The following is a 144179-nucleotide window of genomic DNA, read 5'->3' on the forward strand; positions in this document are numbered from 1 at the left end:
GGGACAATCAACATGCCCCACCATCATGTACATCTAATGAAGACCCCTCTGCCGCTGCTGCTGCTGCTCCGAGTCCCTGTCATCTAAGTAATAGCCAGGCCTTATCCACCATGTCGTTGTCATCATCATCACTGTCATCTAGTGCTCCTCCTACGTCCCGTCAGTTATCCATTATGGAATCGTTGTCCAATAAGCAACAATATATACCCAGTCATCCACTTGTCGTGCGGCTTAATTCACACCTGGCTAAGTTGTTGGCGGTTCAGTCGCTGCAGTACCACCTGGTCGACTCCGCCGGCTTCAATCAATTGATGGCGTGTGCTTAGCCAAGGTGGCGAATACCTGGCTGCCATTACTTTCTCCAAAACAGCTGTCCCTGCCTTGCACAAGCATGGGGAGGAAAAGGTGGGTCAGTCCTTGCAATTATCCGTGTGCAGCAGGGTACATGCCACCGTCGACACGTGGAGCAGCAACTATGGGCAGGGACAGTACATGTCTTTCACGGCCCACTGGGTCAATATTTTGCAGTCTGATGCACCCCCGCAGCAATGCCAGGCATTACCACCTCCACGCTTGTATCTTTCTGGTTCAACTCCGGACACCAGGCGCCTACCATCCTCCTCCTCCTACTCCTCTTCCTCCTCCTTGCCCTCCTCAATGGAGGTCTTCCCGTCCCCGACAGGACACAGCTTATCTTCCACTCCTCCTCCCTCCTCTTTTCATAGGTGCAAGGTGAAGCGCCACAACGCTGTCTTACACCTGCTGAGCCTGGGCGAGAAAAGCCATACAGCGCAGGAGCTGCTGCTGTGCATCAGGGAGGAAATCGCACGCTGGCTGTCTCCTCTGAAACTCACACTGGGCAATGTTGTCTCAGATAACGGGAAGAACGTTGTGGCTGCACTGCGTCTAGGTCACCTGACACATGCTCCTTGCATGGCACATGTGATCAATCTGGTCATAACACGCTTCTTAAAGTCATATGTTGGTTTGAAGGGTGTGCTTGCCATGTCCAGGAGGGTTTGCGTTCGCTTTAGACATTCGTATGCATTTAAGCACGCCCTCCTGGACTTGCAGTGTCAAAACAATCTCCCAGAACACAGCCTGATTTGTGACGTTCCAACACGCTGGAATTCCACCCTGCACATGTTGGACCGTCTGTACGAACAGCGGAAAGCTGTGAATGATTTCCTGATGCAGCAGACGGGCAGCGTTTGGAGCCAGTGTAATTTCGAGCTCAGGCACTGGCAGCTGGTTAGAGACGCATGTCGCGCTTTGAGGCCCTTTGAAGAGGCCACACGATTTGTGAGCCGTGACGCTAGCGGAATGAACGATGTTATGCCGCTGATATTCATTATGGCGCAAACGCTCACAGCGATGATTCAGCAAAGGATGGAGGAAGGATCACATCTGGCTATGGATGTTGAGGAGGAGGAGGAGGAGGATGAGGAAACAGGACCTGAAGAGGAGCTGGATTTGGAGATGGAATCACAGGAAGGGATAGGGGACGAGGCAGCCGCACAACATGACAGTGATGTTGATGACGAGTCTGATGACGACCTTGATGATGGACAACCATGGCAGTATGGGGCGGAGATGGAACCAACCGGGCCCTCTGAAACGCTGGCCAGGATGGCGAGCTGTATGCTTCATTACTTGTGCGCTGACTGTCGTATTGTTAGCATGAAGCAAAGAGATGAGTACTGGATAGTCACACTTTTAGACCCTCGGTATAAAGCCAGAATGGGCGAGTTTTTTGCGCCTTCCAAGAGGGAGGCAAAATTGGCTTATTATCAAGAGAAGCTATGCAGCCAGCTTGTCACGGCTTTCAAACGGCAAACACCTGCTGCAAGCATGTCTGACCGGGGGGCCACTCTCCGCTCCCCACTGTCTCATCGTTCCACTGCCTCTTGCAGAGCTACCTCTGCAATAGGCGGCAGCAGCGGCAGCAGCAGCAGCCAATTCAGTTTGGAAAATATGATGACAACATTGTTACATCCAATACCCCGACCTGACACACATCGTAGTCACCAAAGGGATGTTCACCATCACCAGCACCTAACCAACCAGGTTCACTCGTACCTGGACTGTGCCCTTTCTCCGTCAGAAATCCTGATCCCAGAACCCATGGACTTCTGGGTCAGCAGATTGGATCATTGGCAAGAACTGGCCCAGTTTGCCATGGGTGTACTGTCTTGTCCACCCTCCAGTGTAGCGTCAGAGAGGGTATTCAGCGCGGCAGGGGGCTTTGTCACCCCTAAGCGAACAAGATTGTCCACCAACAGTTTGGAAAATCTCACGTTTCTGAAAATGAATCAAGCGTGGATCAGTGAGGATTTTAAAACCCCTGTGCCTGATGCCACTGATTAGATCTGACATTGCTGCTGCTGCTGCTGCCGCTGCCGCCTGCTACTGCCGCCTGCTACTACGGGATTCGGTCCTGTATACTCTTTTTTTAATGTGCCGCTGTTGTTGCTGCTACTACTTCTACCACCAATCCACCCCTAGTGCCGTCTGCTACAAGCAGGCCTGCCCCACCACAGGGCTTTGTCCTGTGACTGTCCAGTCTGTTAATGTGCTGCTACTACTACCACCACCACCACCCTTGCTGTCCGTTGGCTACCTCTACTACCACCAATACACCTCCAGTGCCGTCTGCTACAAGCAGGCCTGCCCCACCACAGGGCTTTGTCCTGTGACTGTCCAGTCTGTTAATGTGCTGCTACTACTACCACCACCACCCTTGCTGTCCGTTGGCTACCTCTACTACCACCAATACACCTCCAGTGCCGTCTGCTACAAGCAGGCCTGCCCCACCACAGGACTTTGTCTGTGACTGTCCAGTCTGTTAATGTGCTGCTGCTACTACTACCACCACCACCCTTGCTGTCCGTTGGCTACCTCTACTACCACCAATACACCTCCAGTGCCGTCTGCTACAAGTAGGCCTGCCCCACCACAGGGCTTTGTCTGTGACTGTCCAGTCTGTTAATGTGCTGCTACTACTACTACTACTACCACCACCCGTGCTGTCCGTTGGCTACCTCTACTACCACAAATACACCTCCAGTGCCGTCTGCTACAAGCAGGCCTGCCCCACCACAGGGCTTTCTCCTGTGACTGTCCAGTCTGTTAATGTGCTGCTACTACTACCACCACCACCCTTGCTGTCCGTTGGCTACCTCTACTACCACCAATACACCTCCACTGCCGTCTGCTACAAGCAGGCCTGAGGCCAGCCCCACCACAGGGCTTTGTCTGTGACTGTCCAGTCTGTTAATGTGCTGCTACTACTGCCACCACCACCACCCTTGCTGTCCGTTGGCTACCTCTACTACCACCAATACACCTCCAGTGCCGTTTGCTACAAGCAGGCCTGCCCCACCACAGGGCTTTGTCTGTGACTGACCAGTCTGTTAATGTGCTGCTACTACTACTACTACTACTACTACCACCACCCGTGCTGTCCGTTGGCTACCTCTACTACCACCAATACATCTCCAGTGCCGTCTGCTACAAGCAGGCCTGCCCCACTACAGGGCTTTGTCTGTGACTGTCCAGTCTGTTAATGTGCTGCTACTACTACTACTACCACCACCCGTGCTGTCCCTTGGCTACCTCTACTACCACCAATACACCTCCAGTGCCGTCTGCTACAGGCAGGCCTGCCCCACCACAGGGCTTTGTCCTGTGACTGTCCAGTCTGTTAATGTGCTGCTACTACTACCACCACCACCCTTGCTGTCCGTTGGCTACCTCTACTACCACCAATACACCTCCACTGCTGTCTGCTACAAGCAGGCCTGGAGGGCTTGTGAAAAGCCATTGCTTGTTGCTTTTACATCCATGTATGGATGAACCCCGGCAGGCATCTGCCTATAAAAAGGGTAAATTTTTTGGAGGGGCTTGTGAAAAGCCATTGCTTGTTGCTTTTACATCCATGTATGGATGAACCCCGGCAGGCATCTGCCACCATAAAGGGTAACTTTTTGGAGGGCTTGTCAAAAGCCATTGCTTCTTCTTTTACCACCTTATATGTATGAACCCTGGCAGGCATCTGCCGCCAAAAATGGTTAATTTTTGTACCTTTTTTTAACAATGCATTAAGCATACAACATGCACAAGTGCAGTGGTTTCTGTTAGTTATCAACGTGTCCCATCCGTTTTCCTATAGCCATACATGTTGGCGTAATTTTGACACTAACTTTGCCTTAAAGACAGCTCAAAAGTACTTGGATACACTCATGGGTGACCTAAGAGTGTTATACAGGGCTTTTAGGGCTTTTAAACAGTGTTATACACGATTTTTAGGGGCTTTCTTGAATTACAGGCTCGGTCAGAACTAGTTCGGTCCGAATCGAACTTTTCAGTGAAATTCGGCGAACCAGCCGAACCAAACTTTTCATAAGTTCGCTCATCTCTACTGAAAAACCGCCCTGAAAAACTGAATTTGCAAATGATCTCTGTACTGAGCTGTATTCGTGATAGTGCTGTATATATGTATGAGCGTTGTTCTGATGCTGTATGTATGTACTGAGCTTTGTTTTGGTTCTGTATATACTAGTATGTACTGAGCTTCGTTCCGGTGATGTATATTCGTATGAGCTTTGTTCTGGTGCTGTATATATTGTAACAGTGCAGCTACTGGACAGTGCAGAAACTGTCAGGTTTTAAGCAACCAGGGAGCATATTCAACAGAGAGGGTTTTCTCTGCTGTTGCTTGGGTGTAAAACCCGGAATAGGGCTTGGCTTGCTGGAGTGTGAAGGAGAATGGTGGGCTTCCACTCCATTCAGACTGTCCATGTCTTGGGCTGTCTGATGAGCCTAGTTAGGCTTCACCTGAGACGGCTCTGTAAAGGAGGTGTGTGCTGTTCACACAGGGCTCTCAGTCTGGGGAAGACAGGCATGCTAGCCTGTGAGAGTCACCACTGTGTAAGGTAAAACTGTGTGGCTTTGAGGTACTGGGCACAAGGCTCAGGGTCTATTAGTGAGGGACACTTAATGTTTAGTTAGAGGCTGGATAGCCTAGGGTTTACTTTGTAAAGGTTTTGTTGTAACACTGCTTGCTGTGTTGAAGACAATAAAGTTAGCTGCGGCTGGTTTAAACCCTTATTCAATGAGTTGGAGTGAGCTTTCTATGTATGCCAACTATCCTACCCTGGAGATGGCGTTCCTGTGAGCTAAGTTGTCCCCAACTTGTCACATATGGTGGAGAATTGCTGCAGGCAATAAAATGGCACAAGAAGTGTGCAGTGAAATTTAAAGGGCCAGAAGCCCAATTAAAGAGACTTATCTCTGAGGTTTGAAAGAGACTGTTTGAACTGGAGGAGTTAATCCAGCAGCTGGTACAGGCCAAATGTGCAGGCCCAACATCAAACCAACAATCTGCTCATGTAGCAACAAGCAGCATTACAACTAACTGGGACTGTCCAACAGGCCTCCTCCCAGACTGTTGCCCAGAGCAACCCCAAGAAAGTGGTGCAGAGGGCAATGCAACGGATGGTGGAAGGAGAGGATGTCGAGGCCTACCTTTCCCTGTTTGAACGTACTGCAGAAAGGGTACATTTGCCGGAGTCTCAGTGGGCTGAATTCCTGGCTCCGTTACTAGTAGGTGAGCCGCTAAAAGCTTATTGGGACTTGTCTGCAGAAAATGCAAAGGACTATGTGTTACTTAAAGCCGAGATACTCGCACGGCTGAGTGTTTCTTTGATGGTTCGTGCCTAAAGGGTACACCAGTGGCAATATGATGCCAATAAGCCTTCCAGGCCAAATGGATGCTTTTCAACGCCAGCTGCATTGATGCCGGGTACTCCAGAGATGTCACAAACAGTTTGCAGAGAAGAGCACAGAGCATGCATACCTGTGATACAAACTGTGAGTACCGTTGCTAAGGGCAACCACCCGGACACATGGTGGGAATGTTTGCGAGCAGACTATTGTGTGAATGGAAAAGGTGTTCCCAAGCAATGTTGGGCAGCTGTTAAAAACCAAGTGTGCTGAATCGCACAGATGTGGTTGCTAGGAGCAACCAACCTCGACAGCATGTGGCGGCTTTTGTTCAGCAAGAGGAGCGCTGTTGGAGATACCATCAAGCAGATGGATGTGCACCTGATTGTTCTTTGGTCAGGAGGCCAGAGAAAGCGCAAGAGAAAACACGTGAAGTGTTGGTTGGTGGGATTCCACTACTAGTCAGTCTGGTTCTTCGCAAAGAGGTCTCGAGGGTGCATCCGGACATTTTGCTGTTCGGGAAGAAGGATCCTGATTTGGGTGAGACCATTCTGATTGACTTTGAAACTGAGCTTGGAACTGTGCAGCACAGTCTTCTAAAAAGTGAGTAACTTTGTGAGGAGTTTGTGCTGGGAAGGGACTTCCCTCATTTTTGGCAGTTGTGGGAGAAAGGCAATATCTCCGATAAGCATTGGAGCTATTACGGGGAAAAGTCCTCTGCAGGGTGTGCTGCTCCACTGCCAAAAAGGGAAATGCACCATTAATAATGTCAAATGATAAAAATGTGATTCATGAAATGCCTGCTAAAAATGACGCACATAATGTATTTGATGCACAGAAAACATGTATTTAACCCATGAGTATGTCACACAGCCTGAGCAGGGGAATGCAGTGAGTGAACGGGCAGGTGAAGAAACCGCAGCCAAAGCAGAATAGAAGATTAGCTCAAGTGTGCCCCTAGAGGTCATGCATGGTTCACAATGACAAGACTGTTGCATGTGATGTGTGCACTGTTCCTAATGGCAACCAGCTGTATGCTGCTGCTATGGATGACAATGTGCTTACTGCTGCTATGTGTGAGTGGAGTGGTGATAAATTCTACCGGTCTGAGAATGTGGTTGGGGTCACATCAGTCAGCTGAATCTAGCAGCAGTGATCTACCTTTTTATTTGAGCGACCATACCAGTGTGAATGTAGCCCTAAGTGACACACATGAGTTCCTGGACAGTGGAGTCAGTGAGGTGTGTGCGCTGGTGGCTGTGGCCTCGTTCACTAATGAACCGCCCAGTAGTGAACCAGATGTACATGAAAACATTTCCCTGGAGGTTGGCGCTGTCAATGGTACCAATGAGGATACTACTGCCACGTATAGTGTGAGAAGGATTACTGCTTCACCCGTAGAATTTCTGCCCCCTGCAGGTCTTTCTCATGTAGACGTTGGGAAACATGTAGCGCCCACACTTTTCCAGGGGGAGAGGGGAGCCATAGAGGTGGTCTTCCAGGCTTGTTCAATGGATACTGATACAGAGTGTGCTTTAGCCGTTGAAGTTGCATGTGATACAAGACAGGTTGCTAAGGGCAACAAGCGGTGCTATACCACTAAGCAGGATGAGGGCCCTAACACTTCTGCAGAGACTACCACTAACGGGTCTGATAGAAGTAACCCAGAGACGTCTGGTCAGTGCGGTGAAAAAGTGTGTCTGGGCGGACAGTCTGAGCATTTAAATTCTGAGACCCAAAACTCCAAGATGGAGGGGAGTATAGCGTCTGAAAGTGGTTTGGTAGATGGTACGGTGTATACCACAACTCATGAAATGAGTGTTGCTGAACACTGAGCCAGTGTCTGAACCAAGGGGTGAATATCAAATGTCTGTTACTGTAGGGGTGACCCTAAGTGTAATTATGTCCCAACGAAGGATCTTTGATCCTGGAGGGAGGTTGTAAAGTGATAAGTCCTACGGCCTTTATCAAAGGGGGGGGGGGGATATGTAACAGTGCAGAAACTATCAGGTTTTAAGCAACCACGGAGCATATACAGCAGAGAGGGTTTTCTCTGCTGTTGCTTGGGTGTAAAACCTGGAATAGGGCCTGGTTTGCTGGAGTGTGAAGGAGAAGGGCGCTCCATACAGACAGTCCGTGACTTGAGCTGTCTGATGAGCCTAGTTAGGCTTCACCTGAGATGGCTCTGTAAAGGAGGTGTGTGCTGTTCACACAGGGCTCTCAGCCTGTGAGAGTTACCACTGTGTACGGTAAAGCTGTGAAGGTTTTGAGGCACTGGGCACAATGCTCAGGGTCTCTTAGAGAGGGACACTTAATGTTTAGTTAGAGGCTGGGCGGCTGGTTTAAACCCTTATTCAATGACTTGGGTTGCACTTTCTATGCGTGCCAACCATCTCACCCTGGAGATAGCGATCCTGTGAGCTAAGTTGTCCCCAACTTGTTACAATATGTACCTCTTAAACGGCTAGCGCTCACCACTATATTCTTCGCTAGCCTTTCCCTGTTCTCCCTGTCATACTTAAGTCCATCCTGTCCTCCTTCCTGTGCCTGTTGTGTTTACCCATGTTCATTTAGCAAATGGTCCCTTAGCTGTATCCTGTTCCCAGTGTTCCCAGTCCTGTATCCAATAATTGTTTGTTCCTGAGCAAAGTCTAGTGTTGGAGTCAAGTTCATTCTCTGCCGCGCCAAGTGTCACCTACCACGCCAAGTATCACCTTCCACGCCAATGGTGATCGGTGCCAAGTGTCTGCTGTGCCACATGTCTGTTGTGCCAAAATGTCTGCTAAGCCAAAGTGTTTGTTATGCCACGTGTCTGTCAGAACTTCTATGCAGGTACACTATTCCTAAAGACTTTAATTGACTGTAATTTGGGCAGCTGCTACTCCACTACGGCAGAGCGGCCTAGTGGGTCCACATACCCCCCAGAGCCGTGATATAGTATTTATGTACTGAGCTTCGTTCTAATACTGTATTCATGTTATGAGCTTGCTATTGGTGTTATATTTATGTACCGGGCTTGGTTCTGGCACTATATTGTACTTGGTGTAGCGGGATTACTCACATCTCGACGGCCGCAGCCATGGACCTGTGAGCGTTGGCCCTCATTTCCTCCCCATGCAGGCAGACCTGCGAGACCTTCAGACTTTTCGCATGGTATTTGAGGAACCTGGACGAGTCTTGTCAACAGTTGCATCTTTGCTGATACTTTGCCAGGTAGACCGCTCCATGGGCAAGTATGCCATTCAGTTTCGCACCCTGGCAGCAGAGCTGTCCTGGAACAATGAGGCCTTGGTGGCTACATTCTGGCAGGGACGGTCTTCCGAGATTAAAGTCGTGATCTTTCACCTACTCAGGATGACCTCATTCTTCTTGCCACCCGGATTGAAATGAAGATCCGGGAGCGATCCCAAGAGGTTCGTCTGGAGAGAAGATTCCCCAGGCTGGCTCCTACTTTCCAGCAATCCCTGTTGCTCTCACCAGTTGTTCCACCAGAGGAGCCTATGCAGGTGGACCAACTCAAATTGTCAGACCAGGAGAAACAACGCAGACGCACTTCGGGACTTTGTCTGTATTGTGGCCTCGGAGGCCATGTTGTGCGTTTGTGTCCTCAGAAGCCAGAAAGATTCCAATGCCTAGGATTGATTGGAGAGACAACCCTAGGTGGTACGGCGCTGAATAAAAAGTTCTCCAAGCCTAGCCATCTCCATGACCACAGTGTCCGGTGAGAAAACCAGGTCTCTGCCTATCTGGACTCTGGGTCCGCAGCAAACTTCATCCAGAAAGACCAAGTGGATCGTCTCCAGTTACCCACAGTCCCTCTGGAGACATCTTTGGCTGTTGCTTCGTGAATTGACTGCCTCTGCTCTACCCCCATTGTATCTGAAACCAAGCCGCTGAAGCTCCAAGTTGGAGCCCTTCATACTGAACTTATTTTGTTTCTTGTTTTGCCTAAAGCCGTCAATCCTGTCCTACTGGGCCTGCCTTGGTTCCAGTTGCATGCCCCAGTCCTGGACTGGAATTCCGGAGAGGTTCTCCAATGGGGCACCAAATGTCGCAGCAGCTGTCTGTTGCAGATCTATCCTGTCCAGCCTCCTCTGCCTCAGTCATTGGCAGGATTGCCACCTAAGTTTGCTGATGTCTTCAGCAAGAAGGAAGCTGAGACTCTTCCTCCACACCGGGCTTATGACTGTCCCATTGAACTGGTTCCAAATGCGTCCCCTCCCTGTGGTTGGGTATACCCTCTCTCCTTGCCAGAGACTCCGTCTATGTCGGCCTATATCAAGGAGAATCTGAACAGGGGGTTTCATACAAAAATCCCCTGCCAGGGCCGGGTTCTTCTTTGTCAAGAAAAAAAGACGGATCTCTTCAGCCTTGCATTGACTACCGTGGTCTCAAAGTCACGGTCAAGAATAAATATCCTTTGCCACTAATTTCTGAACTATTTGACTGCATATGAGGAGTCAAGGTCTTCTCTAAACTAGACTTGCGCGGGGCTTACAATTTGATCCGAATCCGTCAAGGTGATGAATGTAACACATCGTTTAACACTCAAGACAGGCACTACGAATACCTGGTGATGCCCTTCGGTCTGTCTAACACTCCAGGGGTCTTCCAGGAATTCGTCAATATCATCTTCTGAAATTTTCTCAGACTGTGTTGTGGACTATCTCGATGATATTCAGATTTTCTCTCCATATCCGACGACTCATCAAAGGCATGACCGTCAAGTTCTACTGCGAGAATTGTCTGTATGCCAAGCTGGAGAAGTGCGTCTTTGAAAAGAACTCTCCACCCTTCGTGGGATACATTATCTCGGATCAAGGTCTCAAGATGGATCCTGAGAAAGTAAAGTCCGTCCTAGAATGGCCACGTTCTCAGGGCCTTCGGTCCATACAGCATTTTTTGGGATTCGCCAACTTCTACCAGCAGTTTATCCCAATCTTTTCATCATTGACGGCTCCCATCTCTACCCTTACCAAGAAGGGTGTGAACGACAAGGTGTGGACTCCAGAGGCAGAATCTGCATTTAATAGTCTCAAGAATGCCTTTACCTCAGCCTCAATCCTCCAGCATCCTGACATCTCTCCACAGTTGGAGGTGGACACTTCCTCTGTTGGTTCAGGTGCACTTCTATTCCAGAGAGGCCTCAAAGGAAAGCCAGTGATATGTGGCTATTACTGAAGACTTTTTTCCTCCGCAGAGTGCAATTACTCTATTGGGGATCGGGAGTTACTGGCCATTAAATTGGCTCTGGATGAGTGGAGACAGCTGCTAGAGGGCGCAGCCCACCCCATCCTGATATACACTGACCACAAGAACCTTACATATCTCCAGTCGGTTCAACGGCTGAACCCCAGTCAAGCCAGGTGATTACTGTTCTTCGCCCGTTTCCAGTTTGTGCTCCACTACCGGCCCGCGGACAAAAATGTCCTGTCCAGGTCATTTGAAACACAGGACACCGTGGAGCCTCCGCAAACTATCATTGACCCATCCTGTATTATTTCTGCTAATCCCCTGCAAATTAGAGACATCCCTCCAGGGAGGACTTTTGTGCAGTTGGCAGACAGAATCCTTCGAAGGGGGCACAGCTCCAAACTCGCTGGGTACACGGATGCTCATAAGACCTGAGATCTGACTGCCCATCATTTCTAGTGGCCCACGCTGCCCAAAGATATTGTGAACTTTGTCTTGTTCTGTACTGTGTGTGCTTCCAACAAAGTTGCTCACTCCAAGCCTGCCAGTCTACTTCAACCTCTGCACAAATGCTCCCTGGCAGCATATAGCAATGGACTTTGTCACTGACCTTCCTTCCTCTGCAGGATGCAATACTGTCTGGGTGGTAGTGGACAGGTTCTCAAAGATGGCTCATTTTAGCCCGCTGACCGGTCTACCTTCTGCTCCTCGGCTTGCGAATCTCTTCATCCAGCACATCTGCCGTTTGCATAGTTTGCCTCTTCATATCATGTCTGATCGGGGGGGTTCAGTTCACCTCGAAATTCTGGAGAGCCCTCTGTAAGTTCCTAGACATGAAGTTGGACTTTTCTTCAGCCTATCCTCCCCAGTCTAATGGCCAAGTCGAGAGGATAAACCAAATCATGGAGAATTATCTTCGCCACTTAATTACCATGCAGCCTGATGATTCGGTACAGCTTTTTCCATGGGATGAGTTCCTGTACAACAACCACACAAGTGAGTCCACCACCTCTGTATCTTCCAGGTACCAAAGTCTGGCTATCCTCGAGGAATATCTGGCTGAGGGTGCCGTCATACAAGTTTGCTCCCAGGTACCTCGGGCCCTATGAGATCCTACAGCAAATCAACCCTGTCTCTTACAAACTTTGGCTGCCTCCTACCCTCTGGATCCCCAACTCCTTTCATGTATCCCTCCTGAAGCCTGTGGTCCTGAACCGCTACACTAAAATGCCTAGCCCTGCAGTTGCTCCCAGCGATTCTTCCGATGTATTCGAGGTTAAGGAGATCCTGGACTTCAAAAAAGTAGGAGGAAGAACGTTTTACTTGGTGGATTGGAAGGGGATTGTTCCAGAGGAGAGGTCCTGGGAGCCAGAAGTAAAGCTCAATACTCCTGCGCGCATTAAAAAGTTCCTCTTTCAATCTGTTCCCAAGAAGCGGGGGCGAAAGAGGGGGGGGATACTGTAGCGTCCGGACTGTTTGGATTACTCACCCCCAACTGCCGCAGCCATGGATCTGTAATCGCTGGCCCGCATCTCCTCCCCAGGAGACGCCAGTGCTCACTTCCACTCCGTTCTGCTGTGTCCCGTAGGGTGCGCGGGCATGCTCGACAATAATCATCAATTTACCCATGGATCGTGACACTTGGCTTGGTTCTGGTACTGTATTTATGCACTGAGCTTGGTTTTGGCTCTGTATATATGTACTGAGCTAGGTTCTGGCACAGAGATTTGTCGCGGCTTACTCTGCATGCCGCACTGTCCTCCACCCTTCTCAAAGTGGACACTTTAACTAAATAGACTGACCATGCTTAGGATATTAAACGTTCACAATAATATTGTAATTGCTTTGTTTGATTATTAAAATAGTTTTCCATGGTGCGATACACCACAAAACAGTGCAACCCCCCCATGTGTATGTCTTTGTCGGCAAAACCGAAAACATGTTGTTAAAAATTTTAACCCCACCCCTGATTATATCGCTTTGTGGAGTTCCCTAGTGGGACTAAAATATATAGTAAAATAAAGTTGTTGGGTTTTTTCGTTTTTTTTTTTTTTTTAAAGTGCTAACGGTAGCTAGCTCCACAGCTCGGCCTTCCCTTTGGGTTCAGATTGAATGATCTATTATTATTTAACTCCCATGCAGCTCTTATGTGGAATACCTTACCCCTCCCACCAAATTTAAAAAAGCTCTCCCCTATTAGCCACTACTTGCTCATACTTTGAAGTGTTCGCTTTTATATTTAAATTACAGGGTTACCCCCTTCCCCATTCCCCCAATCTTTAACCCTACTCTCCAGCCTGGTATGTCCTTTGGCCCTTTTCAATGGTGGATTAGACAGAACTTGACTGTCCTTGGTAAATTCGCTTCTTTTTCTAAATTGATGAACAGCGAGTAGTTCCAGGACAAGTTGGATCCACCCCCTATGGAGAGTTTCCGTAAGGCTCAAATTTTCCCCTTTTTCACTTATCTGCTCCCTCATGAGATAGAGATAACAAATTGTACTTCAAACGTCTATGCCGCAACTATCCATTCCAACCTGGGACTAGTTTGTGTTTTATTATATTCTATGTTTTTTGCTCCTCCCTATAATAGTAAACTACAGTTAATGCTTCCTTGGGAGCAAGATTTAGGGGTGACCCTATCCCTCCCTCGGTGGCATCATTGCTGCACAACCTTATCCAAAGTCAGCTATCAAATTGACTTGGTTGAGACTTGTATGAAAATTCTTTACCGTACATACTTAGTTCCCTCCCGAATTCACCAGATATACCCATCTTCTTCCTCGCTCTCTGTTTCCGGGTTGCCAAGAGATGGGTTAAAACCTACATGTTTAGTTATTGTGCCAGAATATCTCTACTTTGTGATCAAAACTTTGTGACCTTATTAGTACTACAATGGAGATGCTTTTCCCTAAATCCCTGTCTGCTTTGATCCTAGGAGATAGACACACAGGTTAGAAAAAAACAGCAACACAAGCTCTGCCAGTTCATATGCATAGCAGTTAGGATTTAGATTGCTGCAAGCTGGAAATCCCACTGTTTGTCTTTTAATTTAATTAAAGGGGTTATCCGACGGCAGCCAAAAAAACCCACACACACCTATAACCGTGATCTACACTGTAATTTTTATTCTTTTTATAAAAAAAATGTTCCTACCATTAGCTCCATATTGCTGCTCATACTCTAAGTCTTTCTGATTCTGATGGGACTGCAAGTTGTTTTTCTGGTCTATTCCTACATGTACCATGATGCTTTGCTGTCCTCTCTGCACAGTTATCTCCTCCCACCAAATCTCTCTGACCACATCCCATTGGTAGCAGTATGGAGCATGCGCATCTTGGATAGGGGAGTCACTCAGTCAATTAGATGCTGCGCAGGCTATATTGATGCAGGGGCTGGGTTAGTAAAGGACTGTCATCAGCGCCAGCCCTTTGCAGTCAGATGTTGAATGATGCGCTGACACCAAGTGAAGTAGGAAGAATTTCAAGGTCACGTATAGCGGTGTCAGCGCGTCATCAAGAATAAGAAAACTACAGAGTATATGGAACACGTGACCGCTGTTGCGACCGGCGTTATCGTGAAAATATGCAAAAACAAATATATTGAGAAGAGTATTTATATGTAGTACAAAACTGTTTCAGAGTATGTTTATGGTGTCTGGATAACCCCTTTAAGAAGAGAATTAATAAAATTATGATTTGTAAAAAATGTCTGCTCTTTGAACTAATAGTATGGAACAATTCCTGATCACTTGCCAGCCCTGGATAAATCATAGCAACTTCCCTGTCTTGCAACATTTTTCCCTTTGTGTTTATGTATTCTATTACTCTTTGCTTTTCACATAATCTAGGTGTGGATGTTTCTGATTGTTCACCCATCAGACTGTATGTATTTTATATTCTACTAGTCCTTTCCTTTTGAGAACATTTTGTTTGACTATTGGTTTTTTTCTGTAGCAAATTATGCTTCTATTTTGACAAAAATCCAACATTTAATTTTAACCTAAAAAAAAGAAAAATTGCAACATAAAAAAACACAGTTATGTTTTGTTTTTACAAAGAAAAATAATTTTATTATTTAAAAGTGTAAAAAAATAGTATATATTGTAACGACCCAAACAATAAACACGTTAGTTATAGAGGCTCTGTCACCAGATTATAAATTATACTATCTCCTACATAATCTGATTGGTGCTGTAATGTAGATAACAGTGGTTTTTATTTTGAAAAACGATCATTTTTGAGCAATTTTAGATTTATGCTAATTAGTTTCTTAATAGACAACTGGGCGTGTTTTTACTTTTTACCAACTGGGCGTTGTACAGAGGAGTGCATGACGCTGACCAACCAGTGTCCTACACTTCTCATCTTTCCAGCCCAGCTTCTTTCACTGAACAATCACACTGTAACAATGGGCTGGAACAATGAGAAGTGTATGATACTGATTGCTCACTGATTGGTCAGGGTCATACACTCCTCTGTACAACGCCCAGTTGGTAAAAAGTAAAAACACGCCCAGTTGTCTATTAAGAAACTAATTGGCATAAATCTAAAATTGCTCAAAAATGATCGTTTTTCAAAATAAAAAAAACAGTTTTTACCTACATTACAGCGCCGATCAGATTATGTAGGAGATAGGGCACTTATAATCTTGTGACAGAGTCTCTTTAAACAGCATAGTGAAGGGCATACAAAGTTAATTAAAAGGATAGATGTCTCGCAAAATTATGCCCTTTAAAAAACACCTAACCCTGCAAAAAAAAATAAAATAGACGCCAAAGGCTCGATATTTAAATAACCCCCTGAAATGTCAATGGGGCGTGTAATTGGCAAGTGTTAGTATCGCTGTAACACTGTCCAATCAGCTAAGGATAGCATCACAGCAAGAGCTGGAGAGAGGAGAACGTGTGTGCACACATGCGCAGCTCCGCCGCCACCACGACTGAACAGAAGAGGAGAATAAGGTGAATTATTCTTCTCTTCTGTGGCGGTGGGAGTATCGTCAGCAGCGGCATCGGAGCTGCGCGCCTGCTCTCACTCTTCAGCTCTCGGCAGACAAGAATGACAAGACTGATCTCTCGCGAGAGATCACACAGTCTTGTCGTCTGCCGAGGAGTGAGAGCGTGCGCATGCGTGCACAGCTCCGACGCCGCTGCTGACGATACTCCTGCCGCCATGGAATTCACCTTCTTCTCTTCTCCTCTTCTGTTCAGTTGTGGTGGCAGAGGTGCGCGTGCACACGCTCTCCAGCGCTTGTTGTGACACTGTCCAGACAGTGACACAGCGATAATAACACACCCCCTTGCCAATTGCATGCCCCATTGACAGTTCAGGGGGTTATTTTAAATATTGGGTGCCAAATATAACGGCACCGATATCTAAATAACGGAAGAGAATAGGAAAAAAAATTAAAGCGCCCCAGGATTTGTGCAGCCCTGCCTATTAAATGGTGAACTCAGCTGCACGTGTATGGGCAGGTGAAAGGTTCTCTTTAAGATGAAAAGTGAGAGTACCCTCAAACCCTATATTTCCTCAAAGCAGTCAATCTGAGGGATGTAAAAATCCTACCTAGTAGTTTACAGACTTTAGTAAAAATTGCATGAATTTTTAAGTGCTGGAAGGCAGGAAAGCCTGAATTTACTATGTTTAAGCTATTTTAAGTTGTAGGATTTACTTTACTACCATTCAATGCTGGCAATGCAAATGCCAACATTGGGGCCATAGGTGGGGTGGGTGTCTTAGCAATTTCCATCTCCCGAATTTTCCTAAAGCCCCATGCACACGACCGTATTTTGATCTATTTAGAAAAACTGTCCATTTTAGTACGGATCCGTAGGCATTCGTATTTCATCCAGATATACAGATCCGTAAAAAAAAGAGGGAGGATGCAAATGTCATCAGCATGTTGCATAGCAACGCTTCCGTAAATATGGACGGTATACAGATGCACACCTGTAGCCGTCCATATTTATGGAAGCTCCCATAGGCTTCTATGGGAGAGTCCTTGCCGTAATTACGGACAAGAATAGGACAGGTTCTATCATTTTTTTCACCACGGACACCCATCGGTAAAAATACTGTAAGGTGTCTGTGGCCAATAAAAATGAATGGGTCCGTAATTACTGATGAAAAATACGCTCGTGTGCAGGCTCCCCACTGCAATGGAAAGGTTGCTGCGCTATGGGAGTTACAAAAAGAGTGATTGGACACACATCAGGCATTTATATACTCTAAAGATATGCCATAAATGCTATAGATGGGAATACCCCTTTCCAGAATAGATGTATTTATTCTGTTATTTACTGGTATACAATACATTCGGAAAGTTTTCAGACCATTTACATTTTTCACATTTTGTTATGTTGAGGCCTTGTGCTAAAGTAAAAATATTCACATTTTTTTTCCATATAATTCTGCACTCCATAACCCATAATGACAAAGTGAAAACAGAATGTTAGTAATCTTTGCTAATTTATTGAAAAGGAAAAAAACTAAAATATTGCATTGACATAAGTATTCAGTCCCTTTGCTCAGTACATAGTTGAACCACCTTTGGCAGCGATAATGGCCTCCAGTCTTCTTGGGTACGATGCCACAAGGTTTGCAAACCTAGATTTGGGTATTTTCTGCCATTCGTCTCTGCAGAGCCTCTCAAGCTCTGATATAGTATGAAAAAGGGAGGAAACCTCCAGCTCACCGGTCTGTTGCGTCTCCGGACACCTCGCTCGGATCCCCACTACGGCTGGCGGTGCATAATGGAGGAAAAGAGAAAATGATCCAGAAGTTAAAAATTGAAAGGAGACGCAGTCCCAAGACGTATGATGATTGTGGGCCGTTGCCCTAGCCTACGCGTTTCAAGCACGTACCGTGCTCTTACTCATGGCAGAGAAATGTGACATTTCTTTGCCATGAGTAAGAGCACGGTACGTGCTTGAAACGCGTAGGCTAGGGCAACGGCCCACAATCATCATACGTCTTGGGACTGCGTCTCCTTTCAATTTTTAACTTCATCTCTCCAATAAAAGTGGGAATATTGCTTCCTTTTTAAACAAGAGCACGACTCAGCGCTGGATCATTTTCTCTTTTCCTCCTCTCAAGCTCTGTCAGGTTCGATGTCCCTCAACCCTGACCAGTCTCCCTGCCCCTACCGCTGAAAAATACCTCCACAGCATGATGCTGCCACCACCATGCTTCACTGTAGGCATGGTATTGGGTAGATGTTGAGCAGGGCCTGGTTTCCTCCAGACATGATGCTTAGAATTGAGGCCAAAAAGTTCAATCCTGGTTTCATCAGACCACAGCATCTTGTTTCTCACAATCTGAGAGTACTTTAGGTGATTTTTTGCAAACTCCAGGCGGACTTTCATGTGTCTTTTAATGAGCAGAGGCTTCTTCTTGGCCACTCTGACATAAAGCCCAGATTGGTGGAGTGCTGCAGTCTTGTTTGACCTTCTGGAAGTTTCTCCAATCTGCACACATGATCTTTGGAGCCATTGTGACCATTGGGTTCTTGGTCACCTCTCTTACAAAGCGCCTTCTTCCCCAATTACTTAGTTTGGTGGGGCGGCTAGCTAGGTGCCAAACCTTTTCCATTTAAAAATTACAGAGGCAACTGTGCTCCTGGTGTCACGACCAGCAGGTTTGTGGACCCACTAGGCTACTCCACCGGATTGACGGAGGGCCACCTCCAATGGCGTTGTCTAAGCAGCCGCCCTGGTCTTCACACCTTAACCCCTCTACAGAGATCTGGTCTTTGCTGCGGGATAACTGCCAGGTCGCTACCTCTTGAGGTGGTCCCGCGTAGTAGCTGCTGGCCAAACAGAAGCTAGTCAGAAGCAGACAGATGGTACCTTGGTGGTAGTAGACAGGAACTGGATTACTGGAAGCAGGGTGGTGCCGCATTGCTGGAAGCACCCTGGTGCTGGATTAACGGAAGCACGCTGGAGCCAGATTGTGGTAAGCACCCAGAGGGAATGGGGTACTGACAGGTAACAGACTCTGGATAAAGAATGCCAATAGATAACAGACTCAGAATACAGGATACGGAACCTTCACAGGATAACCCTAGGTTTGTCCAACTTTGCTCAGGCACTGGGGAAAGGGGCAGGGTCCCTTATAAGGGCCAATGTGAGCAAGGATAGGTTGGGGACATTTTTATTGGTGCGCGTGCTGGCCCTTTAAGAACTAGCACTAGCATGCAAGGGCACCCTACGGGTACAGTCTGGGGGAGAAGAAGGTAGATAGCAGAGCAAGCTGGCGACCCTGGGAAAGGAGACGCTGGCGGGGATGAACAGTTCTGTGGTCGCGGCTGCCAGTAAGTGAGGGATGCCCTTGGTCAGCGGCCGCGGGCATCATAGTACCCCCTTACGCCCCTCCTCTTAGGTCCAGAGCGTAGGAGGAACCTCTTGAGAACTGGGGTGACAATATTCTATTCAGGTTCCCAAGACTTCTCCTTGGGACCAAAACCCTTCCAAACCACAAGGTTTTGTGTCTTGTAGTCCAGAATTTCCTTGACTTTAAAGACATCTGAAGAACCGCTGAGAGCAGTTGCAGAGTTAGAGGACTTGCTGTACCGGTTGAGAACTACTGGTTTCAGCAGAGATACATGGAAGGAGTTGGGAATGAGGGTAGGAGGCAGACATAGTTTGAAGGACACAGGATTGATCTGTCGTAAGACTTCAAAGGGACCGAGAAATCTAGGAGAAAATTTGTAGGAAGGAACCTTTAAGCGAATATTCTTAGAGGACAAACCTACTTTAGCTCCGGGGAGAATTGAGGAGGTGGCCTTTTCTTCCTATCAGCGTATTTCTTCATCCGCGCCACCGCCTACAAGATCGCTGACTTGGTTTGTTGACAGATATGGAGAAAGCTTCTGTAGGAAACATGGGCTGCAGGAACTTCGAAGGTAGCAGGCACCGGGAGAGGCACACGAGGATGATGGCTGTAAACTATGAAAAACTGAGAAGTAGCAGTTGATTCACTGGTATGATTATTATATGAGCATTCTGCCCATGGAAGGAGCTGTACCCAATTGTCCTGTTAAGCTAATAGGAAATGGCGGAGATAGTTTTGAGCACTTAATTAATTAGTTCAACTTGGCCGTTGGATTGAGGATGATACGCAGAAGAGAAGTCCAGTTTTACGTCCAGAAGTTTACACGGAGCTCTCCAGATTTTGGATGTGAACTGGATGCCACAATCAGAGACAATGTGGAGAGGCAATCCATGCAGAGTAAAGACATGCTGAATGAAAAGACTTGCCAGGCTAGGAGCTGAGGGAAGACCATATAGAGGAATGAAATGTGCCATCTTGGGGAAACGATCTACAATGACCCAGACAGTGGTGCAGCCAGCAGAGGGCGAGAGATCTGTAAAACATCCATAGCAATATGCTGCCAGGGACTATCAGGAACTAGCAGAGGTTGGAGTAGGCCCGCAAGCTTGGAACAAATTTTGTTTTCGGCACACATGGTACAGGTGGAGACAAAGTCTTGGACGTCCTTGGGTAGCGTGGGCCACCAGTAGTGGTGATGAATTCCTGGGTTTTTTGAAAGCTAGAATGACCTGCCACCTTGGAGCTGTGACCCCAGGAGAGATTCTTCTTCCTGTCTGCAGGAGGAACAAAGGTTTTCCCTGGAGGAATGTCTTTGATCTGCAGAGGAGTAACATCTATTATGCGTAAGGGATCAGTAATGTGCTGTAGATCCTCTTCATGGTCGGTTGTCTCAAAAGAACGTGATAGAGCATCTGCTTTGAAGTTTTTGTCCACTGGATGAAAACGAACTTAAAAATTAAACCTGGCAAAGAAAATCAATCACCTGGCTTGACGTGAATTTAAACATTGTGCTGACTGTAAGTAGGTGAGATTCTTGTGGTCTGTGTAAATGACAACTGGATGTGCAGAAGCATCCAATACTCTACTAGGGCCAACTTGATGGCTAGAAGCTCACGATCGCCAGTAGAATAGTTCCTCTCCGCTGCGAAGAGTTTAGTGAAAAAGCCACAGAAGACCGCTTTTCCCTTATTCACACAAACGTATTTTACGTCCGTGATACGCGCGTAAAAATCACGTCGCGTCACATGGACCTATGTTAGGCAATGGGGACGTTCAGACTGTCCGTGATTTTCACGCAGCGTGAGTCCGCTGCGTAAAACTCACAACATAACCTATACTTGGCCGTTTTTCGCGCAGCACGCACCCATTGAAGTCAATGGGTGCGTGAAAATCGTACACGGCACACGGAAGCACTTCCCTGTGCCGCGCGTGATTCACGCTACACTTGTAAAATAAATGAATGAAAAAATAAAAGCACCTCCTGCTTTTATGTTTGTAAACATAAAATCAGTGTCATAATGATGCCATATGCGCGAAAATCACGCAGGCATCTCGCGTAATACGCACACGCTCGTGTGAATAAGGCCTGGGAGTTTTTTTGGAAGAGGAGTGCTCCAGCACCAATAGAGGAGGCGTCAACCTCCAACGAAAACTGACTGGAGACATCTGAATGATGTAGAGCAGAGGCAGAAGTGAAAGACCTTTTTAAACTCTAAAAATGCAGATTCAACTTCAGGGGGACAATCCTATGCATTTGCTCCTTTTTTGATGAGGGCAGAGATGGGAGTGATAAGAGAAGAAAAATTCAGGATATATTGTCTGTAGAAGTTCGCAAAACCAAGACCTTGGCCAATCTACACCGTGTTCCAAATTATTATGCACATTGGATTTAAGTGTCATAAACATTTAAATCAATTAAACTCATGGATGGTATTGTGTCTTAGGGCTCTTTGGATCATTGTAATCAATCTCAGACACCTGTGATAATTAGTTTGCCAGGGGTGCCCAATCAAAGGAAAACTACTTAAGAAGGACGTTCCACATTATTAAGCAGGCCACAGGTTTCAAGCAATATGGGAAAGAAAAAGGATCTCTCTGCTGCCGAAAAGCGTGAAATAGTGCAATACCTTGGACAAGGTATGAAAACATTGGATATTTCAAGAAAACTTAGGCGTGATCATCGTACTGTGAAAAGATTTGTGGCTGATTCAGAGCACAGACGGATTCGTTCAGATAAAGGCATAATGACCAAGGTTTCTGCCAGACAAATTAATAGGATTAGGAGAGCAGCTGCTAAAATGCCATTGCAAAGCAGCAAACAGGTATTTGAAGCCTCTGGAGTCCCGCGAACCTCAAGGTGTAGGATCCTCCAGAGGTTTGCAAGTGTGCATAAAGCTAATATTCGGCCACCCCTAAACAATGCTCACAAGCAGAAACGGTTGCAGTGGGCTCAGAAATACATGAGGACTAATTTTTAGGAGGTGGCGGAGTCATGTTTTGGGCTGGAATCATGGGGAGAGAGCTGGTAGGCCCCTTTAGGGTCCCTGACGGTGTGAAATGACTTCTACAAAGTACGTAGAGTTTATGACTGACCGCTTTCTTCCATGGTACAAAAAGAAGAACCGTGCCTTCCATAGCAAAATTATCTTCATGCATGACAATGCACCATCTCATGCTGCAAAGAATACCTCTGTGTCATTGGCTGCTATGGGCATTAAAGGAGAGAAACTCATGGTGTTGCCCCCATGTTCCCCTGACCTCAACCCTATTGAGAACCTTTGGAGCATCCTCAAGCAAAATATCTATGAGGGTGGGAGGCAGTTCACATCAAAACAGAAGCTCTGTGAGGCTATTCTGACATCCTGCAAAGATATTCCAGCAGAAACTGTCCAAATACTCACAAATTCAATGTATGCAAGAATTGTGAAGGTGATATCAAAGAAGGGCTCCTATGTTAACATGTAACTTGGCCTGTTACGTTTTTTTTTTTTGATTGAAAGAGCTTTGGATTTCCGTAAATATGACCTCCTGATGCTGCAAATTCAACAAATTACCATTTTAGTTCTCTTTACAACCTTTAAAATGCTTTGATCTCTGTTGTGCATAATAATTTGAAACAGTGCATTTTGAGTTTTTTACTTCTAAAAAAAAAACAGTTTTGTTCAATAAAATTTGCATTATACTCCAACGGTTGATGGCTTGAAGATTATACTGACTGTCATTTGCATCGACTATTTAGGAAAATCAGCGAAAAATAACATTTGCATAATAATTTGGAACGCGGTGTAGAACAGACTTTCTTTTTTTTCTTGAATTTTTTTTTTATTCAAGACAATGTGACATTTTAACGAAAATGCAATCACTTATAAAAGAAAGTATTAGGGTATGTTCACACGGCTTATTTTCGGACGTTTTTCAGACCATAAACGGCTGAAAAATCGGAAAGCAGAACGCCTCCAAACATCTGCCCATTGATTGCAATGGGAAAACGACGTTCTGTTTCCAACGGGTCGTTTTTTTATGCGCCCGTTTTGAAAAACCGGCCGCGTAAAAAAATAGCCGCGAAAAAGAAGTGCATGTGACTTCTTGGGACGTTTTTGAAATTTTTCATTGACTCTATTGAAAACCACTCTAAAAACAGCCTTAAAAAAGGCTGCAAAATACACAGCGAAAATCGCTTAAAAAGCTTTTGAAAATCAGGAGCGGTTTTCCCTTGTAAACAGCTCCTTTTTTGGCTCAGCGTGTGAACATGCCCTTAGGCATATTTAAGGGAAAACCGCTCCTGATTTTCAGACGTTTTTTAAGCCACTCGCGATTTTCGCTGTGTTTTTTTACGGCCATTTGTGGAGCTGTTTTTCTATAGAGTCAATGAAAAACGGTTCCAAAAACATCTCAAGAAGTGACATGCACTTCTTTTTCAGGGGGCATCTTTTTACATGACTTTTTTGGAAAACGTGGCGTAAAAAAACGCCCCGTCAGAACAGAACGCCGTATTTCCCATTGAAATCAGTAGGCAGTTGTTTGTAGGCATTCTGCTTCTGTTTTTTACTTTCAGGGATATTTCAAGGCGTAAACGCCCCGAAATACGCCTGAAAACACTGTGTGAATATACCCTTAGGGTGTGTTCACACGGCTTATTTGCAGCCATTTTTTGGGCCGTAAACGCCCAGAAAAATGGCTAAAAATACGGAAGATGAATGCCTCCAAACATCTGTTCATTTCAATGGGAAAAACTGTGTTTTGTTCCCACGGGGCGTTTTTTTATGCAGCATTTTATAAAAACGTTGCGTAAAAAAACACCCCGTAAAAAAAGTGCATGTCACTTCTTGAGCCGGTTTTGGAACCGTTTTTTATTGTCTCATTAGAAAAAACGCTCCAAAAACGGCCATAAAAAACACATTGCATTGAAAACAGCTCCGTATTTTACAGCTGTTTGTTTTGTTTACCGTGTGAACATACCCTCACAGTGCACACCATAGATTACAATATGGCTTTTAAAGCATTTTACCTCTACCCTTAAAACCCATCCCGTCCCACCCCAAGATAGGTATGGAATCAAGCTACACAAGATTACCGACAGATTCTCAGGAATAGACTCAGTTCCAATGACCCCAGAAGCCATTTTTTTAACACTACTCCAGGTGGAACTGTTATTTAATTTTTCACATCGTATAACTGTTTTCACATTATGAATCCATGTTTCTACAACCAGAGTGTTAGGGTATGTGCACACGATGAGTGGCTTTTACGTCTGAAAAGACAGACTGTTTTCAGGAGAAAACAGCTGCCTCGTTTCAGATGTAAAAGCTCCTCCTCGTATTATGCGAGGCGTCTGTGACGCTCGTAAATCTCGAGCTGCTCTTCATTGACTTCAATGAAGAGCGGCTCAAATTACGTTGCAAAGAAGTGCCCTGCACTTCTTTGCCGAGGCAGTCAATTTACGCGTCGTCGTTTGACAGCTGTCAAACGACGACACGCAAATTACAGGTCGTCTGCACAGTACGTCGGCAAACCCATTCAAATGAATGGGCAGATGTCTGCCTACGTATTGTAGCCCTATTTTCAGGCGTAAATCGAGGCATAATACGCCTCGTTTATGCCTGAAAATAGGTCGTGTGAACCCAGCCTTAGAGATCCATTTTTTGACAATCTGGACTTTAGAGATACACAATATTAAACCATTTTTCCTATCCCTAGATAAGTTTAAATAAGATTAATCTCCTAATAAAACTATTTGGGGATAGAAAAAGATATCCTCTTCCAGACGGTCCGAGATTTCTTTAAAAATGGGCTCCCAAAATTTGTCAACTTCCGAACAGTTCCAGAGGATATGCATATAATCCGCCTCCACATCTGGGACAGTTAGATGACTTATTTTTATAAATTCTATTCAGAAACACCGGAGCATAATAAAGTCTATGAACTATATTTAATCGTATCAATTGGTGATTCCTGTTTAATGAGGCTCTGTTGATATTTTTATATATAATATCCCATTTTAACCCCTTAACGACATGTCATGTACTAGTACGTGACAGCCGTTAAGGGAAAGTATGGAGCGGGCTTACGGGCTGAGCTCGCTCCATACTGAGCCGGTGACAGCTGTGTTATACAGCTAACACCTCACTGCAAGAGGCGGAATCAAAGATCACTTTGATTCCGTCCGTTTAATACTTTAAATGCCGCGGTCAATCGCGAACGCGGCATTTAAATTGTTAGAATCAGTGGGGCGTCGCCTCAAACACGCGCTGCACCCTCCCCCCACGTGATCGGCCGGTGAAAATGGTTGTCATGGCAGCCTGGAGGCCTAATGAAAGGCACCCAGGTCTGCCATCTTTGGGCTTGAAATGAGACTGTCAGAATCACGATAAACTGCAATACATTAGTATTGCAGTAGATCATACAAGCGTTCCAACAACCGCTGGTTCAAGTCCCCTAGGGGGACTAAAAAAAAAAGTAAAAAACAGTTAAAGGTTTTTTTTATGTTCCAAACAAAAGTATTAAGTATTAAAAAAAAACCTTTTCCCATTTTTCAACTAAAGCAATGCTAAATAAAAATAAAAGTTAAATAACTGGTATCACCGCATCCATAAAAGTCCAAACTATCACAGCATTGTTTAACCCGCTCTATGAATATAAAACATGCAAATTGCTGTTTTTTGGTCACCTTAGTGCTCCAAAAAAATGGAATAAAGAGTGATCAAAAAGTCACATGTACCCCCAAAATGGTATTGGTGAAATCTACAGCTTGCCCCACAAAATGTAAGCCTTCTCACCACTAAACTGATGAAAAAATAAAAAAGTTATGGCTCTCAGAATATGGCGACCCAAAACAATTTTTTTCTTAGCAAATCGTTTTATTTTTTTTAAAAGTGGTAAAACATAACAAAACATATAAATTTGGCATTGCCGTAATCATATCAACCTGCAGAATAAGGTAAATATGTAGTTTTTACGGCCTAATGGACACTTTAAAAACAAACCCCCCCCCCCCTCAAATATTGAGTGATCGCTGTTTTTTGGCCATTTCATCCGACAATTTTTATTTCAGTTCCCCAGTATATTATGCAGAACAACAAATGATGCCATAAAAAACGACAGCTTGTCCCGCAAAAAACAAGCCCTCATATGGCTATGTTGACGAAGAAATAAAAAAGTTATGGCTTTTGGAAGGTGGGGAGGAAAAAAAACTCAAAACTACACACTTTAGGTCATTTCCCCATTTTGAAATGCTCCTAAATTAAATTTTTGCTGAATTAACCTCTAGCAATGTTTTATAAATAATAGATCGGGCCTTAACCCCTACTTCTTGGTCAAATAATCTCGACTAGAAGCCATTCGTAATATCCATACAAAGGAGCAATTTATTATCCAGATGATCAAGGGCATGTTTTAATTGAACATAGGAGAATTTTTCCTTTAACCCCTTAATGACCAGGCCATTTTGCGCTTTAATGACCAAGGATTATTTTTTGTTTTTTCACGGTCGCATTCTATGAGTCGTAACTTGTTTTTTATCCCATCGACATAGCTGTATAAGGGTCTGTTTTTTGTGGCACGAGTTGTATTTTGTTAATGCACCATTTTTAGATGTTTATAATATATGGATTAACTTTTATTAACTTTATTTTAGGAGAGAATTCAAAATAAGCAGCTTGTAAAGGATTTGTCTGACACAGCTTCTGTGTCGACGCCCGTGGTTAATCAGCCTGCATCTGTTCCTAGGTCTGCTAGAGTGACTCAATCTGCTACCACTCAGGCTGGTAGGCTAAGGAGTGGGAGAGCCTTTCGCAGCCTGGCCAGACGGTTCTAGCTCCCGCCCTTGGTCAACTTATACCTTCATTTGCTGCTTGTCCATTGCCTGTGATTCTCCTGTTTCCTGGCTCTGCTGTTTCTGCTACCATTGACCTCTGCTATATATTGACCCTGGCTTGACTGACTATTCTCCTGCTCTGCATTTGTTACCACGTACACTCCAGGTTTGACTCGGCTCGTCCACTACTCTGTTGCTCGCGGTGCTGCCGTGGGCAACTGCCCTACTTCCCTTGTTTCTGTGTACCCTGTCTTGTTTTGTCTGTTGTGCACATATTGAGCGTGGGAACCGTCGCCCAGTTGTACGCCGTCGCCTAGGACGGGCTGTGCAAGTAGGCAGGGACTGAGTGGCGGGTAGATAACTTTTCTACCCTGGTTCCTAAACAACAATGGACCCACTTGAGACCCTGGCTCAGCAAATGCAGGGTCTCTCCCTACAGGTCCAAGCCCTGGCTCAGAGGTGCAACCAGCGTGATGCTAACCAGGTAGTGCCCTCCACCTCACCTCCTGAACCCCACCTCAAGTTGCCTGACCGGTTCGCAGGGGACCGGAAGACTTTTTTTCTCCTTTCGGGAGAGTTGTAGGCTCTATTTCCGATTAAGACCCCACTCCTCAGGTTCTAAGAGCCAGCGAGTGGGTATAATTATGTCCCGACTCCTGACGCCCCTGAACTTTCCTCTGTTGACCTTTTTTTTTCTGCTCTCGGGCTCATATATGACGAGACTGACAAGACTCCCTTTGCCGAGAGCCAGCTGGTGCCCTTACGTCAGGGTAAGAGACCCGTTAGCTACCTTGTTTGTCAAACACATCCTGCGTCTCCATGGGGTCCCTGTCAATATTGTTTCTGACAGAGGGGTACAATTTGTTTCATTGTTTTGGAGAGCTTTCTGTAAAAAGTTGGAGATTGATCTGTCCTTCTCCTCGGCCTTCCATCCTACTAATGGCCAAATTGAGAGGACTAATCAGTCTCTAGAACAATATTTAAGGTGTTTTATCTCCGACTGTCAATATGATTGGGTCTCCTTCATTCCCCTCGCCAAATTTTCCCTTAATAACTGGGTCAGTAACTCGTCAGGGGTCTCCCCCTTTTTCTGTAATTTTGGGTTTAATCCACGGTTCTCCTCCGTTTCACCTGGTGGTTCCAACAATCCCGAGGTAGATGTCGTTCATCGGGAACTGTGCACAGTCTGGGCCCAGGTTCAGAAGAACCTAGAGGCGTCCCACAGCATACAAAAGACTTAGGCAGATAAAAGACGTTCTGCTAACCCCTTGTTTGTAGTCGGGGATCTGGTGTGGCTATCTTAAAAAAATTTGCGTCTTAAAGTCCCGTCCAAAAAATTTGCTCCCCGGTATATAGGGCCGTACAAGGTCATTGAGGTCCTTAACCCTGTCTCCTTCCGGCTGGAGTTACACCTGTCTTTTCAAATACGCGACATGTTTCATGCCTCCCTCCTGAAACGCTGCTCCCCGTCCTTGGCTACCTCGAGGAAACCTCCGGCCCCTGTTCTCACCCCTGAAGGGGTAGAATTCGAGGTGGCCAAGATTGTGGATAGCAGGATGGTCCAAGGCTCCCTCCAGTACCTGGTCCATTGGAAAGGATACGGGCCTGAGGAGAGGACTTGGGTACCCGCCCAGGATATTCACGCTGGGGTATTGCTCAGGAGGTTCCTGCTTCGGTTCCCCAATAAGCCGGGTCCACCTAGGAAGGGTCCAGTGGCCCCTCATAAAAGGGGGGTACTGTTTCTGTGTCGACGCCCGTGGTTAATCAGTCTGCATCTGCTCCTAGGTCTGATAGAGTGACTCGATCTGCTACCTCTCAGGCTGGTAGGCTGAGGAGTGGGAGAACCTATCACAGCCTGGCCAGATGGAGCTAGCTACCGCCCTCGGTCTATTTATACCTTCATTTCCTGCTCTTCCTTTGTCTGTGATTCTGTCTGGTTTCCTGGCTCTGCTGTTCCTGCTAGTACTATTGACCTCTGCTTCAAATTGACCCGGACTACTCTCCTGCTCTGCATTTGGTACCTCGTACACTCCTGGTTTGACTCGGCAACTGCCCCATTTCCCTTAGCTTCTGTGTACTCTTTTCTGCTTGTCTGTCGTGCACTTATTGAGCGTAGTCAATAGAAAGAATGCCTGCAGGCAAACAAACCCTTTTTCCCAACTACCCCAATATGCGATAAAAGATATATTTTATTGTGCTACGTATAGCAAAACAAGACAGACCATATATATGTTATTAAAATTGTCACTGCCAGAAGCTGGACATGAAAGTGAACTGCTGATACATCTACAGCGCTGTGTCAACAACCATGAGGCCGTAATGAATAGCGTTAGAAAGTTAAATTGACTAAGTGAAAAGGCAGTAGGTACAGCTTAGGCAGGAATTAAAACAGACAGAGCCCCCCCCCCCCCCCCCGACATGTTTCGCTAACTAGTAGCGTCCTCAGGGGTACACGGGGCTAATGTCGGCGCAGCAAAAAAACTACTCCTCTTAAGGGAGTGTATGATGACGTAAGTGTCGGGGGGTGTGTCGGAACAACCAGCCACTCGGGTGGAACAAAAGAGCACAGCCGTCGGAAGGGACGGATTGTCCTATAAGTGGTGGCGTAGCAAAAGCCAATGGATTACGGAAATAGTCCAGAAAGTGCGCGCATGCGCAGTAAGGGAAAAGAAGGACTTAGAACAATCTGCTGTATAGCAGAGACACAGCGACTCGGCGCAGTCAGCGTCATTGGGGACTTAGTGCAAAACCGAACCACCGCTATGGTTAAAAGTTAAGTATATGTGATTGTAGACAGGACTGACACAACAACCCCCATATTAGGAATAAAAAGCCGCCATGCTAGAAATATGGTCAAATCAGGAACTAGTAAATATATATACGTTATATTTAATGTAACGAAATATAGCCCCTCCACTATAAGAGGCATTGGTAGATAGGTATAAAGGCAGATCAATTGATAAGACATTGAAACAAAGGAGATCAACATACTCCAAGATAAATTAATAGAAATCCATATAAAACGCGAGAAGGGAATGAACAATGAAATTATAGAAAAGCACTGTAGGTGAATCCTTCATTAAGCCCCAGGGGGGTCATGGTATTCAGACAGTGAATCCACCGTGCCTCCTCCTGTAGGAGCTTACGATCTAAATTCCCAGCCCTAGGGCCTAGTTTTATCTGTACGATACCCCAAAATTGGAGCGACGTAGAATTACCAGCATGGAACCTGAGCATATGTCTTGAGAGAGTAGTATCTTCCTTATGATTGATGGTACTAAGGTGTTTGGACACCCTCCTCCTCAGTTCCTGCAAAGTCTTACCGACATATAATTTAGGGCAAGGACATCTGGCCAGATATATAACCCCACTACTTTGACAATTGAGAAATTGTTTGATGTCATATGCCTTTCCATCAAAAGGATTGGTAAACCTCTTGACCGTGGGCATCAAGGGGCAAAAGGAGCATCTGCCACACGGATGAAACCCTGTAACAGGTGATTTCAGCCAAGTAGGTGGGGTATTAGAAGATATTGGCCAGTAGTGGCTGTGTACTAGAAGATCACGCAAATTCCTACCCCTACGGTAGGTGATGGTTATTATTATTTTTTTTTCACAAACTTTATTTAACTGCTTTACATTTTTTGCTTTGGTATACTTAGTATATCAAAGTTTTATTGACTGTCAGTGTAAAACTGACAGGCAATATATTAGGCCCCTGGCTGCCATGGAAACCCGACGGCAACCCGCAATTTGTTTGCGGGGGCGCCGACGGGGTGACTGAGGGAGCTCCCTCCCTCTGTCAAACACATTAGATGTTGCTGTCGCTATTGACAGCGGCATTTAATGGGTTAAACTGCCGGAATGGGAGCGCACTTCGATTACGGCATTTGCGTCAGGAGCCAGGCTGTGTATAACAGCCGTGCTCCTGCCGCTAATCGAGTGGGTACACTGTCAGTACCAGCGCGATCAGAGGACGGATATATCCGTCCTCCTGTGCGAACTAGCAGCTGCAGAGGACGGATATATCCGTCCTTCGGCGTTAAGAGGTTAAATGGAATGTGTCACTACAAATTATTTTTTTTAGTTAAACAATTATTATTTAAGTGATTACCCATTGTTTTCATTTTTTCCACAAGTCAGAAAATATTATAAATTAGATTCTAATTTATAACATTTCCATGTGCTGGCCACTAGAGGGAGCAGTTCCCAAAATTGTAGCATGGTCAATGTGGTAAAGCAACCTCATTGATTTATGTTGCAAATTTAGGGTGGACACACTCTGTCTAGTGTCCTCACACAATCCCCCCTCCCTTCTACTGGCAAGTGCCAGGAGAAGGAGGGGTTTGAATCTTCAAACATCCTACACTGTGTGCCGCCATTTTCTGAGCGACTGCACAGTGTAGGAGGATTAGATACAGTGCTCAGCAGACAGCATAACACGAACATACACAAACATAATACACACATCACATACACTAACATAAATTACCTTCTCCTGCCGCCTCCGCTCCTATTTCTTGTGCCTTCGCTTCCTTGAACATATGGCCGGAAGCCGCGGCTGGAAGTCGTCATCTTACTGTTCGGCAGCGGCTTCCCGTCCACATGAAAAGGGCGCCGGATTTCGCTCTGCGAACGAGCTTCATTTTGGTCTGTGTGGGAGCGGCGCATTTTGGTCTGTGTAGAAGGCTATTTTTCTGAGTGTAGAACACCATTCATAGAAGCCACCGCTAGAGCTTTCTTTAGGGAGTCGGTCTACTAAGGCCTGGTGTATGACGTTCCCGGCTGCTTCAGAGTCCAGTTAGGCCGAGACAGAAAGTGTGGCTTCACCAATGAGGATAGAGATAGTAATTGAGAGTTTAGGACAGAATTTTACAGAAGGCATTGGATCACCTAGGGTAGTCTCTCCTATCAACTCTTGGTGTTGGAGTTTCCAGGCTTATAAAGAACACTGTCAAACAAAATGACCCTTTCTTTCACAGTACGTGCATAGGTTAGTGGCACGTCTATGCTGCCTCTCTAGGTTCGATAGTCTGACCCGGTCAACCTACATTGGTTCTTCAACGGTATTAGCGGAAGAAATGAACAGGGAGGGGGTCTCTGAAAATTAGTCGCCAGTCTAGAGAACTTTCTCTCTTGGAGGGGTTTGTGAGAGTGTTCTCGGAACCTCAGGTCTATAAGGGTAGCCAAGAGACTCGGGGCATCTAGAGTGGAAGTAGCTTGTATTTAATCCAATCTGGCTAATCCTTGCCAGAAGGTTGCTACTAGGGCCTTGTTGTTCCAAGCATGTTCCGCTGCAAGAGTACGAAATTGTATGGCCTATTCTCCTACCGTCGAACCTCCTTGATGAAGGGACATAGGGGAACCGGCAGAAGATGAATGGCCTGGTACCTCGAGGACTATGCGCAAGGTGTCTAAGAAGAGCTGTAAGTTCGAAGACTCCGGTCCCTCATGTTCCCAGAGAAGATTTGCCCATATCAAGGCCTTGCCAGACAACAGGGAGACGATGAAGGCTATTTTCATCTGGTCAGACGAAAACAGATGAGAATACAATTTAAAGTGAATCTTACACTGATTGAGGAATAAGGTTTTGGGATCCCCATCATCTTGTGGTCTGTGTAAATGACAACTGGATGAGCAGAAGCTTCCAACACTCTTCTAAGGCCAACTTGAGGGCTAGAAGCTTACGATCGCCAATAGAATATTTCCTCTCCGCTGCGGAGAAGAGTTTAGTGAAAAAGCCACAGGAGACCGCTTTTCCCTTATTCACATGAACGTATTTTACATCCGTGATATGTGCATCGCACGGACCTATGTTAGGCATTGGGGACGTTCAGACTGTCCATGATATTCACGCAGCGTGTGTCTGCTGCGTAAAACTCACGACATGTCCTATACTTGGCCGTTTTTCGCGCAGCACGCACCCATTGAAGTCAATGGGTGCGTGAAAATCGCGCACGGCACACGGAAGCACTTCCGTGTGCCGCGCGTGATTCGCGCTACAGTGGTAAAATAAATGAATGAAAAAATAAAAGCACCACCTGCTTTTATGTTTGTAAACATAAAAACAGTGTCATAACGATGCCATATGCACGAAAATCACGCAGGCATCTCGCGCAATACGCACACGCTCGTGTGAATAAGGCGTGAGAGTTTTTTTGGAAGAGGAGTGCTCCAGCACCAATAGAGGAGGTGTCAACCTCCAACGAAAACTGACTGGAGACATCTGAATGGTGTAGAGCAGAGGCAGAAGTGAAAGACCTTTTAAACTCTAAAAATGCAGATTCAGCTTCAGAGGGACAATCCTATGCATTTGCTCCTTTTTTGGTGAGGGCAAAGCTGGGAGTGATAAGCGAAGAAAAATTCGGGATAAATTGTCTGTAGAAGCTTGCAAAATCAAGACCTTGGCCAATCTAGAACGGACTTTTTTTTTTTTTTTTCCTTGTGACATTTTAACAAAAATGCAATCACTTATAAAAGTAAGTATTAGGGTATGTTCACACGGCTTATTTTCTGAAGTTTTTCGGACCATAAACGGCTGAAAAATCGGAAAGCAGAACGCCTCCAAACATCTGCCCATTGATTGCAATGGGAAAACGATGTTCTGTATCCAACTAGTCGTTTTTTTACACGCCCGTTTTGAAAAAAACGGCCGCGTTAAAAAACAGCCACGAAAAAGAAGTGCATGTCACTTCTTGGGACGTTTTTGGAGCTGTTTTTCATTGACTCTATTGAAAACAGCTGCAAAAACGGCCGTAAAAAACGCCGCAAAAACACAGCGAAAATCGTGTGTGGCTTAAAAAACGTCTGAAAATAAGGAGTGGTTTTCCCTTGTAAACAGCTCCGTATTTTCAGACTTTTTTGGCTCAGCGTGTGAACATACCCTTAGGCATTTTAAAGGGAAAACCGCTCCTGATTTTCAGACGTTTTTTAAGCAACTCGCGATTTTCGCTGTGTTTTTTTACGGCCATTTATGGAGCTGATTTTCTATAGAGTCAATGAAAAAAGGTTCCAAAAACATCTCAAGAAGTGACATGCACTTCTTTTTCGCGGGCATCTTTTTACGTGCCGTTTTTGGAAAACGAAGTGTAAAAAAACGCCCCGTCAGAACAGAACACTGTATTTCCCATTGAAATCAGTAGGCAGTTGTTTGTGCTTCTGTTTTTTATTTTCAGGCATATTTATTTTCAGGCATATTTCGAGGCGTAAACGCCCCGAAATCCACCTGAAAACACTCAGGGTATGTTCACACGGCAGCCTCCGTTACGGCTGAAATTATGGAGCTGTTTTCAGGAGAAAACATCTCCGGCATTTCAGACGTAATGGCAAGTGCAGGCACTTTTCGCAGCGTCCATTACAGACGTAATTAGAGCTGTTTTCCATGGTGTCAATGGAAAACGGCTCCAATTACGTCTCAAGAAGTGACAGGCACTTCTTTGACGCGGGCGTCTTTTTTACGCGCCGTCTTTTGACAGCGGCGCGTAAAAAAAATGACCGTCGGCACAGTACATCGTAAAGCCCATTCAAATGAATGGGCAGATGTGTGCCGACGCTTTGGAGCCGTATTTTCGGAAGTAATTCGGGGCTAAAACGCCCGAATTACGTCTGTAAATAGTGTGTGTGAACCCAGCCTCAGTGTGAATATACCCTTAGGGTGTGTTCATACGGCTTATTTTCAGCCGTTTTTTGGGCCGTAAACGCCCAGAAAATGGCTAAAAATACGGAGGCTGAATGCCTCCAAACATCTGCCCATTTCAATAGGAAAAACTGTGTTTTGTTCCCACGGGGCGTTTTTTTTTTATGCGGCTTTTTGTAAAAACGTTGCGTAAAAAAAGAAAATAGTCTCAATAGCAAAACCGCTCCAAAAACGGCCATAAAAAACACATCGCATTGAAAACAGCTCCTTGAGGCCCATATCACTACTAAATACAGACTTAAATCTATACACAAAAGTGCTAGTCACGAGACTTACGCCTATGCTACCCACGTTAGTAAATACGGACCAAGTCGGCTTCATTAAAAGACGTCAGGCTTCATACAACACAATAAGAATTTTAAATTTAGAAATAACAATGGGATACGGGGCATACCATCGACAGCAGATCACAAACTATCTCCTTATATGCGGATGACATCCTTTCTTTATCAGACCCAGAGCCTTCACTCGCCTCTGGCATTGACACTACATGTACGGCGCTGTCGGGAGGTGCTTCCCGCAAAGCGCCGTACATGTACGGCGCAGTGATTGTGCGGGCTCAGAAGCAGAGCCGGCACCATCACCGCGGGGTGACAACTGTATATTATACAGCTGGCACCCTCCTGTAACTGCCAGGACCGGAGCTATTCTCCGATCCGGCAGATTAACCCCTCAGATGCTGCGCTCAATAGAGCGCAGCATCTGATAGGTTTTCACCCGATCGGCAACCCAGTGATGCAATCGCTGGGTTGCTGTGGCAATCGGACGCCAGAAAATGGCGTCCGAGTCTGCCTTGTACGGGAGCCGATGAGGACCCGCCTTCGGCGTGTCCTCATAGGCTTGCTGTCAGTGAATAACTGACAGCGCTAATACACTGCACTTCGTATGTAGTGCAGTGTATTAGAGTAGCGATCGGGGCATCAGGCCCTCATGTCCCCTAGTGGGACAAGTCAGAAAAGTAAAAAAAAGTTAATAAAAATGTGGTAAAACAATAAAAACACACACATTTCAAATAAAAATAAAGCTAAACTGACTTTTTTCCCATAGTAAGTCTTTTATTATGGGAAAAACCGTAAAAATTAAAAAAACTATACATAATTGGTATCGCTGCGTCCGTAACGACCCAAACTACAAAACTATTATGTCATTTATCCCGCACGGTGAACGCCGTAAAAAAAAAACATGAAAAACAACGCCAGAATCTTTGTTTTTAGGTCACATCTCCTTCCAAAAAATGCTATAAAAAGTGATCAAAAAGTCACATTTACTCCAAAATAGTACCAATAAAAACGGCAATCCGTCCCGCAAAACATAAGCCCTGACACCGCTTTGTGCACGCAAAAATAATAACGTTATGTGTCTTAGAATATGGCGACACAGAAAACAAATGATTTTATAAAAAAAGTGATTTTGTTGTGCAAAAGCCGCAATACATAAAAAAAACTATATAAATTTGGTATCGCCGTAATCGTATCGACCCGCAGAATAAAGCTAACATGTAATTTAGGGCGCAATGTGGATGCCGATAAAAAAAACAATAAAAAACGATTCCAGAATTGCTTGTTTTTGGTAATTTCCTTTACCAAAAAATGAAATAAAAAGTGATCAAAAAGTCGTATGTGTTCCAAAATGGTACCAATAAAATCTACAGCCCGTCTCGCAAAAAACAAGCCTGCACACCGCTCAATCAACTGAAAAATAAAAAAGTTACGGCACTAGTAATGCGGTGATAAAATAACATCTCAATGCGCAGGCCGGAGGGGAACATTCCTGCAGTTTCAGGACCCTAGTATTTAGGAACTAGGAAAGGGAAGGGACATAGCACATCCGCTGTAAGCGAGGGTGCCCGTATTATACCAGCGCAAAACTTTCCAAGCAATATTTCCCAAACTACGAAGGAGAAAAAGTCCCCAAAAGGTGCAGAGCGTTACAGAAGGGGGATAAGAAAGAAAACAGTTTATCAGTGTGACACCGGCCTGCGCATAACGGATCGCTTCACAGCGTAACACACATCTATGGAGAATTGTATTATTTACCCCATTATTATACCCTCTTATTATGCCCTGATGTACCCGCACAGATTACATATACCCTGATGTTCTCCGCACAGATTACATATACCCTGATGTACTCTGCACAGATTACATATGCCACCACATTATAAACTGAATACCAGCAAAACTCAAACAAAACTACCAAGCAAAATCCATGCTCAAAATGGCGGTCTTTCCCTTCTTAGCCCTACAGTGTGCCCAAACAGCAATTTATGGCCACAAGTAAGGCATTACCATACCCGGGAGAACCCGCTTAACAATTTATGGGGTAACATTCTCCAGGGGCACAACATCTTGTGTGGTGAATGGGCAGATCCGTGGAAAAATTGCAATTTTCACTTTGCACCATCCACTGCGTATTCATTTCTGAAAAACACCTGTGGAGTCTAAATTCTCACTACATCCCTTGATAAATGCCTTTAGGGGTGTAGTTTCTAAAACGGGGTCACTTTTGTTTGGTACATCAGGGGTTTTGCAAATGCAACATGGCGTCCGCAAACCATTCCAGCAAAATCTACGCTCCAAATGATAAATACCGCTCCTTTTCTTCTGAATGCTCCCATATATGTCAACAGCTGATTATAGCCACATATGGGGTGTTACTGTACTCGGGAGAAATTACTTTACAAATGTTGGGGTGCTTTTTCTTCTCTATTCCTTGTAAAAATGAAAAATGTGTATCTAAAACTACATCTTGTTGGAAAAAAAAATATTTTTCATTTTCATGGCTTAATTCTAATTAATTCAGCAAAAAACCTTTGGGATCAAAATTTTCACTATACCCCTAGATGATTCCTCAGGGGGTGCAGTTTCCCAAATGGAGTCACTTTTGGGGTGTTTCCACTGTACTAGTACTACAGGGGCTCAGCAAATGTGACATGGCGCCCAGACACTATCCAAAATCCAAATGGTGCTAGTTCCATTCTGAGCCCTACCGTGTGTCCAAACAGCCGTTTATGACCACATGTGGGGTATTGTTTTACTCGGGAGAAGTTGCTTTACTAATTTTATGGTGCTTTTTCTCCTTTAGTCCTTGTGGAAATGAAAAAAAAAAACTAAACCTACATTTTATTTCAAAAAATGTAGATTTTCATTTTTACGGCCTACTTCCAATAAGTTCTGTAAAACACCTGTGGGGTCAAACTGCTCACTGTACTCCTAGATAATTTCCTCATGGGGTGTAGTTTCCAAAATGGGGTCACTTGTTGGGGGTTTCCACTGTTTTGTCACCTTAGGGGCTTTGCAAATGTGACATGGCCTCCGCAAACCATTCCTGCTAAATTTGAGCTCCAAGAGCCAAATGGCGCTCTTTCCCTTCTAAGCCCTGCCGTGTGTCCAAACAACCGTTTATTACCACATGTGGGGTATTGTTTTACTCGGGAGAAATTTCTTTACAAATTTTATGGTGCTTTTTCTCCTTTAGTCCTTGTGGAAATGAAAAAAAATTAGCTAAACCTACATTTTATTTGAAAAAATGTAGATTTTCATTTTCACAGCCTACTTCCAAAAATTTCTGCAAAAAACCTGTGGGGTCAAAATGCTCACTATACCCCTAGATAATTTCCTCAAGGGGTATAGTTTCCAAAATGGGGTCACTTGTTGGGGGTTTCCACTGTTTTGTCACCTTAGGGGCTTTGCAAATGTGACATGGCCTCCGCAAACCATTCCTGCTAAATTTGAGCTCCAAGAGCCAAATGGCGCTCTTTCCCTTCTAAGCCCTGCCGTGTGTCCAAACAACCGTTTATTACCACATGTGGGGTATTGTTTTACTCGGGAGAAATTTCTTTACAAATTTTATGGTGCTTTTTCTCCTTTAGTCCTTGTGGAAATTAAAAAAAATTAGCTAAACCTACATTTTATTTGAAAAAATGTAGATTTTCATTTTCACAGCCTACTTCCAAAAATTTCTGCAAAAAACCTGTGGGGTCAAAATGCTCACTATACCCCTAGATAATTTCCTCAAGGGGTATAGTTTCCAAAATGGGGTCACTTGTTGGGGGTTTCCACTGTTTTGTCACCTTAGGGGCTTTGCAAATGTGACATGGCCTCCGCAAACCATTCCTGCTAAATTTGAGCTCCAAGAGCCAAATGGCGCTCTTTCCCTTCTAAGCCCTGCCGTGTGTCCAAACAACCGTTTATTACCACATGTGGGGTATTGTTTTACTCGGGAGAAATTTCTTTACAAATTTTATGGTGCTTTTTCTCCTTTAGTCCTTGTGGAAATGAAAAAAAATTAGCTAAACCTACATTTTATTTGAAAAAATGTAGATTTTCATTTTCATGGCCTAGTTCCAAAAATTTTTGCAAAAAAACTGGCCGGTCAAAATGCTTGCTACACCCCTATATAAATTCCTCGAGGGGTGTAGTTTCCCAAATGGGGTCACTTTTGGGGGGTTTCCACTGTTTTAGTTCCACAAGACCTGTTCAAAGCTGACATGGTGCCTAAAATATATTCTAATAAAAAGGAGACCCAAAATCCACCAGGTGCTCCTTTGCTTCTGAGGCCGGTGCTTCAGTCCAGTAGCACACTAGAGCCACATGTGGGATATTTTCTAAAACTGCAGAACCTGGGCAATAAATATTGAGTTGCATTTCTCTGGTAAAACCTTTTGTGGTACAAAAAAAATGGATTCAAAATGAATTTCTGGAAAAAAATAATGAACTTTGTAAATTTCACCTCTACTTTGCCTTAATTCCTGCGCAATGTCTAAAGGGTTAAGAAACTTTCTAAATGCTGTTTTGAATACTTTGAGGGGTGCATTTTTTAAAATGGGGTGACTTATTGGGGGTTTCTAATATCTAAGGACCTCAAACCCACTTCACAACTGAACTGGCCCCTGTAAAAATAGCATTTTGAAATTTTCTTGAAAATGTGAGAAATTGCTGCTAAAGTTCTAAGCCTTGTAACGTCCTAGAAAAATAAAATGATGTTCAAAAAACGATGCCAATCTAAAGTAGACATATGGGGGATGTTAGTTAGCAACATTTTTGTGTGGTATAACTGCCTGTCTTACAAGCAGATACATTTAAATTGAGAAAAATGCAAATTTTTGCAATTTTTCGCTAAATTTTGGTGTTTTTCACAATTAAATACTGAATGTATCGGGCAAATTTTGCCAGTAACATAAAGTCCAATGTGTCACGAGAAAACAGTCTCAGAATCACTTGGATAGGTAAAAGCATTCCGGAGTTATTACCATATAAAGTGAAACATGTCAGATTTGAAAAATGAGGCTCTGTCAGGAAGGTCAAAAGCGGCCAAAGAGGGAAGGGGTTAAGGGCATCCAATATTTGGGTATCACTTTAACTCCTTCCTTTGGCGACCGATATAAAACTAACTATGAACCACTTTTGCAGTCCATCCAATCTGAATCGGACAGGATTCTTAAATATGAATTCTCTTGGTTGGGCAGAATAGCTGCCTACAAAATGCTATTATTGACAAAATTATTATCTTTTTAGAGCCCTTCCAGTTAGCCTCCCAAAGAGATTTTGTTGCTTGGCTCAAACCTCTCTCTCTCTCGGTTTAAATGGACTGGCTACAAACCCAGAATTGCATTACGACTGTTGACATGAGATAAACGGATGGGTGGGTTGGGCGTTCCCGATATTCACAATTATTATATAGCCATAATACGTCACCCATAAAAATCTATGGGGCAATACAGTACCTCAGTAAATCTTCCAGTTTGCAGAAAGTCATGCAGATAGTTTTTATTTATTTCTTGTTGATTAGATTTTCCCAGCTATCGGCAGCAATGTACAGATATTATCATCACTCACATAAGACTCTGTCCCTGATTGCTAAACCAATATGAAATAATCATGCAGGACAATCACAAAAGATCCAATAAAACCATCAATGTTTTATTAAATTAATTATAAAAAAACATATATCAAAGAACAAGACCCACAGGACACACACAAGCTGGTGGATCACCCTAATATAATGTAGTAAATGCATAAATGCAAACGAGATGTGCTTAAGTAATATAAAAAAATCAAATCAAAAAGTCATGCATATACCATATATAAGATGAAATATCAAAACCCCAAAATAAACACATCAATAGGAATAACATCCAAGGTATAAGTCATACCAAGGGAGAAGGACAAATTCCCAGGCACGCGTTTCGCACAAAAGTGATTCATCAGGGGGTGAGGTAGCTTAGATATCCACTGCTATGTAAATAGGTCTGGGCCAATCATCAAATAGAGGATGTAAAAACTAGAGCTGTGGCTAATTGCTTATGAAAAAACACACCACCTACTCCTGGCATGATGGAGGCAGACATTACTGTAGCAATAGGACCTACTATGCCTGCGCCAACTGTGGGGAGGGGTGACGCAGAGGCCAGACGCAGGAGCAGTGCGGGCTGCCAGGGAAGTAATAGTAATAACCCACACTGGGCATGCATATGACGTCCACGACGTCTCGACTAATAATGGCTAGGCGGCGGCACAGAGGCCAGGCGCGCGCACAGCACAGATCACAAAATGACTAATATAAAAATTAACATACAAAGCTATAGAGAACATATATACTGTGTGTGTGTGTGTGTGTGTGTGTGTGTGTGTGTGTGTGTGTGTATATATATATATATATATATATATATATATATACACACTAGTCCTTCTCAATGAATTAGAATATCATCAAAAAGTTAATTTATTTCAGTAATTCAATTAAAAAAGTGAAACTCATATATTATATATATTCATCATACACAGAGTGATCTATTTCCAGCACTTTTTTCTTTTAATGTTGATGATTATGGCTAACAGTTAATGAAAACCCAAAATTTAGTGTCTAAGAAAATTAGAATATTATATAAGCCCAATTTCAAAAATGATTTTTAGTACCGAAATGTTGGCCTACTGAAAAGTATGTACAGTATATGCTCTCAATACTTAATCGGGGCTGCTTTTGCATGAATTAATGCATCAATGCGGCGTGGCATGGAGGCGTTCAGCCTGTGGCACTGCTGAGGTGTTCTGGAAGCCCAGGTTGCCTTGATAGCAAACAGCCGAAAATAAGCCGTGTGCACATACCCTGATACAGCAAGTAAATAAAAAATGCAAATAATAACTGCAAAAAAAAGTGCTGTGCAAAAAGAAAAATCTGCCGAGTGCGCAAATCCATGAAAAAATAGGACATGCAAGTGTTATAAAGTGACGAAAATTATATCGCCTAGAATAAAAAATATGTATATGTATATATATCCCTTCAAACCGAGGAAGTAAATCACACAATATAGAAAATATAAGGGATAAGTAGTAAAAATGTATAATATAAAGAATATTGAGGAAAAGTCTGAATAATCCCAAGGTACATAGCAGAAGCAATCAGTCTCCTTAATCATTCATACAGCTGATCACAGAGGATAGGAATATTACTGATGAAGACCCTAAAGAAATATAAGTAAATAAATTACCTATCCCTGATTGAACTCACAATCTAAGGCCTAATTCACACGAGCGTATTTCACGTCCATCTTACGCGCTTGAAAATAACGCACATCACACGGACCTATGCAAGTCAGTGGGGCCATTCAGATATTCAGTGTTTTTCACGCAGCGTGTGTCCGCTGTGTGAAACTCACTGCAAGACGAGGCTGGACGCAGCCTGCAGGGCTTAGGAGGGAAGCCTCCATGACAGCCCTAGGAGGGAAAGGGTTAACTTCGTAGGGAAAGTTAGAGGTGGAGGAGGGACAGGGAGGAGTTAGGGGGCCGTTACGGAGCTTCCCGCTGTTTTTCGGCAGTGAGCCGGAAGCAGCGGGAGAAGTAACACTCACACAAGTAAGCTCCCGTTGCCCCGCTCTGTACTGCATGTCTGAGGCTGAGATTCTTGCGCGGCTGCGTGCCGCTGCTGTGCACCACGGTCCCGGTTGGTTGGAGGAGACCGTGGCTGCACTTACAATGATCCCCGACGCCGATTCGCCACGTCAGGCACGGCATATGAGGTCTGTTGCAGTGGGGGACAGGCTCCCCTCCCCCGGCCCCCTTCCTGGCAGTAATATGGCGGCGGGGGGGGAGTCTACAACACCCGCTCCTGCTCAGAGGAGGCAGAGAGCGTCGCCGGGGGTGACGGCGACTCAGGCCGGGTCTGCCCGTCGCTCCCGGCGGTCCCGACCTCCAGAACGCCTCAGCCCTGAGGTGGTCCCGCGGACACGGCGTCGCAGGGGGAGCCCTAATATGGACGCTGCAGGCCAGGCAGCTGGGAGGACCGTCCCTTCCCAGGCCCTGCGTCCTGGCAGGAATCCCAGGCCGCGACGGGGTCCGGCGGTTCTCAGGGAGTCGCAGGCCGGGCTCCCTGTCACCCCCCCCCCATCAGATGCAAGATCGGGAAGACTGGTTACGGCCGCCCCGCCTGGTGATGCTCCGGCCAGGGGGCAGGCTTCATCAGGATCGTCGAGACGGACGCCTAGACCTGCAGCGACGTCGAGGCAACAGGTCCGGTCGGAAGTTTGGATCCCAGCGGTCGGGCGGCAGGTTGCCGGCCCATCTGCCAGCGCGTCATCATCCCCGGTTCGGAGATGTCGGTGGGATGGCCAGTCGTCGGCGAGAGAGGAGCTGGAAGACGGTGAAATAGACGTGTATCGGCGAGGGCAGGATGGTCCGGCTGACGGGAACACAGCGCCTGTGCAGCCCGGTGAGTGCATAACTCCATCTTTGTCGTATCCAGCGATTTTTATGTCGGGTGTCGGCAGGGGGGCTGCTAGCGTCGCATCGGTGGCCGGTAGTGGCGCGGGCGGGCGCGACGGCGCGGGTCTAGCGGACTTGGTGGGTTGCTTGCGGGAGCTGGTCGGGCGTCTAGATAGGGCGGCGGCGCCAGTAGTTACGGAGGTGTCCCCGGCGGTAGTTTGGGAAGGCCCCAGGGAAGTGGGACTGTTACAGGCGCGTCCCGTAATGGCGGCTACGGAGGCGGTCGCGGTGTCGGTACAGACCGAGGCCCAAAAAGACGGCGATCGGGTGCGTATTGATGATCGTGCTCGCGGGGAGGTGTATGTTTGCTTTGAAGGTCCGTTGGGGGCGCACTTAAAGCAGGAGGTGCGTGAGCGTATTTGGAAGGACGAATACGTTGAGATTTTTTCTCTTCTGCCGCTTGCTAAATTCAATTTGGATAGGAGCAAGCGGGATGAGAGCAAGAAGGACGAGGAGGAGCGTCGGCGGTATAGGCTTATCCCGCAGACGTTCGTTAATTGGTCGCAGGCGTTCGCCATCTTAGCCAGTGTAATAGGAGAAAAGGCGCCGGAAAATTGTTCGGCGTTGTTTTGTTATTTTGACGCCATTGGGGAGGCTCATCGGGTGTACGGGGGGCAGGCTTGGCTCAGATACGATGAGCAATTCCGTCAGCGAAAAGCGGTTCGGCCGGCGATTCAGTGGGACCAGAAGGATATTGCTCTCTGGTTAAGGGTCACGGCTCCGGTTAGGCAGCCCTTTCCCGGGAGCGTTGGCCAAGGGGGCCAGTCCAGTCAGGTCGGACAGGGCGGTGGGGCAAAGTTGGGATTCTGCTGGCAATTCAACGATGGCCAGTGTAAGTTTGGGGCCACGTGCAAGTTCAAGCACGTGTGTTCGGAGTGTAATGGTGCATCCCATGGGGCGGCAAAATGTATGCGAAAAAAGAGGTCAGGGAACCAGTCCTCCTCGGCTGGTCAAGGGGTTGTCACCGGTGAGGGTGGAAAGGATGGCCCCCTATCTAAATGAGTATCCGGATAGGGCTGCGGCGAAGTTGCTTTACGAAGGGTTTAGTGTTGGTTTTATTATTCCTCCGCCTCCTTATGAGGTCCCGGTTACGCGGAGGAACCTTAAATCGGCCTACTTGCATGCTGAGGTCGTGTCAAAAAAGTTGTTTAAAGAAGTTTCGTTAGGCCGCATGGCGGGGCCTTTTATTGATCCGCCAATAAAGGATTTAGTCGTGTCCCCATTGGGTATTGTTCCAAAGCGCGAGCCCCAAAAATTCCGGTTGATTCAGCACTTATCGTTTCCCAAGGGTTTGTCGGTAAATGACGGGATTGATCATGAGTTGTGCTCCGTAGTGTATACCTCATTCGATAAAGCGGTGGGGTTAGTTCGTGCTGCGGGTCCAGGCGCGCTGCTCGCAAAAACCGACATCGAGGCGGCGTTCAGGTTGTTGCCAGTTCATCCAGAAAGCCAACGGCTGTTGGGTTGTTTTTGGAATGGGGCTTTTTACGTGGATCGGTGCCTTCCGATGGGGTGTTCCCTTTCTTGCGCGTACTTCGAGGCTTTTAGTAGCTTCGTGGAGTGGGTGACGAAGGGTGTAGCCGGGGTCGATTCGTTGATACATTACTTAGACGATTTCTTGTGCGTCGGCCCGGGGGGTTTGCCCGTTTGCGGTAATCTGCTTCACGCACTGCAGAAGGTTGCGAGGGATTTTGGGATCCCTTTGGCGCCAGAAAAGACTGAGGGCCCGGTAACGACGATTTGTTTTTTGGGAATTGAGATAGATTCGGTGGCTATGGAGTGTCGTCTTCCGATGGATAAGTTGGGGGCTTTGAGTCAGGAGGTACGTCGGGCTTGCAAGTTAAAGAAAATTACGCTGCGGGAGATTCAGTCGTTGCTGGGGAAGTTGAATTTCGCCTGCCGGATTATGCCAATGGGGAGGGTGTTCGGTAGACGGTTGGCGGCGGCTACGGCGGGAGTGCGTGCGGCACATCACTTCGTACGGCTCAAGGAGGAGCATCGGGCTGATTTGCAGGTATGGGATGACTTCTTGGGCCAGTATAACGGTCGGTCGCTATGGATGGCTCCAGCGCAGGATACGAGTGATTTGAATATTTTTACGGATGCAGCTGGAGCGGGCGGTTTTGGAGCTTATGGGGGGGGTCCGTGGTGCGCGGGTCAATGGCCGGCTAGCTGGGTGTCCAGTGGACTCACGCGGAATCTGGCCCTGCTCGAGCTGTTCCCCATCGTGGTTGCGGCGACCATCTGGGGGGACAGGCTCAGGGATAAGAAGGTTCGTTTTTACTGCGACAACATGGGGGTGGTGCTGGCCATTAACAACATCACGGCGTCCTCTCCTCCGGTAATTCAGTTGTTGCGACATTTAGTGTTGGTGTGCTTGTCATTGAACGCGTGGGTGGTGGCGGTGCACGTGCCGGGGGTACGGAATTGTATCGCTGATGCTCTTTCTCGCTCGCAGTGGGACCGGTTTCGGCAATTGGCACCGGGAGCGGAACGTCTCGGTTTGGTCTGCCCGGAACATCTTTGGGATCTGGTCTCGGTCCCGTAGAACGATTGGTGAAAAGGTCTTTGGCGCGCTCAACGTGGAGTGCTTATTCTGCTTGCTGGAGGCAGTGGGAGGAGTGGGTAAGAGAGTTGGGTGATGTCAACACGGATAGAGACAGGTTGGTGGCACTTTTGTACTGGTTAGGGGACGCCTGGGAGGCGGGGTTTTCATTGGCAAAGGTTAACCGTTTCATGTCGGCGGTGGCGTTTGGTTTCAAGTTACGGGGCTTTAGGGATGTGTCTAAGGAATTCTTAGTGGGGCAGGCTTTGAAGGGTTTGCGCCGAGGTAGGGTCGAGGCGGATCGTAGAAGGCCTGTGTCGTTTTCTCTGCTGAGCTCTTTGGGCGGATCATTAGCATCGGTCTGTCGTTCTTCGGCCGAGATGAGGTTGTTTCGGTTAGCTTTTTCTTTGGGGCATTTAGAATCGGCGAGTTGGTTTCGCCGAGTACCAAGCAAGCTGGGGGGTTGAGACTGAGAGACGTGAGCCTATATACAGATCGGTTGGAGGTATGGTTGCGTCGGTCAAAGACTGACCAATTAGGAAAGGGGAAGCTGATAGTGTTGTTCGCTCTCCCGGGTTCGGCTATGTGCCCGGTGGCGTGCAGGCAGGGTTTTAAGCCACAAGTGGGGTCTCCGGAGTTGCCATTGCTATGTCACGAGGACGGGTTATTTTTGTCTAGATTTCAATTTAGAGCTGTATTCAAAAAATGCTTGGCGGCGGTCGGTGTTGCGGCGGACGCGTACTCATCTCATTCCTTCAGGATTGGCGCAGCAACGGAAGCAGGGCGCTGGGGGTTGGATGATGAGGGGGTGCGGCGCATCGGTCGTTGGGAGTCCAACAGATTTAGGTCTTATGTCCGCCCCCATCTGTTATGAGTTTTGCCGTTTGCACTTATAAGAATGTTTTGTGTGGTGGTATTTAACTTGCTTTTCCGTTTCAGATCCGCCTCCGTGTTTGGTGTGGTTGCTGGGCCACTCTTACGTGCATTGGGGGGCTTTGAGGGCGGACGTCCGCCCGGACGGTCGCCAGTTGCGCATTCCGCGACAGGATGCGGTTTTGCATTGGCTGGGATTTAGAGGTATGTCGTGGAGTAGGGTGTTAGCGGAATTCCAGACATATGCCCGGCTTGATAGGGTCCCGGAGATCTTGGTCTTGCACGTGGGTGGGAACGATTTGGGTGTCCGCCCTTTTCGTGAGTTGGTGCGGGATATTAAACACGATATGTTGTGTTTGTGGGTTTCTTATCCCAGGTTGGTAATTGTGTGGTCGGACATTGTCCCAAGAAAACATTGGCGGCTGGCTAGGTCAGTGGAAAGAGTCAATAAGGCTCGCATTAAGGTTAATCGCGCGGTGTCCCGATTTGTAGCCAAAAACGGGGGCATTTGTGTTCGGCACAGGGACTTGGAGTCAGGAGTGGGGAACTACTGGAGGAGCGATGGGGTTCATTTGACCGAGGTTGGGATTGATCTGTGGAGCTTGGCAATAGCAGAAGGAATTGAAAGGGCGGTGGTGGTGTGGCGGAACTCACAGGCTTAAGGTGGTCAAGGCCTGTTTCGCTGTGGCGGGGGGAGTCCTTGAGGCCAGTCAGTACAAAATTGGTGGGGGGGTCGCATCGGGGGTATGCGTCCCCCAAAAAAGGTACATGGTTGAAGACTTCATCGGGTGTTATCCCTTTGAAGTGGTCTTCTGGTGGAAGGTATATCACTCGAAGGCTTCATCGGGTGTTATCCCTTTGAAGTGGACTTCTAGTGGTCGGTATAGCACTTGAAGGCTTCATCGGGTGTTATCCCCTTGAAGTGGACTTCTGGTGGTTGGAGCCATCTGCAGAGGTCAGTGGTGCCTCCGAGCTGGTTTACGGCTGGAGGTAATTGGTGGTTTGCAGATGGCTAACTCGAGGTGTGTAAAAAAGGAATATCTAAAATGGCTTCAAGGACTGCCCCTGCTCGGTCTAATGTTAACGTTAAATTGTTATTTATGATTCTGACCCATGTTGGGTCATGTGAATTATTAGGAGGAATTCTCTGGTGGATTCCTAATTAGTTATCCGAATGTTTCGGATTTAATTTGGTTTTAAAACTGTGAAATTAATAAAACGGCTGCTGTGGCCATTTCACATCCAACCTCGGTGTCACGTGTCTTTTTCCTAAAGGTGGGGGTGAAGGGATTGGTAGGGATAAGGGAAGGTGCACTAACACACGACTCTACTTAGGCAGGTCAAGACGAGGCTGGACGCAGCCTGCAGGGCTTAGGAGGGAAGCCTCCATGACAGCCCTAGGAGGGAAAGGGTTAACTTCGTAGGGAAAGTTAGAGGTGGAGGAGGGACAGGGAGGAGTTAGGGGGCCGTTACGGAGCTTCCCGCTGTTTTTCGGCAGTGAGCCGGAAGCAGCGGGAGAAGTAACACTCACACAAGTAAGCTCCCACCCTCCCTCCCATTTGGTGTTATCCCTTGTGGTCTTTATTAATTCTGTTTATGAGTGTGGCAATTTTATTGTGTGCTTATTTAACATGTTTTTTTTTTCTTTTCATTCGGAGTAGGTCCTGGTGTCATGGCAGCTGGCGGGGGGAGTCCTTGAGGCCAGTCAGTACAAAATTGGTGGGGGGGTCGCATCGGGGGTATGCGTCCCCCAAAAAAGGTACATGGTTGAAGACTTCATCGGGTGTTATCCCTTTGAAGTGGTCTTCTGGTGGAAGGTATATCACTCGAAGGCTTCATCGGGTGTTATCCCTTTGAAGTGGACTTCTAGTGGTCGGTATAGCACTTGAAGGCTTCATCGGGTGTTATCCCCTTGAAGTGGACTTCTGGTGGTTGGAGCCATCTGCAGAGGTCAGTGGTGCCTCCGAGCTGGTTTACGGCTGGAGGTAATTGGTGGTTTGCAGATGGCTAACTCGAGGTGTGTAAAAAAGGAATATCTAAAATGGCTTCAAGGACTGCCCCTGCTCGGTCTAATGTTAACGTTAAATTGTTATTTATGATTCTGACCCATGTTGGGTCATGTGAATTATTAGGAGGAATTCTCTGGTGGATTCCTAATTAGTTATCCGAATGTTTCGGATTTAATTTGGTTTTAAAACTGTGAAATTAATAAAACGGCTGCTGTGGCCATTTCACATCCAACCTCGGTGTCACGTGTCTTTTTCCTAAAGGTGGGGGTGAAGGGATTGGTAGGGATAAGGGAAGGTGCACTAACACACGACTCTACTTAGGCAGGTCATGTCCTATACTTGTGCGTTTTCTGCGCATCACGCACCCATTGAAGTAATCCGTGTGCTGTGCGTGATTCACGCAACAGAAGCTAAAGAAATGATGAGAAAAACAGAACCACCCCATCAGTTTATTTTGCTGACGTAATAAACGCATGACATACGGATGATATACGCGCGTAAAAAAACGCTGACAAGCACCATACACTGATGTCACACGGAACTGCAACGCAGGAAAAACACAAAACTAACACGTTCGTGTGAATAAGGCCTAAGGGTATGTTCACTTGACCTATTTTCAGCCGTCACCTGGCCGATAATCCCTGTCATGTGAATAAGGCCTAATTATCCCTTATACACACATACACAATAGGGTTAGTTTCATAGGAGGCCAATTAACATATCAGCAGGCTTTTCAGGTATGGGAGGATAGCCATGGAAACACAGAGCACATACAAACTCCATGCACATGTTGTCCTTGGTCGGATTTTAGTCCAGGACCCCAGTGCTGCAAGATCACAGTGCTAACCACAGTTAGCTAACCAGTGCTAACCGCTGAGCTATGTTGCTCTTCCCTTAATTTATTTGTAATTTTTTTGTCTGATTAAGGCCTTGTTCACACTGTGCAGACTTTGCATGCATTTTTTTTTAAGCCAAAACCAGAATTGGATAAAGGAGAGGAGACACTTCAAAGCCTTCTTTTATAAATATCTTCTGTTTTGGTTCCGTTCCTGGTTTTGGCTTAAAAACTACATGCAAAATCTGCATTAATTCTGCACTGTGTAAAGAAGGCCTAATATGATATCCAACAGATTTTTTTTTTACAATGTTCTGTCAGATGCTGTAGTACAGAGAGAGCAATGGTTCATTGGCAAGTAGGTTAGGTATTACTAGAAATAAAAGGAAAATTCTAAAGAGAGCTTTTTAACATTAACCACAACCATAAAATTTCATTTTGTCTATTAATTTAACTACTTTATTACTTTCTGTTGTGGGTTGACATTATATTTTGTCTGAATGGGATGTAGACCTGGGACCCCCACCAATAACTAAAACCTGGCTGTTTCCATAAAACATGGACTTTGTATGGAGCAGCAGCGCACATGCTCGACTGCCGTTCCATGCAATCTTTTACTCACTGCGGTTATGCTAACAATTAGCACCTATCCAGTGATAAAAGTTTCCGGCTGGTATACCCCTTTAAAGTCTCTGCAGTAATGTACAGGCTTGAAGTCCAGATTACTATGCTGTTTCTGTAACGTAGAATTGAGTCGGAGTTAAACAAATGGCCTAACACAGCGAGTTGGCTATTTCTGTAAACCAAGCCACCACTCCACTGAATCGCTGACTCACCAGGTGTGACTGGGTTGGGGGACCCCATCCTCAAGATAGGTGTGGGTCACAGAGCTGGGGTCTGCATTTATCAGACAATTATGGCATATCCTGTGGATATGCCATAAATGTGTAAAATTAAATACCCCTTCAATGAACATCAAAAGTCCAGCAGAATAAAACTACATTTTTAGTCACTCACCTCTTGCTAGGGAAGATTGTTATGAATCACTAATTACTATTAGAATGCATTAATTATATAATCTGTGTGTTTTAATATAGCAACAGTTAAGGATGCAGTTAAAAGTGGATGTGCATGGGGGGGGCGTGGCTTGGCTGCCGGCCTGAATGGTCGTGTGATAGTTCGGCTGCACTCTGCAATAGCGATTTACAGCATTTAATACCATGCGGGATCCCTGGTGTCCGATCCGGGCTCCCCATCCAGATTTTGCATTGCACCTCCTCATAGAAGCAGCACTCTACCAGCACTACCCCCGCTGGCGGTAACGGGTTCTCTGAAGTCACCTCTGGGATGACAGTTACCCCTGATCCTCTCACCGCCGAACCTCCGTGGCCACCATCTTGGGGAATACACACGCAACTCACCACCCTCTTCTGCTACATCTCCTGGCTCCAGGAGCCCGGTCAAACAAAAACAACGCCTGTAACCTGTGCATCAATCGCTGGGAAAGGTAGGAGAAACCTGCAATACTGGAAGTGCTCCAGCTGCACAGATAGGCATCTTTGAGGGTCTATTCCTTCATCTTCTAACCTTGTGACAGAACTCGCTCTCAAAACCATGTTGCAGGCTTTGCAAGAATCTCTACAGGCTGGTTTTGCCCAATTGCTTAACCCTATGGGTATGTGCACACGATAGCAGGCTTTTACGTCTGAAGAGACAGACTGTTTTCAGGAGAAAAAAGCTGCCTCGTTTCAGATGTAAATGCTCCTCCTCGCATTTTGCGAGGCTTCTCTGACAGCCGTAAATTTTGAGCTGTGCTTCATTGAGTTCAATGAAGTAAGGCTCAAATTACGTTGCAAAGAAGTGTCCTGCACTTCTTTGCCGAGGCAGTCAATTTACGCATCGTCGTTTGACAGCTGTCAAACGACGACGCGTAAATTACAGGTCGTCTGCACAGTACGTCGGCAAACCCATTCAAATGAATGGGCAGATGTTTGCCGACGTATTTTAGCCCTATTTTCAGGCGTAAATCGAGGCATAATACGCCTCGTTTACGCCTGAAAATAGGTCGTGTGAACCCAGCCTTAATCTGATGCTATTCACGAGGTAGAGGATAGAGTACAACATGTGGAATCTAAATTGAGTGACTTTGCGTCATCACATAATGAGGTGGTTGATGCCCACTATGACCTTAAGGGGGGATTTACACAAGCGTGTACGTTTTTGCGCACTCAAAAAATGCGGCATTTTGCGTGCGCAAAAGGCACTTAACAGCTCCGTGTGTCATAACATAGGATGCTGCCGCCATCATTATGACACTCCGTTTGGATGTTTGCACATGGTGCTTTTCTGTTTGCAAACATACTTTTGACTGCTGTTGCGCGAATCACGCGCGTCCCACAGAAGTGCTTCCATGTGGTGCGCGTGATTTTCACGCACCCATTGACTTCAATGGGTGCGTGATGCGCGAAAAACGCAGAAATATTAGACCTGTCGTGAGTTTTATGCAGCGGACTCACACTGCGCAAAAATCACTGACAGTCTGCACTGCCCCATAGACTAATATAGGTCCGTGCGACACGCGTGAAAATCACGAGCGTTTCACGGACGTATATCTAGTTAGTGTAAATCCGCCCTAAATCTGACGTATCCCAACTGAAAGCAAAGATTGCTGATATGGAAGATAGATCCCGTCGCAATAACATCAAATTTCGGGGCATACAGTGAAGGAAATAAGTATTTGATCCCTTGCTGATTTTGTAAGTTTGCCCACTGTCAAAGACATGAGCAGTCTAGAATTTTTAGGCTAGGTTAATTTTACCAGTGAGAGATAGATTATATTAAAAAAAAAAGAAAATCACATTGTCAAAATTATATATATTTATTTGCATTGTGCACAGAGAAATAAGTATTTGATCCCTTTGGCAAACAAGACTTAATACTTGGTGGCAAAACCCTTGTTGGCAAGCACAGCAGTCAGATGTTTTTTGTAGTTGATGATGAGGTTTGCACACATGTTAGATGGAATTTTGGCCCACTCCTCTTTGCAGATCATCTGTAAATCATTAAGATTTCGAGGCTGTCGCTTGGCAACTCAGATCTTCAGCTCCCTCCATAAGTTTTCGATGGGAGTAAGGTCTGGAGACTGGCTAGGCCACTCCATGACCTTAATGTGCTTCTTTTTGAGCCACTCCTTTGTTGCCTTGGCTGTATGTTTCGGGTCATTGTCGTGCTGGAAGACCCAGCCATGAGCCATTTTTAATGTCCTGGTGGAGGGAAGGAGGTTGTCACTCAGGATTTGACGGTACATGGCTCCATCCATTCTCCCATTGATGCGGTGAAGTAGTCCTGTGCCCTTAGCAGAGAAACACCCCCAAAACATAATGTTTCCACCTCCATGCTTGACAGTGGGAACGGTGTTCTTTGGGTCATAGGCAGCATTTCTCTTCCTCCAAACACGGCGAGTTGAGTTAATGCCAAAGAGCTCAATTTTAGTCTCATCTGACCACAGCACCTTCTCCCAATCACTCTCAGAATCATCCAGATGTTCATTTGCAAACTTCAGACGGGCCTGTACATGTGCCTTCTTGAGCAGGGGGACCTTGCGGGCACTGCAGGATTTTAATCCATTACGGCGTAATGTGTTACCAATGGTTTTCTTGGTTACTGTGGTCCCAGCTGCCTTGAGATCATTAACAAGTTCCCCGTGTGTAGTTTTTGGCTGAGCTCTCACCTTCCTCAGGATCAAGGATACCCCACGAGGTGAGATTTTGCATGGAGCCCCAGATCGATGTCGATTGACAGTCATTTTGTATGTCTTCCATTTTCTTACTATTGCACCAACAGTTGTCTCATTCTCACCCAGCGTCTTACTTATGGTTTTGCAGCCCATTCCAGCCTTGTGCAGGTCTATGATCTTGTCCCTGACATCCTTAGAAAGCTCTTTGGTCTTGCCCATGTTGTAGAGGTTAGAGTCAGACTGATTAATTGAGTCTGTGGACAGGAGTCTTTTATACAGGTGACCATTTAAGACAGCTGTCTTTAATGCAGGCACCAAGTTGATTTGGAGCGTGTAACTGGTCTGGAGGAGGCTGAACTCTTAATGGTTGGTAGGGGATCAAATACTTATTTCTCTGTGCACAATGCAAATACATATATAGAATTTTGACAATGTGATTTTCAGTTTTTTTTTAAATATAATCTATCTCTCACTGGTAAAATTAACCTAGCCTAAAAATTCTAGACTGTTCATGTCTTTGACAGTGGGCAAACTTACAAAATCAGCAAGGGATCAAATACTTATTTCCTTCACTGTACCTGAAGATGTAGCTGCTAAAGATCTGACTCATTACATCCAGGGATTTATTAAAGCACTACTCCCCAAATGCACTCCCTGGGATCTAATAATTGACAGGGCTCATAGTCCAGAAACATCTCTCGAAGGAGGTACCTACTGGTGTCTTGGCATGGCTCCACTTTTTCCACATAAAAAACCTCTTCATGTTGGTGTCTAGACAATCAGGTTCATACCTGCTCAATATAAGATGGTCTCCATTTATGCTGACCTCTCAGCAGCTACTCTTCAACTTCGGAGACAACTTTCCCCCATCACTTCACAGCACTCAGGGATAATAAGATGGGGTTTTCCAGTCCGTTTGCTGATTAAAAGGGTACAATTCTATGCAGATAGTCAAGTCCACAGAGGATAGTCTCTCTCTCTGCTGCAACAGTGGAACATCCCGGTCAACTCTTCTTCTTCAGCACTTCAACAAAGAGTTCCTCCCCAACCCATCAGAGACGAATGGCAAATGGCCAAACTTCGCAACCGTTCACGACGCTGAGGTACCACGTATTGATATCTGTCATATTGCATTTTCTGCCTGACATTTAGTCTACAAAATGACTATCTCCTCTCACTTAACTGAACACATTCTTTATTCAGACAACTTTCTTTTACAGAAATGGACAGTCATATTTTGTTATTATGAGTTTCATACATGTTCTGTGCAAATCCGCTTTTGTGTCATATTCTTACTCCATAGTTGCTATACTTTAAAGTTCTCTGATTTTCAAACATATGATTCCACTGTATACTGGGACCTGCAGGCAGCAGCATTTCTTCCCTTCTCATGGCTCTTAAAATTGCTTCCATGAACGTGAGTGGCCTGAATAGCCACATAAACGAGCATTTATGTGGAAAGAGGCCCAACAATTAGCATGCAACATTTTCTGTGAGCAAGAAACACACTTAGGCCGGATTCACACGTTTTGCGTGCGCAAGAGGCACTTAACAGCTCCGTGTGTCATGATCATATGGTGCGCGGCTTCCTGCTTCTCACGCAGCTGTCATCATTATGACACTCTGTTTGTATGTTTGTAAACAGAAAAGCACGTGATGCTTTTCTGTTTTCGTTCCTACTTTTGACTGCTGTTGCGCGAATCACGCGCGTCCCACGGAAGTGCGTCTGTGTGGTGCGCGTGATTTTCACGCACCCATTGACTTCAATGGGTGTGTGATGCGCGAAAAATGCACACAAATATAGGACATGTCGTGAGTTTTATGCAGCGGACTCACGCTGCATAAAAATCACGGACTGTCTGCACGGCCCCATAGACTAACATAGGTCCGTGCGAGGCACGTGAAAATCACGCGCGTTGCACGGACGTATATCACGTTCGTCTGAATAAGCCCTTAGGGTATGTTCACACGCAGTGACCAAAAACGTCTGAAAATACGGAGCTTTCAGGCGAAAACAGCTCCTGATTTTCAGACGTTTTTGTAGCAACACACGTTTATTGCAGTGTATTTTACGCCCGTTTTTGGAGCTATTTTTCAATGGAGTCAATGAAAAACGCCTGCAAAAACGTCCCAAGAAGTGACATGCACTTCTTTTTCGCGGGCGTCTTTTACACGCCGTATTTTGACATCGACGCGTAAAATTAAGGCTCGTGGGAACAGAACACCGTAAAACCCATTGAAAGCAATGGGCAGATGTTTGTAGGCGTATTAGGGGTGTTTTTTCAGGCGTAATTCGAGGCGTAAAACGCCCGAATTACGTCTGAAAACACTGCGTGTGAACATACCCTTATTGCAAAAAGATGTGTTTCATATCCAACATCCCCTATTTCCCCATATCTTTTATTGCCATCATTCTACCAAAGCCAGAGGAGTGCTAATGGCTGTAAAAACTACGGTCGCTTTTTTCAATAGTTGACCCCAATGGCAGATATGTTTTGCTTGTTTGCTCTGTGAATAATGTCACATACACTATACTAACATTATATGCTCCTAACAAACACCAGGTACAATCTCTACCTAAAATCCTCTGCCTGCTTTCTAAATACAAACAAGGCAAACTAATCCTTTGTGGGGATTTTAACGCCATAATGGATGTAAAAATGGATTCCACCTCACACTTGCGACATTCCCACACTACTATCGGAGATTTGTTCATGAAGGCAGAACTGTATGACATCTGGCGCTTACAACAATCTTTGGAGAAAGACTTCTCTCACCATTCACAAGTACACAATAGCTACACAAGAATAGATATGTTCCTTGTAGATTGTGCATCCCCCTTCCTATCCAAAACTACATCCATAGGTAATATTAAGTGGTCTGATCACACTCCAGTCACGCTGACCATCGCAGAAACCTATAACTCACCCCCTACATACTAATGGAGATGTAACTCCTTTCTCTTATCCCACCCTACACATAGACAGAAAATCGAAAGGGACCTTGCCGATTATTTCCTAAATAATGATACAACTGATATCAACGTGGCCTCTTTATGGAATGCTCATAAGGCATACATTAGAGCAGGGGCCTCAAACTCGGCCGGGTAAGTGGGCCGCATATAGAAAAAATGGGAAGTTGACGGGCCGCGTTACTTTCAAATTTGATACAATACAAAATTATTGTTAATCAATTAGTTATTTGAACTACTATAACACTATATTACTAGAATAATAATACTACATTACTATAATAATAGCGCTAGGTTTAAAATTTGAGATATTTCTCCACGTGCTTATTTCAACAATCCAGCTTTCCAGTTTAAGTGTCGCTAAATGCAGTCCGGCGGCTCAGTTAGCACACATGTCAAGATTGGGCAGCCCCTTTTTAGATAGTGCCGCAGTGCCCTCTGTGGATGCTGCCCCAGTGCCCTCTGTGGATGCTGCCGCAGTGCCCTCTGTGGATGCTGCCGCAGTGCCCTCTGTGGAAGCTGCCGCAGTGCCCTCTGTGGATAATGCAACACACCCCTAGATAAGGCCACAGTGCCCTCTGTAGATAAGGCCACAGTGCCCTCTGTAGATAAGGCCACAGTGCCCTCTGTAGATAAGGCCACAGTGCCCTCTGTAGATAAGGCCACAGTGCCCTCTGTAGATAAGGCCACAGTGCCCTCTGTAGATAAAGCCACAGTGCCCTCTGTAGATAATGCCAAAGTGCCCTCTGTAGATAAGGCCACAGTGCCCTCTGTAGATAAAGCCACAGTGCCCTCTGTAGATAATGCCAAAGTGCCCTCTGTAGATAAGGCCACAGTGCCCTCTGTAGATAAGGCCACAGTACCCGCTATAGATAAGGCCACAGTGCCCTCTGTAGATAAGGCCACAGTGCTCTCTGTAGATAATGCAACACACCCCTAGATAATGCCAGTGTCCTCTTCAGATACTGTCACACACCCACTTGTAGATAACGCCACAGTGCCCTCTGTAGAGGCTGCCACAGTGCCCTCTGTAGAGGCTGCCACAGTGCCCTCTGTAGAGGCTGCCCCAGTGCCCTCTGTAGAGGCTGCCCCAGTGCCCTCTGTAGAGGCTGCCCCAGTCCCCTCTGTAGCGCTCTGCCCGGGACTCCGCTCTGGGGAAGACCCTGACACACTGTCCATATATGGGCAGCGATGTCAGGGAATTCCACAGAGTCCCGGAGCAGAGCCGACACCAGCGCTCTGCTCGGGACTCCGGCTCTGGGGAAGACCCAGACATCGCTGTTCATATGTGGACAGCGATGTCAGGGAATTCCACAGAGTCCAGGAGCAGAGCCGACACCAGCGCTCTGCTCCGCTCTGGGCAAAACCCCGACACACTGTCCATATATGGGCAGCGATGTCAGGGAATTCCACAGAGTCCCGGAGCAGAGCCGACACCAGCGCTCTGCTCGGGACTCCGGCTCTGGGGAAGCCCCAGACATCGCTGTTCATATGTGGACAGCGATGTCAGGGAACTCCAGAGTCTCGGAGCAGAGCCGATACTAGCGGCTCTGTGTCCCGCGGGCCGCATATCACAGCCCCAGGAGCCGCATGCGGCACGCGGGCCGCGTGCTTGAGACCCCTGCATTAGAGGCACCTTCATTCATAGGCCACCTGGCTGAGAAACAAAAATTGGCTGAAATCTCCACTTTGACAAATGAAGTTCATCTTCTGGACGAGAGAAACAAATCCTCGCCATCTGATGATCTTGCTGCACAACTACTCCTCCTGAGACCACGATTACGTCTCTGTTTATTGTCAGGTTATGAAAAGAACCTTAGAAAAACCAAAGCCCGATATTACTCTCAGAATAATAAAGCAGGGAAATTATTAGCTAATCGTCTGAAGGCCCAACACCAAAAATCCAGAATTCCACATTTACGTGACCCTCTAACTCAAAATAATACCTGGACCCTAGGGACGTAGCGGATCAGTTCCGTAAATATTATTCTTCCTTATACAACTTGAAAGATGATCCCTTTACAGATCACCCCAACCCTCCCGATATACAAGAATTTATTCGAAAAGCTCTCTGCCCCACTTATCTTTGGAACAGCTCAATACTTTGAATTCTCCAATAATTGAACCAGAAATTCTGCATGTCATACGTTAATTGCCACAAGGCAAATCCAACATTTTTCAGCAAAATTAGCCCCTTTCATGTGCAGATTTTTGCTATCTGCAATAGACACTGATTCTCTCCTGAAAGAAAACCAAACAGCGCTCATTGTTACACTCCCCCAAACCAGGGAAATCTACTGCTGTTACCCAAAACTTTAGGCCCATATCACTTCTAAATACAGACTTAGGCCTCATTTACACGAGGCTCATTTACACGAGCGTGTGCGTTTTGCGCGCGAAAAACACGCTGTGTATTGCGCGCGTTGCCATTGCGTTTTCCATGCGTATACGCAGCATTGTTGCGTTTTTAACGCGCGCACAACCAGCGTTTAAAACGCGCGTAAAAAACGCAGAGGTCGTTAATGCGAGGCCAGCCTACAAATAGGGCTGCTGGGCCAACCCCTGCTTGCTGGGAAAACAGGTTTTGCGCCTTAATTGCAGCCTTGGCAGAAACCCCAGTGTGTGTTTCACCAGTTGACACGTTTTAGGATTTCAAAAGCACAGTTTTGCCTTCTCAGACGCTGGCACGTGTTCTTCTTCCGTGGATGATTTTGCGTCGTTTTGGTGAACGCCGACCCATGCTGCAGCAACAGACGCGTGGAAAAAGCCGCATTTGGGTTCATCCACTTGTGGCCCAACGAACCTCCAAAGGCCATTTTCATACTCTGTATGAGGACTTACGTCAGCACCCCGATAAATTTAGAGCGTTCTGCCGCATGTCTGTGGCCACATTTGATCTTCTGCTTGAGCAGATTCGCCCTGGCATCACCTACCAGAATACCAACATGAGACGCTGCATTTCCCCTGAGGAACGTCTGCTTGTGACCTTGAGGTATGTGTGCACTTGCAATTACTTGTTCAATGACGCTGTCTGTTTTACAAGTCCCCCCTAACATGTGTTGTTGATTTGCTTTTGTTTTCTCTTTGCTTTTTAGATTTCTGGCCACAGGCAATAGTTACCATTCGTTACATTTCAAATTTCTTTTGGGAGTGACCACCATTTCCTTCATTGTCACATCCACCTGTGTCATGCTGTGGCAGAGATTAAAGTCCACGGTCATGCCTCAGCCCACAACAGAACAGTGGCTCCGAATTTCGGAGGGATTTCTTCGAGCAACTAAATTTCCTAACTGTATTGGTGCCCTAGACGGCAAACACATTTGGGTGAAGAAGCCCCCACGCAGTGGCTCGTGATACTATAACTACAAACAGTTTTTTTCTATGGTATTGTTGGCCTTGGCGGACACAAATTATTGTTTCACTATTGTTGACATCGGCTCTTATGGAATCTCTGCTGATGCCCGCATATTCCGTTCATCAAGAATGGGGAAGCAATTTTTGATTAATCGACTGGCGGTGCCGGAACCTTCCATCCTCCCTGGCTCCAGCGGGCCCCCAATCCCATATGTCATCGTTGCGGATGAGGGGTTTGCCCTGACAAGGCAAGTCATGCGGCCTTTTGCAAGAAGGGGCTTGGATGAGCGTCGCCGCATGTTCAATCTCCGCCTAGGCCGAGCTCGCAGATGTGTGGAATGTGCCTTTGGCATTATGTCGAACAGGTGGCGGGTCTTTCTGTCGACAATGCAATTGGCCATGCAGAATGTGACACGTGTCATACAAGCGTGTGTAGTTCTGCATAACTTCTGCCGCATTCATGATGCTACCTTTGATGCAGAATATATCCTATCACATGCAGCCACCAGCAACACTGTCCCGACTATTCCTCTCGGGCAATCTCTCACATCCGGACTTCGAGTGCGGGATAGTTTGGCGGCATATTTTGAGAGCCCATCAGGAGCCGCACCATGAGGGCATGATGTCATTTTAAGGGTTGCCTATTTTTTGGAGGTTTCAGGACACAGGTCCCAAGTGGCCAGTGTTTGTTGTTTTAGGTTAAGTTCGTGTAGGGTTAGGGACTTGCAATACATGAGGACCCTTGACATGGGTTGCGAGCTTACATCTGTTGGAGTTTGATCAGCCCATTTGCCATTCCGGAATCTGTTTTCATGAGATTGAATGATGGTCGGCCAAAAGTTAGGCGACTCCAATTGCGACTGTCCTTAGTGTGTCTAGAGTCACATGACAGCACGCAAACTTTCTCATCTCTTGCAAACAATGGCAAACCCCTATGGATGAACTAATACCTCATAACACGTGTGCATGAATTTGGGCCCAAGCCCAGCAGTGTGTGAGTGTACAGTCAAAATACATTGGTGGCAAGCATTGTGTGGAGGGGTGTGAAATAAAAACACCACGCAATTGAAACTGTAAACAACCTGGTTTATCTGTTTTCAATTCACAGTAAACACGGGGTGCAAAGAAACACAAATAGTCATCAAAATATAAACACCAACATGGTGGAAAAACGTCAGACTTGACAGCCCTTCCAAACTCTACCTTGAAACGCCCAGCATACCAACACTTTCACAGCTGGTAGTGGTGGCCCGGGGAGGAGTATGCGTGCATTTCAGCACCACTATGCTGGCCATGGAGCTGCTGAGGATGTTCCTCTCCAGCATAGTGGTGCTGATGATGCCCCTGGTAACTTGGGGCAGGGAAAGGGGGAGCCATGGTTCTCATATACGGGTGAGAGGGTGCGCTAGGGGTGGGTGGGTGTTATGGGGCTGGCAAATTAACCGTGGTGCCTGCCAGGGCAAATCCGTGCCACTGCTCGATCGCAGTGAAGCAGTGGTGCGGATTGTGGGGGGGTGTGGACGAGTCTATCAGCGTTATGATGGCCGCGTGTAGGCGGGACATACGATCCTTGGGGACCCTCCTTAGCAGAGGAACAATTCCCCGGGCGAAAAAGTCTTGGCCGTCCTCGTCCGCCGCTCGCCGAAGGTACTCCAGTACCCGCGTATCCACCTGTCCCGCAGCGGCTGGCTGCTGAGCTCGTCGGCATCGTGTTGTGGGTCGCGGGGGGCGCTCCTCAGGTGGAGAGGCTACGGCACGGGCCGACTCTACAGGGGCGGGGTCCAGGGATGTAGGCTCCGGGCTAAGGGGCAGCTCTTGACCCGCGGGAGGTTGCGGATGTGACTCTGGCAGGTCAGTGTCCTCCGTGCTATCCTCCAAATTGTCGGTGGTTCTGTAATGTGAAAACATCATGAAAACACAATAGAGATCATTGCCCCAAACAATCATTGCCCCAAACAACACGATGGCAAACATGACCTGGGCAAGAAAACATTTTTTACACATGCAAAAGCACAATTTCTTACAGGCGCATCTTCATGATGTCCTTCAAAAACATTAGCTGCTTCGTATACATGTAGGGGTGCTTTTTCGAAGCACCAGCTCCACTTCTACCTCGGTCCCCCATTTCTCGCCGGAACTGTTCTCTACAGCTCTGCCATCTAGTTTTGATATCCAGGACTCTTGGAGGACAAACAAATACATGGTCACACATTGCGACAACGCCCTAACAACTCAGCCCTAAAATAAATGAGGGGCCCTACCCTGCAAATGACATGCTACACGGTGATGCGGCAGCAAAAGAAAAGGTCAGTAGGCCATTTAGCTAAAGACACATGCAGTGCCACAGTACTTCAATAGGGATGAAATTGCATCGCTTCTAAACACATGGTACCAGTGGCGTAGCTATAGGGGTCGCAGCGGTCGCAATTGCGACCGGGCCCTGAAGCCTGGGGGGCCCACGGCCCCCCCCACCACATTTTCGTGAGGTTACTTATGTAAAAACGCTGCATAAGCAGCATTAAAGTTGGACAGATGCCGTTTGCTGAAGGACCTTTAATGATGTCATGCCCATGTGACCTGATTCGCCTTTGAGGAACAGAAGCCACGCCCACCGATCAGGTCCTTCTATCGCAGTATAGCAGCAGCAGAGTCGGCAGAAGAGAAGGCACGTCCACCTCTCAGGTCCTGGTGAGCGCTTCCTTAACCCCCTCTCTCCCTGCATCCCCCATTGTCTCTTCTTTACTTGTCTCTCCTGACCCCAACTCCTGTAGGGTTAGTTACATTTTTTTAATTCACCATGCGTTTTGCTGCGATTTTCGTAATCGCGGCAAAAATGGCGCGGTTTTGCCGCGATTTTCGTAATCGCGGCAAAAATGTCGCGGTTTTGCCGCGATTATGAAATTTGCAGCAAACCACACCATTCATATTAGTACCCTATCTCCTACATAAGGAGATTGGCGCTATAATGTAGGTGACAGTAATGCTTTTTATTTAGAAAAACTATCTATTTTAAACCACTTTATGAGTGATTTTTAGCTTTATGCTAATAAGTTTCTTAATACCCAAGTGGGCGTGTTTTACTTTAGACCAAGTGGGCGTTGTACAGAGGAGTGCATGATGCTGACCAATCGGCATCATGCACTCCTCTCCATTCATTTACACTGCACTAGCGATATAGTTATATCACTATGTGCAGCTACATACACAAGCCCTAACATTACTAGTGTCCTGATAATGAATATACATGACCATCCAGCCTGCACGTCATGTGTACTCAGAATCCTGACACTTCTGAATCTTTTCTGTGAGATTTCCAGCAAGGGAAACGAAATCTCGTTTACCTCGTAATCTCGCGAGATTTCGTATCCGTTGCTGGAATCTCACAGAAAAGACTCAGAAGTGTCAGGATTCTGAGTACACATGACGTCCAGGCTGGATGGTCATGTGTATTCATTATCAGGACACTGTAGTAATGTTAGGGTTTGTGTATGTAGCTGCACATAGTGATATAACTATATCGCTAGCGCAGTGTAAATGAATGGAGAGGAGTGCATGATGCTGATTGGTCAGCGTCATGCACTCCTCTGTACAACGCCCACTTGGTCTAAAGTAAAAACACGCCCACTTGGGCATTAAGAAAGCTCATTAGCATAAACCAAAATCGCTAATAAAGTTGTAAAAATAGATTGTTTTTTTAAATAAAAAGCACTGCTGTCACCTACATTACAGCGCCGATCTCCTTATGTAGGAGATAGGGCACTTATAATGTGGTGACAGAGTCTCTTTAACTACGCCCCTGAGACCCAGCAATTGAGCTGAAAGCTGTGGGCCATCAGCCATTAACTGGGGGGGGGGGGCCCATGAAGGACTTTTGCATCGGGGCCCATGAGCCTTTAGCTACGCCCCTGCATGGTACTCACCCATCCTACTACGGTCCCGGGTTCTGCTGCTCTCCCATTCTGCCCCAAAAAGTGCCTAGGCTATCTCCTCCCAGGCGTCCTCCTTGGCCGTGTGGTCGTGGTAGGACTCCGCGCGGGTGTCCCAGATTGCAGCTTTGGCCTGTACCAGGCTGATGAGCCTCTCTACTTCCAGCCCACGCAGGATGCCTGCAGTTCTCTTCTGTGTTCAGTTTATCCAGACTGGCCCACTCGCAGAGGAAACGCAAGCACTTCCTGGTTTGTGCTTGTTTGGACCAGCTTTATAAACTCTTTTTCATAGACATAACAAATGATGCGTGAAAAACGCGCATGCAACGCAGGAGCTTCCGTGAGTCATGCGTGTTTTTCACGCACCCATTGACTTCAATGGGTGCGTGATGCGCGAAAAACGCACGATTATAGAACATGTCGTGAGTTTTACGCAACGCACTTGCGCTGCGCAAAATTCACGCATTGTCTGCACTGGCACATAGAGTAATATAGGTGCGTATGATACGCGTGAAAAGCACGCGCGTTGCACACGCGTATATTACGCTCGTGTAAATGAGGCCTTAAAGCAATATGCAAAACTGCTAGTCATGAGACTTACGCCTATGCTACCCACATTAGTAAATACGGACCAAGTCGGCTTCATTAAAGGACGTCAGGCTTCAGACAACACAAGAAGAATTCTAAATTTATTATACCACATTGACTCCAATAGAACCCCTGCAGTAATGCTGGCCTTGGACGCAGAAAAGGCATTTGACTGTATTAACTGGTTGTATGTCTACTCGCCATTGAAGGAAATGGGTTTTGATGGAAATATTCTTGGTGCTGTGAAGGCCTTATACTTGGCCCCCTCAGCGAGGATCTATATTAACGGTATCCTTTCTGGTGAATTTCCTCTCTCTAACTGCACGTTCCAAGGGTGTCCACTGTCCCCGAAAAACGGCTGAAAAATCAGAAGCAGAGAGCCTCGTTGGGGCATTTTTTACGTCTCATTTTCAAAAACCGACACGTAAAAAGACGCCGGCGAAAAAAAATGCATGTCACTTCTTGAGCTGTTTTTGGAGCCGTTTTTCATTAACTCTATAGAAAAACGGCCGTAAAAAACGCAGCGAAAAACGCGAGTTGCTAAAAAAACTTTGAAAATAGCTCTGTATTTTCAGAAGTTTTTTTACTAAGCGTGTGAACATATACTTATTCCTACCTTTCCTGGGTCCAGTGCTGGAGCCACAATGTCAGCGGTCTGGGCCCTATATGTAATCCTAGGACAGAAAAACAGATTGTGACCCTGGGTAGTCAGCAGGTACAATATATATAGTCAAAAGAAGGAATGCCTGCAGGCAAACAGAACCCTTTTTCCTGACTACCCAATATATTGATAGAAAATAAATTTATTAACACTTTTAAATTTTTATTAGGCTACGTATAGCAAAGAACAGACCACATATACAGTTTAAAATTATCACTGCCAGAAGCCGATGTGAAGTGAATGCAAACAGCTGGCAGAGCCCAGCGTTGTGTGCAACCAGCCAAAAGTAAATGCTGACTGACACCAGCAGGTCAGTCATGAAGCAATGCTATATAGTTCCAAGCAATGCCCGGATAATTAGAGCAATAGAATCGGCTAAGGCAGGAATTAAAACCAACAATTAGAGCCCCCCCCCCGACATGTTTCGCTACCTAGTAGCGTCCTCAGGGGTACACGGGGCTAATGGCGGCGCGACGAAAAACTACTCCTCTTAAGGGAGTGTGAAGTGACATACATGGGAGGTGGGTGTGAGGCCAAGCCGCCAATAGAGCGGAGTAAAACACAACAGGCGTCAGAGAGAAAGATACAGCCAATGAGTGGCAGCGTATCAAGTAGCCAATAGCGGATACCTAGCCGCGCAGGCGCCCAGCCAAAACTGCAGAAACGATGCAGAATCCGGGCGCCTGCGCAGCAGAGCAGATAGGGAACTTAGAATAATGCCGAGTGACAGATCGGCGCAAGCGCCGTAGAAGTCACTACGGACATAGTGCAGAGACCAATGGACCCGACAATAGAAACAAGTCAGCGCGGCATCTGCACCTGCGCAATAGGGCAATCAGAGAACTTAGGCGATATTAGGTGAAGCAGGGAGACATAAAAGAACGGTGCAAGCATCGTGAATGTCCACCTAGACTCAGTGCAGGGACCAGTACACATGTCCCGTCATCATGAAACAGTAAGACTACAGCCAATACTGCAGGGACATCTCAAAGCCAGAAAGTATGCCCAATGCCACAGGGACATGTCAAACTCCACAAGTACCATCAGTGTCCCCTTAAGCTTGGCACAAAGACCGATAAGTAATATATATATATATATATATATATATATATATATATATATATATATATACATATACACACACACACCTACATCATACATCCCAGCCTTTGAATTCGGAAAAGAGAGACATTTTTAAGCCACGCCCCCTAACCACGCCCAATATCCCGCATAAGCACATCAAATCACGGCCAGATCCTTCTTCAATTAACAAGAGCATATTCTCACTGCGGATCTCTAGACTTACAAAAAAATAATTATGGATATCACAAATTTTATGGATCAGGTTATGTCTTCTTTGTGTTACTTTTCCTAACTTGGGTATAACATTTGCTCATCAAGGCAGCAGCTGCAAAACAACATTTTCCCCTGTGTTGGATGACTTTTCAGCTGACAGGTAGCAGAGTGACATGAAGGGGAATTATTTTTCATTGATGTCTAGTTTCTATTGCAGCGCAGGTAAGAAGACAGAAGTCGCTGGAGGTGAGCCGAAGTTTTTTTATTCTTTATATTTCTGACTTTTTTTGTTTTGTTTTGCAGGTTCTGCTGGACTGTTTGGACTAAAACGTAGATTCGCTGGACTACTTCGATGATCTATGTTTTTTTTTTTTTTATAAAATGGGGAAAGAGGGTTGTGTGAGGGAGTTCTTATTTCAATAAAAAATATTTTCTTATGTCTCTGTGTATTTTTTAATACTTTAATAGTGCCTTGGTCATGGCAGTAGACCCACCTTAGTAATGGACGCTGTCAATCAGACTACTGCTGTTACCAACACGCTATTAAAGTATTAAAAAAAACACAGAGACATAAGAATTTTTTTTATTGAAATAAGAACTCCCCCACACAACACTCTTTCCCCATTTTATTTAAAAAAAAATGTAGATCATCGCAGTAGTCCAACGAATATACGTTGTAGTCCAAACAGTCCAGCGGAACCTGTAAAACAAAAAAATAAAGTTAGTAATATTTAAAGGGGGGGGCTGTGTGCCAGACAGCCCCCCTGTAGATCGCTCCAGACACAGCCCCTGTAGATAGCTCCACACACAGTCCCCCTGTAGATAGCGCCACAAAAGACCCCCCTTGTAGATAGTTCTGCGCACAGCCGCCCTGTGGATAGCTCCACACACAGCCCCCTGTATATAGTGCCACACACAGCCCCCCTGTATATAGCACCACACACAGCCCCCCTGTAGATTGCAACACGCACGACCCCCCCATGTAAATAGCGCCACACATGGCCCCCCTGTAGATAGTTCTACACAGCCCCCTTGTAAATAGCGCCACACACAGCCCCCCTGTAGATAGCTCCACACACAGCCCCCTGTAGATAGTTCCACACACGGCCCCCTTGTAAATAGCGCCACACACTTACTCTCAGAATAAAAAAGCAGGGAAATTATTAGCCAATCGTCTGAAGGCCCAACACCAAAAATCCAGAATTCCACATTTACGTGACCCTCTAACTCAAAATAATACCTGGACCCTAGGGACGTAGCGGATCAGTTCCGTAAATATTATTCTTCCCTATACAACTTGAAAGATGATCCCTTTACAGATCACCCCAACCCTCCCGATATACAAGAATTTATTCGAAAAGCTCTCTGCCCCACTTATCTTTGGAACAGCTCAATACTTTGAATTCCCCTATAATTGAACCAGAAATTCTGCATGTCATACGTTAATTGCCACAAGGCAAATCACCCAGCCCTGATGGCCTTGCTAACCTCTATTATAAAAACATTTTCAGCAAAATTAGCCCCTTTCATGTGCAGATTTTTCCTATCTGCAATAGACACTGATTCTCTCCCGAAAGAAAACCAAACAGCGCTCATTGTTACACTCCCCCAAATCAGGGAAACCTACTGCTGTTACCCAAAACTCTAGGCCCATATCACTACTAAATACAGACTTAAAGCAATACGCAAAACTGCTAGTCATGAGACTTACGTCTATGCTACCCACATCAGTAAATACGGACCAAGTCGGCTTCAATAAAGGACGTCAGTCTTCAGACAACACAAGAAGAATTCTAAATTTATTATACCACATTGACTCCAATAAAACCCCTGAAGTAATGCTGGCCTTGGACGCAGAAAAGGCATTTGACCGTATTAACTGGTTGTATGTCTTCTCGCCCTTGAAGGAAATGGGTTTTGATGGAAATATTCTTGGTGCTGTGAAGGCCTTATACTCGGCCCCCTCAGCGAGGATCTATATTAACGGTATCCTTTCTGGTGAATTTCATCTCTCTAACGGCACGTTCCAAGGGTGTCCACTGTCCCCGAAAAATTGCTGAAAAATCAGAAGCAGAGCGCCTCGACGGGGCATTTTTTACGTCTCATTTTCAAAAACCGACAGGTAAAAAGACGTCCGCGAAAAAAAATGCATGTCACTTCTTGAGCTGTTTTTGGAGCCGTTTTTCATTGACTCTATAGTAAAACGGGCGTAAAAAACGCAGCGAAAAACGCGAGTTGCTAAAAAAAATTTTCAGAAGTTTTTTACGAAGCGTGTGAACATATACTTATTCCTACCTTTCCTGGGTCCAGTGCTGGAGCCACAATTTCAGCGGTCTGGGCCCTATATGTAATCCTATCACGTGTGATAATGTCTGCTGAGCCACTGTATCTAAACCTATCCACAACTGTAGGGTTGTAGTGCTATAGATATGCTGTCTTATATATATATATATGGACACACACATACATCATACCTCCCAGCTTTTGAATTCGGAAAAGAGACATTTTTAAGCCACGCCCCCTAACCACGCCCAATATCCCGCATAAGCACATCAAATCACGGCCAGATCCTTCTTCAAATAACAAGATCATATTCTCACTGCGGATCTCTAGACTTACAAAAAAAAAATTATGGATATCACAAATTTTATGGATCAGGTTATGTCTTCTTTGTGTTACTTTTCCTAACTTGAGTATAACAATTGCTCATCAAGGCAGCAGCTGCAAAACAAACCAAAAGGCTGAGAACAATGAAAGTCAAGAGGGAGACCCTGTGATGGATGAATTTTCAATTGACAAGTAGCAGAGTTACATGATAGGGAATTTTTTTTCAAGTTGTGTAATTCTGATACAGGTCAATGGAAAAATCATCCGCCAGAGGGAAAAATGTTTCGCCATGGCGGAGTACCACAAAGAAACACCTGGGAATCAGACATGAAGGGGAAACATTTTTCCCTGTGTTGGATGACTTTTCAGCTGACAGGTAGCAGAGTGACATGAAGGGGAATTATTTTTCATTGATGTCTAGTTTCTATTGCAGCGCAAGTAAGAAGACAGAAGTCGCTGGAGGTGAGCCAAAGTTTTTTTATTCTTCATATTACTGACTTTTTTTGTTTTGTTTTGCAGGTTCCGCTGGACTGTTGGACTAAAACGTAGATTCGTTGGACTACTTCGATGATCTATACTTTAAAAAAAAAATAAAATGGTGAAAGAGTGTTGTGTGAGGGAGTTCTTATTTCAATAAAAAATATTTTCTTATGTCTCTGTGTATTTTTTAATACTTTAATAGTGCCTTGGTCATGGCAGTAGACCCACCTTAGTAATGGACGCTGTCAATCAGACTACTGCTGTTACCAACGCGCTATTAAAGTATTAAAAAAAACACAGAGACATAAGAATTTTTTTTATTGAAATAAGAACTCCCCCATACAACACTCTTTCCCCATTTTATTTAAAAAAAAATGTAGATAGATCATCGCAGTAGTCCAACGAATATACGATGTAGTCCAAACAGTCCAGCGGAACCTGTAAAAAAATAAATAAAGTTAGTAATATTTAAAGGGGGGGGGGGGGGTTCTGTGCCAGACAGCCTCCCTGTAGATTGCTCCAGACACAGCCCCTGTAGATAGCGCCACAAAAGGCCCCCTTGTAGATAGCTCTGCGCACAGCCGCCCTGTAGATAGATCTGTCACGGCGCGGGGTGTGGACCCACTGGGCCGTACCGCGTAGCGGGGTAGCAGCTGGCCAACAAGGTACAAAACAATGTCTATAGTTCAAAACGGGTACCTAAGGCAATGTAGACAGTGGCAGGATCACGACTTTGCTTCCACAGCAGGAGACGCCGCGGATGCGGCGGAAGACACGACTTGGCTTTCACAGCAGGTGACGCCGCGGATGCGGCGGAAGACACGACTTGGCTTTCGCAGCAGGTGACGTTGCGGATGCGGCGGAAGACACGACTTGACTTTCGCAGCAGGTGACGATAGTACGGGATACAGGGTACAGGCAGCAGGAACGGGCAACACTGGGAACTGGAAAACACTGGGAGACCTTTAGCAAGACAGACTAGGGTATACAACAACGCTCAGGCAAGGAACCATTGGGCAGAGCCCCATTTTATAGTCCAGCAGCCATTTGGGCTGATAACTGTAACTGGCAGCTGGACGCGTACTGGCCCTTTATGGCCGTGCACGCGCGGGCGCGCGCGCCCTGCGGGGAACGGCGCGAGGACCCGGAAGACAGTGCCGGCGTCTGCCAGAGGGAGGAGGACGCCGAGCAGAGAGGTTTCCATGACCGGGATCGTCAGGGGGTGAGTTAGAACGGCGATCCCCGGCCATGGACGTAACAGTATCCCCCCCTCTTACGCCCCCTCTTCTTGGGACCAGAGCGGGAAAGAAATTTCTTCACGAGGACAGGGGCATCGATATTCTCTTCTGGCTCCCAAGACCTTTCCTCTGGACCAAATCCCCTCCAATCCACCAAGTAAAATGTCCTGCCTCCTACTTTCTTGGTGGCCAGGATCTCCCTCACTTCGAAAGTTCCGGATGAACTGCCAGGAGCCACTGCGGAACTAGGAGTCCTGGAGTAGCGGTTTAGAACCACGGGTTTTAGCAAGGAGACGTTGAAGGAGTTAGGGATCTTGAGGGTAGGAGGCAGTCGAAGCTTGTACGACACAGGATTGATCTGCAGCAGAATCTCGAAGGGTCCAAGGAACCTAGGGGCAAACTTGCAAGATGGCACCCTCAGCCGGATATTCCTGGAAGACAGCCAGACCTTTGTACCTGGAAGAAACTGGGGAGGTTCTCTTCTTCTAGTGTCTGCCTTTCTCTTCATGCGGTCCACTGCCAGCAGAGTAGCAGACCGTGTCTGCTGCCATATTTGCAGAAAGTTCCTGAAGGTAGAATCGGCTGCATTCACCTGAGACCTAGTAGAGCTGGGTAGGGGTATTCGAGGATGTTGGCCATAGACTATAAAGAACGGACTGGAGGTGGTGGACTCACTGGTATGGTTATTATAAGAGAACTCCGCCCACGGAAGCAGCTGCACCCAGTCATCATGTCTTCTGGAGACAAAGTGCCGTAGGTAGTTCTCCATAATTTGATTAATCCTCTCAACTTGCCCATTGAACTGAGGGTGATAAGCTGAGAAGTCCAACTTTACCCCGAATAGGCCGCAGAGTGCTCTCCAGAACTTAGAGGTGAACTGGACCCCTCGATCCGAGACAATATGCAGAGGTAATCCATGCAGACGGAAGATGTGTTGCATGAAGAGGTCAGCCAGTCGAGCGGCAGAAGGCAGGCCAGTCAGGGGAACAAAATGAGCCATCTTTGAAAAACGATCCACCACCACCCAGATCACACTGCATCCTGCAGAGGGAGGCAGATCCGTAACAAAATCCATAGCAATATGCCGCCAGGGGGCCTCGGGCACCGGCAGTGTTTGGAGCAGACCGACTGGTCTGGAGTGGGCACCCTTGTTGGCTGCACACACCGTACAGGAGGAGACGAAGTCTAAGACGTCTTTGGGCAGCGTGGGCCACCAGAACTGATGGCCAATCAGGTCTCGGGTCTTACGGGCACCCGCATGTCCTGCCAGCTTGGAACAGCGAAGGATTCTTCCTATGTCTGCCAGCCGTACTAAAGTTTTTCCTGGGGGAATGCCTCTAACCTGCAGAGGGTTGACAGAGTAGATGCAGGAGGGATCGATAATATTCTGTGGGGGCTCCACAGTGTCCTCTGTTTCAAAAGACCTGGACAAGGCATCGGCCCTCACCTTCTTGTCGGTAGTGGAGTTCGAACCAGAACCGTGCAAAAAACAATGACCATCTGGCTTGACGAGGTTTCAGTCGTTGAGCCGTCTGTAGGTAGGTCAAGTTCTTGTGGTCCGTGAAGACCAGGATAGGATGAGCTGCGCCTTCCAGTAGGTGTCTCCATTCCTGCAGAGCCAGCTTGATGGCCAGTAACTCCCGGTCCCCAATCGAGTAGTTGCGCTCTGCAGAAGAAAACAGCTTGGAGTAGTAACTACATACCACCGTCTTGCCTTTCGAACCCCTCTGGTACAATAGAGCCCCGGCACCAATAGAGGAGGCGTCCACCTCCAACGAAAACTGCAGGGACACATCAGGATGGTGCAGAATGGAGGCAGACGTGAAGGCTTTCTTTAAGGTTTCAAATGCGATCTCCGCCTCTGGAGTCCATACTTTGGCATTCATACCCTTTTTAGTGAGGGTGGAGATGGGAGCTGTCAGAGAAGAGAAGTTGGGGATGAATAGTCTGTAGAAGTTGGCGAATCCCAGGAAGCGTTGTATGGCCCTTAAGCCTTGGGGACGTGGCCACTCCAGGACAGCCTTCACCTTCTCGGGATCCATCTTGAGACCCTGATCAGAGATAATGTAGCCCAGGAAGGGTAGAGACTTTTCTTGGAACACACACTTCTCCAACTTGGCGTAGAGATGATTCTCTCTTAATCTAAGCAACACCTGGCGGACATGGCCCTGATGAGTCACAAGATCTGGGGAAAAAATCAAGATATCATCGAGGTACACCACAACACAGACATAGAGGAGGTCACGAAAAATGTCATTCACAAATTCTTGAAATACTGAGGGAGCATTACACAGGCCGAAGGGCATAACCAAATATTCGTAGTGTCCATCACGTGTGTTAAAGGCAGTCTTCCACTCGTCTCCCTGACGGATCCGGATTAGATTGTAGGCCCCCCCGCAGGTCAAGCTTGGAAAAAAATTTCGCCCCCCGTATATGATCAAAGAGCTCAGAAATCAACGGCAAGGGGTACCTGTTCTTCACCGTGATTTGATTGAGACCCCGGTAGTCAATGCAGGGTCGAAGTGATCCATCCTTCTTTTTGACAAAGAAAAACCCGGCTCCGGCCGGGGATGAAGACTTTCGTATGAAGCCCCTCTCTAGATTCTCTTTAATGTAGGCCGACATAGACTGGGTCTCTGGCAAGGAAAGAGGGTATACTCTACCGCGAGAAGGAGAAGAGTCAGGAACCAAGTCGATGGGACAGTCGTATTCTCGATGTCGTGGCAATATCTCTGCCTCCTTTTTGTCGAAGACATCAGCGAACTGAAAGTAACAAGGAGGTAGCCCAGACAATGACTGAGGCGAAGAAGGCTGGGATGGACGGACATGGCCCAGACAGCGGTGTAGACACTTGGGACCCCACTGAAGAACCTCTCCAGAGTTCCAATTCAGGACTGGGGCGTGAAGACGGTGCCAAGGCAAGCCCAGCAGCACGGGGTTGACGGCCTTGGACAGGACATACAGGGAGATCAGCTCGGAATGAAGAGCTCCCACCTGGAGTCTCAACGGCTTGGTCACAGACAAAACTGGGTCAGGCAAAGGCAGTCCATCTACCGAGGCAACGATTAATGGTCTCTCCAGCAAAACAGTAGGCAAATGAAGAAGATCCACAAGGTCCTGACAGATCAAATTGGCTGCGGAGCCAGAGTCCAGGTCGGCAGAGACTGGATGAGGTCTCTCGCCAGTGACCATGGTCACAGAAATGATCAGCTTGGACGAGAATTCTCTATCAAGTGCAGTAGCGCCCAGGGTGGTCTCTCCAACCAATCCCAGACATTGGGGTTTCTTAGGCCTCTGGGGACACAGACGCACGACATGGCCAGCGAGGCCACAATACAGACAGAGTCCAGAGGTGCGCCTGCGCAGTTTCTCCTGATCAGACAGTTTAAGCCGATCTGCCTGCATCGGGACCTCGGGCGCAGCAGAAGAACCGGGCAAGAGGGGTTGCTGGAAGTTGGGCGCCAGTTTAGGAAGCCGTCTCTCCTGTAGAATCTCTTGGGATCTCTCTCTGAGCCTTATGTCCACACGGGTAGCCAGTAGAATCAGATCATCCAGGGCAGCTGGGAGATCTCGAGCAGCCAGTTCGTCTTTGATCTCAGGCGATAGGCCATGCCAGAAGGATGCTACCAAGGCCTCATTGATCCAAGACAATTCTCCTGCCAGAGTCCGGAACTTTAAGGGCGGGGAACGGCGCGAGGACCCGGAAGACAGTGTCGGCGTCTGCCAGAGGGAGGAGGACGCCGAGCAGAGAGGTTTCCATGGCCGGGATCGTCAGAGGGTGAGTTAGAACGGCGATCCCCGGCCATGGACGTAACAAGCTCCACACACAGCCCCCTGTATATAGCGCCACACACAGCCCCCCTGTAGATTGCACCACGCACGACCCCCCATGTAAATAGCGCCACACATGGCCCCCCTGTAGATAGTTCTACACACAGCCCCCTTGTAAATAGCGCCACACACAACCCCTCTGTAGATAGCTCCACACACAGCCCCCTGTAGATAGTTCCACACACGGCCCCCTTGTAAATAGCGCCACACACTGCCCCCCTTGTAAATAGTGCCACATACAGTGGCCGTTGTAGATAGCTCCACAGACAGCCCCCTTTTAGATAGCTCCACACACAGCCCCCCTTGTATATAGCGCCACACAGCACCCCTGTAGATAGCTCCACACACAGCCCCCTTGTAAATAGTGCCACACACTGCCCCCCTGTAGATAGCTCCACACACAGCCCCCTTGAATATAGCTCCACGCACAGCCCCCTTGTAGATAGCTCCACGCACAGCCCCCTTGAAAATAGCACCACGCGCAGCCCCCTTGTAGATAGCGCTATGCACAGCCCCTTTGAAAATGCCACGCACAGCCCCCTTGTAAATAGCGCCACACACGGCCCTCTTGTAAATAGTGCCATGCACAGCCCCCTTGTAGATAGTTCCCCACACAGCCCCTCTTGTAAATAGCACCACACATGACCCCCCTTGTAGATAGCGCCACACACAGCCCCCTTATAAATAGCACCACGCAAGTCCCCCTGTAGATAGCGCCACACACAGCCCCCCTTGTAGATAGCGCCACGCACAGCCCACCTTGTAGTCAGCACCACACACAGCCCCCTGTAGATAGCTCCACACACAGCCCCCCTTGTAAATAGCGCCACGCACAGCCCTCCTTGTAGATAGCTCCACACACAGCCCTCCTTGTAGATAGCGCCAGACACAGCCCCCTCTTGTACATAGCGCCAGACACAGCCCCCTCTTGTACATAAAGTAGTGCTACAGATCCCCCTCCCCTTTTACATAGTGCCACATGACCCCCTTACTCCCCTTGTACATAGTGCCCCACAACCCCCCTCCCCCTTATTCTTTCTGCCACGCACAGCCCCCCTTGTAGGTAGCGCCACACACAGCCCCCCTGTAGATAGCTCCACACACAGCCCCCCGTAGATAGCTCCACACACAGCCCCCCTGTAGATAGCGCCACACACAGCCCCCTTGTAAATAGCGCCACACACAGCCCCCTTGTACATAGCTCCACACACAGCCCCTCTAGTAAATAGCACCACGAACGGCCCCCTTGTAGATAGCGCCACGCACAGCCCCCTTGTAAATAGCGCCACGCAAGCTGCCCTGTAGATAGCGCCACACACAGCCCCCTGTAGATGGCGCCACACACAGCCCCCCTTGTAGACAGTGCAACATAGCCCCCCCTTGTAAATAGTGCCACGCACAGCCCCCCTTGTAGACAGCACCACATATAGCCCCCTGTAGATAGCTCCACACACAGCTTCCCTTGTAAACAGCGCCACGCACAGCCCTCCTTGTAGATATCTCCACACACAGCCCCCTCTTGTACATAGTGCCACACAACCCCCTCCCCTTGTACATAGTGCCACACAACCCCCCCTCCCCTTTGTACATAGTGCCACAAAACCCCCCTCCCCCTTATTCTTTGTGCCACAATGCCGCCAGAGCGGATAGCGGTAGAGGTAGCCTACTGCTACCACTCTCCGCCATGCCTTGACATCACTCACCGTTAGGAGACGGCAGGAGGTCTTGCAGCGGCGTTTTTACTGGGGTCGATGCCGACCCAGGAGTGGACCAGTCAGTCATCTGACCGGTGAGGTCAGATGACAGTTCAGGTGACTGGACTGGTCCACTCCCAGGCTGGCATCGACCTTCGTTAGAACACCGCCGCAAGAGCTCCTGCCTCCTTCTGATACTGATCGCTGCTGCAGTCGTCCAGCATGCAGGGCACCAGTCAGCAGCGATCAGCTGTTTTGATACAGCTGCAGCGCTCAGCGGGACATTTTTCAGACCGCCCGGGACGGCGGGACAGCGGTGAGAAACCTGGAACTGTCCCGCCATATCCGGGATGCTCGCCTTCAGGGCAGAGTGGCAAAGAAAAAGCCATATCTGAGACTGGCTAATAAAAGGAAAAGATTAATATGGGCAAAAGCACACCGACATTGGACAGAGGAAGATTGGAAAAAAGTGTTATGGACAGACGAATCGAAGTTTGAGGTGTTTGGATCACACAGAAGAACATTTGTGAGACGCAGAACAACTGAAAGGATGCTGGAAGAATGCCTGACGCCATCTGTCAAGAATGGTGGAGGTAATGTGATGGTCTGGGGTTGCTTTGGTGCTGGTAAAGTGGGAGATTTGTACAAGGTAAAAGGGATTTTGAATAAGGAAGGCTATCACTCCATTTTGCAACGCTATGCCATACCCTGTGGACAGCGCTTGATTGGAGCCAATTTCATCCTACAACAGGACAATGACCCAAAGCACACCTCCAAATTATGCAAGAACTATTTAGGGAAGAAGCAGGCAGCTGGTATTCTATCTGTAATGGAGTGGCCAGCGCAGTCACCCGATCTCAACCCCATAGAGCTGTTGTGGGAGCAGCTTGACCGTATGGTACGCAAGAAGTGCCCATCAAGCAAATCCAACTTGTGGGAGGGGCTTCTGGAAGCATGGGGTGAAATTTCTCCCGATTACCTCAGAAAATTAACACCTAGAATGCCAAAGGTTTGCAATGCTGTAATTGCTGCAAACGGAACTTTCTTTGACGAAAGCAAAGTTTGAAGGAGAAAATTATTATTTCAAATAAAAATCATTATTTCTAACCTTGTCAATGTCTTGACTATATTTTCTAGTCATTTTTCAACTCATTTGATAAATATAAGTGTGAGTTTTCATGGAAAATACAAAATTATCTGGGTGACCCCAAACTTTTGAACGGTAGTGTACATACAGACACATATACATATACATACACACACACTTTTTTTGGGGGTGGGAGGGTGAACATATGTTAGTACAAGGATACTTACTGCTGGGACCCTGTATCCAAGTATTATGTGTGATACTGTCTGCTAGGCCAAGTATCTAAGCCTATCATGTGTGATACTGTCTGCTGAGCCTTGTATCTAAGCCTATCATGTGTGATACTGTCTGCTGGGCCATGTATCTAAGCCTATCATGTGTGATACTGTCTGCTGGGCCATGTATCGAAGTCTATCATGTGTAATACTGTCTGTTGGGCCATGTATCTAAGCCTATCATGTATGATACTGTCGGCTGAGACAAGGTGGGTATGTGGGACTACCTACAGGGGACTGCATGGCACTGTCTACAAGGGGGATGTATGGCAGGGGGACTGTGTGAGGAACCATACAGGGGGTTGTGACACTATATACAGGGGGCATTGTGTCGGAAACGCTCTACAGGTGTCTTTGATCAGAGCACCGAGACATAACTTTGCTTAGGGCCCGAGAAATGCCAAATTTGCCCTTGAGGGTTAGTACACAGATACTTACTACTGTGATCACATTTTTTTTCACACTAAGGGGGGATTCACATGAACGTGATTGGGTCCGTGCGGGCCGCGTGGTTTTCACGCGCCGCGCACAGACCAATACAAGTCTATGGGGCAGTACAGACAGTCCGTGCTTTTTGCGCAGCGTTTGTCAGCTGCGCAAAAAGCGCGACATGCTCAATATCTCCGCGTATTTCGCGCATCACGCACCCATTGAAGTCAATGGGTGCGTGAAAACCACGCAGGTCGCACGGAAGCACTTCCGTGCGAACCGACTGAAACAGCGCACCAGCTGTCAAAAGGATGAATGTAAACAGAAATGCACCACGTGCTTTTCTGTTTCCAAACATCCAAACGGAGTGTCTTTGAGATGAGCGAACCCGGACAACCGAACTCGTTTTGGCCAAACCCGGCAAAAAAATGTCCGGTACGCGACGTCAGGAGATAGTCACTGTCCAGGGTGCTGAAAGAGTTAAACTGTTTCAGCACCATGGACAGTGACTTCCGATCCCAATATACATGAACCTGTAATAAAAAAACGAAGTTCTGACTTACCGATAACTCCCGGCTTCTTCCTCCCGGGATGACAATTCAGTCCAAGTGACAGCTCCAGCAAATCACAGGCCAAGCACAGGCTGCAGCAGTCACATGGACTGCCGCGTCATCCAGGGAGGTGGGGCCCGATGTCAAGAGAGGCGCGTCACCAAGGACGCGTCACCAAGGCAACGGCCGGGAGGGAAGTTCTCGGTAAGTACGAACTTTTTCTTTTTTTTAACAGGTTTCTCGATATTGTGTTCGGCATTCACTGTCGAGGGTGCTGAAAGAGTTACTGCCGATCAGTTAGCTCTTTCAGCACCTTGGACAGTGACGGGCGTCGACTAGCCTCATCTCTATGATGGCGGCTGCGCGAATATCACGCAGCCGCGCATCATACACGGATGACACACGCAGCTGTCAAGTGGTTTTTGTGCGCGCAAAACGCCGCGTTGTTTGCGCGCGCAAAAACACAACGTTCGTCTGAATCTGCCCTAAGTATTACTTATTTTGCTGCATTTTTTTCATGATATCTATTTTTATGCGTTAAATCAGAAACCAAAACAAATAAGAACCTCAGAAAAACAAAGCAGAAACAAGCTGAAAGATTCAAGCAATCAGATGGTCCAATAAATATTCCTATAGTACTGGCCACCTAGAAGTCATACGTAAAATACAACTAAAGTGGCACTTGTTTCCAGCTAAACTGGCAAATATTTATTTGAATCGCTCTAATTTATCTTGCGACAGTGCAACCGTATGGCCGATATGAAGCATACGTGGTGGGACTGCCGGTAATTAAGAACTTTTGGAGGAAAGTCTTCGACCTGATATCCAAAATTTGTAGGCAAGAAATTCCTCCTCGACCCGAACTCGTTCTGATTAATATATCATTTGAAATTATTCCCATAGAGTGTAGGCGGGTGGTAAATTAGATACTAAATGCAGTTAGGGAGAGGATTGCCCGCAATTGGAAGGAGGCAAAAAATCTGGATGTGAAGTCAATAGTAGCAAAAATTAATCAAAGCTATAACTATGAAGTTTGCTTAGCAGAGAATGGAATATTAAAAATACAAGACACTAGACATAAATGGAGTATTTATAAATGTATATTTAGGCGAAAATTCGGTTGTAAAATGGAATCAAAACAACAACTTAGAAGTCTTGTTTAGCAGAAAATATAATGCTAAAAATAGGAATTGCCAGATAAAAATGGATTAAAGGCAGAAGCTCAGTAGCTAGCATGAGACCAGTGGGGTTTTTATGTATATATATATATATATATATATATATATATATATATATATATATATACATATATATTTAACTAGATGCTTTGTAATATCTGCTCAGGAGGGTTTTCTCTCCCCCCCCCCCTTTTCTTTTGTGTGTTTTGCTTTCTGCCCTGTAGGACAAAGTGGTAGGTATGAGGGGAATATATGGGGCCATTGTATTTGCTGTGGCTATGTAATGCCCTGATGTGAGATTTTTTTTTATTTTCATTTCTGAAGTTAAAATAAAAATATTGGAATGTTAAAAAAACTCGTCCCGCAAAAAAACAAAAACAAGCCCACATATAGCTACATTGATGGAAGAATACAAAACGTATGGCTCTTAGAATGCAGCGATCTAAAAACTAATTATTTTATAGTTTAAAAGTGTTTTCAGTAGTAAAACATATAAAACCTATACATATATGGTATCGCTGTAATCGTACTGACCCATAGAACAAAGGTAACATGTTATTTACAACGCATAATGAACGGCATCAATTCAAAATGCAAAAAACTCTGCTGAAATAGCTATTTTTTTTTCAATTCCCTCCCCAAAAAGTTAATACTACTTAATTAACATACTATATGTACCCAAAAATAGTGCAATTGAAAAACGCAACTCGTTCTGAAAAGAACATGCCCTGATACGGCTGTGTCGATGGAGAAATAAAAGTGTTATGACACCTGGAATGCGACAATGAAAAAACTAAAAAGAATGCTCGGTCGTTAAGGCAAAAATAGCCCAGCTCATTGAGGGGTTAAGGTGCACCTCATTTAAATTTTTGTTAAAGAAACTTTTAGTTTTTTTGTGAGACTTTTTTCAATAGGCGGTTGGTGCTCCTTTTCTATATTACACTGCCCTGACATCTTGCTCCTCCAAATACTTTCTTGCAATAATTTTGGCACATGCAGCTGTGGCTAGGATCTGCAATTCCTATACTGATGTATATAATTCTAGATCATTAGAAATTGTATATGGCTGTATAACGACCAGATACCCAAGATTTTAAGGGTATGTTGACACGGCAGCATCCGTTACAGCTGAAATTACGGAGCTGCTTTCAGGAGAAAACAGCTCCGGAATTTCAGACGTAATGGCATGTGCAGGCGCTTTTCGCTGCGTCCATTGCGGACGTAATTGGAGCTGTTTTTCCATGGAGTCCATGGAAAACTGCTCCAATTACGTCTCAAGAAGTGACATGCACTTCTTTGACGCGGGCGCCTTTCTTACGCGCCGTCTTTTGACAGCGGCGCGTAAAAAAATGACCGTCGGCACAGAACATCGTAAAGCCCATTCAAATGAATGGGCAGATGTTTGCCGACGCTTTGGTGTCGTATTTTCGGACGTAATTCGAGGTTAAAACGCCCGAATTATGTCCGTAAATAGTGTGTGTGAACCCAGCCTGAGTAAGTGTCTTGAGGAACAGGCAATAAATGCTCCATAGAAAAGAAACTGAACACTGACATTATATCGAAAACGCTGTCCAAAAAACGTTTTATCTCTTTTAAAAGATTACAACAGAAGGCGATACCTAAATATCTTCATATATTCATAAATGTTAGTTAGGTGGTGACACAATCTAGGTCATCATAGCAGAAAATAAGAATACCACTGGAAAAAAAGCTTTCAATACGCAAATTAAATTAAAAGCATAAAAAACGTTTTTTTAAAAGAAGCAGTAAAATTAGAAGCATAATTAATATGCTTTCTTACACTTCAGGACTAGAATTAAAGCAACGAGAAGAGAAAGCAAATTTACTTACTTTGTGTTTGAAAATGATTTCTAAATCTTAACTGTACAAAAAAGCTTTTTAGCATCAACGATGAATTCAAATAGAAGAAAGCAAAGCTGAAAAGAAACAGTCCTGCCAAAAGAAAAAATAATGTCTTTTTGCTCCAAGACATTTTCAGTAGTAAGGTGTTTCTTCAAAATCGTACGTTAAGTGAATTCTTCCTTTTACTTCAACTTCTAACCAGAATAAACTACCTGCTCTCAAAAGAAAGCCCTGCCCTTTACTGTTGTCTTACTGCACAAAAGTATGTTACCTATGCAGACATACAGCACACAGTAAAGTACTAGATCACCTATCCAACACATACTGCCATAGAGATCAGGATTTCAAAACTAGCAATGTAATTAAGACTTCAATGATTATGTTATTCTATTCATCATATAGATTCACATTCATTTTCTTTTTTTCACATTTTCACAGAATATATGTGAAGATTTAAATAGGCTTTTTTGAGACACATCAACAGAAAGTCGAAGTGAAATCTATTTTCAAGTTCATCCCAAAAAATTCTTAGTTCAGAGGATTGGACTTTTCATTGGCCACGTGGGACAAGAGGTATTTTAGCCACAAACATTTTTCACCTATCCACTGGTAATAAATGTTAGATCGGTGGGATTGTGACTGCTCGGACCCCCCCAAATCACTATTGCCCCGCCCCAACTAATCACTCCCCTAGCTGCATGAGCGTGGCAAGGAGGAGTTTAAATCGAGTCGCGGTTCAACATGCGCACTGCCGTTCCATTCAAACTCTATGGGAGTAATGGAAACAACTGAGTGCAAAAAGTAAAATTCAAGACAAAGCTAGAAAAAAAAATTAGTCACAGACAGGGCATGCTGCTAGTTTGAAAATCTACAGCAACCCGATTCGCATTTATTATATTGTACTTTATTTTCGGTGCGGATACTGCACAAAAAATCAGCAATTAATCTGCTGCATGTTCACATGGTCTAAGACTCATCACACCATAGATCTTTTTCAACTTGATTTCGAAGTCTCCTGGGCGTACTGTCATGTTGTGTATTGGTTGATGAGGAAAAGTAAGTGATGTATTTGAAGGTAACAAAAGTGTTCTCTAAGAGGGATTTGATGATCCTGTCGTAGGGTCTCAAAGAGGAGGGGTCTACCATCTTTGCATAGTTTGTGTAGGGAGTTGAGACCTGATGTGGACCACCAAAGAAAATTATCTGGTTGCAATCCAGGTGGAAAATCTGGATTCAGCAAAAAAGGGTCGTAAAGGGGACGGGTTTGTGATAAGCTTAAATTTTTCTTGACATATAAGCCAATTCTGTTACTGATGTTAGAAATGTGAGATTTCAAAAGACCTTATTTACACGAACGTGTTAAACGTCCGTGGGACGGCCGTTGAAACAGCGGCCGTCCCACGGACGTATGTAATTCAATGTGGACGTTCACACAGCTGTTGTTTCAACGGACCGTGTGAAGGGTCTGTGCAAAAATAGGACATGTCCGTTCTTTTCGCGCATCACGCATCCCTCCATAGACTCTCAACTATGGGGGATGCGTGACATCGCGTCCTGCAGCGCTGAGCACGGATGCACCTGGGACGTGAAAAACAGCAGTTTTTCACGTCCGAGATGAGCAGCTTTCGTGTAAATAAGGCCTAAGAGTAAGAATTTTACTCTGGCTTGAGTGGAGTGGTATAGAGCGCTGATAGCAGTTAGTTAAGGGCCCTTAATACCAATCTGGTGTAAAATTCTATATAAATATTCCCAACTAAGGCCCCATGCACACGACCGTATTTTTTCCCTCCCGTAAATACTTGCCGTAAATACGGATCCGTTGTCACACGTTTTTAACCCGTATTTACGGACGCGTAAAAAAAGGGGCTAGAAATTATGTCACATGATCGCTCAGACGCTATTTTCTCTGCTTCTCTTTATTCAAATATTGAAATCCCCTGACGTCGCCTAGCAACGCTCCTGTAATTACGGGTGCACACATGTAGCCACCCGTAATTACGGGAGCCCCATAGACTTCTATGGGCCTGCCCGTGACGTAATTACGGACTGAAATAGGACATGTTCTATATTTTACAACAGCCCGGGCACCTTCCCGTACGCAAACGGGAAGGTACCCGTGGCCAATAGAAGTATTTGGGCCCCTAATTACGGGCGTTTTTACGGTCGTGTGCATGGGGCCTTACAGAGTCAAAAGCTTTCTTAATGTCGAAACTGAATATTAGTACTTGTTGTTTGTGTGTAGATATTCTTTCCATTTTTAAACGTTTGCCTTTAAGCACCATTGTGATGAGACAGTGGACGCTTTTAATAACTGCATCTATCAGGGTTATCTACCATTAATAATTACAAGAGTAATCCCTCAGAGTAGCACCCCAACCTCTTGTGCTGTACGCTACTTCTGCAGTCTTTATGAAAAGGATGCTTTGGAAAGAGAAACTAAGCGGCCATTGGCTCTCCTCCAATCAGTAAGAGTGCTAGTGCAGAGAGAATGCTCGGCGACACCGATTGTAGAGGAGGCACTGACTTTTTATGGTATCAAAGTCTGATTTCTCCAGTGTGTCTTGGCACAATAAAAACTTCCTCAAGAACATACAAATAAAATTTTCATGTACAACCATGACAAGTGTAAATGTAATTTTTATAATCTGCTTTGTCCTCCCTTATACGCTTTTATTTTTGTTGGATGCCACAATAAAAGAAGAAATGCAACCATATGGGTGAGTGCCGTAATTTCATCCTCCTCACTATTTTTATTTATATATATATATATATATATATATATATACATATATATATATACACATACACTATATGGACAAAAATATTAAGACACCTACACATTACACCTACAGAAGCTTTTATGACATTCCATTCTAAATACACAGGCATTAATACTGTTCTGGGAAGGCTTTCTACAAGATTTTGGAGTGTATCTTTGGAAATTTTTACCCATACATCCAAAAGAGCATTTGTGAGGTCAGACATGTTGGACAAGGGGTCCTGGCTCGCAACCTTTGTTCTAGTTCATCCCAAAGGTGTTCGATGGGTTGAGGTCAGGGCTCTGTGCGGTCCAGTCAAGTACTTCCACAACAAACTCACTCAACCATGTCTTCATAGACCTTGCAATGTGCACTGGGGCACAGTGAGGCTGGAATACAGAAGGGCCTTTCCAAAACTGTTCCAACAAGTTAGAAACATACAATTGTCTCAAATGTCTTAGTATTCTGAAGCATTAAGATTTCCCTTCACTGGAACTAAGGGACCTACGCCAACCGCTGAAGAACAAACCCATATAATTATCCCTCCTTCACCAGACTTTACAGTTGGCACAATGTAGTCGGGCAGGTAACGATCTCCTGGCATTCGCATGATTCGTCACTCCATAGAACACGCTTCCACTGCTCCAGCCAGAGTCCAGTGGTGGTGTGCTTTAGACCACTCCATCCGATGCTTGGCATTGTGCTTGGTGATGTAAGGCTTGCTTGCAGCTGCTTGGACATGGAAACCTATGCCAAGAGGGTCCCGGGGCACAGTTTTAGTGCTGATGTTAATGCCAGAGGAGGTTTGGAACACTGCAGTTATTGAATCAGCAGAGCGTTGGCAACTTTTATGCACTATGAACCTCAGCACTCTGTGACCCCACTCTTTAACTTTTCGTTGTCTGCTACTTCATAGCTGAGTTGCTGTGGTTCCTACATGCTTCCACTTTGCAATAATATTACTGACAGTTTATCGTGGAATGTCTAGAAGGGAAGATATTTCACAAACTGACTTGGTTCAACAGTGGCATCCTATAACAGGACCACACTGGAATTCAGTTTGGAACGACCCATTCTTTCACTAATGTTTGAAAAAGCCAGACTGCATGACTAGGTGCTTGATTTTATACACCTGCAGCAATAGACCTGCCAGTGCACTCCTCAGATCATCACATTGGCCCCCATCTCATAAGTCAGCTCCCCAGCACCAACGCTCCAGTCCCCATAATTGACACCAATGAAGATTCCAGTGCCATTCCTTCTTTGCGGCTAGTAGAGATTTCTTCAGGGGCGTAACTTGAAAAGACTGGGCCCCATAGCAAGCTTTTGACTTCCCCCCTTGGGGCCACACGCAGCCCCCGTTATAGATAGTGCCCCCTGTAGATTGTGCCATACAGCCCCCCCCCATTTAGACAGTGTATACAGCCCCCCTGTAGACAGTTTCACACCCCACATGTATGTAGCGCCCCACCTTCCCCTTGTAGATGGTGCCATAAAGCCCCCCTGTAGATAGCGCCATACAGCTCCCCCTGTATAGTGTTCCACAGCCCCCCTCCCGTGAATATAGTGCCACACAGTCCCCGCCCTTGTATATAGCGTCACACAGCACCCCCCTTGTATATAGTGCCACACATCCCCCTCCCTTGTATATAGTGGCACACAGTCCCCCGCCCTTGTATTTGGTGCCACACAGACCCCTGTAGAATGCGCCACACACAGACCCCTGTAGAATGAACCACACAGCCCTCCCCCTTGTAAATAATCCCATACAGCCCCCTAGTAGATAGTGCCACACAGCCCCCTTGTATATAGTGCCACACACCTTCCCCTCTTGTGTATAGTGCCACACAGACGCTCTGTATATAGTGTCGCACAGCCCCCTTGTATATAGTGCCACACAACGCTCCCCTTGTATATAGTGCCACACAGCCCCCCCTTGTAAATAGTGTCATACAGCCCCCTAGTAGATAGTGCCACACAGCCCCCCTTAGTAGTGCCACACAGCCCGCCTTGTGTATAGTGCCAGCCGTATTTATCTTGACTTTTAAAGCATTAAATACACAGTGCCAAGATCATATATCTTGACTTTTTCAATGATTTTTTAATGGCTTTAGTTGTGTGATATCATGCTGCAGCAAGTTATCAGAGTCAAGATAATGATGGCTACATCAATAGTGCCACACAAGCCCCCTTGTATATAGTGCCACACAGCACCTTTGTATATAGTGCTTCACAGCCCCCCCCTTGTATATAGTGCCACACAGCCCTACCCTTGTATATAGTGCCACACAGCCCCCCTCCCTTGTACATAGTGCCACACAGACCCCTGTAGATAGCGCCACACACAGACCCCTGTAGATAGCGCCACACACAGCCCTCCGCCTTATAAATAGTGCCATACAGCCCCCTATTAGATAGTGCAACACAGCCCCCCTCTTAGTAGTGCCACACAGTCCACATGTCCACATTGTACATAGTGCCACACAGCTCCCCCCTTGTATATAGTGCCACACAGCCCGTTTGTATATAGTGCTACACAGCTCCTCTCCTTTGTATATAGTGCCACAGAGCCCCCCTTGTATATAGTGCCACACAGATCCCGCTCCCTTGTGCCACACACAGCCATCTCCTTTGTAAGTAGTGTCATACAGCCCCCTAGTAGATAGTGCCACACAGCCCCCCTCCCATGTATGTAGTGCCACACAGTGCCACCCTGGGGCAAACAGATCACAAATAGCCATTAAAAACAGTCAGAAGGCGGGAAATGGATGACATTTTGGAGGCAAACTGATTCAAAACTAGTAACAGTAAAACCGTTCTTTAACAGCCATTTTTTTTTTTTTTTTTACTGTTGTGCGAATATAGCCTAACTTAAGAAAATAATTAAAACATTGTCACATGTGGGCTATACGTCCTCGGTAGACACATCCAAGAAACAATAGAGAAAAGTAAAAAAAAAAACCTACATACAGCCAACAATAAGCAATGTAATCGTAGTCAGAAAATAAAGGTGTTTATGTATTTTATGCAATGTACTGTGTTTTATATTTCGTTTTATTAGTGTTAGTAATAAACTTAGTTTATGTACTATTATATTGTGTCATGAATCCCTGCGTACACACTCATTCCGTCAGAATGATAATGGAAAGCTAGTATACAAAGAAACAAGGAGGAAACCCTAGTGACCGTAACAGAAGGAGTTAGTGAAATGTACTGACACTACTCAGCAAATATCACACACCCTTTTACAAGTCTTGAATTCTAAACAGAAGCTTTTATATACAGTATGTATGGAAAATTGAGAAGTTCCTTGTCACTGGACAATCATAGCCAATAAAAAAATATTAAGTTTGTATATATAAAAGGAGTAGCTGCACCAAGGAAGATTTGTGCTGCTTAAAAAAAATAAAATGTTATTTAGAACAGTTATGTGAAAAAATTATTATTATTTTTTTACTATATCCTCATGTCATGTAATTCTATGTACAAACGAATCCGTATTTGTAATAACGACCTGTTATGTCAAACCTTTTATTCATTCAATAACATTTAAAAAACTTTATTTAAAAAAATAGACTTAAATTTGTTGATTGACAGCAATACCTCTATGTTTGGATTATCAATAATAATAATAATAATAATAATAATAATTTTTCAACAGCAAATAATTTTCCTCAGTAATCTTTCTATTTTTGGGGCCTCATTTATCACTATAATTTCTTTAGACCTAAATTTAAAATCAATCTCCAGACACTTAATAAAATATATTATCACTTTTTCCTGTAATAGAATGCTCTAAACCAATTGGCTGAAAAGTGATTAAATGAATCATATTACATTAACTTTTCAATTGACTTTTATTAAAATACTTTTTTCATTTTTAAGACACAGCTTCTATGTATTCAGTATACATAGAAGATCTATCCTTCCGTGAAAGCCGTTTCTGTCCAGGTCAGATGAACTGACTGCTCCAGTGAAAGCTGGTCATCATCAACTTAGATGTGATCGTTAATAACTGGATCCTGCGTGTCAAGGAAACGCACGAGCAGCTTCTATGTGAGCCGTCAATCCGGCTTTGACGGAAGGATACAGCATCTTTGCTTACAGGACACATAGTAGCAGTAAGGGTATGTTCACACGCTTAGCAAAAAAACGTCCGTAATTACGGAGCTGTTTTCAGAAAAACAGCCTCTGAATTTTTAGAAGCGTATTTCCGAGCATTTTTCATGTTGAGCCGTATTTTGGGGCGTTTTTGCATGCGTAAACGAGCCGTTTTCCAAGGCGTTTGAGACGTTTTTCAAACTTTTTTTAGGCGTATTCCAGGCGTTTCAAAAACCAGCCCACTAGGGGCTGTACTTCTGGCCCAGGCGTACAAAAACTCAGGCCAAAATCTGCAACTTCCCTTTTTTCCAAAGCACTGGTTAGTGAGGGAATTCAGCATGCTAAATGAGTTCCCAGAGGTTAGCAGGGACATCCCAGCAGGAGCAGCAGGGACAACATGTGGGCAAAGGCACATTAAAGTTCGCTGACACCACATGGTGGCATTGATGCAAATAGTCCTCAATGTCATTAGACGGAGAAGAATTCATGAGGTATGTTTCTACATTTATGGATTATGTTGTCAATGTTTTTAGAATTTTTTTGTATGAACCTTATAATGGACATTTGGTCACACTTGATGTTTCACAGGAGCATGAAAGGCAACGGAGGTATTGGGTGCACCCCATTAATATCCTCCGGAATGAAAGGGGACACATTGGCCATCTTTATCAAGAATTAAGACGGTGAGTTTTTGTGTGTTTGTTTGAAGCGAACGTACCTTGATGATATTTCTTCTCTTTTTAATGTTTGCTTAAGCAGATATTGTGGGAATTTCTCAGGTACCGTGTGTTGCATCAGCCTACAAATGTTGCATCACACAGTGTGTTTTAGTTTCTCCTGTCAAATGTGTAAGAAATGAGCCTTAATTTGTTGCCTTTCAACTGTGGTTATTCTAAACTTAGTTTTTCTGTGTGTAATTGTAATGACAGGGATCGGGAAACCGACAAGTGAGCCCTAATCTACCCGCCACTCAGTCCCTGCCTACTTGCAACGACCCGCCCTAGGTGACGGGGTACAACTGGGCGACGGTCCCTACACTCAATAAGTGCACGACAGACAACAGACAAGGAAACACAGAACAAAGGGAAACGGGGCAGTTGCCCACGGCAACACCGTGAGCAACAAGAGTAGTAAACGAGCCGAGTCAAACCAGGAGAGTACGAGGTGCCAAACGTAGAGCAGGAGAGTAGTGAACAAGCCGAGTCAAACCAGGAGTGTACGAGGTACCAAACGCAGAGCAGAAGAGTAGTCAGTAAGCCAGGGTCAATACGAAGCAGGGTCAAATAGTTCAGAAGCTGCAGCAGGGCCAGGAAACCAACAGAGAAGAATCACAAGCAAGGAGGAACAGGAAAGGCAGGTATAAATAGACAGAGGGCGGGAGCTAGCTCCGTCTGGCCAGGCTGTGATAGGCTCTCCCACTCCTAAGCCTGCCATCCTGAGTGGTGGAAGATGGAGTTAGTCTCACAGACATAGAAGCGGGTGCAGACTGATTACCTATGGGCGTGGATACAGAAGCTGTGCCTGGCAGATCCTTAACAGTAATCAAAATTTCCTCAATGTAACGTTAATTTGAGAATACATATTCAAGTTTGAAATTGGGGTTACATCGTGTTCATTTTGGAACCATTCATGTATGTATGTTGCACATGCTATGTTATTGCATTTGGCTTTGAATATCCCATTTTTAGACAAGATTTGTTCTGTAACTTTAGACCTTTTGGGTCTGTGTATGTGTTATAACGTGTATGTCTCTACAAGTACCCCGAGAAATGTTATGATTTTTGTCGGATGACAATACCGGCATTTGACGCTCTGGAGGAGATTCTATCGGTACATCTTAGGAGGCAGGATACAGCGATGCGGACGGCCATTAGTCCTGTGGAGAGGCTGCTGATCACGTTGCTGTGTGTTTGGATTTGTTTAAACGCTTTGTTCCAACATTTTACTGTATGGTGGATGTGAATCTAATTCTAAGTCATGTATGTTTTTCAAATATGAATGTGCAAGTTATGCTGGTGTTCCATTATAATTACTTGTTACTAATTGTTGATTGCTTTTCTTTACAGATTTCTTGCAACAGGGGAGAGTTATTCATCCCTGCACCTGCAATTCCGGGTTGGGAAATCAACTATCTGTGGAATTGTCAGGTGCACATGCCAGGTGATCTGGCAGTATTTGAAGCCCAGTCTGACTCGGGAGATTTGGTTGCAGGTGGCAGCAGGCTTTCAATCTGTGGCCAATTTCCCAAATTGCATAGGCGCCGTAGACGGTAAGCACGTACGTGTGCAGCAGCCACTGCGGTCAGGATCACATTACTTCAACTACAAGAAGTATTTTTCTGTGGTCCTGATGGCGGTGGCTGATGCCTTATACAAGTTTGTGGCTATTGACGTCGGCGGATATGGAAACACTGATGACTCCCGGGCACTACTGACATCGGATTTAGGGAAGCAAATCCTGCTAGATCAGGTAACTCTAACTCCACCCAACCTCTTTTGGGTACCACGCATCCAGTCCCCTTCGTAATGGTATCGGACGAGGCTTTTCCCCTGATGCCCAACGTGCTGCGCCCATACCCACGGAGGAGACTAGATGCCCGGAGGAGATTCTTCAATGAGAGGCTGAGCCGGGCACGACGCTTCGTGGAGTGCACCTTTGGGATCATGGTTAGTAAGTGGAGGGTCTTCACCTGTGCACTTAAGTTGGATGCGTCCACAGTTGATAGGGTCATTAAAAGCTGCCTGTGTTCTTCACAACTATGTTAGTGATCACGAGCGAGCTGACGTGGAGACACAGACAGCTTTCTGTGACCCCCACATCAACTGGGGCTTAGGAAGACCATCCAACCGTGGAGTACAGGTGAGAGATGCCTTCACGGACTACTTCATGAGTCCCAAAGGTGCTGTGCCCCGGCAGGATTCCAGCCACAGTGTTCAGCAGACGATCCAGGACTAGGCCCAAGTGTTTTTTTTTGTTTTGACAAACATTTTGTCTGCAATGCAAACTGTTGATACTCCCCCCCCCCCTTTGTATCCACTATGTGTTGTATATATTTGCCATGTCTTGTGTTTGTTTGAAACGGAATACATTTGTTATCTTTACTTTGTACATTTCTACACAAATCAAGAAAATATCTTCAGACACCCAAATTTATGTGTTGTGTCAATTGTTCCTTGGACGTTACTTTGTTCGGTTTCTTCTTGGGTCCCTTTTTTGTTTAGAAAAACCACGTGACATGTTTCTGAACTTAAAATATTTTTACTCTGTACAACATACAAAAAATTTGCCAGATTATTCATGAAACACTTTCCCCCAACCCCCCTCACAATCTCCATTTTAAACAGCAGTCATTTTAATTTTTAATGTAAATTACATTTCAAATTGACATATTCCCAGAACCCCCACCCAGACAAAAGGACGAGCACATGTGGGTAAATTGAAGAGGAGGATCATAGCTTGAGGCAGGGGGATAAGTTTGGGGGTAACTTTGATGATAACCAGTGGTGGTGTATTGGGAGGGTGGGTAAGGGTACAAGGATTGTAGAAACTGGGAACCAGCAGAGGGAATTGAATGTGTGGGCGGGGGGTTTGGTGGCTCGGTCTGGGTGGAGGCATTTAGCCATCTTGGGCTGTGGGGCATTTGTGAAGGAGCCTCCCTAAGGCCAGCGGCCATATTGTGGTTGCCAATTAATTGCTCAATGGGGGGCATGTGGACAGCGAACTCGAAGACTGCCACCGTGGCCTGAACATAAGTGATTACGTTCTGGGCTACTTGGGGTGGCAGCTGACGGCAGCGAGATGCAATGCCATAGCCAAAATAATCAAACTCGTCATCGCCGTCAACCCTCCGGATAAAGGACATGGCGTCTGACTCTACCTTGAGTTGCCTGTCTATTGTCCGGAGGGTTCTTCGAGTTCGCTGTCGGGTGGAAGGTGTCCGGGTGGGGGGAGCCGGACATGTTGGGGTGGCCACTGGCAAAGGGGCGGCAGCAGGTGCTTGAGATGTTTCTTCGGCCCCCCTCTGCTGCTGTGCCCACCCATGAAGGTCCAGGCTCATTTTCAGAGTGGCCCTCCGCTTCCCCAGTTTCTTGATGAGAGGTAGATGGAGTGGGTTCCCTCTCCCTCTGCTGCTGTTTCTCTTGTTCAGCAGGGTGCAGTTCCATAGTTCCTGCTACGTTTCCAGAGGGTCTAGGGGAAAGTACAAAAAGAATATAACGGCCGTTATGACCACTGCTGAAATGTTTATTTGAGTTTTAATAATTTGGCACCCCCACCATAAGCCAAAAACAAACATATGATATGAAACACATTCCTTAAACAAACACTTAGGGGAGAAGGACAAGCAAATTCTACTTTGCTAGCATGACAACTTGCATGACAAATGTAGTGGCCCAATAATATTGGTTTGAATGGTTAGCAAAAGGAAATCCTCTGCTCCTTCATGAGACTACCAGAGTTGTGGTAGGAGGATCACCTGGTTTTTTGAAGCACGTCAATGCCTAGGTGACAGTGAGCATGCCATTTAGGGGGTGATATGAGCATGTATGCTCCCTAAAATATATCAAGATATCTCTATATCCACACACACACACACACACACACACACACACATTGCATGTTGGGAAGACGCAGTTCCAAGGTCGCCATCATGAAGAAACCATAAAAGGACAAACAACAGTTGTCTTACGGATTTGAAAGTCGACATTCCTAAATGGTTTGGGTTTAATTGATATGACAACAATACATATTTTTGTAAAGGTATGCCTACAAATGACCAGCATGGCTTCATAGGGAAACTTTTGGCCTTGCTAAGGAAATGGACCCAAACTTACTGGCGTAGTGCCCCGCTGGGCAGGAGGAACAGCAGCTGTTGATGGTATGGACACTGCGAACCTTGTGAGGGAGAGGACCCACTCCTCTCAGCCTTTTTAAGATGCCTATGGAAGCGGTCCCGGACACTCTTCCAGCGATTCTGAAGGTCTTTTTCTGTGAAATAATGTTAAAACAAACACTCAATACAAAAACATGATAGTATACCTTTCTGGAAGTGGCACTTGATTTGGGTGTTTGTTTTGAAAGACAAATGTGGCATAAACACCACACTGCTACGATGCGTGAGTATGCATGTACATTTTGGTTGCTCCTCAGAGGCGTTCCAGACTGTCATCACTAATGGCAGATACACACCATTTGCCGTTCAAACGACGAAACATCATTAGTCTAAAATAACCTATGTGTACATATTATGAACACTCACCAATTTCCCCCTTCTCCTTGCTTGTGCGGGCCACCCAGTCCGGGTACAGGGCTACACATATTTACTCCCAGGATTCATGTCTTTGGCCTCTTTTGCTGTACCCGGATATCTCTTTGTCCCATAGATTGGGCCGCGCCTGCACCTTAAAAAAAACCCAGATAAATTAGCACAACTATTTGCAAACAAATTGACAATTCACAAACAAGCGTAAGCAAAGAGCAGTTTTGGATCCTCAGGGATTCTTTAGTGGACTGCCAGAAACCAGAAACACAAACATGCTAAGCTAGTGATTTTTAATCCTTATACCACAAACACTTTAAGAAAATGTAAACCTACTAAGGTTAATTAGTGTTGTAAAGTGCGTAATGGTTTCCTCTTGGGTTGAACGTGCAAGGAAACGCAACAAAGGAGCGATTGTGTCGTGCTTACGCATTGCTCTGCTCAAAACACACAACAAACTAATGCACTTCATCACTTAACACCTTCCCGACCGCCCACTGTCTTTTGACGTCAGGCGGTGCGGGTGCTTAGTCTATAGAGACGTCTTTTGGCGTCGCTGTAGATCAGGCTGATGAGCACTCGTGTGAGCACTCATCCTCTAAGCAGGAGCTGTTACTAACAGCTCCTGATCTTAGAGCAGCCACCTGAACACAGCTGGGGTCGGCAAACATTCGGACCCCAGCTGTTTAACCCTTTGATTACCGCGGTCCGTGACCGCGGCATGATCAAAGGGAATTCCCTTCTTTGATCGCATCACCGGGATTCCAGTGATGCGATCAAACACTGGGGAATCCCTCTGCAGTCAGCCCTGGGGACCTACAAAGGACCCCAGGGCTGTCTGTTCCGTGTGCCTGCTGTTCGGGCACACTATGTGCTGCCCGATCAGCAGCCTGTGTCATAGTGACACAGTGTAATGTATTAGCATACAGAAGTATGCTAATACATTGCAAGTAAAAAATAAAGTTACAAATAAAGTTATCCCTTGATGGGATTAAAAAAAAAAAAAAAAGTAACAAATCAAATAAAGAAATAAATAAATAAAAAAAGTCCCAAAAAGAGTCTTTATTTTGCATTAAATACATTTTATTGCCCCTACACTAAATAAAAACAAAAAACCTACACATATTAGGTATCTACACGACCGTAATAACCTGAAGAACTAATCTAATGGGTTATTTAGCGTGAAACGTGAATGGGATAAAAAATAAACAAAAAAAACTATTCCGAGAATCGCTTTTTCCTATATTCACGGCGTACAAAAATTTTTTTTTACCCCCAAACTGTGGGGAAAAAAAACACTATTTCTCTCGCATAAAACAAGGCCTCATACAGCCACGTCAATGAAAAAATAAAAAAGTTATGGCTGCTGAAACGCAGAGAGGCAAAAACAGAAAAGTTGAGCTGGTCATTAAGGTCTTTTCAGGCCCGGTCATTAACCCCTTTAGGACACAGCCTGTTTTGGCCTTGTGGACGCAGGCGATTTTTTCAAATCTGACATGTGTCACTTTATGTGGTAATAGCTTGGGAATGCTTTTACCTATCCAAGCGATTCTGAGATTGTTTTCTCGCGACATATTGTACTTTACGTCTGTGAAAAAATTTGGTCGATAAATTCAGTATTTATTTATAAAAAACACCAAAATTTAGAGAAAATTTGCAAAAAATTGCATTTTTCTAAATTTGAATGTATCTGCTTGTAAAACAGATATTAATACCACACACAATAGTTACTAGTTAACATTCCCCATATGTCTACTTTATGTTTGCATCATTTTTTGAACGTCCTTTTATTTTTCTAGGACGTTACAAGGCTTAGATCTTTAGCAGCAATTTCTCACATTTTCAAGAAATTTCCAAAACTTATTTTTCTGTTCTGTTTCAGTTCTGAAGTGGCTTTGAGGGCCTTATATATTAGAAACTCCCCATAAATCACCCCATTTTAAAAACTTCACCCCTCAAAGTATTCAAAATAGCATTCAGAAAGTTTCTTAACCCTTTAGGCATTTCACAGGAATTAAAGCAATGTAGAGGTGTGATTTACAAATGTAATTATTTTTGCAGAAATTCATTTGTAATAGAAAAATATATGTAACACAGAAGGTTTTACCAGAGAAACGCAACTCAATACTTATTGCCCAGATTCTGCAGTTTTTAGAAATATCCCACATGTGGCTCTAGTGTGATAATGGACTGAAATACCGGCCTCAGAAACAAAGGAGCACCTAGTGGATTTTGAAGCCTCCTTTTTATTACAATATATTTTAAGCTCTAAGTCTGGTTTGAAGAGGTCTTGTGGTACCTAAACATTGGAAACCCCCAAAAAGTGACCCCATTTTGGAAACTACACCCCTCAAGGAATTTAGCTAGTTGTATAGTGAGCATTTTAACCCCACAGGTTTTTTGCTGAATTTATTGGCGTTAGTCTGTGAAAATGAAAATCTACATTTCTTCTGAAGAAACATAGACATTTTTTATTTTTTGCAAGGAATAAAGGAGAAAAAGCACCCCAACATTTGTAAAGAAATTTATCCTGATTACGGCAATACCCCATATGTGGTCATAAACTTATATTTGAACGCATTACAGCCCTCAGAAGGGAAGGAGCGCCATTTGGGTTTTGGAGCTCAAATTTTGCTATAATGGTTTTCGGTGCCATGTCCCATTTGCAACGCCCTGGAGGGACCAAAACAGCAGAAACCCCCCAAAAGTGACCCCATTCACTATCAGAATCCAAGAGAGCAAATGCCTCTTAAGTGGTATATAACTTGCGTGCCATTTTTTACGTATTTGTTTTTTTACTTATTTTTTGTAACAGTTTTAATAAAAGTAACAAAGAAAAAGTCCACTAATCCATTGATCAATAAATTTATGAACAACCCTAAGGCCCTGTTCACACAGAGTTTTTTTACGATTTTTTCGGCGCGGAAACCGCTCCGCAAAACTCGTCAAAAACCGCCCAAAAATGTCTCCCATTGATTTCAATGGGAGTTGGACGAGTTTTTTTACCGTGAGCAAAAAAAACGCATCGCGGTAAAAAGAAGCGACCTATCTTGAGGCGGTTTCCGCCTCCAAAACCCCATTTCAATCAGTCAGAAGGGTAAAAAATACACCTCGACGAGTGTTTTGGCGAGTTTTTGTCAAACCACTGTGCAAAAAACGTCTGGAGCAGTTTTTGCAAGAGGAATTTTCCTCCTGCAAAAAACTCAGTGTGAACACAGCCTAACAATGAATCAATGTATTTAGAATTTACATACAATTTAATTTTTTGACGTGTAAAATATATGAAGAGATTTATATAAGTATATGTGTGTATACGTATATATTACATGTACGTATATATCTATATGATGTTATAGATATATAACATCCCTAATTATTAATTTTTAGTATTAACAAATTTCAAATATATGTCTATATATCATATATATTACGTGTGTGTGTGTGTGTATATATATTATATATATATATATATATAATATAGACGTGTGTATGTGTGTGTGTATATATATATATATATATATATATATATACATACATAAACACAGTATATAAATATATATATGTATATGATTTTATATATATATATATATATATATATATATATATATATATACATACATACATACATACATTATAAGCCCTAATTGATTACTAACTAATTAATTGTCCTAGTCTGAGTACTATCTACCTAACAGACTACCTGAACTATAACTAGCTGCCTACACTAAACTATCTATGTGGAGGTGTTTTTTGTGTGTCTTTATAGGAGACACACAGCAGCTGCTCGGCACAGCTTCTTCTCCCCCCACTGTCTCAGAACGATCTGACAGGGAGGGAGGAGAAACATTGTAACGAACAGCACAGAAAGTTTGTTGCTGCAACAAACTTTGCTGTGAACACCATGATAAGTTTATCATGGTGATCATGTCATCAGGACCGACACCAATCCGGTCCTGATGTCTTCTCTCTGCACTTAGGCTGCTAGTAGCAGCGTGTGCTGAGAGATTCAGCGCACAGGGAGAGCGCTGTGCACTCTGTTCTGGCACCACGTGAATTAACGGGCTGCAGGAGAAAAGCCCAGCACGGCAGCCCGTTAATCTACGTGGGCTGGTCGTGAAGGGGTTAAGGGGTTAAAATAATCACAAACATAGAGTGAACATTTGTGACAAACTTTAACACACCATAAACTTGTCCCAAATATGCAGGCAAAAGTCAGCCAAATATATACAGACTGTTAAACGAAGGGAATCCAGGTATAGAGTTTTGAAATACATACAATCACCACATTAAAACACAAAGTGTAGAGTTAATAACTGGTACACATGCGCCGTGAGGTCTGAGTGTGCAAAATGGCATCTGTAGATATTACAAACCAAATGCATGCTTCCAAAGCGTTGCTAACATTGTATACATTGCATTGTGGCATCTAAATTTTAATAACGTATAGGAATACACGCACATTTAAGGAACACGTGACCTAAAATTAATAAAAGTGGCTAGACACATGTTTGCACTTGCAGAGTGTGTGCAGCTTTAACCAAACAGTTTTAGCCCTAAAAACATGGATCCCCAAACAACATTATTGCTTTAATGTGGTCCTTACCTCGGGTTATCAGTGCATCCACAGCTATATGCATCCTCCTGTACGCTCTGGGTGCCATGTGAAAGGTCCTGATATTTTCCTTTTAAACCACCTTGCTTCAACCATAAACTAGCCATTCAAAATGGCTGTTTTGGCAACACCCCTTGGGGGAGTGTTGGCCAGGTTTCAGGCGTATTTTGAAGCATTATTTGAGGCGTAAACACCTCAAATTACGCTCCAAATGTGTGCCAAACGCCTGGAAACTATTTTTTACAACTCCCATTGACTTCAATCGGATTTCGGTCCATCAAATATCCCTGAAGAAGTGTCCTGCACTTCTTTTTATGGGGCATAATTTTACGTGCCGTATTTTGAGAACGACGCGTAAAATTACACCTCGTGGGAACAAAACATCGTAAAACCCATTGAAAGCAATGGGCAGATGTTTGTAGGCGTAATGGAGCCATTATTTCAGGCTTACTTCGAGGCGTAAAACGCCCCAATTACGCCTGAAAACACTGCGTGTGAACATACCCTAACTTTACACAGAATTTTCATGGAAAAAAACAACAAACTTTTAACAATAAGTACATTACAAAATTTATATGTATATATAAATAAATATATATATATATATATATATATATATATATATATATATCAGATATACTATTAGATTAGCATAAATTTGTTTGAATGGTTAATGCCCTTTTAAAGCTTTCATATGTAAGTTGTGTCAGGCTATTGTTATATCGTTTATGGATGTCAGTGTGTAAGAGTGAAGCTCGATATTATAATTAGTTTTTTAAAATTTAGAACACCTAACATAACATGTTATACATTTCCACAAAGTTACATGTCCCACTAAGTTCAATCTTTCTCAGATCAATTATACATCGTACATTTCTAAATTATTTATAACCCTCAAGTTGCAAAGACCATCCATGACTCCAAAATAAGTAAGAGACTGGGCAAAAGTGGTATTTACTTGATGGCAGCAAGGTGGGAGGCACTGCTATTGAAAAATAACATCATCCCTGTTTAGGATAATGTTCTATGAACAGGAATTGGAACTCTCTGGGAATCACATATCCCACTATGTCTAGTGTAAAGCAAAATACAGCATTCAAGTGATGATATCCTACAACCAGGGGCGTAACTAGGAAAGACTGGGCCCCATAGCAAACTTTTGACTAGGGCCCCCCTCTGCTGGGTATCACACAATCCCCCCCCCCCTTGTAGATAGTGCCTCCCTATAGATTCCACCACACAGCGCCCCCCTATAGATAGCACCATACACAGCCCCCTGTAGATAACGCCATACAGCCCCCCTGTAGATAACGCCATACAGTCCACCCTGTAAATAACGCCATACAGACCCCCTCTGTAGATAACGCCATACAGCCCCCCTGTAGATAACACCATACAGCCCCCTCTGTAGATAACGCCATACAGACCCCCTCTGTAGAGAACGCCATACAGCCCCCCTGTAGATAACACCATACAGCCCCCTCTGTAGATAACACCATACCGAACCCCTCTGTAGATAACGCCATGTAGACCCCCCCCCCCCCAAAAAAAAAAAACGGCCTATACTTTGTCCTACAAAAGACATGCATCCCCTATCCACAGGATAGGGGATGCATGTGTGATCGCTGGCAGCGATAAGGAGAACGGGGGACCGAAAGTCCCCTGAAGTTCTCCATGACTAACCTCGGACTTCCGGCGTCTGCGCAGTTCAATAAAAATGAAAGGAGCGCTGGTCACGCATGCGCACAAGCGCGACCGGCGCTCCATTCATTTCTACGGAGCTGCCGACACAGACCCCGGAAGTCCGAGGTTTGTCATGGAGAACTTAGGGGGGACTTTCGGTCCCCCGTTCTCCTCATCGCTGGGCGTCCCAGCGATCCCACATGTATCCCCTATCCTGTGGATAGGGGATGCATGTCTTTTGTAGGAACAACCCCTTCAGTGGCGTCACGCTGTAGCAGCCATAGCGGCTGCTAGCGGAGCCGGCGGCCATGGGAGGGGGCCGTGCCGGCGGGTGGCACGGGCCCCCTCATGCTGCAGGCCCCGTAGAAGTTGCTACGGCTGCTATAGCGGTAGTTACGCCACTGCGTATAGGTTTGTATGGCGTAAAACTACAGCTCCCAGCATGGCCGGAACAATGGTAAGGATATGCTGGGAGATGCGGTTTCACAAAAAAAAATCCTATCACCATCATCTCGCTGCAGATCATACAGTGACTACAATACTGATTAGAGGCAGAATAAACATTTACATTAAGTGACTCACCGGTGACGTCTCAGATTCTAGTTCTTTTCTTCTCCCTCCGGTTCAGACATCTATGATGGATTTCTCCCGGCCATGACCCATTTCTGCAGTTTTCCGTTTAGATGTCTTCAGCTTCTCACTTTTAAAACATTTCTGCACCTATAAACAAAGTTAAAATTCTCAACACATCTAAATATAACTGTCACACACACACACACACACCGTGCCCCCTGTAGATAGTGACCTACATAGAAGCCCCTGTAGATAGTGCCCACATATGGACTCCAGAGCTGCAAGGCAATAGTACTAACCACTGAGCCACCGTGCTGCCCTACATATAGCTTCTCCTATAGTTAGTGCTCCACGCATAGCCCACGTCTGTAGATAGTGTCTCACATATAGCTCCCCCTATAGACTGTGCACTACATATAGATCCCCCTGTAGATAGTGGCCCACATCCCCACATACAGACCTCCCCTGTAGCTAGTGCCCCACATATAGAACCCCCCTGTATATAGTGCCCCACCTATAGACCCCCCTGTATATAGTGGCCCACATATAGACCCCCCTGTATATAATTGCCCACACCCCCACATATAGACCCCCTGTAGCTACTGCCCCACATATAGAATCCCCTGTAGCTACTGCCCCACATATAGACCCCCCCTGTATATAATGGCCCACATATAGAGCCCCTTGTATATAGTGGCCTACACCCCAACATATAGACCCCCCTGTAGCTACTGCCCCACATATAGACCCCCCCTGTATATAATGGCCCACATATAGAGCCCCCTGTATATAGTGGCCCACACCCCCACATATAGACCCCCCTGTAGCTACTGCCCCACATATAGACCCCCCTATATATAATAGCCCACATAAAGACGACCCCACCCACTATAGATAATGTCATTCACATTTTTATGAGGAAAAAATAAATAAACTTGACATACTCACATGATCCCGTTCCCACGCTGTTCACTGGTGATGCAGACATGCTCTCTTCTGAGCATGTCTGCAGGAGATGAACGAGCGTCCTACAATGATGCTGATTGGCGGGGCAGAATGACTTGCCCCGCCAATCAGCACCTTTCAAGCATGGAAGCGGCGCGATGATGTCATCGCGCCGCTAGCCAATCAGTGTCATTGTAAGGCACTGGATGGTCAGGCACGGAACATGCCCGGCCATTCAGTGCTAATACATGTATTTGGCTGCCGCTAGCACTGGGGCCCCCTCCGGTGCTAGCGACACCTACAAGCATGAGAGGGCCTGTGTAAGGCTCGGCGTCGCGGGCCACACAGTAGCGGCGCAACCGCTGTAGCAGCCATAACGGCTGCTAGCGGCGCCACCGGGCATTTGGGTGGGCGTGTCGGCTGGCGGCACGGGCCCCCTCAAGCCCCGTGCCCCGTAGCAGCCGCTACTGCTGCTACCGCGGTAGTTACGCCACTGCCTACAACCATAAAACATGGTGATAGAAGTGTGAAAATGCACGGCTTCAGAACTGGTCAGTTTACGATTTCCAACCCCACAGCACAGCAACATATACAGTGCTAGACAAGTGACAATTATAGAAAAGAAAAGGGGTTGCTACCATTAGAAAGCACAATGTATTAGTGTAGTTTATACTTTTTTTTTGTCTCTTTTTTTTGGGGGGGGGCAGTTACTAAACAGATGTGTTTTTTTTGCTTCCCCTCTTTTTCCATCTCTCTCATAAATTGCAACTACATTTTTTACAGATTGCGTGTAAAAATCCAAAAAATAACCAGAGCTATAAAAAATAACGTATGCTGAATGCATGAATGCTACACAATTAAAACAGCAAAGTGTGCTGAGCACATTGATAACTCACTTATCTAGGCTTGCTGAACTAGAAAGAATTACTAAAACAGCTTTCATGCATAACCAGGGATCTTGTTAAGTTTGGGATGACAGTGGAGGCATCTAGTGAAGGATAGATAGGCAAAAATATGACTGAAGTGGAGGAGTTAGTAAGGGAGTAGTGAGGGGGGCATAAGTAAGTTATGATTAGAGTGTTAGCATTTAGTCATGGTAGAGGTCTTCATTGAAGTCCTTTGCAGGATTTTCAGAAAAATTTGATATTTCAGAATAAAAATTTAACTCCTCAATGACCATCCACTGTCTTTTTATGGCTGCCAGCGCGGGTCCTAAGTCTTTAAATCTCCTGTAATCTAGTAGGTCGGGTCCCTAAGGATAAGACAGAATGTATTTATAGCCACTTCTGTCTTGTCTTTTCCAGTGTACTTAGCGCTCGATGAGTGTTATGTAATCGATACAGGCAGCAAAAATTACGGGATGGTCGTGTGCCCCTATTGCTCCTACAAATGCCCCAGTTACAATCGAAAACTACAAAATGAAAAAAAATAATCATTACGTGTGCTTGTCCCCCAGGGGTCTTTTATGAGATCTTAGGGGAAATATTACGTAACAAAAATATATACACATGCATAAGCAAAAATACAAAAAAAGGGAGGAAAAAAATCACACTGCCCACGCCAACTTAGATGGTCAATATAGCTGCCACTTATGTAGAGTATTAAAACATTAGAAACAAAATAAGAAAACCATTTTAATATTCAGTTTAGCATCAATTTGCAAATGTAATGAATGAAAGACTATAAATTAAAAACTTTTTTTTTAACTTTTTGTACACTGTATCCCTAATAAAACAAAATAAACAAAAAAATTATGAACGCTGTGTTCAGGCTTTTTCGTTTTTTAGCTCCCTATCACAGTACAGGATCGGGCTGTCTGTGTGACAGCCTGGTCCTGCCGATGGCACTGTGTCCAGGAGAACGCAGTGCTATAAAACTCAGCATGTAATTAATGGGCTGCAGGCACAAGAACCAGTCCAGTGGCCTGTTAATTTATGTGGTGCCGGCAGGAAGGTATTATTGTCAAGTTAAGAGAAAAGGAATGTGGTTCTAGCTAAACCTACCACTGTAAGGGTACTTTACATAGTTACATAATTAGTACGGCTGAAAAAAGACATGTCCAACAAGTTCAACCAAGTGACGGGAAAAGGGAAGGGAAAAATTTCTACACATAGGAGCTAATATTTTTTTGTTCTAGAAAATTATCTAAGCCTTTTTTAAAGCCATCTACTGTCCCTGCTGTGACCAGCTCCTGCGGTAGGCTATTCCATAAATTCACTGTTCTCACAGTAAAGAAGGCTTGTCGCCTCTGCAGGTTGAACCTTTCTTTTTCCAGACGGAGGGAGTGCCCCCTTGTTTTTTGAGGGGGTTTTACAAGGAACAGGATTTCACCATATTTTTTGTATGCGCCATTAATATATTTATATAAGTTAATCATGTCCCCCCTTAGTCTTCTTTTTTCAAGGCTAAATAGGTTTAATTATTTTAAACTTTTATCATAACTTAGATTCTCCATGCCCCTTATTAGCTTCGTTGCCCTTCTTTGTATTTTTTCTAACTCCAGGGCATCCTTTCTATGAACTGGAGCCCAGAACTGAACTGCATATTCTAGATGAGGCCGCATTAATGCTTTGTAAAGTGTTAAGCCCTTTGCGCACCCAGACGTGCTATTACGTCCGGGTGCGGGGGGTGATGTTTGGAGCGTGCTCACATGCTGGGGGCGTCGGCTGTATTTTACAGCGGACACTCGAGACTAACAGCCGAGAGTAGCAATCGAGCTGTTCCTTGCTGTTTAACCCCTCAAATGCTGCATCTGAGGTGTTGAAGAGAGGGGGGCGGCCCCCTCCGACAGCTCATCGCCCCCCCCCCCCGCAGTGAGATCGGGGGGTGACAACGGTTGTTATTGCAGCCCAGGGGCCTAATGAAGGCCCCCAGGTCTGCCTTCACTTTGCCTATGTTAAGCCCTGCCTGTGGCAGAGCTTAACAGAAGCCTGTAAAAATGACAATATACTGCAATACGTTAGTATTGCAGTATATTGTATCAGCAATCTAACGATCGCTGGTTCAAGTCCCCTAGGGGGGACTAATAAAGTGTGTAAAAACAAAGTGAAAGAAAGTTTTTATTAGTGAAAAAACAAAATATTAAAAGTTCAAAAAAAAAAACCTTTTCCTATTTTCCCCCTAAAGTAATGTAAAAAATAAAAAAGTAAACAAAATTGGTATCGTTGCGTCCGTAAAAGTCTTAACTATTACAATATAGCATTATTTAACGCACACGGTCAATGGCGTAAAAAAAAAATGTAAAACAACAAAAACGCTGTTTTTTGGTCAACTTAGCTCTAATAAAAATGCAATACAAATGTGATCAAATAGTTCCAAAAAATGGTGCCGATAAAACCTACAGCTCGTCTCGCAATAAATAAGCCCTCACACCGCTTAATCAGTGAAAAAATAAAAAAAAGTTATGATTTACAGAATGTGGAGACATCAAAATTTTTTTTTTAACAAAACCTTTATTATCAATAAAAGTAGTAAAATATAAAAAAACGATACAAATTTGGTATCACCTTAATCATATTGAGCCACAGAATAAAGATAAGTTGTCGTTTTGGCCGCGCGGTGAAAGCCGTGAAAACGAAAGCCAAAATACTATTGAAGAATCAAAATGTATTCAAACTTCAGACCGCAAATAATTTTTTTTCAGTTCCCAAGTACATTATATGGAACTATAAATGGTACAAAAAAAAACTACAACTCCTCCCGCAAAAAATAAGCCCTCACACCAATCTATTGACGGAAAAATAAAAAAGCTATGGCCCTTGGAATGCGGGGAGTGAAAAACGAAAACCAAAAATCAAAAAATGGCTTAGTCCCGAAGGGGTTAATATTATATCCCTGTCCCAGGAGTCCATGCCTCTTTTAATACACGACAATATCTTGCTGGCCATTGAAGCAGCTGATTGACATTGCATGCTGTTATTTAGTTTATGATCTACAAGTACACCCAGATCCTTCTCAACAAGTGACTCCCCCAGTGTAGCTCCCCCTAGGACATATGAGGCATGCAGGTTATTCGTACCCAGGTGCATAACTTTACATTTATACACATTAAACCTAATATGCCAAGTAGATGCCCAAACACTCAGTGTGTCCAATTCAGCTTGTGATTTATGAACAACTTCCAAAGACTGAACAATACTACATAGCTTGGTGTCATCTTCAAAAATAGAAACAGTACTATTAACCCCTTCCTGCTCCTTGACGTACTATTAGGTCATGGTAAGTGCATCGTTTGTGCTCCATGACCTAATAGTACGTCACACACAGTACGGCACATACAGGAGCTGTGACAACTGCTGTCTCAAACAGCAGTTGCCGCAGCTCCTTCAGCAGGGACCGTTCTTGGTTTCCCAGCTAATTGACCCCTTATAAGCCGTGTTCAATAGCGATCGCGTCTTCTTAGGGGTAAAACCACCATCGACATCCCGCTACATGATAGCGGCCAGTGATGGTTGCTATGGCAAGTGGAGGCTTAACAATGGTGCTGACCCACTATGCTTGCTGTCAGCGAGTAGCTGATAGCTCTAATACATTGAAGTCCACTAGTGGAACAAAATTAAAAAGGTAAAAATAAGTTGTGTAAAAATACAAAAATAAACGTTTTAGAGTAAAAAAGTAAAAATCCCCCTTTTTCCCTCAGTCCCTTCTCTCAGTCCTTTATTATTTAAAAAATAAATAAAATAAACTATGCATAATTGGTATCGCAGCATCTGTAATGGCCTGAACTACAAAATAATTTCGTTATTTAACCCGCGTGGTGAACGCCATAAGGGTATGTGCAGATGTAGTGTTTTCAGCCGTTTTTCGGGCCGTAAACGTCCTGAACAACGGCTGAATAATTGGACGGCCAGCCACGTAAAAAAAAACGGCCGTGAAAAAGAAGTGCATGTCACTTCTTCAGCCGTTTTTGGAGCCGTTTTTCCTTAGACTCTATAGAAAAACAGTTTTAAAAACGCCCGTAAAAAAACGCCACGAAGAAAACAGCGAACATCACGAGTGGCTTAAAAAACGTATGAAAATCAGGAGCTGTTTTCTCTTGAAAACAGCTCCGTATTTTCAGACGTTTTTAAGTTTGTGTGTGCACATACTCTTAGGGAGAATAATGGTCGCTTCACATTGCAAAAAATGTAATAAAAAAAGATCAAAAAGTCGCATTTTCCCAAAAATGGTACTGTTCGAAACTACATCGTTACGCAAAAAATAAGTCCTCACATGGCTTTCTTGATGGAAAAATAAAAAAGTTATGGCTTGTAGAATATGGCAACACAAAAAGTAAATTATTTTTTATAAAAAGTATTTTATTTTACAAACGGCATAAGACATGAAAAAACTATAAACATATGGTATCGCCGTAATCGCATCGCCCCGCAGAATGAAGTGAATATGTCATTTAAAGCACACGGTGAACGCTGTAAAAAAAAGGAATAAAAAACTATAGTAGAATTGCTATTTTTTAGTCACAATGGCTCTTAAAAAATAGAATAAAAACTGATCAAAAAGTTGCATGCACCACGTGAAATCTACAATTAATTCCTCAAGGGGTCTAGTTTCCAAAATGGGGTCACTTTAAGGGGTTTCCCCTGTACTGGTACCTCAGAAGCTCTGAAAATGTGACATGGCGCAGAAACCAATCCAGCAAAATCTAAATGCCAAATAGCGCTCCTGCCTTTCTGAGCCCTGCCGTTTGTCCAACCAGCAGTTTATGACCACATGTAGTGTATTGACCATAGCGGGAGAAATTGCTTTACAAATGTTGGGGTGCTTTTTCTCCTTTATTCCTTGTAAAAAATAAAAATTTGTACCTTTTATTAGAAAAATTTGATTTTCAGTTGCACAGCCTAATTCCACAAAATGCAGCAAAAAAACCTGTTTGGTCTAAATGCTCACTTTACCACTCGATAAGTTCCTTGAGTGGTGTAGTTTGGCAAATAGGGTCACATTTGGGGGGGTTTTCACTGTTTTCGTAGACCTATTCAAACCGGACATGGTGCCTAATAAAAAGGAGGCCTCAAAATCCTATTGGTGCTCCATTGCTTCTGAGGCCGGTGCTTCAGTCCATTACCACACTAGGGCCACATGTGGGATATTTCTAAAACCTGCAGAATCTGGGCAATAAGTATTGAGTTGCGTTTCTCTGGTAAAACCTTCTGTTTTACAGGAAAAAAATTGAATAAAAAGGTTATTCTGACAAAAAAAAAAGAAATGTGTAAATTTCACCTCCACTTTGCTTTAAATTCCTCTAAAACGCCTAAAGGGTTAAGAAACTTTCTAAATGCTGTTTTGAATACTTTGAGGGGTCTAGTTTTTAAAATGGGGTGTTTTATGAGGGCTTCTAAGAAGATCTATTTAAATTCAGTAAAATGCAATTTTTTTAAAACTTTTCTCTAAATTTTGCTATTTTTCACAAATAAACACTGAATATATCGACCAAATTTTACCACTAACATAAAGCCCAATGTGTCACGAGAAAACATTCTCAGAATCGCTTGGATAGGTATAAGCATTCCAGAGTTATTACCACATAAAGTGACATGTCAGATTTGAAAAATGGGCTCTGAGCCTTAATGTCAAAACTAGGCTGCGTCCTTAAGGGGTTAATCCCATTCTCTATATCATTAATAAATACGTTGAATAATAGTGGTCCTAGCACGGAACCTGGGGTACACCAGTTATAAACGGGGACCATTTAGAGTAGGAATCATTGACCACAACTCTCTGGATACAGTCCTTGAGCCAATTCTCAATCCAATTACAAACGATATTTTCTAAACCTATAGTCCTTAATTTACCCATTAGACGTCTATGAGGGACAGTGTCAAATGCCTTTGCAAAGTCCAAAAACACTATATCCACATCGTCCCCTCTGTCTAGGCTTCTGCTCACCTCTTCATAAAAACAGATCAGGTTGGTTTGACAGCTTCTGTCCTTAGTAAAACCGTGCTGGCTGTCACTTATAATACTATTTATTGTCACATAATCCTGTATATAGTCCCTCAAAAGCCCCTCAAACATAACTAACTGGTCTTTAATTATCCGGGGAAGACCTAGAGACTTTTTTGAAAATAGGCACCACATTTGCCCTGCGCCAGTCCCTTGGCACTATACCAGTCACTAGAGAATCTCTGAATATTATGAAGAGGGGGACAGAAATAACTGAACTAAGTTCTTTAACAACTGTAGGGTATAACCCATCTTTTCCCGGGGCCTTGTGCACATTTATTATATTTAATTTAGCTTGGACCATATCTACATTCATCCAATTCAGTATATCAACTGATATATTAACAGCACTGGCACCGGCTACATCAGCTGCTCTTTCTTCTGTTGTATATACAGAGCTGAAGTACCAATTTAGTAACTCTGCCTTCTCTTGATCCCCTGTCACCAACTCCCCATTACCACTATTTAGGGGTCCTACATGTTCAGACCTCGGCTTTTTTACATTTATATACTTGAAGAATTTTTGAGGATTTGTTTTACTATCCTTGGCCACCTGCCTTTCATTTTGTATTTTTGCTGATTTTATTACTTTTTTGCAGATTTTATTAAGCTCTTTATAATTTAAAAAGGCTACAGCTGTACCCTCAGATTTGTATTTTTCAAATGCCTTCATTTTTGTCATATATTGCCCTTTATACAGAAGGTGTAAACCATGTAGGGGGTTAACGTTAGTCGTTTATGCTTGTTCACACAGAGTTTTTTTGCAGGCAGAAATTTCTTCAGGAATTTTGAGGCAGATTTTGACCTGCCTGCACATTCTTTGTTGAGTCTTTTGCAGTGTTCTTCGCCCGGGGGCATAAAACGCAGCGAAAAGCGCTTTCTCTGCCGCCGGTTGATTTCAATGGGAGGTCAGAGGGGGAAACGCGTGAAGAAAGAGCATGTCGCTTCTTTTTCCTGCGAGTGTTTTTTTTCAGCTCGCAGGAAAAAAAAACACCTTCGCCTTACATTGAAATCAATGGGAGGTGATTTCGGAAGTTTTTTAGCTTGGTTTTCGCATTAAAACCGCAAAAAAGACTCTGTGTGAACTGGGCCTAAAGCTTTAAGGATGGTTCCTACAACAACTGGCAATTACTAATATAAGCTGTCACAGTTATTTGTTCCCGATATGGCTTATTTTGCTCTGCTAAAATATTATTTAGATTAGGGCTAAGGAGGAGTCATTATGTTCTAGATCCATATAATGGGGCATAGCCCCAGGCTCTATTATTACTAGGTTAATATAATAGAGGTATTAAATAAAGTATTATATATTAGTATTCCATTTGCAAATTGTTAAAAGGATTATTTAGATGAACTGATACCGCCAGTTTGTGTAGCTTGGGTACAGCATATAAATCTACTTGTTAAAGTTGAATTATGTATGTAGGAATCCAAGAGTTATACAGATACATTTTAAAAACTGTTCTCCCTAAGTTAATAACTATATGTAGTAGGGTTGCACGATGTATCGAAGTTTCGATACCGTGCACCCTCAAACGGTTCAATATCGTTAATTCATGTATTTCCATACTGAGCTGTATATTGATATGATATCATATGATATGAAACTTACCTGGCAGGGGAGATCACTAAGGTGAGATTGGAGCTTTCTGGTCATGTTTTTTCTCCTCGGTCCTTTGGCTAAGATCGTGTGTGGTAGGGCTCTTATCTGAGGTTAGTAATCATCTCTGCCGGTGGGGTGACGGCCATCGTAGAGCGATGACAGAACGCAGAGGAGAGGGGCAGAGAACCACACAATCAATGCCAGGGGTTGTGTTTTATGAAAGTCTGAGTTGCTAAGTGCCCCAAGAGTGGTGATCCTGGGGTGCCTGAACTCACTGGGGGTGGAATCCCCATTTGCACACACTGGTCTTTCACGCTATTTGAGCACACTCCTTTATTATCCCAGCCTTCTGGCTGGAAAATTAGGAATTTTTTATATCTGGCGAATGCCCAGGCTGTATCACAGCGCAAATTCACTTATTTGATATTGTTTTTCACTGTGTGTATGTCACATTTGTCACAAGGATTTCTGGGATGCGGTCCCCCTTTTGGGACCCTCCTGAGGTCTAGGGGGAAAATGTGTGGCCATATGGTTCGGTTTTCCCCTGCAACCCGGCCTCCCTTCTTCTTCTGAGGAGGAGAGGTGCAAACCATATACAGGCTCCTAGGTGGACACTGGGGTGGAAGCCCATGTAGAAGCCTAGGAGCATTGTTGGGTCTTCCTGAGCTTCGGCAAGGGAGGACCGCGATCCTTTGTGCCTATGTTTCAGGGGTCGGGGAATGGTTATGTGGGGCCTCTCTCGTTTAGGAGAAGGCCTTCTATAGACCGCATTGTACAAATTTACCTTTGCACAATGCACAATGACACCTTTGTACATCCAAGTACTGATAAGAGTTATAGGATCCGCCATTTTTTGACGTGTAGGTCTGAATTTGTGATCTATGTTCTGATGTGCCCTTGCAAACTCCTTTACGTAGGTGAGACAACTACCGAGTGTAGAATCAGATTGAATACCCACAAGTCCACAATTAACACTAGGAAAATAGGATTACCAATACCTAGACATTTTTGTGAGACGCAACATAGGGTAAATCAACTTCGGTTCTGAATTGTCGATCATATACCACCCCTTAGGAGAGGTGGAGATAGGGAAAAATTGTTAAAGAAAAGAGAAATTGAATGGATAGGCAAATTGAACACTTTACAACCTAATGGACTCAATTTTGATTACAGTTTAAAACGGTTTGTTTGAGGGATCATATCATGGGGAAAAATTGGTCTGCTTGAACCTTTGGTTTCCATCTTTTTACTTTGTCATGTAAGGTTCCTCAAAATAGTAAGGTTAAAAGATCTTGTATTCCTCTTTGGGGTTGTACAATTTTACTATTCTTTGTTTTTATTACACATTTTTGACATACTCTAATTATTTCTTCTTTTTCACAGGTCCGTTTCTTCATTGTTGACTTGCATTGTAACTTAGAAAGGTTCACCCAGCCTGAAGGAGATTAATACATATATGTGTTTTGATTATTGCATTAAAATCATTTTGTTCGATCGAGTTGCACTTAGATATATGCTATTTTGAATGTATAATAAGTGTTCTTCCACTAGCTGATTGTTTAGTTATATCTAGACTGATCTTTCTCTTAAATCCCATAGCATGACACTCATAGATGTTGTATTCAGGGGCGTAGCTAAAGGCTCATGGGCCCCGATGCAAAAATTCTTACTGCCCCCCCCCTGCAAACTTCTCATGGCCGACGGTCCGCAGCTTTCAGCTGCATCGCTGGGTCTCCTAAGTGACCCAACAATGCAGCACTAGCAGCCGGGGGCGTCACTAAGGCTGGGTTCACACACCCTATTTACGGACGTAATTCGGGCGTTTTAGCATTGAATTACGTCCGAAAATGCGGCTCAAAAGCGTTGGCAAACATCTGCCCAATCATTTGAATGGGTCTTACGATGTTCTGTGCCGACGGTCATTTTTTTTTAATGTCAAAAGGCGGCGCGTAAAAAAGATGCCCGCGTCAAAGAAGTGCCTGTCACTTCTTCAGACGTAAATGGAGCCGCTTTCCATGGACTCCATAGAAAAACAGCTCCAATTACGTCCGTAATGGACGCAGCGAAAGACACCTGCACATGCCATTACGGCTGAAATTACGGTGCTGTTTTCTCCTGCAAACCACACCGTAATTTCAGCCGTAACAGACGCTGCCGTGTGAACATACCCTCAGGGCTTAAAATGTCAGGGAAATAGCCCCAATACATATGTGTCCGCCCAAAAAAAAGTGTGTATATGAGACAGCATAGCATATCTATAGCACTACGACCCTATAAACTATGGATAGGATTAGATACATTGGCTCAGCAGACAGTATCACACATGATAGGATTAGATACAGTGGCTGGGCAGACAGTATCACACATGATAGGATTAGATACAGTGGCTGAGCAGACAGTATCACACATATGATAGGATTAGATACAGTGGCTCAGAAGGCAGTATCACACATGATAGGATTAGATACAGTGGCTCAGAAGGCAGTATCACACATGATAGGATTAGATACAGTGGCTCAGCAGACAGTACCACACATGATAGGATTAGATACAGTGGCTCAGCAGACAGTACCACACATGATAGGATTAGATACAGTGGCTCAGAAGGCAGTATCACACATGATAGGATTAGATATAGGGCCCAGCAGACAGTATCACACAAGATACGATTAGATACAGCAGCTCAGCAGACAGTATCACACATGATTGGATTAGATACACAGCTCAGCAGACAGTATCACACATGATTGGATTAGATACAGGGCTCAGCTCGCTGACATTGCGGCTCCAGCGCTGGACCCAGGATAGGTAAGAATAATAATTTTGCTTCTTTATGTGTTACTGATTATTTTTATGTGTTTGTGTTTTTTTACAGGTTCGGTTGTTGGACTTCCGATTCGAGCTCTTCAATGACGGCGTTTTTTTTATTCTCAATAAAATGGTTAATGAGGGTTGTTTTTTTATTTCAATAAAATATTTTTTCTATGTGCTTGTATCTTTTTAAACTTTATTATCACCGCCTTAGTAATGGCCGCTGGCTGATTGACAACCTCCATTACTAAGGCGAGGCTTAATGTTAGTCAGTGCAGAGGCTACACTAACCCCCGTTATTACCCCGGTACCCACCGCCACCAGGAGTACTGGGAAGAGCCGGGTACGAACCAGTATCCGACCATCTGTAGTGACGGGCAGGCACCGGGGTGGCCGCAGGCTGGTAGTATTAGGCTGGGGAAGGCCAAAAACAGTGGCCCCTACCACCCTGGTAATGCTGCCTGCTGCTGCTGTGTTGTATCTGGCTGGTTATGAAAATTGGGGGGGACCCCACATTGTTCTTTCCAATTATTATTTTTTTTTTTTAAATGACGTGGAGTCCCCCCCATTTTTCATAACCAGCCAGATACAATCAAGCAGCAGCAGCCTAGCATCACCAGGGTAGGAAGGGCCACTGTTTTTGGCCTTTCCCCTCCTGATAATACCAGCCTGCGGCCACCCCAGTGGCCGACCATCACTACAGATGGTCAGGTACTGGATCGTACCCGGCTCTTCCGAGCACCCCTGGTGGCGGTGGGTACTGGGGTAATAAAGGGGGTTAGTGTTAGCCTCTGCATCGGCTAACACTAAGCCCCGCCTTAGCAATGGATGCTGTCAATCAGCCGGCGGCCATTACTAAGGCGGTAGTAATATAGTTTAAAAAAAAACACAAAGACATAGAAAAAATATTTTATTGAAATAAAAAAAAAAAACACAACCCTCATTAACCATTTTATTGATAATAAAAAAGCCGTCATCGAAGTAGTCCTGGAATCCGACGCAGTAAGAAAACACACAAAAAATTATTAGTAACACGTGTGTTAGGCTTAGATACAGGGCCCATGTGTGATACTGTCTGTGGGACCCTGTATCTAAGCCAACCACAACGTAGGCTTAGATACAGGGTCCAGCAGACAGTAATCTTATACAGTATAAGATTACTGTGTGCTGGGGCCCTTTATCTAAACCTACAGTGTGGTAGGCTTAGATACAGGGCCCATCAGACAGGATCACACATGGGCCATGTATCTAAGCCTACCATGTGATTGGCTTAGATACAGGGCCCAGCAGACAGGATCACGCATGGGCCATGTATCTAAGCCTACCATGTGATTGGCTTAGATACAGGTCCCAGCACACAGGATCACACAATCTGTGATCCTGTCTCATGGGCCCCCTACGCCTGCTACATCGTAGGCTTAGGGGTTGTGCAGTCCCTAAACATATGGCTATCCTGAGGATAGGCCATCAATAGCTGATGTGTCTCTCGGGACCCACAAATCAGCTGTTTTGAAGGGGCCGCAGCACTCGTACGAGAGCTGTTTCCCCTTCATTTCACTACTCGCCCACACTGTGAATCGCCGACACGGATTCACAGTGTGACCGGAATGAAGTGACAGGAATGAAAGGGAGCAGCTCTCGTACGAGTGCTGCGGCCCCTTCAAAACAGCTGATTGGCAGGTCCCGGGAGTCGGACCCCGCCAGTCAGGGCTAACCTTACCTTCCTCTTCGACCGCGGCGGGAGTTATGTCGTCTCGATTCTGTGCGCGGCGCATAGCGCTGCGACGTCATGCGCTGCGCACAGCGCTTGACGTCAGGACCTCCGCTGTGATCCAGAACCAGGAAGGTAAGTAAAGTATGTTACTATAGTAACAGGGGCCCGCGGCCCGAGTTACTATAGTAACTTTTTATTGATGTGGTGTGGGGGGCCGTGGGCCCCCCTGGCTTCGGGGCCCGGTCGCAATTGCGACCGCTGCGACCCCTATAGCTACACCAGTGGTTGTATTGTGTCATGAATAAGTCGTGCACTTTGTATTGCAGCACTTATATATGACCTGCCGTTGTTGGATTACTCTAGCAGGTTTCTTTGGGATTACAATATTTTGGCCATGTCAGTCTTATTTTTCATGATTTTTGTAGGAACGGATTATTGTGGCTGTTGTCTTGCATTTTTTATTCCCACACTACCTTGGCTAGATTGTTGTAGTTATACACTATATGTTATATGGCTAACTATTGATTATCCATCATATGGTTAGCCCTCTAAATGGTTTCTATATAACCCGTTTCTTGGCAATTTTTTCGTCATGTGACTATTGCATGACGTAGTCAACACGACGCGCGGCTGTAGTTGCCAAGCGCTGTTGTTACTATGGACGCTTTAGCTGGTTAGTTCCCATTATCATGTGTCTTAGTCTGATCACATGATTTAAGCCATGCGCAATACTTCTTTAGCTACGGCGGTCGAAGTACGAGTGGGTAGCCCATCATGGGACTATTTTTAGTCACATGCTGTTCTAGGACATGCGCAATAACCTTGTTTGGACACGATTACCAATACGCAGCGTTCAATCATTATATACACGGCTGTGGCCCCTTCAATCTGGGTGAGTGCTATTTGCTAGTAGCATATACAAATTATTTCAATGTGACTATTGAGGTCAGGTGTATTTTTGTTAACTACAGACAGAGTTTTTGGACTGTTGTATATGACATTTATATATATATCTGGATGTATGTCTTTTTATCACTAGTATCTTCTTTGATAGATTGATCACTGATATTGTATACTGTATTACACACTTAATGTTTTATGTATGTAAATTTTGCACTTTGACTCCAGCCACTATGGGCTATATAAATGTATTGGAAACACTTGTACAACATTGCTTGACAAAGGCTGCATTGAGCAGCTGAAACGTTGCATCATCCTTTTTGCACAGATGGGAGAATAAACCTGGATTCTTGAAATCATTTTTGGAGTGCTGCCTCTCTTTCTTGTCTTTACCTGTACTGTGGGGATCTACAAGTCGGATTCCATGAGGCTGGCACCTGTAGTGCCCTGAAGACCTAGTTCTGCTGTGCTGCCCACATCTCTACTATTTTAACCCTAATATGTAGGCACTACTTTGTTAGATTGCTATATCACACTACTAGTTATCAGTCCAAAAACATACTGATAACGGACTTCCTATGAAATTGTCCCTAGTGTGTGTGTTTAAGATACGGAAATTAGGTTGTGAGCCCAATTGGGGACAGTGACTGATGTGAACGATGATAATCTTGTAACGTCCGTGGTCGCTGGCCACAAACTCCTTCCATCCAGTCGACGCCCTTCTCTCAAGAGATGTCTGCACATTTGTCCATCCTGCTTCACAGTGACCACCAGGGTGCACTCACGAGCTCAGTCCAGACTTAAGAAGCCAGAGCACACGCATGTTGGAGATTGAGCTAATTGCTCCCAGAGCACCCTGGGCTATAAGAAGGTCCCAGCCCCATCCTCCCATGCCTGTGCATTGTTGTCGTGTATTCCAAGTCTGTGTTGGAAATGGTTCTCTAGTGTGTCCTGCTCCCAGTGTTCCCTGTTCCTGTATCCTGTTACCTAATCTAGTGCCGTGCTTAGCTGTAGCCGTGCTGTGCTGTATACCATGCCTGTCCTGCTTCTCCACGCCTGACATCTACCTGCTGCCTAGATCCTGCCAAGCTACTGTCCGAGCTGCCACAGGTACCCTATATGAACTATAGACTCTGACCTGCGCCCTGTTGGCCAGCTGCCATACCGCAAAGGCGGTACGGCCCAGTGGGTCCACGAACCCCACGTGACAAATCTCTGTACAGCACTGCAGAATATGTTGGCACTAAATGAACAACAGGAGATATGTAAATAAACTTGCCTTCTACTTACATGAGAATTCCATAACTTGTACTAATCAGTGTCCCAGATTTACTAAATATTTTTATAGACAGCAAAAACTAGCGAAAGCGCAGTATGGTACCAAGCTTTCAACTATGCTTACGCAGGTCCTGGACATCAAGGAGACTAGCACAGCTGCTGTTTGTTACAATGGAGGTTGATGGATGTATCTCATCACATGCCCGCGCCCCAATCTGTGGCAATGTTCTGGACAAGAGCAGCGAGTGGTCAGAGAACAAAGTTTTCATGAGCAAGTATATATTAATAAGTAGCCTATATTCTTGTTTCTTAAACTATTTGTTAAAAGTATACATAAAGCGGCCCCTTTAATGTGAAAATCAAAGAAATCCTTTAGACAAATCCGATAGTGATGCAGTGGATTCACTCCAAAAGTCTGTCCATGATAATGAAAAATATGGAATCTAAAGAAATATTTTGATCTCATTTCTCGAAAGAGAAAAGTGCATAAACTGTGGAAAAAATTGAACATGTGAACACAGCCTAAAATTATGCATACATATGAAACATTATGGGTGATGTAATGACGGGGTAGGGAGACAGACAAGTGAGCCCTAATATACCCGCCACTCAGTCCCTGCCTACTTGCAACGGCCCGTCCTAGGCAACGGCGTACAACTGGGCGACGGTCCCTACGCTCAATAAGTGCACGACAGACAAACAGACAAGGGTACACAGAAGTTAGGGAAATGGGGCAGTTGCCCACGGCAGCACCGTGAGCAACGAGAGTAGTGAACGAGCCGAGTCAAACCAGGAGTGTACGAGGTACCAAACGCAGAGAAGGAGAATTGTCAGTAAAGCCAGGGTCAAAATGAAGCAGAGGACAAAATGTACAAGCAGCAGCAGCAGCAGAGCCAGGACACAGACAGACTCACAGGCAAAGGAGGAGCAGGAAATGCAGGTATAAATAGACAGAGGGCGGGAGCTAGCTCCGTCTGGCCAGGCTGTGATAGGCTCTCCCACTCCTCAGCCTCCCAGCCAGACTGGTAGAAGATCGTGTCACTCTCTCAGACTTAGCAGCAGGTGAAGACTGATTACCCATGGGCGTCGACACAGAAGCTGTGTCTGGCAGATCCTTTACAGGAGAATTTATCAACCTTACAATTCTAGTTTTCTGGCATAAAAAAAAAGTCACAAAAGGGCCTCAAAAGTCGCAGCTTGCATTGCAAATTGCAGCTTTTGATCTTTTTAAACTGCCCCAGAAAGGGGCGTGTATTCCCACAAGGAGGGTCACAGCAATTATAATTTACATTAAAATTTATTTATATGACAGTAAAATATATGCGCCAGTTCCTAGCTGCCGTATATTTCACTCTATGGGGCATAGCCGGGCCCCATACTTTGCCCCATCCAACCCTTCGGACAATGAAATAAATCCATTTTTAAAAAAATTATGCTCATCTCACATCTCCTCTTTTCCCCTCCAGGTACCCTTAGTCTCCCTCACGGTGTGGTGTCTTATACAATGTACCAACAACCAGATAGCTTCAGGACGTTGCACTGATGACGTTGAGTCCGCGTTAGGAACGTGCATGAGCTGCCCAACGCTGAGGGAGCAGTGATGCAAGTATTCTACACTTTTAATTCTGGAGTGGAGTTGGGATGGATCATGGATGGCACATGCCCGTGGTCGATGTGCCACACGGCCGGCGGGAAGAGGCTATAGATTTATTAAGAGGTGTGCGCCACTTAATAAATCGGTCGCATCTTACTCCAGCGGAGCAGATAGCTAAGACTGGCATATGAAACACCACATAAATCTGCCCCTGTATCTTTATAAAAACTGTCACTATCAATAGTTTTATTCATCTGAAATACAAGTGACTGACAATATAATATTTCCTACCACAAGGTTCGCCAGAACTTCAGGTACATCTGTATCAGTCCAAGCCACAATCTCAGTACTAAAATGGTAGTTTTTCCCATGAGGTTTATTTTTCCCATGAGTATTATTAAAAATAAAGCCATAGCGCATATTGTGTCACAATCTTGTCAAGCTCAATATAGTGTACAGTATACAGTATATGTTCACATGTTGAGGATTTTCAGTCATGAAAATCCTTGATGGATTTCAAGGGAATCCACTTAAAAAATCCACCCCTTTTCTTGTGGTTCCTTTACAGAGATTGTCATCTTAGGCGTGGATTTACGTGCAGCTTTTTAAAATAAACCCCTAGGATGGAGAGGGAGGAGCGTGTAAGAATGTGACGTAGTTCCACCATGTCCCGCTCCCCCGCTATGATCACCAACGCCAAACGCTGATATGAGGTGCCTGGGAGCTATGCCAGAATGAGCATCGGCGTCCTCGGGAGTAATACAAATGGCAGCTGAGTTAGGACGTCTGTGCTCTGGGGAGGTTAGCAAGGCTCAAGAGGTAACAGCACTCCTGGGCCTGAAACCTGCATATGGGCCTGACACCTGCATACCTGGTATACTTTAAATGCTGCTCTCCCTTTCTTTTTTACTATCTGGCGGTCTGTTACCAAGGCACCCCCGGCACCCCAGTCAGAGGGACACACCGGAGGAAGGAGATGCCATACCACACCAGCGTATGACAACATACCAAAGCATACCACACAGGAGAATATGGCCATGGTACATGGCATACAGCACATGAATATCGCAGCAGGCTAGCTAAAGAAAAGTTGGTTAATGAGCTGCCACTCAGTCGCAGGAATGGGTGAAATCTAAGCTGTGTAACAGCATTTGTTAAAAACCATACTGGTGGAGTGCAGTCTGCCTATGATGAGAAAAGTGTTATATTGGCTTAGTATTACCTTCTGAATTGACTCCCTATACAATATTATATGCCTATAAGATAGTAGTATAGGCTGCTTTTGTATTGAAATAAATTTCTGGATAGACTGACTATATGATATATGACTGTTTATATGATTGAGTGCTTATATGATATTACTTGCTTATATGACAGAAGCAAAGGCTGCTTTTGCGGAGAAAAAAGTTTTGAATGGATGGACTATACGATACTATACACCTATATGATAAAAGCGTAGGCTGTATTTGTGGAGAAGATAGTATAATTGGCTAGGCAATTAGCTTGGAATTTATTGCCATGAAAATCCTTGAATTGACTGCCTATGTTAAAATCATTGAAAATGAAGGCTATACTAATGGAAAAGAGCATTATTTGCTATGCCTTCTTTTGGATAGTCTGCCTGTACAATATTATTCGCCTAAAGGATAAAAAAGTTAAGGCGACATTTGCGAAGATAAGAGCATCATTAGTTTTATAGTTCTTGTGCATGAACTGCCTATATGATATATTTCTGTATATATCAGTGCCCCTATACAACTCTTTGTGGCGGTTATCATTACATATGTATATCATTTTAAATGAAGAGGATGCTTTACTTCTTCTACTGTTAACCGCGGAAATATTGTGGAATGAGCCAGATGGCAAGTAATTCAAGCCTTTTTGGGATTAGCAGGAGTATGATAGTTGTATAGTCCCGTATTTAATTTAAGATCCAGCTTGATCCGGATTTAAATTATATCGTGACTGCCCTTTGTCACGTTCCAAGATATTTTTGGGATTTAAAATTAGGGGGAATAGACTCTAATTATATATCAGGGGGTTGTGAGATTGGTTTGGGTACCTGTTTTATCTTGCACGTTGTAAAACGAATATTTATATAGAGGGAAAGACTCCTCAATTTGGTCATTAGGGGTTTAGAGTAAAGTGCCTAGGAAGAGATAACCGATGATGCCATTCAAAACTCAGAGATCTAACAGCCCGAGTAAAGAGGGGAAAACAAGCAAAATGGATCAATATCTGGCGTCTCCCCCATCTGACCGGAAAAACTAGAACAGTGAGTAAAAATATAGGGGAATCCTCAACTAGACAACTGACCCTTGTTGGAAATATTAGAGGTCATAAATATAGTATCATCACCACAAGTAGGGAGTATGAGTGCATAGATTACAATATTGAGATGATTTAAGTAAAATCAGAGAAAGATATACCGAAGTGGAAAATAGAGTAAGTCCCCTAGAAGATGAAGTGGCCCTGCTGAAAAAAGTTATGTTTGTCGGATGGATACTCTTAAAAGTAAAATAGTAGATATAGAAGATAGGTCTAGAAGATGTATCATAAGATTGTTAGGATTCCCAGAAGGGAAAGGTAAAAATGATACTGAAACATTTTGCATAATTGGTTAAAAGAGAAAATTGGAGTTGAAAACCTGACCCCCTCTTTTGGAATAGAGAGAGCGCATAGGGTACCTGCTAGACCCCCTATACCAGGGGCTAGACCAAGAGCAATTATTGCTAAGTTACAAGGCTCTAGAGATAGATACAATATCTTGAAGAAATCAAGGGAATTACGAAAGTTACATTCTAATGATGCAAAAATTGCTATTTACCCAGATTATTTGTATGAAACACAACTAAAAAGGCAGGCATATGGGCAAGTAAAAAAAAGATTGAAAGAGGCTGGAATAAAACACTCACTGATGTACTCAGCAAAAATGAGATTTATGCATAGGGATAAAGTCAATTTTTTCCTCTCTCAAGATGTGGTAGTAAAATAGTTAGACTCCCAGGGACTGTAAATTTATGGGGTGATTGTACAGGGGTAAGTGGGACACATGCTTAGATGAGAGACTTGTTAGAAATGACAAGTTGACAAAGGCATGGGGAGGGAAGAGGGGGTAAGACCGGTTAGGGTAAAGTAGGTAATAAGTATACTGTTATTAAGATTAAAAATAAGATATCTGGTACCCCATGTTGGAAAAACATTAAAGTGTGCAGGTCAGTCAAGTTCATGATGTGAGCACGAACGGATGAGCGTATATAAAGTGGAAAGGGAAGTAAGAGGGTTGTAGTAAAAGGCACTATATTTTCCCTTTTGGAAAAATTAAGATAGAAAAGTACCGTATTTTTCGGACTATAAGACGCAGTTTTTAGCAAGAATAAATCTTGCTAAAAAGTCCCTGCGTCTTATAGTCGGCAGTCAAGGGACCCGGCAGCGCCGGGCCCCCTGACCGCTCCTTACTTAACCCCTTCCCGACCCATGATGTGCCGGCACATCATGGAGCAGGGAGGGGATGATGTTTGGAGCGGGCAGGAGCTTCTGACACGCTGCTCTAACGGGCAGGAACAGCGATCGCACTGTTCCTGGTCTTTTAACTAGTTAAATGCCACGGTCAATAGCGACCGCGGCATTTATAGTGGTTTTCCCATGAAGGACATTTATGACATATCCACAGGATATGTCATAAATGTCAGATAGATGCGGGACCCGCATCTATCTCTAGAACGGGGCCCCCTAAACCCGGTTCTATCTTACCTGGCTCCGCTGTCTTCCGCCCACTTCACTTCCTGGTTACATGGTCGAGTTACGCGAACAGCGTAACTCGCTGAGCCACGCAGTTTCCGTAACTCCCATAGAACTGAATAGTAATTACGGAAACAGCGTAGCTCGCATGCTACGCTGCTTCTGTAAATGCCATTTACTACTATGGCAGTTACAGAAACAGCGTAGCTCAGCGAGTTACACTGCGTAACTCATCCATGTATTGTAGTATTGTACCAGCGATCTAATGATCGCTGGTTCAAGTCCCCTAAGGGAACTAATAAAATGTGTAAAAGAAAAAAAAGTTAGATACATTTTCAGGAGTGTATATTTTTTGTAAAAGTTAAAAAAAAAATACCCTTTTCTCATTTTTCCCCAAGCCCAATGTAAAAATAACAACATAATAAAAAAAATTGGTATTGCTGCGTTCGTAAAATTCTGAAACTATTAGAACATAGCATTATTTGACTCACACAGTGAACGGCATAAAAAAAATACATTTAAAACCCTTAGGCCTTATTCAGACGAACGGAAAATACGTCTGTGCAAAATGGATCTATATTAGTCTATGGGGCCGTGCAGACATGTGCGTGATTTTTACGCAGCGTTGGTCCGTTGCGAAAAAGTCACGACATGTCCGTTCTTTGGGAGTTTTTCACGCATCACGCACCCATTGAAGTCAATGGGTGCGTGAAAACAACTTCCGTACGCACAGCGTTTTTCACGCAAGACTTGTTAAGTCTATGTAAATGAGTTGAGAAAACTTGTCCAAACAAGCACAAACCAGGAAGTGGGTTTTTCACTTGTTGACCACATGCGCATAGTTGAAACCGACAACTGCTGCAATACCTCGTGCGTGCGATGTGGAAAAGCTGATCTGCTTGGTCCACGAGAGGCCACAGTTGTGGGACACATGGGCAGAGGCCTACCACGACCGCACAGGCAAGGAGGTTGCCTGGGATGAGGTCGCGCAGACCCTATTCGGCCAGGAGTGGGCTAAAAGCAGCACAATTGACCGAAAGAGCATTGGTAAGTACATATCTTTATATATGCCAATGCAATCACATATGCTGTAGTGTATCCTTGTGTTTAACATATTCCAACTGTGCAAGGTAGCGGGTGTGTCACAGCATCATTGAGCTGGTGTATAATGTTTCGTGGTGCCGTTTTCAGTGATGTCCCTTGGTGACCTGGGCTTTTTTTGTTTTGTTGTTCCTATGTACAGTTGATGATATGAAAACCCGTTGGAGGAGCTGTCGGGATTAATTCCGGCGGGAATTTGGCTCCAGAGGGCAAAGTGGGGACAGCGCGCCAAAGAAGCGCAAATACATCTATACACAGTAGCTGATGTTCCTCAAGGACATTATGGAGATGCGCCCGTAAGTACTGACTGTACCTTGAAGAAATGTGTGTGTTCACTTGAAAATCAACCAAAACAGGTTGTTTGTCCCTTGGGGCAATGTAAGGAATAACGGAAAATGTTTCTGCCAGATGCAGTGACAATCTCCTCGACACCAAAGAGGAGGCTGGGCATGAAGAGTCGCAGCCGGCCCAAGAACACCATTCGGTGCTGCCCTTAACCCCAGAGGCGACTGCACCACAAGCAGCCACACAGGCGAGCAGCCAACCCCAGCTGCCACGGGACGGAGCTAATCCACGGACGCCACCAGCCAGGCGCAGCCATGTTGCTTCGGCAGGTGCCCACGTGGACTCCAGGGTACTGGAGTACCTGCGCCGCTGCTCCGAGGAGGACGCCTGTGACGCCTTTTGCTGCAGCCTTGCGCCGCTACTCAGGCGAGTACCCGAGCACCGGATGGCGTGCGTCCAAGGCTCCATCCTTGGCCTAATAGACTCGACCACACCTCCTAACAATCCACGCCAGTGCTTCCAGGCAATTGAGCATTGGCGTGGATTGCCTGAGGCATCGGTGCCCTACACTGCACCTGTCCCTTCCCAGCATGGCACCCCCTTGCCACGGCAACAGTACCAGCGCTCAATGGCGACCCGAATGTCACCAGGTCATGTGCCGGTGCGGGAACGGCCTTTACCACCGTACGGCAGACCCCTGGAACCCTTTGCCCATGGCCCACCTGCAGGGCACCACACTCTGCATCAGCACCACTATGCTGTTGAGGAACATCTTCAGCAGGCCCATGGACAGCATAGTGGTGCTGAAATACCCAGCTATCACTCCCCATCCCGCCGATATCAGGAGTTGTAGCGCTGTGTCGGCAGAATAGGTTGGGCTTGTTTTTTCTAGCAAAAGCTCTAAAATTTATGTGTATTGTGCATCATGTTGGTGCGTTTATGTGTTAATTTTTGGTGCTTCGTTATATATAATGTTCATTTCGCACATTACACAATAAAGTGTGTTTTTGTTTAGCAAGAAAATTGTGTGTGTTTGCCTACATCTATGTGGTGTAACAAAGGTTCCAAAACAGGTCCTTTAGGTAACGTTGGAACATTCAGGCCAGGGCCCAACATAGTTACATGCCATAATTGAGGTATTAGTGTATCTTTAGCGGTTTTGCTCAACTCCAAAAAGTATTCTCTGCCGCCTTGCAGTGCTATGATAAAGTTCGGGTGAAGGAGATTTGTCTTTGTATTTGTGAACATTGGATATGCCAATGTGCTTCACATGCAATTACTTTTTGGTCAGGAAAACAATACGGCAAAACCACAAAAGATATAAGCTCGCAACCCACGTCAAGGGTCCTCATGTCTTGCGAGTCCCTAATACTAAACTCCCCACCTTAAATTACTAAATTTGCCGTGACAAATGATACATTGTGGCACTAATCTCCACGAAGCCACCCTACACAGAGAATCGTCCTGCCATGGCAGTGCTCCATCGGGGCTGTCAAAATATTGCGCAAATATGTCACGCACTCGGATACCAGATGTTTGTGCCCTTCCTAGTGGAATTTGTGCCGGAATGGTTGATGTGGTAGCATTTCTTCTAATATATTCAGCATCAAAACCTGCATCATGTATGCGGCAAAAATTATGAAGAACGACAGACGCTTGTATGACACGGGTCACATTTTGTGGCGCCAGTTGCATTGTGGTGAGAAAAACCCACCATTTGGTTGTCATAATGCCAAATGCACATTCCACACATCTACGAGCTCAGCTTAGCCAGTAATTGAAGATGCGCCGACGGTCATCCAAGCCCCTTCTTGCAAACGGACGCATTACTTGGCTTGTGAGGCCAAAACCCTCATCTGCAACAATGACATATGGGACTGGTGGTCCTTGCGAGCCAGGTAGGATGCTCGGGACCGGCACAGAAAGTTGATTGCCCATAAGACAATGGCCCATTCGGGATGAGCGAAATATGCGATCATCAGCAGAGCTTCCATAGGACCCAATGTGTACAAAGGTAAAACAATAATTACTGTCGGCCAAAGCCAACAAGACTATGGAAAAATACGGTTTGTAATTATAGTATCTTGAGCCAGAGTGGGGGGGCTTCTTAACACGAATGTGCTTCCCGTCTAGGGCACCAATACAATTAGGAAATTGGGTGGTGGCCAGAGAATCTTCCGAAATAGTAAGCCAGTGCTCTGTCGTGGGCTGAGGCATCACTGTGGGCTTTAATCTCTGCCACAGCACAACACAGGTGCCTGACACAATGCCAGAAATTGTGCTAACTTCAAGAAGGAATTCGAAATGTAAGGAATGGTAGCTATTTCCTATAGCAAGAAATCGACATGGGCGAGAAAAAAACACACAAAACTTTATGTAGGACATGACACCCACACACCATCCTGTAAGCTGGAAATGTATAAAACACACATACCTTAATGTCACAAGGAGTCGCTCCTCGGGAGAAATGCAGCGGCGCATGTTGGTGTCCTGGTAGGTAATTCCTGGACGAATCTGGTCCAGCAGAATATCAAATGTCGCCACAGACATGCGGCAAAACGACCTAAATTTATCGGGGTGCCGGCGAAGGTCATCATAGAGAGTATGAAAATGCCCTTTGGAGGTGCGCTGGGCCACAAGAGGATGAACCCAAATCCTCCCTCTTCTCCAGGTTCCCTCCTGAAGCATGGGTCGGCGCTCGCCAAATCTCTGAGAAACCATCCACGATACCAGCACACGGCCCAGCGGAGTCAACTGCATAATTTAGCTTTATAGACGCAAACAAGCCAAGAAACACCCTAAATGACCAAAAGTCGTTTGCAAGGTGCAAAAAGGATGAGAACATGTGCTCACATCAAGCAGATGTTTGAGAAGGGTGGCTTTTTGTAGACTGCCCTCTCCATTACTCCACCCTCCGTTTTTTTAACGCGTGTAAAAAACGCACGCCATACGTGCGTAAAAAACGCAGAAACGCAGCCATAACGCATGCCATACGCAACTACAACGCACGCAAAACGTAGCGTTTTTTACACGCGCAAAAACGCCACGCTCGTGTGAATCCAGCCTAAGTCTTAAATTTAAAACTGTTTTAGTCACCATAGCGCTAAAAAGAATGAAATAAAAAGTGATAAAAAAATCGTATGTACCAAAAAATATGTGCTAATAAAAACGACAGCTCGTCGCGCAAAAAATAAGCCCTCACACCGATCAAAGAATGGAAAAATATAAGTTGTGGCTCTCAAAATGTGGTGAAACTGAACAAATTATTATTTTTTTTAACCAATAGTTTTTTCTTTGTAAAAGAAGTAAAATATTAAATTGTTTCCTATTTTCTGTTGTCTAAAATATGGGTGCGTCTTTTAGTCCGAAAAATACGGTAAGTAAGAGAAGCATGGGTTATATGGGGGGGTACAGAAGCTATATATACGGGGTGTGGGGATTAATAAATATTTTAGGTCACAAAGGGTTAAATTAGACAATTATAAATATATAACACCAATAGGGGGAATATAAAACAAAATAAGTTAATGGAGGTCAGACGTATTGGAGCAAACACAATAACGCCACATCCATTGTGACAAAAGAAAAAAAAATCTATGTATCTTTATGGAATATGACTGTTACTCACATGATGTGGGGGAAAAATTGAAGATGGTAGGAATGTACAGTATGTAATCAAGAAAATTGGAAATTCAGTATGTTGGTGTGGGCGCTATAATTAGGACAATGAGTACGAGAATAGTAGTATGGAATCTTTGGGGTATGGGGGAGAGATTTGCGATTTCTGGATACGTTGAAAATTATTTTCCACCCATTATATGTTTCCTGGAAACGCATATGACTGAGGACACTATTACTAGGTTGGGAAAGAGATGGTGGGCAACTTTATTTCATTCAACACACACCTCCTCTTCAAGGGGGGGTGAGTGTTATTATTCACAGAGGTGTGCAATGTGAAATATTAGATAAACTCATTGATCATGAAGGTAGATATATATTTGTGCATTGTAGAAAATGTGAATAGTTGGATCAGCGCTGTGAAGCAAGCCTTGCGGCCGGTACAGAGCCTTCCAAAGGAGTGACCTCTCCCCAAAATCCAGATACAAAAAACAAGCGTGGAAGCAGCACTCCAAAAGTGGAGGGCTTTTTCAAGCATAATCACACAGAGGTTACAGGATATTATATAGGGAGCATAGCTTATTAAAAAGCAATTGTGATTGTTACAACAAAAATCCATAAATAAAGTGCTACAGTACAAAATACATCATGTTAAATGACAAATATATCATAAGACCGGATCCACAATGCATCCGGAATGCAAACAGGAAATATGAGTGTAATGTAAATATAAAAAATTGATAAAAAGTGTAAAGTGCATCAATGATATCATTCATGTGTAAGAGCTTAATTAACCCGTTAGTGACTGGCCCATCGTGTTTCTACGTTGGTCACTAACGGGCCTTATTCCGTAGCCATAGACTTTTTACGTCGCGGCATCGGAATAAGTAAACAGAGCAGGGATCTGTCAAATCTCCCTGCTCTCAGCTGCCAGAGGCAGCTGAGGGCTGGGAGCATCCCTGCTCTGCCGGGTGAGATCGATATTAGTATCGATCTCACCCGTTTAACCCCTCAGATGCGGTGCACAATAGCGTGCACCACATCTGAGTTGTTTTGGAGAGAGGGAGGGAGCTCCCTCTCTCCCCCACCAACACCCGGCGATACGATCGCCGAGTGTCTGTGTCTCCAATGGCAGCCGGAGGCATGACCTAGCAGATGCCTGTCCGTGTTAAACGGACAGGCAGTAATACACTGCAATACAAAAGTATTGCAGTGTATTATAAATGTGATCGCAGAATCGCATATTATAGTCCCCTAGTGGGACTAGTAAAAAAGTGAAAAAAAAGTTTAATAAAGTTAATTTAAAAAAAAATGTGAAAAAATATGAAAAACCCAGCTTTTCCCCTTACAAAATGCTTTACTATTAAAAAAAACTAAATAAAGTTAAAAAGGTACACATATTTGGTATCGCCGCGTCCGTAACGACCCCGACTATAAATCTATTACATTATTTAACCCGCACGGTGAACGCCGTAAAAAATGTAATAAAAAACGATGGAAAAATTGCTGTTTTCTGTGAATACTGACTTTAAAAAAATGTGATAAAAAGTGATCAAAAAGTCGCATCTACTCCAAAATGGTACCAATAAAAACTACAAGTTTTCCCGCAAAAAAAAAGCCCTCATACACCGCATCGGCGAAAAAATAAAAACGTTACGGCTCTTCAAATATGGAGACACGAAAACAAATAATTTTGAAAAAAAAGCGTTTTTACTGTGTAAAAGTAGTAAAACATACAAAAACTATACAAATTTGGTATCGTTGCAATCGTAACAACCCACTGAATAAAGTTGTTGTGTTATTTATAATCACACGGTAAACGGCGTAGATTTAAGACGTGAAAAAGAGTGGCAAAATTTCAGGTTTTTTTCTATTTCCCCCCAAATAAAAGTTAATAAAAGTTAATCAATAAATAATATGTCCCCCAAAATGGTGCTATTAAAAAATACAACTTGTCCCGCAAAAAACAAGACCTTATACAGCTATGTCGACGCAAAAATAAAAAGGTTATAGCTCTTGGAATGCGACGATGGAAAAACTTAAAAAATGGCTTTGTCATTAAGGTTTAAAATAGGCTGGTCATTAAGGGGTTAAATGACCATAAGATAAAAAACAGCTGTCACTCACCATTTGGATTAGGAGCCATTGATCGCCATGCCAGACTAAACACGCTGTGCTCGGCGTCCCAACAACCCTAGTGCACATGCACCACTATATTACAGGTTGCTAGGTGATGGAAAGCATCTAAAAACACGTCTCGCGGGTTTGTAAAATCCTGCGCATGCCCATAGGAGACTGTGCAGTGCATACAAGTCTAACTAGAACGCAACAGGTCACATGGGATATTACATCCCACGCATGCTCAGTAGAATCTAGAGCAGACATGGGCAAACTACGGCCCGCGGGCCACATACGGCCCGTTAGGCTTTTTAATCCGGCCCGCCGAACTTGTCCAAATCATAGTAAAAACCTCCTTTTTTTTCCCCTTTCCCTGCAATGCCCACGTTTTCCCAATAGATGGCGCACATTGACCGTTGTTAACTCCTTAACGCCGAAGGACGGATATATCCGTCCTCAGCAGCTGCTAGTTCGCGCAGGAGGACGGATATATCCGTCCTGTGATGGCGCGGGTACTGCCAGTGTACCCACGCGATCAGCGGCAGGAGCACGGCTGTTATACACAGCCTGGCTCCTGCTGCAACTGCCGGAATCGAAGCGCGCTCCGATTCCGGCAGTTTAACCCATTAAATGCCGCTGTCAATAGTGACAGCGGCATCTAATGTGTTTGACAGAGGGAGGGAGCTCCCTCTGTCACCCGATCGGCGCCCCCGCAAACAAATCGCGGGTCGCCTTCGGGTTTCCATGACAGCCGGGGGTCTAACAAAGACCCCCAGGTCTGTCTTCCGCAACTGCCTGTTTGGCGATGCCGGAGGCATGACCTAACAGGTTGCCTGTCAGTTTTACACTGACAGGCAATAATGCTTTGGTATACTAAGTATACCAAAGCATTATATATGCGATCGGCACATCGCATAGTGAAGTCCCCTGGTGGGACTTAAAAAAAAAATGGCAATCAGTTAAATAAAGTTTGTTGAAAAAAAATAAAATAATTACAGTCAAAATCAAATAAAACTACTTTTTTTGCCCAAAAAGTGGTTTTATTCAGTAAAAGTGTCAAAACAAATAACACATACACATATATGGTATCCCCGCGATCATAACAACTTGACCAATAAAATGAACACATTAATGAAACCGCCGGATGTACGGCGTCCAAAAAACCCGCAAAAAACAACGGCAAAATTCTCTCTTTTCTCCCATTCCCCCCATAAAAAATAAAATAAAAGTTAATCTATAAGTCCTATGTACCCCAAAATAGTACTAATGAAAACTACGCATTGGCCCGCAAAAATCAAGCCCACATACGGTCACATCGACGGAAAAATAAAAAAATGACGGCTCTTGGAACGCGGCGATGCAAAAACAAGTAATTTTTTTCTAAAAGGGTTTTTATTGTGCAAACATAGGAAAACATATAAAACCTTTACATATTTGGTATCCTCGTAATCGTGCCGACCCGTAGAATAAAGGTAACATGTTATTTACGCTGCATAGTAAAGGGCATAAATTTATAACGTGAAAATTAATGCTGGAATAGCTGCTTATTTTCAATTCTCTCCTAAAATAAAGTTAATAAAAGTTAATCAATATATTGTAAGCATCTAAAAATGGTGCAATTACAAAATACAACTCGTCCCGCAAAAAACAAGCCCTTATACGGCTATGTCGACGTAATAAAAAAAAAGTTACGACTCTTGGAATGCGACCATGAAAAAACAAAAAATAATCCTTGGTCATTAACGTGCAAAATGGCCCGGTCATTAAGGGGTTAATGTGGCGCGTATTTCTCTTTATTTCACTTTAATTTTCACTTCGTTTCACGTCACCATTAAGCCCTTCGGTTTTCAAAGAGTACAATATCAGCCGTCACTTTGCCACGAAGCATGCAAACTATGCTAGCAAGCAGTCAACACAAGAACGGGCGGCTACTGCTCAGAGGTTGGCAGCTAATTTACAGAGTCAACAGAACTTTTTTCTTGATAAATCACAGTGCGTATGTTATTTTAATCTATTTACATTTCCTCCTCCCAGTATCTGCGAAATAGTATGTAAATGCCATATCTTGCATATTCCTTGAGACAAATTTATTAACTGATAAGGGCTATTTTTCACATTTGAAAGACAGTTAATAAATTGGGTTGTAGTGTTCTTACTGTGCTATGAGGTTTGCACACACTACATTTAATGCTTTAGTATATCCGGCCCAAACACTCCCTCCAAATGCTCCTGGCCCGGCCCCTCTGTCAAATTTTAGAACCCATTGTGGCCCGCGAGTCAAAAAGTTTGCCCACCCCTGATCTAGAGCATCCCTCAACAGAGAGAATGAAAGTTAGATACTTAAATATTAAACAGTATTCTCAACAATGACATAATGAATCACATAAGTCTCCAATAGTGTAACTACACTAGACAGTATTAAATGTCGTAATATTACAACAGGATTCACATATAGTTGAAAAAATTTAACATTACCCAAAAGTAGCAGAGTTTCTGTTGTTCCCAGTATAGCTGATCAGGACCGTAAGTCCAGTGCACTTCCACTGTGGAGAGTCCCAACACGACGGTGGAGCTAAAACAGTCCCATCGTCATGGTAAGGGACCTCCTGGTGGGGATCCCAGACCTTAAAGCTGCTATGGGGGTTATAAGCATAAGCATATTTTGTCATAGTAATACCCCATGTATTATAACAAATACAAATCATAGCAAGGCATTTTCCTTTTGCGAAAAGAAAAAATTTACTTATTATATATAACATTGGAGACATTGGGGTAAAACCAATTAGGTAGTATATTGTATACAAGGTAGATTCAACTGTTGCGTTCAGTCTTAATTTGGGAATATTCCTATAATTCTAGAAGGGCTCAAATATCGGCGTGTAGCAAAATGTTTATCTGAAGATCTTCCTATAATGGCAATCCCAAACCATTCGAAGGTGAGTGTACAGACTGATGATCTTGTGTGTATCTTACTGAAAGAAGATAAAGATATTAATAATTAAAGTCAGTTTGAGAATTAAATATAAACACACATAATTCAATGTATAAATTCTATGACTAGCCTAAGTAACAAAAAAAACATATCCAGTGAGAAGGACAATTGCAAGGCCACTCATGTCTATCTGGTGTGCAATAAGGTTACTAAATCGCAAGGAATTAACTAAAAAACATTCAGTGGATAATCCATATTTAATCCGGCTGGGTACAAGTTGCCCAATTTGTGGATCCATCGTACCCCACATTGATTTGGAAACGTTCCCCGTTTCTTCCCCGTTTTAGTAAAGGGATACTGTCTATGATGTTAAATCGTAATCGATTAACCCCTTAATGACCAGCCTATTTTAGACCTTAATGACCAAGCTATTTTTTACGTTTTTCCATCGTCGCATTCCAAGAGCTATAACTTTTTTATTTTTGCATCAACATAGCTGTATAAGGTCTTGTTTTTTGTGGGACATGTTGTATTTTTTAATAGCACCATTTTGAGGTACATATTATTTATTGATTAACTTTTATTAACTTTTTTTGGGGGGGAATAGAAAAAAATCTGAAATTTCGTCACACTTTTTTGCATCCTAAATCTACGCCGTTTACTGTGTGGTATAAATAACACAATAACTTTATTCAGCGGGTTGTTACGATTGCAACGATACCAAATTTGTATAGTTTTTGTATGTTTTACTACTTTTACACAGTAAAAACGCTTTTTTTTTTCAAAATAATTTGTTTTTGTGTCTCCATATTTGAAGAGCCGTTAAGTTTTTATTTTTTCGCCGATGCAGTTGTATGAGGGGTTTTTTTTTTGCGGGAAGACTTGTAGTTTTTATTGGTACCATTTTGGAGTAGATGCGACTTTTTGATCACTTTTTAATCACATTTTTTTAAAGTCAGGATTCACAATAAACAGCAATTTTTCCGTAGTTTTTTATTTCATTTTTTACGCCGTTCACCGTGCGGGTTAAGTAATGTAATAGCTTTATAGTCGGGGTCGTTACAGACACGGCGATACCAAAAATGTGTAACCTTTTTACTTTATTTTGCTTTAATAGTTAGGATATGTTCACACGTTTTTACCCCCCGAATTACGTCCGAAATAGCGGCTCCAAAGCGTCGGCAAACATCTGCCCATTCATTAGAATGGGTCTTACGATGTTCTGTGCATACGGTCATTTTTGTTACGCCCCGCTGTCAAAAGGCGGGGCGTAAAAAATACACAATGTAATGTATTGGCATACAGGAGTATGCTAATACATTACAAGTAAAAAATAAAGTTATCCCTTAACCCCTTAGTGACCAGCCCATTTTAGGCCCTAATGACCAAGCTATTTTATTCGTTTTTCTATAGTCGCATTCAAAGAGCTATAACTTTTTTATTTTTTCGTCTACATAGCTGTATGAGGACTTGTTTTTTGCGGGATTAGTTGTACTTTTTAATAGCACCATTTTTGGGTACATATAATTTTTATATTAACTTTTATTAACCTTTTTGGGGGGATTATAAAAAAAAACTGAAATTCCGCCATTTATAGGGAATATGGAGAAGAACTACTGCAAGCCCTGCTAAAAGTCCTGGTTAATGCAAAGGATGTAAGTAGCTTACATGATACCATAACAGAAGCTAATATGATTTTGATGTTAATACTGGATATAAACCTCCAGGAAGTGGAGTCATATAGGCCAATCTCTCTGCCTAAGGCCTCATTTACACGAGCGTAATATACGCGCGTTCGACGCGCGTGCTTTTCACGCGTGTCGTACGCACCTATATTACTCTATGGGGCAGTTTAGACGATGCGTGAATTTTGCGCAGCGTGAGTGCGTTGCGTAAAACTCACGACATGTTCTAAAATCGTGCGTTTTTTGCGCATCACGCACCCATTGAAGTCAATGGGTGCGTGAAAACAACGCATGCCACACGGACGCTCCAGCGTTGCATGCGCGAAAATCACGCAAGAGCTGTTATGTCCATGCAAAAGAGTCTATAAAGCTAGACAAAGCAAAGGCAAACCAGGAAGTGCCTGCGTTTCCAGTGCGAGGGGGCAAGCCTACTCAGTGCCTGGAGACTCTGTCAAGGTTGCTTGCTGTGTGTCAACCAATCCACTGCCATGCCGCGCGGGATGGACGTCGAGCGCCTCATCCTCTTTGTCCAGGACCATCCAGCAATCTGGGACACGCGATCCGAGGAGTACCACAATAGGACGGTGAAGGAGGACGCCTGGGAGGTGTTCGCCCAGAATCTTTTTGAGCAGGAGTGGGAGAGTGGCCGAACCCGGGACCGCACTCGGTTGGGTGAGTACCACGCATTTTCTGTCAATGCCTGTCATCCCTATAGAAGACCTGGGGCCCTGTATGTGTTTTCCGCGCATTATCACGAGGAACTTTGGTGGAGCAGACGCATCACCGTGTCCCACGTCATAGGCACTGCAGGGCCCTTCATTTAGAAGTGAGAGGTGATAGTTCTGATGGCGTGTTATGTGTTTGTTAAATCCAACTGTCCAAGATATCAAGACACGGTGGCAGAGCTGCCGTGATCAATTTCGGCGAGAGATGGGTGACAGGGGACGCAGCGGAGATGGTGCATCTCGCAAACGCCCGTATATCTACACTAAGCAGCTCATGTTCTTGAAGGACATCATGGAGATGCGCACGTAAGAGTTTATGCCTTTGCATGTGTCTAATGTGTGTTTGCACATGCCCTGTTTGCCAACGTGTTGGTGTGGGCATTATTCAATATTCCATTCTTACGTTTTTTTCTCCTTGTAGAACCACCGACAATTTGGAGGACACCGCAGAGGAGACTGAGGTGGGCGAGTCTCGGGAAGAACCTCCTGCTCCCAATGTCCTGCCACCCAGCCCAGAGCCGACACCCCAGGAGCCCGCACCTGGCCAGTCAGCAGGGGCCGTCGCCTCTCCAGCAGAGGAGCGCCCCCTGCGTGCCCGCAGTCGCCGTATCCGTGCTCCACAGCCCTCCACATCTGCCCAGGTAGATACTCGTGTCCTCGAGTATCTTAGGCGAGCCACTGAAGAGGACGGGAATGATGCATTTGGACGAAGCATCGTTCCCCTCCTACGACTGGTGCCCATGGACCGTATGGGCCGTCTGCAGGCGTCGATAGTCACATTGATCGACGCCTCCAGACCGCCCCACAATCCAAATATCTGCTTCACGGCCATAGAGCAATGGCGCAGTTCCTAAATGGCGGCCACCACGCCCCAGGTGCCTGCCCAATTCCACCCTGTCCCCCAGATGGCACGGCCCCATCCGTACATGCGCCCTATGGCTCCCCACTTTCCTGGTCCAGCATTCCACCCCCAACATCAGCACCACTATGCTGGTGAGGAACAACCTACCCAGCTCCAGGTCCAGCATAGTGGTGCTGAAATGCAGGCGTATGCCTCCCCGGGCCAACAATACCAACACTTATGAGTGTGTTGGTGGCAATAGTTTTGGACGCCACAGTAGTGTGTGGTGCAGGCCTGCCAAAGTTTCTTTAGTTTTCTTTTCTTGGATGTGTATTAATATACACCATGTTGGTGTTTATGTTGTGATGCAAATAGTTTGTGTTGTGGCCAAACACAGCATTAAAAAAAATCATGGTTACTGGTTGGATTTCGTGTTGTTATTCATTGATACCACACAACACAAGGTTTGGCACACATTTCCTTGGCCTACACTCTCACACACTTCTGGCCTTTTGGTCCAATGCATACACACGTGATATGCGGTTTTAGTTAATCTCTCGGGGTTTGACATGGATTGCAAATGGTGGCAATGTTTAGGTGCTGCCATGGGCCCCGAAGCAAACTAAGTACACTTGCTATTGGACTTTCCCAACTTTGGGCCGCACAACATGATATTTCTGGAAAGTACGTCGCCAACTGTCTAAAGTCCCCGAGAGATGTAAGCTCGCAAACCGCGTCAAGGGTCCTCATGTTTTGCGAGTCCCTAACCCGCCACCAACCCCAAAAAAACACAAAATAACAGGTCACATGTGACGTGTGGAGTGAAGCCGGCAAACAACAGACACCCCTTCAAAGGTCATCAACCCCCCACGGTGCGGGTCCAGATGGGCACTGAAAATATGCCGCCAAAGTATCCCGCACTCGAAGGCCGGAAGAGACAGATCGGCCGAGACGAATCACCGGGCCATTGTCACTGGTGCCTGCATGTGTTAGGATATATTCTGCATCAAAGCTAGCATCATTAATGCGGCAGAAGTTATGCAGAACTACACCCGCTTGTATAACACGTGTGACATTCGGCATGGACAATTGCATTGTTGACAGAAAGACACGCCACCTGTTTGACATAATGCCAAAAGCACATTCCACACATCGCCGAGCTCGGCCCAGGCGGAGATTGAACATGCGCCGACGGTCATCCAAGCCCCTTCTTGCAAAGGGACGCATGATTTGCCTTGTGAGTGCAAACTCCTCATCCGCCATGTTAACATACGGGATTGGGGGGCCGCTGGACCCCAGGAGGATGTAAGGTTCCGGCACCGCCAGTCGCCTATTCACGAGTCGTTTCCCCATTCTTGATGAACGGAATATGCGTGCATCGGCCGAGCTTCCATACGAGCCAATGTCAACAATAGTGAAACAATAATTCGTGTCCGCCAAGGCTAACAATACCATAGAAAAATACTGCTTGTAGTTATAGTATGGGGAGCCACTGCGTGGGGGCTTTCTCACACGAATGTGTTTGCCGTCTAGGGCACCAATGCAATTTGGAAATTCTGTAGCTCTAAGAAATCCCTCTGAAATACTTAGCCACTGTTCTGTCGTGGGCCGAGGCATGACCGTGCTCTTTAACCTTTGCCACAACACGACACAGGTGGATGTGACAATGAACGAAATGGTGGTCACTCCCAAAAGAAATTCGAAATGCAACGAATGATAACTATTGCCTGTGGCCAGAAATCTATAAAACAACGAGAAAGATAAAGAAAGGCAGAACACATGTTAGGGTGGGCTGGTGAAGCAGACAGCGTCATGGACTAAGTTAGAGCAGCTGCACACATACCTCAAGGTCACAAGCAGCCGTTCCTCGGCGGCCGAAATGCAGCGTCTCATGTTGGTATTCTGGTAGGTGAGACCAGAGCGAGTTTGCTCAAGCAGTAGGTCAAATGTGGCCACAGACATGCGGCAGAAGGCTCGAAATTTGTCTGGATGCCGGCGTAAGTCCTCATACAGGGTATGGAAATGGCCTTTTATTGTCCGTTGGGCCACAAGTGGATGAACCCAAATGCGACTTCTTACAGGCGTATGGTGCTGCAGCATGTGTCGCCGTTCGCCAAACCGACGTGAGATCATCCAGACAAGAAGCACACGCGCCAGCGATGGCGAAGGCATAATAGTGGCGTGTCAAGGCGATTCCAACGTGAAGGGAGAAACACACACTGTTGTTTCTGCAGAGGCGGAAATAAGGTTCTAAACAGCCTTCTCCCAGCAAGTAGGGGTTGGGCCAGCTGGCCTATTTGTAGGCTGGCGTCCCACTAATCCCCTCTGCGTTTTTTACGCGCGATGCAAACGCTAGTCGTGCGCGCGTTTAAAACGCAACAACGCTGCATATACGCAGTGCATACGCAATACAAACGCACGTAAAACGCAGCGTTTTTTGCGCGCGCAAAGCGCACACGCTCGTGTAAATCAGGCCTAACACTAATGCCAAACTTTTGGCTAAGGTGTTTACAGGGAGACTGGCAAAGATAGTCCCACCAGTGATACATGTGGACCAGAAGGGTTTTATCCCTGGTAGATCAGTAAGACAGTGTATCCGAAGGATATATTAATATACTCAGGTACCAGCAGGGGGGTTTCCCTTACATTTAGAAAAATGATTATACAGTACACCGGCCCTAGGACAAATATCAGTATAGACAAATAGAGTTTTTTAGTCTAACCCGGGGCACAAGGCAGAGATGTCTTCTTTCCCCCTGCTGTTTGCATCGGCTATTGAGCTGCTAGCTTGTTTGATTAGGGAGGATAGCAACATTGTACAGTTTGGCACCGGGGGAAGGGAGGACAAAATAGTTCCTTATGCAGACGATCTTTTATTATTTTTAGCGGATCTAGAGGAGAAGTTGGACTATTTAATTCTCAAGATCCAAGTGTTTGATCAATTCTCAGGCCTCAAAATAAACTGGGAGAACTCCATATTGTTTCCCCTTGACAATATGGATTTAAAAATACAAAGAAATATAAGAGTGGTATCCCCGGACGAAAACTTTAAATATTTGGGTATTAAAATATCAAATGAAATCAAACAATTTACAGCATTAAATCTTAACCCAATAATTCTGTAATGACGGGGAAGGGAGACAGACAGGTGAGTCCTAATCTACCCGCCACTCAGTCCCTGCCTACTTGCAACGGCCCGTCCTAGGCGACGGCGTACAACTGGGCGACGGTCCCTACGCTCAATAAGTGCACGACAGACAGACATGGGTACACAGAAGCTAAGGGAAATGGGGCAGTTGCCCACGGCAACACTGTGAGCAACAAGAGAAGTGAACGAGCCGAGTCAAACCAGGAGTGTACGAGGTACCAAACGCAGAGCAGGAGAGTAGACCGTAAGCCATGGTCAATATGAAGCAGGGACAAATAGTTCAAGCAGCAGCAGAGCCAGGAAACAGGAGAATCACAGGCAAAGGAGGAGCAGGAAGTGAAGGTATAAATAGACAGAGGGCGGGAGCTAGCTCCGTCTGGCCAGGCTGTGATAGGCTCTCCCACTCCTCAGCCTCCCAGCCTGATTGGCAGAAGGAGGGGTCACTCGATCAGACTTAGGAGCAGGTGCAGACTGACTAACCACGGGCGTCGACACAGAAGCTCTCTCTGGCAGATCCTTTACAAATTTACTCCATTTTTAAATATGGAGTGAATTACCTATCTACAGAGCAGTTAGAATAATTCTGGTAAAATCAGTTTTGATGCCAAAGATGCTTTGTGTCTTTGTGGCAGCCCCGTCTGGATTCTAGACAAACAGTTTAAGAAAATTAGAACTAAGTTTAATGGTTTAGTTTGGGGAAGGAAGAGAGTTTGTATAAAACAAGAATTTCTATATCTCCCAAGAGTAAGTGGGGACTAGCATTTCCTAATATTAGAGCATACTATGTGGCAGCCCAACTCCAGTATATAAAAGAATAGATAGATTTTTACAGTGGTTAATAAAGAAAGAAAAAGGTCATTATGTGGATATATATAGTTCTGGAATCGGGACAATTAAAACTCTGGTTTATTTAAGCAAATACCATCAGCTTTTACGTCTTTATAAATATTGGAAACTATTGTGTATAAAGTTTACCCCATTATGGCATAATATGAATTTTCAGGAATTTAAAGATATATTAGATCTCCCCCTTTTGAAAAATAATGGTATAAGAACGGTATTAGATAAGTTTCAGGGAGGTAAAGTTAAGATGTGGGGGAAACTAGTAGAATAGATGGAATACAGTATATATCAACCTCAACTATAAAGAAAACCTCAATTCGTTTCATCATCGGATTAAATTTAACTAAATATACGGAACCTATTACACTCCGCAAAGGTTGGGAAAAATATACACTACCGTTCAAAAGTTTAGGGTCACTTAGAAATGTCCTTATTTTTGAAAGAAAAACACAGTTTTTTTCAATGAAGATAATATTAAATTAATCAGAAATACACTCTATACATTGTTAATGTGCTAAATGACTATTCTAGCTGCAAACGTCTGGTTTTTAATGCAATATCTACAAAGGTGTAAAGAGGCCCATTTCCAGCAACCATCACTCCAGTGTTCTAATGGTACATTGTGTTTGCTAACTGTGTTAGAAGGCTAATGGATGATTAGAAAACACTTGAAAACCCTTGTGCAATTATGTTAGCACCGCTGTAAACAATTTTGCTGTTTAGAGGAGCTATAAAACTGACCTTCCTTTGAGCTAGTTGAGAATCTGGAGCATTACATTTGTGGGTTCGATTAAACTCTCAAAATGGCTAGAAAAAGAGAGCTTTCATGTGAAACTCGACAGTCTATTCTTGTTCTTAGAAATGAAGGCTATTCCATGCGAGAAATTGCCAAGAAACTGAAGATGTCCTACAACAGTGTATACTACTCCCTTCAGAGGACAGCACAAACAGGCTCTAACCAGAGTAGAAAGAGAAGTGGGAGGCCCCGCTGCACAACTGAGCAACAAGACAAGTGCATTAGAGTCTCTAGTTTGAGAAATAGACGCCTCACAGGTCCTCAACTGGCAGCTTCATTAAATAGTACCCGCAAAACGCCAGTGTCAACGTCTACAGTGAAGAGGCGACTCCGGGATGCTGGCCTTCAGGGCAGAGTGGCAAAGAAAAAGCCATATCTGAGACTGGCTAATAAAAGGAAAAGATTAATATGGGCAAAAGCACACAGACATTGGACAGAGGAAGATTGGAAAAAAGTGTTATGGACAGACGAATCAAAGTTTGAGGTGTTTGGATCACACAGAAGAACATTTGTGAGATGCAGAACAACTGAAAAGATGCTGGAAGAGTGCCTGACGCCATCTGTCAAGCATGGTGGAGGTAATGTGATGGTCTGGGGTTGCTTTGGTGCTGGTAAAGTGGGAGATTTGTACAAGGTTAAAGGAATTTGAATAAGGGAGGCTATCACTCCATTTTGCAACGCCATGCCATACCCTGTGGACAGCGCTTGATTGGAGCCAATTTCATCCTACAACAGGACAATGACCCAAAGCACACCTCCAAATTATGCAAGAACTATTTAGGGAAGAAGCAGGCAGCTGGTATTCTATCTGTAATGGAGTGGCCAGCGCAGTCACCAGATCTCAACCCCATAGAGCTGTTGTGGGAGCAGCTTGACCGTATGGTACGCAAGAAGTGCCCATCAAGCCAATCCAACTTGTGGGAGGGGCTTCTGGAAGCATGGGGTGAAATTTCTCCCGATTACCTCAGCAAATTAACAGCTAGAATACCAAACGTCTGTAATGCTGTAATTGCTGCAAATGGAGCATTCTTTGACGAAAGCAAAGTTTGAAGGAGAAAATTATTATTTCAAATAAAAATCATTATTTCTAACCTTGTCAATATCTTGACTATATTTTCTAGTCATTTTGCAACTCATTTGATAAATATAAGTGTGAGTTTTCATGGAAAACACAAAATTGTCTGGGTGACCCAAAACTTTTGAACGGTAGTGTATAAAAGTAGGACGAATATTTGCCCCAGATGTGGAGAAGAAGGGGCGGACTATATACATATCCTATGGAAATGTGTGGTAATAGGTTCTGGGGTGAAATTTTTTCTGAAATATCTGAACGACTTGAATTAGATATTTTTTTCTCACCATGTCTGGTGATATTAGTAGATGACTCGGAGGTAAATAACTCAAAAGAGAAGAAAAATGGCTTCAGAAAGTTACTATTTGCTGCAAAATTACAAATAGTTCGAAACTTGCTCTCAAGTTGTAATTTAGTAGTTAAAATATGGAAATAAAATGTTGAAACCTAAATGAAATATGAGAAGATTTATTATAGTAGCATGGGGGTTCAACATAACAGTACACTGTGGGGAAAATAGGAGTGAAGGACTTAAAGAGGCTGTGTCACCACATTATAAGTGCCCTATCTCCTACATAAGGAGATTGGCGCTATAATGTAGGTAACAGTAATGGTTTTATTTTAAAAAACGATCTATTTTCACCACTTTATTAGCGATTTTAGATTTATGCTAATGAGTTTCTTAATGCACAAGTGGGCGTGTTTTTACTTTAGACCAAGTGGGCGTTGTATAGGGGAGTGTATGACGCTGACCAATCAGCGTCATACACTTCTCTCCATTCATTTCCTCAGCACATAGGGATCCTTTTAGATTAGTATGTGCTGTCTTATACTAACACATTAACGATACTGAAGTATTTAGACAGTGAATAGACATTCCACGGGATGTCTATTCACAATTTCTGCACTTCGTTACTGTTTCTGTGGTACTTACAGCAGAGAAAGCGTAATCTCGCGAGATTACGCTGTAGATGACAGGTTACAATGAGATTACGCTTGCTCTTCTGTAACTACCACCGAAACAGTAACGAAGTGCAGAGATTGTGAATAGACATCCCGTGGAATGCCTTTTCACTGTCTAAGGCCTCATGTACACAAACTTATTTTTGTCCTCCTGTAAATACTGGCGTAAATATGGGTCCTTGGTCACTAGTATTTACGGACCCGTGCCCGTGTCACCAGTATTCCACCCGTATTTACGGGCACGTTTTCGCTGCAAAATTGCACTGCAGTAATTGGCAGCCCTACTCTCTATCAGTGCAGGATGGAGAGAAGGGACAGCCCTTTCCGCAGAAAAAGTAAAAGAAATTCATACTTACCCAGCCGTTGTCTTGGTGACGCGTCCCTCTCTTGACATCCAGTCCGACCTCCCTGGATGATGCGGCAGACCATGTGACTGCTGCAGCCTGTGATTGGCTGCAGCGGTCACATGGGCTGAAACGTCATCCCGGGAGGCCAGACTGGAGGAAGAAGCAGGGAGTTCTGGGTAAGTATGAACTTCTATTTTTTTTACAGGCTGATCTATATTGTGATCGTTAGTCACTGTTCAGGGTGCTGAAGAGTTACCGCCGATCAGTTAACTCTTTCAGCACCCTGGACAGTGACTATCCCCTGACGTCGCCTAGCAACGCGTAGTCACCCGTAATTACGGGAGCTCCATAGACTTCTATGGGCCTGCCCGTGCCGTTATTACGGCCTGAAAATAGGACATGTTCTATATTTTACCCGTGGCCAATAGAAGTCTATCGGCCTGTAACTATGGCCCGTAATTACGGGCGTTTTTACTTTCGTGTGCATGGGGCCTAAACACTTCAGAATCGTTAATGTGTTAGTATAAGACAGCACATAGCGATCTAAAAGGATCCCTATGCGCTGACTAAATGAATAGAGAGGAGTGCATGATGCTGATTGGTCAGTGTCATACACTCCTCTGTACAACGCCCACTTGGTCTAAATTAAAAACAAGCCCACTTGGGCATTAAGCAACTCATTAGCATAAATCTAAAATCGCTAATAAAGTGGTGAAAATAGATAGTTTTTTTAAAAATAAAAAGCACTGCTGTCACCTAAATTATAGCGCTGATCTCCTTATGTAGGAGATAGGGCACTTATAATGTGGTGACAGTGCCTCTTTAAACTCAGACCGGTCTTAGAGGGTGAGGGTGGGGGTGGGAAGGTATTTAAAAAAAAAACCAGTATTTATTGTGAAGTGATTTATGCTTATAACTGGAAATCGTGAATATTTGTTATGAATTCAGAAATGAAAAGATTTAGAAAAAAACAAAAATATACCTGCTAGAGGTTGTAAAACCCTACATGACAAGAAGAACTCCATCCAAGATTCTCCAGAAGCAATTTTTGGACTGTTGTTCTTCATGGGAGAGTCTTTCTGTTCACTTGAAAGATAATTTAACAAAAAATTTGCATAAATTTGCTTACAAGGAGTGACTGTATTAGAACACAATTCTATAACTCCAACACCATTATTTTATATTACCCACTAATTGATATACTTAAACCCTTAACCCCTTCAGGACACAGCCTGTTTTGTCCTTTAGGACACAGCCGATTTTTTCAAATCTGACGTGTTACTTTATGTAGTAATACCTTTGGAATGCTTTTACAGATGTAGCTGTCTTTACCTTGACTTTTAACACATTAAATAAACAGTGGCTATATCCCTTATCTTGACTTTTTCAATGACTTTTCAATGGCTTTTGTTGTGTAATATCACGCTACAGCAAGTTATCACAGTCAAGTTAAAGATGGCTACATACGTACATATCCAAGTGATTCTAAGACTATTTTCTCGTTTCATATTGTACTTTGGTGTTTTTCACAAAGAAATACTGAATATATCAACCACATTTTTTCACTAACAAAGTTTTGAGAAAATATGCAAAATTTGGAAATGTAAATGTTTTTACTTGTAAAACAGATAGTAATACCACACAAAATAGT

The sequence above is a fragment of the Rhinoderma darwinii genome, chromosome 1 (genome assembly GCF_050947455.1).
Source record: "Rhinoderma darwinii isolate aRhiDar2 chromosome 1, aRhiDar2.hap1, whole genome shotgun sequence".
Lineage (NCBI taxonomy): Eukaryota > Metazoa > Chordata > Amphibia > Anura > Rhinodermatidae > Rhinoderma > Rhinoderma darwinii.